Source organism: Clarias gariepinus, chromosome 16 (assembly GCF_024256425.1).
Source record: "Clarias gariepinus isolate MV-2021 ecotype Netherlands chromosome 16, CGAR_prim_01v2, whole genome shotgun sequence".
NCBI lineage: Eukaryota > Metazoa > Chordata > Actinopteri > Siluriformes > Clariidae > Clarias > Clarias gariepinus.
The window spans coordinates 19,904,410-20,048,588 of record NC_071115.1 but is presented as its reverse complement, the minus strand read 5'-3'; the positions used below and the strand labels follow the sequence as shown (position 1 = coordinate 20,048,588).

Sequence of the window (144,179 nt, the reverse complement as noted above, 5' to 3'; positions counted from 1 at the left end):
AGAAATGAGCGCAGCTCTGTGACGGTAGAAGGAGGTGGCCGGTCAGCTACCACTAGATTTTGCTTTACTTAATTTTCTAAAGTTTTGAGAAAATTCATTAGTTTGTTCATTCTGTTTGAAGCTTAAGTGAAATTATCTCTAAAACAATGTAAAGACCCCGCCTGAGGATATAAAGCTTTATTATTGTGTTTGAATAAATCAGATTTACCACAGCAGATAATAAACTATGCTATGTCATAACCGAAGCAAACACCACGATTATGCCTCATTTTGTTCAGTGTTGCTAGGTTTATGTTAACATAAGAATCAGGTAATAAAAGTGAGGGAAATGTGTAAGTGGCCACTCAATGAGAACTAAATCAAAGATTCCCTCCAGATTTTGACCTTTTTTTGGGTGCTGTGATTCCACTAGTTAGGCTGCTAAATAAGTGACATAAGTCAAAATTACTTAAATGTCTCAATGTCTCAATGAATTTCTTAGGCCATTTCTTGTTATAGCTATTTTACTTTTTTTTTCTTTGTCAACTATTATACCTTTCATGAAGTTTTGTGGAATAAACAGGCATTTTTTTTGTTCAGTTTGTCTTTTTTAAACATTTACACACAACTTTACTAAAACATATGAATGAGAACTGATGTCAGTTAAGCATGTGCAAGCATGGTTTTGCAGGAGTGTACAGTAAGGCCTTGTTCACACGGGCGTTAAGTTTTTGGATAAACGAACTTGCTCTGAACGTCCTAGACATTTATGTTGTGTTTTGTAGTGGCGCTTGATTGACTTCTACACCAGCGTTTGTTTGTCTCTGTCTAACGTCAGCCTGCAGCCCAAACTGTAGTTTGTGTGTTAACCTGTGGGGGCAGTGTCGGGAACTGGATACGAAAGCCCGCCGCTACTGGGTTCACTCTCTGACTACACAACATCAATTAAAGGAAGTTTTTTTTGTGGTTTTATGAAGAAATGCGAATATTTTCCAAGTAGGGATAACTGCAGACTGGAGCAATAAGTCCGGGGCGTGCCAAAGGGTAGAAGGCATGTCAAAAGAAACTGGTGGGTGAATGGAGCTTTTGCGTTGGCCAATCAGTATGCTGAAAGGTAGGGGGCGTGTCAAAAGGTAGAGGCCGTGTCGAAAGGTAGGAGCGTGCCGAAAGGTTTTTCATTGGTGAATGGAGCTTCTGCATTGGCCAATCAGTGTGCCGAAAGGTAGGGGGCGTGTCGAAAGCTTTCTCGTTGGCGAAAGGAGCTTCTGCGTTGGCCAATCAGCGGTAATCCTATTTATATGTAAGTACCTTTATTTTAGCGTGGAAGAACATGGCGGCGGTAAGGCTTGGTGTGGTTAGTCAATATAAATAATTTTTTTCTTTATTTTCGTCATTTAATTGTTCGTTTAATTGTTGTCGACAGACACATATTACTGTGAGACGAAACACGGACAGGTTTTCCCTCGAAGTAAGGGTTGGCAGTTTGTTTCGGTGTCCGTTTTGCGCTACAAATGTTTTTAGGCCTCGTGAAATGTTTTAGGCCTCGTCATTTTATTCTGACCGAGAGTTTAAAGGATTCTGTTTCATGGACTGCTACTACAGCATAAATAAATAAATGAATGAGCAGATTGAGTGTACTGGTTGGGTGGCGTACACTCTTAAACGGAGCAGCTCTGCCTCTAAATAAAATGTTTTATTGGCCAAAATTGTGTCTGTTTACTGAATAAGTGCCACTTCAAAGGTTACTAAACTGTACCCATCCTCCTCTTTATTGTGGTGTTTTATGAACTATATTTGTCCTTATCAGGCAATATCAAAGTCAATTTATTGTCAATTATGCTACATGTACAGTGCATACATATAGAGAATTGAAATTACATTTCTCTAAAACCCTTGTTATAAATAACACTAAAAAAACATAAATAAACCTAAAAAAAAAAAAAAAAAAACTTAAACAACACTGGAGAACTTAGAGAACAACAGAGGTAAGATAATTGAGTTACTGTTCTGCAAAAAGGGACAGTTTACAACACAGAAGGCTGATATGGTGAAAAATGGAACAGTGCAATAAGAACAGTGCAAGTGTACTTATTTTAGTTAATTAAAGTGACATTTTAAAGAGCAATATAAAACAGTATAAAAAACGGTGAACAAAACAGTATAAACAAGAATGTTTTAATTTTTATGCAGTTTTAGTAAAACTACAAAAAAAACAACTGTCAGTTCAAAACATTCTGAATGACTAATTCTGTAACTTTTTTTGGTCTTGTTTAACCAATACAAAGTTAACAGTATTCCAAAAATATTAAAATTACATAAAAAAATTATGAACAGCTTGTGGTACTATATTCTTTTAAATAATTGTAATTTGATTTTGATTATGGGTTTATTACGGTTAAGGCTAGAAAGAATACAGCTGGAGCTCTATTAGGCATGCGCAGATCAATCTAACGTTATTTTTCTCTCACTATACAACAATAAAACTTTTTGTATTACAGAAAGGATTAGTTTTAGACGTGAAAAATGAAACAATAGGTATAACAATTTATTTCATTGTTAGTTTCCGGTCGGAGCTATATATCACTTTTAGCCACGACCATGACGTAAACGCGCGAGGATGACGTCCGTAACCCGTGGCAACGCAGCAGAATGTTTAAAAGGAATATTTGTAATATTGATATTTTACAGGAAAAGAATGGAATTTTAATATAGAGGATTATGTTGGCTGCATTACTTAAACGCATTAGAAAGAACAATAGCGTTTAATATTAGCCTTTAAACAGGAAACTTGTGCAACCAATCACGAAGAGCTTTCAGCACGCCCCCTACCTTTCGGCACGCCCCAACCCATTCGGCAGCCCATTACTCTGAGCTGCTACCACTGTCTTAATATTTCCGTGTACGTTTTTCAACAATTCATTTTTTTTATCTTGCCCTTTTCCACATTTCCCTTTGTATAGCATGTAGGATCATGGGATATATCCGGTCCTCCGAAGTATAAAATAACGAACGAAAGAAAACGAACTAGAAGCGGTTTCCTTGCGTCCGTTGGGTTTTGAATGCCAAGAAAAAATTGCATGCAACATTTTTTTTTATGCCGTATAAACGCGCAGCCGGACAAACACACGTCACCAAAGCCCATGTGAACAGTTTCATTGACTCCTATGTGTAGAAAACACTCGTCACTTGATCCGCGCTCATCGGACACTAAGAACGCAAAAAAACGCTCTATTTTAACGCCTGTGTGAACAAGGCTTAAGAGGAGTTATTTAGGCAAGATGACAACCAAGGATGATTTTGAGGTTTACTCACAGGTGTCTGGGCATGTGACTAGAAAAAGGAGCCCCTACAACCGACCTTTGAGCAAGCCCAGCTGGTCTGTCATCAAAGAGATACTTTCCCTCAACTTGCGGTAAGTGTCATCATGAAGCAGGTCAGCTTGGTGAACAAATAACAACATTGTCTCTGTTCTTAGAGGCAGAAGCGGAGTGTGAATAAAGAGTATTGGGCATTTGCCTGTTCTTAGAGGCTCAGAGAAGGCAGTTGTTTTTTGTGTTGAGTGAATCTGAAGAAATGTATTTTATTATTATTTATTTATTTATTTATTTATTAAGGTACATTAGAAAAGAACGATAGATTCTATGCCACTACCACTCTTGCAGATGTAATAATGTTAAAGACCATGCCTGAGTCCTCAAGTTTTATGGGCCAGGAACACATCAGTCACCCCCCCACCCCCCTTCCAGATTCATGGGTTCAACAGGAAAGGGATAGACCAATTGCTGGTAAGCAGACTGGCTAAGGGGCCAAGGGAAGCCAATCAGTGCATTACTCATAAAAAATCACAGGATGTCAAAGCTTCCAGGCTAAATAGAATTGTCACAGCAGGTCTATAGCCCATATGCCCAAAATCTACTCTTTGCAAGAAGGCAGCCATGGTGCTGAAAGGACAGCACCAGTTCAGCACCATCATTATTTTGCATTCAATTCCAGCTGAGCTATGCCACTGGCTATTGCCTTGGGCTCACCTCATTACGGACACCTACGTGACGCAAATTTTCCCTGAGCACTTCAATTCAATTTATTCTCTATGCTTACCCACATGTACTCTCCTCTTCCCCACTCCCCTACACTATATTCAAATAAAACAGAAGTTTTATATCCAAGAATATTTTTATCTCAATTATTTGCCAGGAAGCATTCACTCAGATAAAAACAGGTAGATTATGATATTTTAAAGCACAAGGTCTTGGCCCGGTGTGGGCTTTTTGTCATTAATTAATATGCCTAAGATTTCTGTCAAAGTTTTTTTTGAAAGGCAGCTTAAATGTAGTGCAAGACTTCTGGCAAAAGCGATAAATAATTTTGCTGTGTAAGCTGTAGGGGCCATGTATATACTCATTCTACCTGTTTTGGTAAAATTTACAATAAACAAAGGAAATATTCAAAAAAACTCAAATATTAACTGCTTCCTTCTCTAGAAGCAGTTACCTTTTTTTTTTTTTTTTGAATGACCAAGAGTAAACACTTTTCAGCACATGTTTTCTCTTCAGTTTGTTTGAAATCTTAGAGAAGTTCCATCGCTAACGTCCCAGTACCAGACACCACAGCACAGAGGTGTCATAAGGAAACATCTCTATGGGCCAGACCCACCATGGTGGCACAAGGAGAACCTAAAATTCAAGGGGTTTTAATGTAATGGTTTTAATATTATATTTGATTGGTGTATATGGACTGTGATCCATTTTTCAAAACATGCTTACATTGACTTGATATCATACATTTCCACAAGAATATCATATTGTTATAGATTGATGGTGGCATCTATAGTGCAAATATTTCAGAAAACCAACAGGTAACATTTGGCCTTCTGATAGGGCATTTAAATCGAATTGCACGTACTATATGCAAGAGTTACGTACTGTAGCCTACAAAACATCTACTGTGTGACTCTGTATTTCAGTTTTAGTAGCCTACCGAAAGGTTACCCCCATGAGGGACAGAGACTGGATTTTCCCTACTCAGCAGAAAACTGCATTGAATGATATGGTCATTGCCAACCATGTCATAAAGTACAAATGCCTCATCACATCAGAAAAGAAGAAATGTGTCAGCACTCATAATTGTATGGGACAATGAAGCATTTCACCACACATGTGCCACCAGGCACTATGCCTGTCCAAGAATTAAGTCACCTTTTCTCCCACCTTACTCTCCATTCCCCCAACACCATAAAGGAATTTGCTCCCTCATGGAGGTACTGTAGAAGGTATACGTACAGCCACCATCTACATAAATGAATTTTCCCCTTGAATTAAATATATGCTGGATGCCCGAAAAATCTGTGAATATTGCCAAAGGTAGACTGGTCATTACAATAGGTTTTATTGTTTTAAGAACTTTTGACCGAATCTGGAGAACCAGGACGACTAATGATAATGTACATGTTTATCAAAACACATAAATTACCCGTTAAAAGTTTGGACATACCTTCTACTGTAATGGTGTTTCCTGGGTTTTATTTCTTTCTACATTGGAAAACAATGCTATATGTAAAAATGCAATAATCTCCTCTCAACAGGTGATGTTAAAATGTGTCAGCTACTTATGCTCTGTAAAGACTTCATAACAGCTCTAATCATAGGCATTTGTTTTGCATATTACACTCTGTAATGAATTCTGCCCATATAAGACTTCCCAAGGAACACCAACTGTACCTAAACAATTTGATAGGAACATGCGTAAGTGCATTTGGTAATAAAAAGCTGACACTCATTTCTGAAAAATGGTTAGAAGGATGTTTGTAACTAACATCAGAGCTCAAAAGTCTGAAACCACATAACTGAAAATTTGATTTTTTTTTAAATATAGAGGTAAAATGGAAACATTTAATTTCCATTCCATACATTCAAAGAAAGAAAACATTTAATATCTTAAATGTTTTAGATTGTATTTTTATGAAAGTGTAGGCAGATTTGTGATATTCGCCATGTTAACTCATTTGTATAAATGTCAGATTTTCCTCATGCTAATCTGTTAAAGCATGTGTTCAGAGGAACCTCTGAATGATTTGTTCATTGAAATCCATGCTAAATTAAGTACACAGTGTTAAACAGATAACATACCAAATAGAAATGTTTTCAAAGATTCAGCTTTTTACTCATGTTGTTGTTAATAATGTCACTTGGAAAATGTTGCAGTCATTCAGATTCAAAGCATTTTCACAAGTAGTCTCAGATTTTTGGACCCCACTTTATAAACGTCAGTGCTTGGTAATTATTATAATCAGTCATAGTCATTATATAATGAAACACTTTCATTTCCTTAATCAGTCAGATGGTGTAAACATTGTTTCTAGCCTACATCCTGGCTAATTAATAGCCAAACTGAAATGTACATAGTAACTGACCAGAAGTTATTTTTCAAATCAATAGTATTCTGCCCAAACACTCTAGATGTAAAGGTGAGGAAACCATGAGGGAAGTCATTAGCTTTAGGCTATATATTGGCAAACTTATGCCTGCCATCATGCTACCATTTGCATCTGTATATTTTCATATTTTTGTAATATTTCAGTAGTTGTCTTACATTTCTGCTCAAGGGCTAAAACTCTAAAAATAAAAAAATAACATATCTTCACTAAGAAGAGTCTTGTGTAAAAACGTTTAAAAGTAAACATCAGAGCCTCAATATACTTTAACACTTATATATTAATAACCTAACTAATAAGGATGTATGCATTGCTGCAGATGATTAAACAAAACAATACACACATACATTATCTGTGAATCCTGATTTTTTTATTATTCCTGCTCAATATACTGTATGTGTTAAAATCTCTCCTCTAATAAAATTAAAATGAATTAATTTAAATATGCAATTCAAAAGAATCTGCATACTATCTACACCTATTTATTTTAAAAGAACACTTTTAAATAAAGTTACACCTAAAAGTCAGGCAGTTCCTGTACAGGTATAGCATACAATTTAATTCCAGTTATATATATATATATATTCCTCACATATACAATTATACAGAGTGTGTAAAGGGTGGAGTAAAATGCTTAGAATGCATATTAAAAATACAATTACAGGGAATGTGGCTATAGCTCACAGCCAAGTTCCTGTAATGTGCAAGGGGTGTTCAGGAAATATTCTGTGTACAGTTCCCACAGACAGATGCATCTCTTCTGCAGGTTGTTACGAGTTATCTGTCTATTTTTAAGGATCAGGCATTTCACTTGCTGAAAGTTCTATTATTTATTGCATGCAACCTTTGTACAATTTTGTATCAATGAACAGTCATTCATGAACATGGGTATTATTTCCACATCCCTGTGCAGTCCTGACCTCATTCCAAGCTATTTTTTCCATTATTGTGCTATTAAAGGAGTTTCTGGCAGGCCAGCGTTTTATAAATTAAGCTGGCAGTCTGATCATGGCCCTGGTATACTGAGTAATCTTTTTACCTGATGATATCCAAGCACTGCACACAGGTAAAATTACCTGCACTTCCAAAAGGCCAGTATACAGTACATTGGGCACGTGAGAGGTTTCTGCCTTCAACTGGCATAGCACAGCTTGCAACTAAACTGCAAGTCAGCCGGCCCTGCGTACCAGTTTCTGTTGAAGATGTCTGCATTGGAAAACAGCAGCAGCAGCAGTGATTGCTTTGGGCAGGCTGCAGCCAGGGGATTTTCAGAGGTCACCAATGTAAAGCTGGGCCCCAAATGCAACAGACAGGTACTGTATAGTGTATGTGTACTTCTTTCATCCATAGTTTCAGCTCTGGCTCAGTCCTCAAAAATAATCAACTGGGAATCAGTGTGTCACCAAATACAAACAATCCGTACATCCACTTCAATTACAGATTTGGGAACACAAATGCAGGGAGATTAGAGTAAAAGAGATTATTTGCATTTGAGAGTATAGAGAAAGAACCTGAACTAATAAATTGCTTTTACATTAATCCCAATTACAGATATAAAGTAACAATGACTTGTAGCAAGTTTACTTAAAAATGGCATCTCTATTAATGGTACTGTAGATATAGAAAAAGTGTTGGCATATACAGTACGTGGCATATCATGTTGGATATTCATTCTTGATTTGGTGTTTCTAAGACATTACTTATCACAGCAAGCTCCCCTAAACCAGGAATTGATAAGTGTATGTGTAAACAAGGATTCCTCTTGCCAAATCTCATCTTGTGGCTGCCCTACCACATGGAGTTTAGTTATGACCTAACATGGCTTGGCTGCAAGTGGTATAACAACACCTAATAATTGTGTAACTTTTGGGGGGAAAAATCTCAGTACTATAAAGTCAACAAATAAATAGAGATCATTTGGATTTTTGCAAACAACAAATAAGGCTCTGAACACAACAGAGCACTGCAACTTTCTCTCTTCCATAAAACGTAAACAATTGTTCCAAACCTATTAGCACAAAATACTTTTGGTTACCTTAAAAAACATTTTATAGTGCATGATGCAACATGGAAACACTTATTAACCTACTTTCCCAGGTATAAAAGTAAAGTAGACATAGGGGTATTCTCCTGGAGGATGATGATGATGATAATGATGACTATTACAGCTACTACTGCTGCTACTACTACTTCTACTACTACTACTACTACAAATAATAATAATAATAATTTTAATTTTAAGATTTAATTTTATTTGTATAGTGCTTGTAAACATTGTGATTATTGGAAAGCAGCTTTACACAATAAGAAAATGGAAAATGGAATGGAAATTTGCATAAAATGTGAAAAATTATTACATTGTCCCTAATGAGCAAGCACAGTACGACGGTAGCAAGGAAAACCTTCCTGAGATGGCAATAGGAAGAAACCTTAAAAGAAATCAGACTCAACAGGAAACCCATCCTCATTTGGGTGATAACAGACAGCGGGGATTGTTTACTGGCTCAGGTAGACTGCAAGAAATTCCAGTCCTAAACTAGTGAGTGATGGAGTCACAAGTCCTCAGAGAACAGCTTCCTGCATTACCCGAGGCCAGAACCATCAACAAACCTGAGTGGTCAATAAGAGTGGGGAAGACAGCATCTAAATATATTGTACCAGTTCACCATAATACTCTATGTCCTTAAGTCCCACAGATCTGCTCCTTTACCTAATGCAAACCTTATTCACAAAAATGCTTGGCTAAATAGAGACTGTGTCTAAGGTCTGAGCATTAATCCCAAACAATAAAGAGCTGAGGCTTGGAACACAGTGAAACTGTAAATGGCTTTGTATACAGGTATCTACTTTTAATACCTAAAGTAGAGATATGTCTTTCCTGTGGCATAGCGAGAATGTCTTTACGTATCAAGCCCAAGAGGTCATGTTTTTAGTGCTGTCTGGATGCCTTCAGCATTATTTTACAATGTAGAAAGAAATAAAAATCAGAAGTTGTGTCCAAACTTTTGACTGGTACTGTATACAGTACCACATTAGCATTACAGTATGTGTTTAGTTTCTTAGGAATATTTTATTTCTCTCTCTCTCTCTCTCTCTCTCTCTCTCTCTCTTTCTGTAAAGTAAAAAATAATACATCAAATAAACCACTCATGCCTCATGCACAGTTGATGTCCATTTTATAAGGACATATCCAAGGCTGTGCATTCCAGTGTTGCTATCAGCATATACAGTAACCTTAGTTTGCATTTAAAAGCAGATACCAATATCATATAAATAAATAAAGCAAATAACTTTAAGTTGCATAACTGCGGTTAGAACTGAACATTAACATGCTTTAAATTTTAATTGTTCTTTTTTGTCTCCTTTTTCTTTTTTCACAAATTCATTTGAGGGAATTCATAAAGAAGTAATCAATCCCATAGGAACTATAAATTTTAGTTTAAGGATACTGTAGCATTTAAATTATAACAAAATAATTCCAAATGAATACAAAGCTGACACACAGTTAAAGGTCTTGTGATATTTACTGTATTCCAGGTTATTTGCCCTCACAAGTAGGATTTTGAGCTGAGTGTATTTTCCCATCACTGAAAACGTCATGTCCACTTTATTTTATAACTTGCACTTTTAGTTTTCCGTTAGTGTCTTGCAGCTTACAGCGAGTTTTTGTTTTCTTTTCTGACCATAATATTTTATTTATTTTAACATTCTATTTTTCACTGTGTATTTTAATATCCTATAGAGACTGGGTAATGTTTTGGCAGCCAAAAGCAATTTAGGGGAGAGGTTTCATGTGCAGTTGATTTATTTGCATAACATCTATTTTCCATGTTTCATGCATTTCCCCTCTATTGGGTGTTTACAGCTATCATCTGTATAATTGCAAAAATGAGTGGGGGATTCTATGACCTTGCTGTAATTTTCCAATTATAAGTGCAGGTAAATAAACCTGCTGAATCTGTGCCAGGAAGAATTAAGTCCGTTTTAAAGCCAACACTGCCTTAGCAAGGTGTACCTAATGAAGTGGCTGGTGAGCTTAGATGGAACGGCAATAAACTTAATTAAACAGTGATGTTATAAGGTAGATTAAAGGGAACGGAAATACTTGTGGTAGGATGTACTGGATAAGCACACATATAACATGGTTTTGACATGCCGATGCATCATCCATATATTTCTGCCCTACCTTAACATTGAATTCTGCAGTCACAATGCCCATGTGTTTTTTATTATTATTCAGCTTGTTGTGAAACATTGTTTAATTCAAAATTAAAATAGCAATAACAATAAGAAAGTTGTCTTTTTTAAAAATAGTTTTTGTTATGTCAGAATATTGGTCTCTCTTAAATCTATCAAAATAATTTAAAATAAATGTAATGATGATTTAAACTAAGTTTTCCAGGCGGTTCAAATCATTATGACTGTCATCTCTAACAACATTTAAACAAATATATATTAATTCTTTTTAACTGCTATGATTCTTCTGCTAACAGGCTAGTCTGGATTTTTCCTGAACATTTTCAAAAATCTTAGCAGTCAGCCTGAATGTCAGCAACAGTAACTCTCTATTCCCTGTTACCATGAGTGCTGTTTTTATTAAGAAACTGAGCTCTGATCTGACCGAGATATCTTTAGGGGCACCTCTCTCCCTCGAGGGTGGCATAATAGACCTCACCTTTGTTTACTCACGCTGCACGATAGTGGCACCAAACACTCCACTGCTACCGTGTTACCGGAGGTCAGCTTTTCAGCACCTCTCTTTGCACATAAAATGAAACTCTTTATTTGGGGAGTCTGCTTCTTTAGCTCCAGGGCTGCCAAATAATCACAGATCCACTGGCCACTGAAGATTTAGTATTTATTTAAGGGGGGAATAAAAGACAAGTGTTCATGAACAAACTCTGACATAAGACCACAATTTATAGCTCAGGTAAGCCATGCAGAGCTGCTTTTAACAAGCTTGACTGACTGATTTGCACCAAAATCATGTGCTGCTTGTATGATTTATTGACTGAAGCTCATAGAGTTATTACAATGCTGCACAAACTGCTTTTTATTTTATCTACATGCCTAAACAAACTGCTCTGTGACTGAGCATACATTATTATTATTATTATTATTATTATTATTATTATTATTATTATTATTGTTTATTATTATTATTATTATTATTATTATTATTATTATTATTGACTACTTGGCACAGGTTTTATGCTGGATGACCTTTCTGACACAACCTTCTCATTTTATCCAGGCTGGTGATATTATAATGTTATGTTGTTATAATGTAATATAATAATATAACATAATAATATTACATTATATAAATATAATACTAGATGTGCCCATAACTTTAATTGCACACTCTTAAGCCTGTTTTGAGGTGGCTTTTTTATGATTTAGGAGCATTTTTTTATTTAACTTTTTTAATGAGTCTGTGTGTGGTGGGCTATGGTGCACTGGGTGTTCTGGTGCCTTTCTGTCAAGTATTGATGGTGTACAATATTGTCTAAATCTGGTGGTTTATGTGAATGCAGTCCACACAAAGGATGTTGCAAAGGTCCAAAGTAACACGTTTTAAATGGTAATTGTGTCCAATGCAAACTTCTTCCATGCTGCAGTTTCCAGTGTTTATTACAGATGTAAATTGCTTCAGTAGTTTACACAGTGACACTCTTGTATAGATGTTGTTAGTGTGGTATGTTATATTTAAATGTAAATTTGGTGACAAATGAATTTCAAGATTTTTTTTTTAACAAAACCTTTACAGCTCAATTACTTTTGAGAATTAAAACTGATAAACACATAAGTCCTTTGCACTTCCCCTAAACATAACAGGCTATTTTAGGCCATGGTTTGTTGAGCCACAGATTCCACAGAGTTCCATAACATGGCAGGTTGAGCATACAGTTTACCTTTCAGACAGAGCCACCATGTAGCCAGCAGACAGTCAAGAATTTCATATTTTATTGCACTGGGTCGAAAGGTGTTTTATTGCACCAGTAACACAATCCTGTCCAAACATAACGAAAAGTAAACTTGGATTTCCAAAACCCTAGAGGAAGAAAAAGAAAGTATATGAAACATGTAAATGTTTTCCCTTATGTTTTTTTTTTTTTGTTTGGGTTTTTTTTTTTTTAGGATGGAAAAACGTTTGGGACATTTTAAAATAAACTGCACTAGCAGCCTGATTATTTTTCTGAAATGCCAGGACACATATCTGTTGCTCTGTATACCTGCCACTGACATTCTCCCTACATAAATTTTAGTATCACAATGTGGCAATTGGTGGCGTGGTGGTTCAGTGTTGCTGCCTCAGCTTAAACGTTCCTGGTTTGCTCCTGAGCTCAGGTTACTGTTTCTGTGCAGTTATGCATATTCTCCTCACGTCAGTGTAGTTTTGCCTAGCATTCTCCAGTTTCCTCTCACCTCCCAAAGACATCCTTGTACGTGGCTGAGCTAGTCTAAATTGCGAATGAGTGTGAGTGTGAGTTTGTGCACGTTACCCTATGCACCACTGCTCCTGGGATAGCCTCCAGGTCCACCACAAATTTGACCAGCATAAAGTGTTTACTGCAGATGAATGAAATGTGGCCATTGCTGTAAATTAATGTGTATACAGTATATAACTCTGACTTTCATAAAATGAATATATTGACACTTTGTACATCAATAAATACTTTTCCAGCCTAGTGTTACATAGAATGGCAGGAAATGGTTCATTATGGTATCACAATGGCTTTAGACTGCTAGGGGAGAGGATTTTAAATCTGTGTGCATGGAGGTTACATGGTCTCCTTGGCTCCTTCAGTAGTCCAAAGACATGTGATGTGTACTGATTGGCATTTCCAAATTGTCTGTAAGTTTATGATTAGGTGTATGTGTGTATGTGCTTGTGTCCTACAATGAGTTCACTTTTGAGGCCTGCTTTGTTTCCCGGGATAGGCTCCAGGCCTTACACAACCCTATACAATATAAGCATGGACACTACAGGTTTATAGCCTGCAAATAAAAAAACAAGATGCATGGGAGGCTCAGATACAGTCAACAACATACACAGGTCAGCCTGAAGATGGAGGTCATGTAAAAAAAAAAAAAGAAAGAAATAGTGAACAGGTTGTATATACTGTAATTCTATGTGTTTACACTGAAGTTCATGTTTCGCAAGACAGACTCATAAAGTCCAGACACTGGAGGAAAAAAAAGGTTTATTGGTCTTCTCAGAATCCCTGGAAACAAGGATAAAACATACCTTCAGTATTTATTTATTGTCCTGTGTGATTCTTTCCTAACAGCACTTTAATTTTATTTCATTTTATTTATACATCAATAAATAAAATACATTTGTGTCATAGTGGGACGATGCTGCAGCATGTGGTCTTGCGACCTCACCGTTCCAGAAACAATCCTAGCTCGGTTTGTTCTCTGTGTGGTTTTCTCCCCATGTCTCTGGATTCTCCACTTTCCACCTCTTAAAAATCTAAAGAAAAGAAAAAACATCAGGCAAATTTTCAAGATTCTTGCAAACAAACGTGTTTTTTACATTCTTATTTTTTTTACAATACTTATTTTGGTCATGCAAGCACAGAAACATAAGCAATGGCTTGATTATAGAGAATATCTAAGATTACCAGTTGTCATATAGGTCATGACGTGAGGATTTACAGTATATTTTTGCTCTATATGTCTTCAGCCTATAAAGAGAACAATCCTACATTTTACACCAATCAGCCATAACAGTAAAACAACCTGCTAACATTGTGCAGCTCTCCCCATCCTGCAAAAAACAGCTTTGATTCACTGAGGCATGAACTCCACAAGACTTCTGAACTGTCATAAAGGGGGGTACTTGGTCTGCAACAGTGTTAGGTTGTAGATGGTAAATGTTGATGTATCATTGACATAATTGCCATGACCTATCAGATTCTTGACCATACACTCTACCTCTGCAAGCTTTATTTATACACATACAGTAGTGCACTCTGATGACATTTATTCCCCAGCAAAGTGTCTCTATCTCTCTCTCTCACACACACACACACACACACACACAAAAAAAAAAAAAAAAAAAAAAAAAACATCCACAGAAAGTAAAAGAAATGTGATTCTGTATTATGGACATGCTAATTCTATTAATTAATGGTCTGCAGCTACACAACCCCATACACAGCAAGCTACAATACATTATGTGTTCTGACACCTTTCTATCATAGCCAGCATTAACTTTTCCAGCAATTTGTGCTACAAGTCAAAGTCAAAAAGTCAAAGTCAACTTTATTTTCAATTCTGCTACATGTAAAGTGCATACATATAGAGAATCTGTGAAATCAGACTAGATTTTCTAACTCTTACGCCCCAAGCTCAGCAGTGAGTATTGGGAACCCCTGGTCGTGTTGCTGGTTCACAAGTTGTCCTTCTTTAAACCATGTTTGGTAAGTGCTAATCACTAAATGCTGGAAACACCCAGACAAGACCTTTCACTTTGGAGATGCTCTGAGCCAATCATCAAAACAATCAGATTCTTTTGCTTTCCCATTTTTAATGGATCCAATGCCTGTTTTTTAAGGTAAGTTTTGGGACGTGATTGTCTACTTGCTGCCTAAAATACTGTATCCCACCATTGTGCCACTGTAATTACGTAATCAGTACTGTTAACTTTTCTTGCTCTGATATTTGATTATTATTATTATTATTATTATTATTATTATTATTATCATACAGGACATATTTAAATCCAATACAATTAGTAGCAGTCTGCAGATAAAAACAAAGAAACAAATGATCCTATAAATCCAACAGTTTTGTCCTTATTTTTTCATGGCTTGTTGGTGACTTGAATAAGTTACAAAGGAATGTATGTTGAAGAGAGAGAAATTTTTTAATCATCAATGATCGTACTCCTCCAAAAAAAGCTAATATAATTGCACTGCAGATTTAATGAAAAGAAACCGTAATTTGAAAATGAATGTTGTTGTTTCTGTAGTTGCTTCTGGTAAATAATCTGCTCATGCAAGTAATATTGTGGCTGGTGTTACATGCATGCAGTCTGGTTGGTTAGCCAAGATCAGACTGGTTGTGATTTTTGGCACACCCGGTTTCTCATGTAACGAATATACTGTATGTACTGTCAATTGTAAAGGAATTATAAAATGTTCACATATTTTATGTTGGCAAAATTGAAATTTGGAGCTGCCAATAGACTGGGTTAGGTCTGCCACAACAGGAAATATTTTGGTTCTTTCTCCTAGACCTTTCCGTTAGTAAAACTGAGCTTTGTTTACTTATTAGTGGTTACTGGCTATGTAAAAGTAAGAGTGTATAAGTGCAACTAAAAGAGGCTTTAGAGGTCTGCATGTAGCAGGGAATCACACTCAGCTGTAAATCTCACGTAGATGGAATACTTTGCAGGCCATAATCCTTTGGGCTTTCCCACAAACCTCTCAGTATTTCTACCTGACATACAGCACCACGCCTTACTTTTTCCAGTCAGTCCCAGTTAATATGTAAAAGACGCTTCAAATATTTACAGGGGTTCTTTTAAACAGTATAATATCTGGATCCTTTTAAAGCACATTATATATTGTATATATTGTATATATTGTATATTTTTGTTCTATATTATATCTACAGTTATGATGCTGTTGAGCAACCAGTGGTTCTTATAATAAGTTGGCCTTAATTGCCAGCAATTGCACTATGTGTTGTTTGTTGCCCTACAGTGGTAGAAACAAAGATTTTACCAAAGTCCAAAATTCTCCACTAACTTCTTGCATACTCAGTCTGCATACACAGCCATGAGGCCCTGCTTAAAAAGGTGGGGTTTTGGACATCCTGGAGTCTGAGAGTCTGGACTAACTACGGCATTTATGTGCCAACATCAGTTCAACACAGCGATTTTTTTTATGGTATGTCTCATTAGTGTAAATTCCCAAGACACAGGGTGTCATGCCTTCATCAGGCAAGTGTATTTTCATTTCCAGGAGTTTAATTTATATTATCATTATCTTTTTACATTTTGGCTCAATTTTATGCATGAAATATCATAAATAGACAAATAATTACATTAATTATCCCTATTGCTCAAAATACATACCAGCTTTATAAACTGACTAAGACCATCATTTAACTAAAGGAAACTGAGCTTGTTGGGATTCTGTAAATAGTCTTTAGGACAATGCTGTACTATAATCACATAAGTAAGCCCATACCAATAATGAATGTTTCAGTATATGAGGAAATGGCGGCAATGAACAGCTTTGGTGTTATAAACCAGCACACATAGCTCAGTTCATACAAAGAGCAGATCACTCCCATCACACCCTGCCTCTGAGGGCGGTGCTGATGGTAACAAAGCAAAGGAGGCCCTGTGTTTCATCCACACGTGAGACCTTGACAATTTAAAACACATTGTCTTCAAAATTTTCTGCATCTCTATGGTGAGACACTTGATTCTACTGTAAGTGTTTTATTGAACTGTTCTAGCTTGGTTTTTTATTAGAAGGGTAACTTGACAAGACTGAGACCCCACAGTCTTAAAGAAGTGTATGTTTGAAATCGGTATTGTGGGGAAAGGGAAATACTTGAGATAAAAAGATACAGTACAATAAGGACTCCCTCCTCACCTAACACTGGAAACAATTGAAAGGACATATTAAATAAACCATTTTTAATTTATTTATGTTTTGTACTCTTGATTGTACTTATTATGTAATGTGTCCTACTCACATACAGAGACAAGTGCAAGGGGCGTTTTACTGTCCAAAACTGTGTCTTTGGAAATTGTTTAAATGTTGTAACCCTCAGAAAACCTTACAGCATAGTTTTATACAGTAGCATTTTAGCTGCCTACCTATAACATCACATTCACTTAACAAAACAGAAATGAAATACTTGTACTTGTTTTTTTCTAATTATACAGCTTTTGGGGTCTCAGATTTTTATCCAATCTGTGCAATCATGATAAAATTTATAATACTAAATAATCCCAAGCAATGTGGCATGGGCTCTGCGTAGCGGATAGCACTGTCGTCTTGGACCTCCAGGTTCTGTGTTCAATTCCCACCAAAGATCTGTGTGTATGGAGTTTGCATGTTCTTCCCGTGTTTGGTAGGTTTCCTCCGGGTACTCTGGTTTTCTTCCATGGTAAAAGTACATGCAGACTACGCTAATTGGTGCTCCCAAATTGCCCATAGTGTGTGAATGAGCATGTGTGTGTGTCCTGCGATGGATTGGCACTCTATTTACAGTGCCCTAAGTCTCTTAGGATAGGCTCCAGGCCCCTCGCAACACTTTATATAGGATAAAGCAGAATAGACAATGGGTGAAAGAGAGTGAAGTCCCCGACAGATATTGGGTAAACGTTCTTGCTTTGTCTTGGCATTTAGGACAAAACAGCAGAACTTAGATCATAGAGCCACTTTGGTTTGGATCAGGATAGCATTAATAAAGTGCAGAATCCTGTGGCAGCCAGTGGACAGTATGTAAAAATACAAAAATGCTTTAAATAAATTGGTTATTTATGGGAGACCACATACTTTGTTATATCTATATATGCTATGTTTTAAACTGTATTCTCCTCAACAAAATTAAGGTGTTATTTCTTTTTACTTGAGGTCCAAATATTGGACTGTTCAGAAAAAGATAAACTTCATGTAGCATACTTTAAGAGCAAAGTATTATCAGGATTAAAGTTATTTGCTGTAAAGGACTTCACCAAAGCAGTAGCATGTAGAGTACTAACATCTAACCACGGTATAGCTAATGTAATTGGTGCATGGTCCTGTAGACCCTGGAGATTAATTATGGGTGAGATATTCCAGCAGGAGAAGCTAAGTGGTAGCCAGTGCACAATTTACAGAGGTCACCAAGGTGTGGAGGAGAAACCACCCCTTCCCTCAGTGCCCCTTGCGCTCAGTAATACTGTCAACACGCAAGAAAATGAGGGACACTGCAGGTCACACCAGGACCGACACCTTTGCCAAGAGCCCTTCACCTACTGCCATAAACTACAGGTTACATTTGTGGAAAAATAAGTTAACTTTTTGTTAATCATATTCCCTTTAAAAAAATGTACATCTATTTTCTCTTATCTCTGTACCCTTGTGGATGTAAATATTGACTAGAATTGTTTAGAAACTTCTGTAGAAATTCCAGTAGCATTACACAATCTGTTTATCACAATCTTTTAATCAACGTTTTAGGCACATTATACTAGTACAGAGTAAGGTCGTCTTATTGCTGCCATAACAGACTCAATTCTGCATGGGTTTCACAAAATGTTGGAGAAATTATTCGGGATTCTGATCCATGTTGATGCAATTGCATTATGCAGAATTTCATGTGCACTATTTTTATTCACAGTTCTGGTGACTGAAGACCACTGAAGTGTTTGTCATAGCAATGAAGCCTCTTTAAGACAACTGGGATCATAGCCATTAGAAAACAGGCCATAAGTGGATAGACATAATCAGCAACAATACTCAAATAGGCTGTGGATTTATTCTTAGTTGACCTCTCTTACTAACAAGAATTCCTGTCTACTAAATGTTATGTTTGTTTTTTTGTCTTATGCACCCATTTTGAGTAACTCCTAGATTTTATTGTGCTTGAAAGTGCCCAGAGATCAGCAGTGTACCACAGTTATGTGTGTTTTTTTGTTTGTTTTTGTTTTTTTGCATAAGCATATGCAGTGCAATGCATCTCTCAGATAAGTGCAGGTGTATACAGCATATTCAATTGGTAGAGATATACACTTTTAACCCAGTGTTTAGCCAGCTTTTTTCTTATTCTTCTTTATTAATTCACAATGTAACTTTCATAATAATTATTTGTCAATTGGCACCAATAATAATAATAATAATAATAACAATAATAATAATAATAATAATAATTATTATTATTATTATTATTATTATTATTATTATACATCTGAAGTATGTATGGAATCTTGCAGTTCACTCAATGTTATTCACCTCTAAATTTAGCTTAACTGATTTGGAGGATGGACAACATATAAAAGGACATATGTTTAGCTTAGCCTAAGGAAACCATCACTGCAAAGCAGACTGCTTGCAATTAGCAGGAGCAACTCTGCTTCTGGCACTTGTCCTAGAGCCTGTGTGGGGCTGTAACAGAGAGATGCATGTCTAGTGCATTCGGGCCCGCCACATGGTTTGGCAAAGAGGAACCCTCCGGAGCCTGAAAGACTTCTTGAAACCATGCATGTGGTGCTCCATGGATAAATCTCAGGACTTTCCTAATGTGGTCTATAACAACCAAGCAACCCTAATATGTTCTAATATTCTACGCTGCAACAGCAGGTGTTCTTCCTTGGCTCTTTCAGCTATTCTATGGAGGTGTGTGATTTTATTAGGCATACGGTACCTGGTTGCAATGTTTTCTTGCACACACTGTTGTATTTTTTTTTATAATTATAGTTTTATTACCACAGGTGTATGTAAATGCAATATAGGTCTTGTATTACTGCTCTAATAATATGATTCCAACTGTGACAATGGTGAGTGATTAACAAAAAAACAAACGCATGTGTCATTTTAAATATAAAACCTGCAGCCTTTTTTGACCACTTACAAAATCTCCATCTCCCAATAATTAGGCTACTGATAGATACAAGGTGTTAAAAGGTCTCTGTGTTTAAAGAGGTGACCCTGCAGAGCTTGCTGATAAACAAAGACAGAACATAAAGAAAGGTAATATTGGCTGGCTCTTAAGAGATTTACACCCAATAATTTTCCGGGCCACCTGCTATGACAGCTTTATAGCTTCATGACAGTGTCTGCAGAAAATAGGGTCAAACAAGTTACAGAAAGGCTAATTTGGATCTCTGAGTCTCTGCAGAAAATATGGCGCAGATGTGGAGAGTGCAATGAGTTAAAATCGAGGTGCTACGTTAAATACACACACAATATACAGACAGCAGTTATACAAAGGTAAAATATTGAATGTTTTATTATTGTATTTAAACTTAGTCAGGTATAGTTTATCTTTATTTTTATCTTTATTTTTATTTTAGAATTGTGGATGTCTATATGTACCAGAGAGGAAAGATCAGTACCCTCTTTATCACAGAAAGAGAAAAGAAAGAAAAAAGGGGAAAAAGCTATCACACTGACATTAGCAGCAATATGAGCAGAACCAGAACATTTGGGCCAACACCTCCCAAGCGACAGGGGCTGTGCCACCCCTCCCCCAAGTGACCAAGAGGCACAGTGCACAAAGGCACACTTCATGCGGTGTTCACTTGGCCCCAGAGACCATTTCTGGTTTTGTGTGTTTGGAAATTAGCGTTTAAGGTGGCAACAAGACGCCACCTCCAACCCTTCAACCGCCTCTCCCCAGCCCCATTTCAATCTCCTTCACTCCTCCTCCTCCTCCCACTCCCTGCCCTCCTTCAAACTGGCCAGGATCTTGTTATTTACACCCCTGACATTTACAGAAAGTTTCCCGGTCTGTCTTTCTATTTCCTACTTTCCTCTTCTCACAGTAAAACCTCTCTTAACCTTAATAACATCATCCGAGCAGGAGCCACTCCTGTAGTTTGTTGAAATATATTGCAAAAATAAGCTGATCCAGTCAAAAAGAGGTGGAAAAAAAAGAGCTTTTTGGGGGCTAAGTCAGTGAACCTCATTTACAGTGCACTCTGTTATTATTTTTACCTTTTGCTAATTCTTTCCGTCATAGGACCACCACTGAAGTTGCTGGAAAATTATGCCCCCAGTTCATGCATAGCTTACTGTCTGGCTAGTACTGGGATCAAATCTAAAATGTTTACCATGACAAGAGTGGCAAATTGCCCTGTCAGGATGGCAACTTGTAACTGTCAGGGAAATTAAATTTGCCCATCGTTCAATCGTTGTTTTTTCAATGACCACGTTTCTCCATTCTTCTGTAGTCAACGCACTCTCCAATTGGCTTGTATTGGATTGCATTCTCCACCTGGTTGATTCCACAAAGACCCTGTCCCTTCAATTCACCAAGTCTAATTTGAGTCCTAGGCATGGGCTGACATTATTCATTATGAGCTATTATGGATAAACTCAATTCAAACTCATGTTTTTGTTTTTATCTTCTGTTCATTTTTTTCTGAAAAGGTAACCTAAATAATGTAGGGCAAGGCACGGAACATGTCACTGCTGTATAGAGGAATTAGTAAAAGACGACATATTGCACAGTATGTGTGTATATACTGTTTGAGTTTTCAGCCTCCTTTTGTTGTTCATGCATTCAAAGCCATATACTGTAGAGGATTACTGTCTGAACAAAAGTAATTTGAATTCAGTAATGGATTGTTAAAAAAACTGAATGATAATAATTAAGCAGCCTTTATTTGTCACATATACTGTATATTATAACACAGAATAATTAGTTTCTTTACATATTCCATCTTCTTGTGAAGTTGGGAAAAGAGCACAGCCAAGATATCTCTCCCCTGGGCCATAAATAGGGTTATGGGTCTCTTTCAAGAGCCTAACAGTAGCAGCTTGACAGGCTTCCTCTCAACCTCCAATCTTCAGCCTAATAACGCAAAACCTTAGCTATTGACCGACCACTAGCCTTAGTTACATTGCTTCAATTGTTTATGTATTTATATACATCCTTTTTCATAAAAAGTAAGACACAAAATGGTAGAACTCTGTTTAATCTGGTAGCATGTTGGCTAAGTGGTTAGTGCTGTAGCCCTATACCTCCAGGGTTGGGGGTTTGAATCTCACCTCCAGTCTGAGTACATGGAGTTGCATGTTCTCCCAAGAGAGTTGGAGTTGCAAGTTTCCTCATACTCTAACAGTGCAAGATGAGTAGTGTTGCCCGTAGTGTATATTTGTGCATATGATTTATGTTTGCACTTAGACAGACTTTAGGCTCAACCTAAACCTACTGTACACAGAATAAGCCATATAGATAATGGATGCATGAAACTTTCATGAAATTATGTTATTGATGCTATACAGGTAGCTTAATAAAGCTATAAGATAGTTGCAGTGTGCATTACAGTGATTCTATCATCTGCAGAATCTATTTATCATTTTATCATATCAATGTGAACAGATCACACTGTGATCATACTCTCCATTATGCAATCATGGGCATCTGTGAATTCACACAAACAGGAGGAACAAATATCACTTTCTTCTAAGTATCTTGCTGTAATCTTGTGAAAAATATATGAAAAAATCCCAATTTATATTGTATTTACAGTGGGGGAAATAAGTATTTGATTCCCTAAGGATTTTCTAAGTTTTCCCACTTACAAAGAAATCAAGGGTCTATCATAGGTTTATGGTAAAGGGTTGAGACAGGATATCAACCAAAAATCCTGAAAAAGAACATGATACAAATGTTATAAATTAAGTTGCATTTTAATGAGGAAAATAAATATTTGATCCCCAAGCAAAACATGACTTAGTACTTGGTAGAGAAACCCTTGCTGGAAAGCACAGTGTAAAGACATTTCTTGTAGTTGTTTACCCATCTTTAGAAGGTTCTTATCCAAAATTTTACAACACATGGCCTCATCCATTGGCCCCTCAGTGCAGCAAAGTCAATCTGTACCTTTAGCGGAGAAACAGACCCAAAGCATAATGTTTCTACCTCCGTGCTTGACTGTAGGGACTGTGGTGTTCTTAATGTCATAGTCAGCATTTTTCTTCGTCAGAAAACAGCAAGTCGAGTTGATACCTCAGACTGGTCTGTACATGTGTCTTCTTGAGGAGGGGAAGCCTGGCTGTGCTGAAGGATTTCAATCCATGCAGGCGTATTGTGTTACCAATGGTTTGTTTGGTGACTGTGCTCTCAACTGCCTTAAGATCATTCACAAGCTTCTCCCGTGTAGTCCTTGGCTGCTCCCTCATTTTTCTCCTAAATATTCTTACTCCATGAGGTGAAATCTTGCATATAGGGCCATTAATAGTTATTTGTATTTCTTCCATTTGTAAATAATCGCTCCAGCAGTTGTCTAATTCTCACCAAGCTTCTAGCTGATGGTCTTGTAGCCCATTCCAGCCTTGTGCAGGTCTAAAATCTTGTTCTTGACTTGCTTTGACAGCTCTTTGGTCTTGCCGATGGTGGTGAGGTTTAAATGGAAGATAGAGATTTTGTGGACAGGTGGCCTTTATACACATACCACATTGTTGTTAGGAGCACCTTCCTAAATTAATATGTAATATGTATACCCCAGAGCACATAACCTGTAAAGGCAGAATTATTGTTGGTTGGTAGGGGATCAAATATTTATTTCCCTCATTAAAATGCAACTTAATTCATAACATTTGTATCATGTGCTTTTTCTGGATTTTTGGTTGATATTCTGTCTTAATCCTTTACCATAAATCTATGATAAAAAAATTATAGACCCTTCATTTCTTTGTAAGTGGGCAAACTTAGAAAATCTGTAGGGGATCAAATACTTATTCCCCCACTGTATATATTTATAGCATTACAGACCACTGAACTTCCCCATGTTGCTTTTGATGTGCACAAAGGCACAAGGCAGCACTGGAAGACAAATGTGTCGTCCAATTTCTTTATGATGCATCTTTCTCTGAAGATGATAAAGCAGCATTTAGTCTGACCGTGGCAGAGCAAAACCTAGTGTTGTTGAAAGCTTTTCTGATGTTTGCCAGAGGTACCTCTACCACCATCCCACAGTGGACTGGCATTGAGTCATCTACTCTTTGAAACTCTTGATTGTTCAACCAGATCCAGACAAGCTCAAGCACTTAAAGAATACCAGTATTGACCAGATAACGAAAGAAAAACAGACCTTCCTCGTTTTTCTTCCTATTAGATACCTGAAAAGACTGTGGGCAGCTCATTGACGGGACAAACTGGCGCTGCTTGCTGTTTTTCTACTATCTTATGTGCCTCTCATCTCCTTGTACTGAATAGGGATATCATCTTAGCTGAATGGATGTGGTCCCCTGGTGCATATCTCTATGTGTAGGCTGTCTAATGAATGAACAGAAATGGTTATCTTTGTTGTGTTCTGAGTAATGGAAGAAACTTCAGGAACACTCAGTGGTCACATAGTGTTGTATTTAGTAATGGAAAGCAATTACCAAATGATTAACTAATAGGTATTAATATATGTATTTTTTTTATTTTTGTTTTGTTTTTTCTGGGGTGGGGGAATCCTTTAACTTTTTGTGTGCACTTAAATGGCCTAATAAAATATCAGGCCTAAAAAAACACCTGGTCATGATCTTTAACTATTATTTATTTATTTATTTATTATTTTAAGAAATAAAATGCCATCAGGGATTACCACAAACATCATTTTTCTTATACAGATTTCTTTTTATATTTACACTTCGTCAACACACTTATTTGCAATCATTAGTCTTTTGCACTTTGCAACAATGTTGTAATAGAACATGTCATGTACTCTTTGAACTGAAGAAAATAAAAGTGCATTTAATTTCCATTTTTTACATTTCCAAGTTGTACCACTTAGATTTGAAATTGGGAGTTTGACATTTATAGTCATGTGATAATAGGCAGAAAGTATATGTATAAGCTCAAGCCACTTTTTTAGGATGTCATCAAAGTAGACCACAGAATGAATGCAAGATGTTTCCACAGTCATTCTATTGGCTGAGTACACTATCACTTGATTATAATCTTCTGAAATCCTTTTCCCAAGTATATGGTTTACATCAGGTGGATGTGTAAAAGTTAACACTAACCATTGCAACTCCAGCCATTGTGTTTTAATAAAGAGGCATTGGTGGCGCTAGTCCTGAGTTCAGCTGAGATATTTAAAATTTACAATGGCAGAGAAATCCACTTATTATAATCAAATCTTTTTGAATTATGGGATGAAACCAAAGTACCCAGAGAAAACCCACCAAGAACGGGGAAAACATGCAAACTCCATGCACTCATCCTGCAAGGAATTGAACCCAGACCCTGGAGGTGCAAGGTGACAGTGTTAACCACTCAGTTACCGGGCTGCTGCAGAGAAATCCATCTAATCAAATTTTTTGATGGATATGCGCCCACAGTCTGGGGAACCAAGCTGAAGAAACTGTAGCCTAGTAATATAACAGAAGGGGAGGGTCAGCTGGAGTAAAATTGTCTTTAAAGAGCACCTTGGGTATGATTCCTTTTCATGGTCAGGGAAAATCCAGCAATCCCTAGTAATCAGGCATGCAGTGTGGCTAACCTTGTTTTATGGAAGTCAATAATGACAAGCTGCAGATACTCTGACAAGGTCCTCCTATGGCAAGTTCACTCTGGAGAATGTGACTGAACAGTAAATTAGTAAATTTACCAAATTGTAAACTATAATATGCATTGTAGACCAGCAGGCTTGTGATAGTGCTTGTGCTAAAAGTTGAATATCTCTAAAGTTTAACAAGACCATATACAGTATTTATGTGAATAGTAACTGGCTCCATATCTGGAATGTGTAGGAATTCAGGCTTGTGTGCAAGGCCATCTAAATACCATCTATCGGCACACAAATGAATTGAATTTTCCAAAAAAAAAAAAATTTTCAAAGTATTTTAGATCACATGAATGTCTGGATTAGCAAACTAACTGCAGATTAGCATAAAAAAGCATTTATGTCTTCTGTTTAAGTACAAACAAACCATGAAGAACCTTTCAACTCCACTGGATATCAGACTGATCTGCACCAGGCCCTTTCTCTGGTGGCCTGCCTCCCAGGCATAGAAGAAGGGTCAATTCCATAAATAGAACCCCCACTGCTCTATCTAATCCTACAGGAAACATTAAGGAAGCACCAAACGGCTACAGTTCTTCCTTTGGGTTATCTTTTAAAAAGTATATATGTTTACTTGCAATTACTTACAAATTTAGCATAAGCTTGACTGCATGATGACGTTATTGCCATTCTTATGTAGATCCTTTAGACAGCCACTCCTCTTATGTGACATGGGTCAGTGTATGGGAAGGCTAATGTTGTAAAACACATCTGGGCTTCAATCAGCTGGGAAGCACATGACCCAGTAAAAAATTACATTGTCAAGAAAAAGGAACCTGACACAACATCCGGATCAGAAAAGGAGCCTTGGACCCCCACACACAAGATAACATGACTGATTGGACTTGGCTTGTTTTACAATGGTACATGTTTAATTCATGGAGCCTAACCATAAGAGAACATATGTGTCAAAATGTGCCCATCATCATCACCCTGTTCTAGAGATTCACTAGAGGCCACTGCTCAAGAAGACAGAGGAAATTAACTATGACTTTAATGAACCAGCAGGAAAATGAGGTAGGTTTCTGTGGAAGTTCCTCACCAAATGTAATACAATAATGTAAAAAAAAAAAAAAGGAAAAATTCTGAGAATAGGTCCATTCAAGACAGACCAAGTTCAGGCAAAGTCAAAAGCAAACCCTTAGAGTGTATGTGATTTCTGACGTGCAGCTTTTAAGGAAGACATTTTTGTTATTTGTTTATCTCCATTCCAAAATTGCAACATCCTGCTTCTTACAGTTTCATCATGTAAAACCACGTCACACCTTGTAGGTTCATCTGTCAAACTCTTTGTGCTTAAGCTGATTGACACTACTGATAGCATGCATACCTATTTTTGGGGTGAAATGTGTTTTGGCGCTTGTTGCTGCATTATCCTGGCTGTGAGATTTTAATGTGGCACTCATGGGACATGCCACCACAGCAGGGTATCACCTCTGACCTAGGGAGGCTAGCAGGAAGCAGAGGAAGTTTAGGAACGGATTGGGGCCTTGGGGGCCTGACTCCTAGACGAGGGACGTGCCTTGCAGGACCTGTGTGTGGTTTTGATATCCGTTGTGTTGCCCTAAAGGAAGCAGAGGTGCACTGAAAGGGGAATCATCTGCTGATCATCTGCAACACTAAAATCGCTGCGACTCTGCTCAAATGTCAGGAATGTAGATAGGATGTTATTCATTAGACAAATAGGCGCTGAAAAAGAATTACCGTCTTTAAAGCAGTTCATTAAAACCCAGAGGATTTTATAAACATAAACGTTAATTGAAGTGCACATTTCTAAGGATCCAGCTAGAGTTGGTCACGCTGGTGAAACAATACTGGTAGAAATGAGAATTTTGGTCATGCCATTCATTTAGAGACTAATTTTGTTTGTTTGTTTGTTTGTTAATTATGCCAAGGTTTATAGATACTGTAAGCCTCATTTGGTTATATGCTTTTGATAAAATACAATTAGCAATTATATGGCAAAGATTTATAAGCCTTATTCACCAGTAGTGGCTTAAGGCAGGTTAAAGGGGGCCATATATTTAGAGTGACAAACACCACAAGATATTTTGTATTACATGTTTAGTAAAATAAGAAACAGACTTTACACTGTATGAGTTTGAGATTTGGTACACCTTTGGATGCATCTTTGAGTGGCAGAACAATCAATAATTCTTCATTCATGCTTAAGTTTTTGGGGAAGACTTTAGATAATATAATCAGATGAACAGCTGTACAGAAAAAGCTACAGACTGCATGGCGCTCCCAAGCTTAAACAGAGCTAGACCACTGAGACTCGTCCATCTGAAACCAAGCAAGCATAGAGAATTCATCCATGTTCTTCAGCAGACGCCCTACAGTGCCTGGCCTTCACACACCTTGTAAAAACATTTTTTTTGCCCCCTCAGCTCCCGACTGAGCCATGGCGCTGTAACCAGCTCCGACATTGACAAACGACCTTGTTCACAAAATATGAATTTTACGTCTGCAAATTATGATCTAAGATAACTTTATTTGTTTTAATTTACAAAATGGATCTGCCTAAAAGGAATAGTGGTTTTCGAAGCAATGGCAGTTTGTTTGTTTTTAAGTGGAAAGTCTTTAAGAAAATATCTAACATAACAAAATGTTAATGTGACTGTAAACTAATAGGGAACAATTAGCATGATATAATCTAGTGAACGTCACTCTATTGACCTGTGGTGGAGAATAATGGAGTAAATGCAATTTGTTACTGTACTTAAATATAATTTTTAACTATCTTTACTTGACTAAAATATTTCCCTTTGGGGGACTTTTCACTTTAACTCTTTATCATATTTCAGAGTAAAATATTATACTTTCTACTCCACTATATTATGCAATGTGTGTTGTTCTTTCTTATTTATGAGTGGAGAAAAACAATATTGTGTAATTAGAAGCACAGCAAGTACAGTATATCAATCAGGGTAGAGTATACACTTAATATAGACTGATTTGCTTTAACCTGTTGATCGCACATATTAGATATATCTACCTAACAAGCACAGAACACTACTAATACGAGAATAGAGCAATAGCATACAATACTGACTGCATGAAGAATGACAGAAGAAGGACTCAAACCTGTCACTTCACCACCAATGACCTCATCGGAATCATTGTTGAAAGGAAGGATAATTACTAAAATAATAAAAAGAACTTTTGCAATAGAAAGCTTCTGTTTGCAAATTTGTGTGACGATAATAACTCCAACATTTTTAATTATGATAAGTTACAAGATTTCAGTCTTATTTATGATTGGTTAGAAACCGAGAGTATAAAGACTATGAAAATTAGTCACTCTGGGATTTAAAGGATACAAAAAAACAGTTTTTTCTTCTTTATAAGTTTTAAAGACGTTTTTTATTTCTTCTATGTATTTTTTTATGTCTCATTATGGGCTTTGTAGCCATGAGCAGAGATTACTAATTATTACTTATTTCTTTTCCATTGGCACTATTCCATTGGTGTCTATGATTTTTGACCTTACAACAGTTTTGGTTGTCTTTTGTTTTTTACAAATGGAGGTATCCTCTTTTAACCAGGCTTGGGACATATAGACACTCATACACACTATAGACAATTTGGAAACACCAATTACCCAATCTTGCACGCCTGTAGACTTTCGGAGGAAACAAAAGTACCTGGAGGAAACAAACCGAGCACAGGGAGAACATGCAAACTCACACAGATGGGAGGCCCACAGACGGAAGACTCAAACCTTCGACCAGCAAGGCCTTTACACTAACTACTACACCACTTTGCCACCATAAAAATAAAAAAGTTTAAAATAAATCTTAAATGCAATATTTCCCTGTTCTCGGTCCCTGTGATATTACTTATTTTTATAAGTTTGGCAAATGTGTGATACAAATAGAACTGAGTCATTGTTTTAAGCAAAACAGCCTAATCACCTGAAGAACCCGATGAAATAAATCAGGCAGACAGTACCAACTTATTTCAATGAAGGGACTGAACAGATAATACGATAAAAACATGAAAGTATATAAGAAATCTTAAACTTAAGGAAGCTAATGGACACCCACTTTCTGACTTTTTACCATGGCATTAAGATGTTCTATATCACTATCACTATGCCACGTCAGATCCCTCCCTCTACTACTTTCATGCTTTTGGTTTCCTGCCAAAGTAAATGTTGGATCATAGGCAGCCCACATGCCTGTTTCTATGGCAACTTTAAGAGGGGGCACAGGACTGGAGCAGCAGCAATGAACAAAGGGAATGATTCAGAGCAAGCCCAAGAGCTTTGGATGCAGGTAGAACTTTCTGCTAAACTTGATATCCCAAGTAAAAATTCTTCTTCAGGGCAAATCATAGTCCATTAAGGCCTAGAATATTAACATGTTCTGTCACTCAAGGTAAGCCTGCAGGAACAAAGATACTGTTTATGAAGGTTGTATGAAGGTCTTGGTGGTTAGCACTGTCGCCTTGCACCTCCAGGGTCAGGGATCGATTCTCACCGCTGGTCTTTGTGCATTCAGTTGTTCTCTTCATGGTTGGTGGGTTTCCTCCAGGTACTGTGGTTTCCTCCCGCAGTCCAAAAACATGCAGTCCCAACTTGCCTGTAGTGTGTGTTTGAGTTTGTGACTGTCCTGTGATGGATTGGCATCCTGTCTTGTGCCCTACTGTAAGTCTCCTGGGATAAACTCCAGGCCCCCCGTGATCCTGTACAGCATTAAGCACTATGAACAATGAGAAATCATTGATGTATTTACAGTATATTGATTGAATGTACAGTAAGTTAGTATGTATAACTGCCTCGGTGCATAATTAAGAGTCTGGTAACCTTAGCCAGGTTATTGTATAACGCATTCAAGGGTAACTTTAGAAATTGAAGAGAATTTTATTTACACAGAACAGCTATAACCAGGGGCACAGTGAAGTGAATAACATTGATCAGAAACTATACACCACCACTGGTTCGCACAAGATCGTGAGCACCCAAGGCTCACCCATGTCTGCAGGGACTAATATCCAGCCCATCTGACAGAGAGGTCCGATCCATGGCAGCACCACTCCACAACTCACAGCACCTAAAGGATCCGCTGCCAAAGGTAAAAGGCAAAAGTCAGAAGTTTGGACACACCAAACTCAGTAATGCAGTGGTCTGTTCTGATTTTTATTTCTTTCGACATTGTAAAATAATACAGAAGGCACCCAAATTATGCAATCTCCTTTTAACAGTTCATCCTCATAAGAGGCAGTTTAATTCTGTAGCTTGATGGGTTTTGCAGATGCACTTGGCAATACTGTTGTTACAAAGAACCAGTCCAGAACAGCTGACCTTCATCTCTTAAACAACATTAAAACATTTAAAACAAAGATATAGCAAAATTTGCACTAAAGACAATATGGTGTCTAAGACTTGCTCCTTTCTATTTTCATGCAAAATCCAGGCGGCTGCATTACTGTAGTTTGGGGTTTTTGTTATTTTGTTATTTGCTTGTTTGTTTGTTTTGTTTTGTTTCCATCTGAAATCTGGTCTGTCATGAAATATGTTGCTTTCTTTACAGAGAGATGCAAATATTTTATTTATTTATTCATTCAAGGTATGGAAATTATTTTGTGAATGATTTTTTACATAATAAAAATAGATATAAAAATATTTAATAAAGTTTGTAGTAAAGACTATATCTTGCCTAAGACTTTTGCACAGTACCATATACAGTATGTAATGTGTACAGTCATGTGTAAATGTAATGTTCAGTTTTTTTGTGTAAAAACATATCTGATCATAGTGGGTCTTCGAACATATTGGCTAATACAACCTCAGACGAACAACTACTACTGTATAACATTTTTTATATGAAGGTCTTCAGCTTTTTATGTTGTTGAATGGCAACGTATAATTCAATTTAAACATTTGTGAGGGAGAGCAATTGTATTTCATTGAAAATGTATTTCTCTGATTCCATATTCTGAAGTTGCCTAGTCAGGAATTTTTTTAAACTGAAAATTAAGTGCATTTGAAATTATTTAGTCACTGAACCGTGACTGAATAGCCTTTCCCTCCGGTTAAGACTCAGGCTCTGAGCTCTAACTGGAAAAGGGCTGGAAAAGTGGGAGCTGCCTGATCTATAACCTACCCAATTGGTGCCAAATAAAACCTGAATAAATCAAACCAATATTTCAGTCTGGCCTAGGCTGCAAATAAATCACCAGATTTTCAAAATGAAAGCACTGCCAAGAAACCTTGCCCTGGACCGGAGGCTACGTGCTATATCTGATTAAAAGGATTAAATGGCATTTTGTGTAGTGTTCTGTAGGGACAAGAGCAAATTTTACTGCCGTATACAAATTTCACTGCCGTAACAGTTGTTTACTTGTTTAATTCCACCAAAGAATTCACATTCCACTGATCCCCATTATATGCCTCATTAAATAATTTAATGCAAAATAATATTTAAATGTTCATATCTTTTTATGTTATGTTTTCATTGATTCTCTTTAAAGCAGTTTTTTTAATGAGCAATCAAAAACAGCTGCGGCAGAGTTATTTATCCTTTGAACAGAAATTTGCATTAAAAATATTTATATTTCAGCCAAGTATTCCTGTAAAACTGTAAAATTGTAGAAGATTTAAAATTTAATAGTGTTTTTTTTTCATACCAAAGCCACAAAGGCATTTAATCATATTTACTGACTGTGGATAGGATGCACCTTTTTTCCCCTTCACTCATTTTCCTCATAACATGCACACCACTGTTGATTGAGCTAAATTTGTTTTCTAAAATATATTAAGCAAAATGCTAGAATATATGGAATGACTGCTCGAGAACATTTTTATTTGGAGCAACCTCTCCTGCGGTAACACCAATATGCTGAGGTTTTCTCAGTCTTTGCAAACTGTGTAACTGAAAAACCACGGAATTGTGAGACTAGATGGAATCATAGGATGAGTCAAGTCCTGTGCTAACTGCTCTATGGGCTGTACGGGTCTACTGGGGGTGGTCCAGGGCTTGGCAGTGATTGAACTGAGGGCACTTTGCATGCCAGTGGGAGCAAACATAGCTATACATATTCATCAGGTGGGTGCGGGCCCACACGTGTGTAATGTTGACTCAGTCACACTATTAATAAACTGGTTCATTGTGCTCAGTGTGGACACACACATAGACAAGGATGCTCCCATGAGATGGCTGGACCTACCTCAGTGGAATCCTAAATATATGACAAAGATTATTAGCATAAAAACTTGGTCATTAGTTTTCCAGTCATGGGACACTTTTTTTTGAGAAAAGATAGTAAGTACATTTAAAGCATTTTAATTCATAGCTTTTAATTTAATTGAATATAAGTCTGGGCCCATAATCTGGCCCTCGTTTTTTTTCAATACGCATATCTGTATGTAAGACAGCTACAGCACATACTTTGTATTTCTGTACAAATCTGATTAAATTAATGCAACATGTGCACATGCATGGTGCAGGACCAACATAAATAATGAGGGAGTATGGTATGTTGTGACGCCATGTCTGCGACAGACTGAACAATTTAGCTGTGTTTCAAATTACATGTATGTACTAATCTAGAAGAACATACTTCAAAAAAATCTACCGTAAGGGAATAGTTTATGACAATAATTACAATGACAGTATACTGTACATATTTAAAGTGAAAATAGAAGAACATGACATCACCTTACTGGTTGACATAGAGACCTGATAGGCAGGGATGTTTTACAGTAGTTCTAAGTTGCCGTCTACAGTAGATATGGATATAAGACATTATTAAATAGACATCTAATAGGCATGTGGTCCAAATCAGTGTTGAACAAATCATGCCGCTTTATAAATTCCTAAACTGATTATACTGATTATATGATTACGCGATTATATGTTGTTGTTCATCTAAGGTTAGGGGGGTACTAACATTTGCTGTCATCACTCCCACTTTTTCCCCAAATTAATACGACTGACCCTTGTGCATTTATTATAAATGATTTTGCAACATCATTTATATTGATTGTTGATTTACTGTATTTTAGTCTTTAATGCTGCATTTATTTAGCAGCCAGGCTTGAGCTCTGTAAAGAATCATAGCATGAGTTACCAGCTGTTGTAATTGGTTACTGGCCTTGGTTGTGATACTATAATTGCGCTTATTTCAGTAATAACAGGGAATAGCTGAATAGCTGTGTCACAGTTTGCAAAAGCACAGGAAATGTTTAACCCTGGTGCAGTTGTCACTTTTTGTGCATGAAAACACTTCTGCTTTTAAGGCAGAGATGTGTTTATCATACAGTATCTGATGTTGTCCACTATGGTTTTAAAAGATGTATTTGCACGACTCCATGTTATTGTTGAAGTCTTTTTTCATGCATGATGCAAGGGTCTAGGCACATTTCCTAGTAAATCGTTTGGGTATTTATGTTGTGATGAATTAACCAGTGAGGTAAACAGTAATTCTCATTTCTAGTAAAAACAACAGTAATAATAACTTATTTCATTGAATAACTAAGCAGATTTTATAGGAGGGTGCTACAAGTGCATAATGAGCAGTGGTTCCACCTCATAGCTTAAGGGACCTCAGTTAAAGACTGAGCTTGGGTGATTATTTGGGTGGCATTTCTATGCATATTCTTCCTCTGTCTATGTAGGTTTTCTTCAATTTCTTTGGGTTTACTTGTTTTCAACATGCTAGTAAGTGGATTGGTCACTCCTAATTGGGCGTGCACGTGAATGATTGTGCGTGCATGATGCCCTGAGATGCCCTCGCATCATTTCCAGTGTGCCCTCACATTTCAGGCCTAATATTCCCCTCCAGGTATCTAACCAGAACAATGTCATTATAAAACTAAAAAAAATATTCAGAATTTTATTGTAAATAGTTGTATCCATGTCTTTTTTTTTATTTTCTAATATTCAGTATTGCTTAAACATTACATTATAGCATTTTGTGCATGAGCAAATTTAATGATAAATTAATGCAAACCATGCAAAAGGTTTCATATAATGTAGTTCTTGAGCATAGATGCATAGATGCATAGAACCCCATGCACTCTTTGAATATTGATAAATAATTATATAACTATATATTTACATACTGTACATACTGTCCCTAAACAAGAATCACATTCTAGCTTGATAACTTCACTTACAGACTTAATGTATGGTGCATTGCCCAAACTTTTTGGTAGTATTTTGATTACTGTCTGATCTACTGATCTGATTTACTTTGTCTTTATCTACTGAACATGTGAAGTGTCTAAATTGGAATTATGTTGGAGCTTGTACAAGCACACTATGAGACTGCAATTGCTTCTTTATAAACAGGTTGAAGTCAGAAGTGATATACTGAGCCAGTACTTTATTAAGAACACCTGTACACCTACACATTTGTGTAATTATCTGATCAGCCAATCATATGGCAGCAGTGGTAACATCAGGTAATGTGCACCTTAACTATATAATGAGGGGGAAAATGTGATCTCAGTTATTTTTGACCATGGCTTGACTTTTGGTGCCAGACAGGCTGGTTCAAGTATTTCTATAAATGCTGACACCCCCTGGGATTTTTACACACAATGGATTTACTTGAAGTGGTGCAAAATACTCGTTCTTGTCGTTCTACAAACAGAAACACCTTGTTCGGGAGACAGGGCAGGGCTAACTCAAATAAGCATTCTCTATTGTTATTGTTGTGGTTAACTGAAAAGCGCCTAAGAATGCATAGCATGTCAAAATCTAAGTCCACCTGGGGTTCCACTCCTGTCAACCAAAGAAAAAAAAGTTGGTCTGAAGAACCTCAATTTCTGCAGAGGCACACAGATGAGCAAGAAACCATGGATTAAACCTGCCTTGTGTCAACAGGTGGATGTATGGTGTAGGGAACATTATCTTAATATAGTGTGGAAACATTGATAGCAACCATTGCTTAAATGAGACAGTGTGTGCGTATTGTTGCTGATCATGTGCATTCTTTCATGACCACAAGTGACTAATCTTCTAATGACTACCTCCAGCACGATAAAGCACCATGGCAAAAAAGAACAAGTCATCTCAAACTGCTTTCCAACAAGACAGTAAGTTCAGTGATCTTAAATGGCCTTTCCAGTCACCTGATCTAAATCCAAATAGATGGTATGAAGGGAGACTTATAAAAGTGCATAAAAGTGCACCTGGTAAGTCTACATGAATTGTGTGATGCATGGATGCGGAATTCATGCCATGAAGAATTGTAGCTTTCTTGTGAAGTGTGTTTTGTTCTTACTGGAGAAAAAAATCCAGTTATTTATTGCACACACACACACACACACACACATCAATAATAATAATAATAATAATAATAATAATAATAGTTATAATAATAATAATAATAATAATAATAATAATAATAGTTATAATAATAATAACAATAATAATAATAATAATAATAATAATACTCACCCACTCACTCACTCATCTTCTAAACTGCTTTATCCTGCATTCATGGTCACGGATAATAATGAGAGTGTTGTTTTATTGCTTTCCCTAAGTCATAAATTTTCGGCACACTTGTGACTGCGAGTGGTCACCAGCAGCATCCTGCTCTTTCCTCACCTGCACCGAAGTCTGCTCTGTCCCTTGTCAGTCACCTCATATAATCGACAGTGCTTTGCTATGGCCTGCTAATTGCTCTGTTCTGTACTGACCAATTGCCCACAACTGCTGGGGTTACCTTTAGTACATTCTCAGTTTGCATTATACAGCTGTTAGCTGTCTCTTATTATTCTTTAGAGCTTGCCAAATGCCAGTATGTCCCCTGCTCTTGGACTCAAACAGTGTTTGGTATATTATTTGCATTTACCAGGCACTAAACCTAAAAAAATGAAAATAATAAAATATTAAAAAAAAAATTGAAATAAAACATAACTGCACAATAAGACGCTGGCCTGGGTAAAGAAACAGAGCTAAAATTAAAGTTAGGTTAGCTAAGAATTCATTTAAATTGGCTATAAGTGCACAAGGATAAATAGGAAATAACAGAATGTATAAAACCTGTTACTACAGGGGCTGCAAAGTAAGCAGTGTGACGTTGCAGTAGTATAGGAGTAGTATAGGAGAACTTGAAGAGAACTGTGACTCTGTGACCTTTTGTCTCTGCAGAGCCATTCTAGGAGGTGGATGCAAAAATATGGAAATGTATGAAAAAGTGGCACAGAAGTGCTTTCTAGCGTTTCTCCAGCCTCCGTTTCAACAGCGTCCCCTGTGTTATCTTCTGCAATTTACGCTGGATTCAGTTTGAAACTTGAGGAGTAACATCCTATTGCCTTGACACTGTACTTCCCCAGAGGCTTGGCAATCCATGGAGGAAGTGAAAAAGAAATTATTTCCTCAGCTTGGATTCTGCATTTTGTACAGTCATAAAGAATCTCTTTATGACTGTCATCTTTTATAGCATGTGTGCTTTTAATAGACATTTTTTCATGTTGCAGGGATAAATCAGCGCTTCCGTATTTAAGATGTGCCTAGCAACAGAAATCAAACATAGTCAGAAAGCTATAAATGAATAAAATTAGGCTAAATGTGTGTTTAAGACAGTTACAGTCTTTCCAAATCACCAGATCTGCTGAATCAGAACTAAGATTTAAACTTAAAACTGCTTCTCTCATTTACAGTATGATGCATATCTCGTCTGCATGGCTATGGTCAGTAAATAATCAGTACTGACCAGTTACAAAGTGAAAAGCATGATGAAAGCAACATTTGGCAGGAAAAAAAATACTTATAAAGAAAACTTAATCGCTGTAAACACATGAAAATTCTTGTGTCAAACCAGCTTGAAATCCTTAACATTTGTGCCACAAACAGTTAGTTAATCAAGCCTGGAAATATTGCTTCCCGCAGACACATTCCATGCTCCGTGAAGAAGAGCGCTACAGGACCAACCCAGAGAAATTCAAAGAGTCTTTTCATCCCTGACAGAATGAATCAAACATGTGAAGAAAAATGTTAAGAAAGCTGCTGACATAAAATCAACTAGAAAAATATTTAGACTTGCACGTTCAGCCCAAGCACATCAGCATTGTAAATACTTATAAAGTTCCTACGCATATCTGTAACGGGGGGTGGCAGGACGACAGGTCAGCCAACACCTCACAAACCTGATGGATTCGTGTTGATTGGGCGTGTTGACTCTGGGGCCTGTAAATGAGAGGAGGATCTCAGTGTTAAATGCCTGTGAAAGGTTTGTAGCTCATTTGTTTTGTACAGTAGCAGTAAGTCAAAACCAATGAACTAGTGTAATCCTGTGTAATCCTATAAGGACAACTCACCACTCATCTTAGGGTTACATCAGAACAGATATCATCAAGTAGCCCTTAAAACATTTTAGCCATTATTTGTTTTGCTAAACGCTGACATATTCTTTTTTCAGCGCAACATTGGCAATATGATGAACTGAATTGTATTTAATTTTAAGCAACTATACACACATGACTGAGCAAAACAGAAAAACATGGGTCAAAAAGGCTAGAAACTGCACAGGTACACATGATCACATGTTTTTATTGTTGTTTATGGTTGTTTCTATGGCCTTAAATATAATTATAATAATATGCCCATTTTGAAAGATTTTACATAGCTACATTACATTCTCATATTCGGGTAGTGGTAAAATTTACATGTTATGAAAAAGTAATGATAACTTGAATTCTACCTGACATTTCTGAAAACCCAAACACACAGATTGAATCCTCCCCATTAACCCACACTGGCAAGCCATATTAGCACACATATACAGGTACTGAACATCCCAATAAATTAGAATATCATTGAAAAGCTGATTTATTTCTATACAGATAAAACAAATGCGTATAGTAGTCACAGTTATATATATATATATATATATATATATATATATATATATATATATATATATATATAATGATTGCCCTATGCTGTGTTCCTGGCTCAGATCTGTGCAACTTAGGTTTTAAAATGCTAGCTTTGCTCAAAGTATAGTAAAGCTAGTGAGCACCACCTGGTGTCTTTATAAAGAGAAACTGTAACATTTGTAGTATAGTATTAGTTTTTTTCCACTTACCCACTGCCCTATTTTGTTATTTTCTTCGTTCAAATTTAAGTTGATTCGTTGATGAAACACATTCCCCTGTGGTTTTAACAGTGTACCAGACATGTTGCTAAAAGAAGAAATAGCATGTGCCTAACTCAATCCTGGTCCCTTTGCCTTAAAAAAAAGACTGGCAATGTGGACTACACGAAACCGCTTGTGACTCAAACACTACTGGTACGCGTTCTGCATGTGGTCCAAAAGAGAGTGGCTCATTTCCTGCTAGACTATATAAAATGCAGAGGTATGCCACAGTGTAATTCTAAGCCACAAGCTCTTGCTATGTGACTGACATTAAAAACTAAATTCCCAGTACTGCAACTATTACCTAAACACTCCATTGCTGCATCAAAAAGAGAGACTTAAGGAACTTCATATTCATTCAAGAAAATATATGACATGTCTAAAAGTAAATAATATAGAGGTTTATGAAACACTAAGTGGAGGGGAAAAGCACTATGAAAATGGCACTAAATTGAAAACAGCACTTAAGCCTAAAAGATTATTTTAAAAAAATGTAATGGAATTGTAGGCATCGTGTGTCCTTCATTTTAGACTTATTAACCTTGATATTAGATATTTCTGGCTCCACCTTAACCATATGTTGAAAGTGGAACATGAATTGCATGTTGTTTTTGCTTTCAGTCTGATCTTAAGTTTGTATAATCATATATTTTTTTCATAATTTATTTATCATGTCAATATATTGTTCAATACTAAGTGGATAGCTAAATTAATGCTAAAGTTTTTATGTAATCTTCATATCAGAATATGTTATATTTAAATTAAATTTGTCTTGGACACATAATGAATTTAAAAACAGAAGTTCAGTTTTATTGTTACAAATGGAGTTGTTTATAGTTTCAATTGCCCATAAAGGTCAATCAACATGTTTTTGAGAGGCCAATTAGAAGTTATGTCTGCGCTTTTGGCAAAGCAAAAGGTCTCAAATGGGTCATTCCGCTCTACAACAGGAAACATCTCTCCCTGATGATGCAACTGCCACTGGATCTCGGCAAAGATTAAAAATATAGAAGTTTTAGAAAATAAACTCACAATAACAACACAGGTAAAGTAAAGTTACCTTCATGTTTATAGTAGAATGTTACTTTATTTTGGACAACCTACTGTAACTCACGTCTACGTCAAAGGGGTGCCATGCACATGCACAAAATGTGCCATGTGATTATGTTTAGCTGAATGTCCTAGTATCAAAAGTAAGAATAAAAAAAAAATATTCTAAATGTGTATTCTAACTTCATGCCCTATGTACACAATAACAGAGAGACAACCATTGCAATGCTTCAACTTGGTGAAACATAAGCATACAGTTTGGAGTTGCCAGGAATACCATTTTTTCAAACAACTGCTTCCACTGCTGATCACCCCAGGATTGACAATCTGCTGTTTGTTTCAGCCACTACTGCTGGTATTCCAGGGTTACACGAAATAAGTCATTACTCACTGATTATTCAGTAATGTTTGAATAGCGCAGGATTTGTTGGACATGTCATTGTGAACTTGATCCAAATTTTAAATTTCTGGTGCTGGTGGACACAGATTTTAGAATAAAAACATTCTTAATTATTCGCCTCGCCAGCCTCGTGCCCGCATGCTACATCCCCAAATCAGAAAAAGTTATGTAACTTTTGGAAAACGCACATGAAAAAAGAAAGTAGTGATTTCTAAATTTACTTTGACTTGTATTTTATTGCAGACAATATGAACAGAAATTTTCATGTTTTGTCTGGTCAACTTCAAAGTATTTGTAAATAAACATCCTTTCCTGTCATTCAGATCTGCAACACATTCCAAAAAAGCAATTTAGGGCTAGTAATCAGGTAAATTGGTTAAATAATGATGTGATTTCGAACAGGTGATGTCAACAGTCGATTGCAATTATGATTCGGTACAAAAGCAGCATCCAAGAAAGGTCTAGGAGTTTTAGGTTTAGGAGCAAAGATGGACCGAGGATCATTAGTTTGCCAACAAATACTTGAAAAATTATTGAAATGTTTAAAAACAATGTTCCTTAAATAAAGATAGAAGACATTTGGATATTTCACTTTTATCACACAGTGGAAACTTGTACTGTGGTCAGATGAATAGGTATTTTGGGGGAGAAATGGACGCCGTGTGCTCCAAACCAAAGAAGAAAAGGATTATCCAGATTATCCATACCAGCAGCAAGTCCAAAAGCCAGGGTCTGTCATGGTAGGAGGTTGTGTCAGTGTCCTTGGCAAAGGTAACTTGCACTTCTGTGATGGCACCTTTAATGCTGAAAAGTACATAGGGATTTTGGAGCACAATATACTGCCTTCAAGAAGACATCTTTTCCAGGGATGACCATGCATATTTCAACAAGACAATGCAAAACCACATTCTGCACACATTACAAAGTCCTGGCTGCAGAGGAAGAGGATGCAAGTACTTGGCCTGCCTGTCTGCAGTCCCCCTGTCTACAATAGAGAATGTGTGGCGCATTTTGAAATCCCTAGTATTGTTGTAGGATAAATTACTAAACTAAAACAAAGAAATTTGCAAGTGACCCCAAACTTTTGAACGGTAGTGTACATACATACATACATACATACATACATACACACATACACACACATACATACATACATACATACATACATACATACACACACACACACACATACATACATACATACACACACACACACATACATACATACATACACACACATATACATACATACATACACACACATATACATACATACATACATACATACATACACACACACACATACATACATACATACATACACACACATATACATACATACATACATACACACACATATACATACATACATACACACACACATACACACATACATACACACACATACATACACACACATACATACATACACACATACACACACATATACATACATACATACATACATACATGTGCTAATTTATTCTATGACCTATTCTAAAATTCTATTTTATGGCAAATTTATTGTTAGTAAGTCTAGTGTAATAGTAACATGTACACACTCTTACTGGGGCAAGTTTTATTCATATTGTTGTTTTATAGACTTGACAGGAGATTTGACTGGACTGCAGAGGCTCCTGGAAAAGTGTGTATGAGTGGTGTTTGCCATGACGTGAATCATCAGTTTGTTGGTTTCATGTTACTGAATGAGGATTTAAGTGGAAGCTGAGACTTGTGTGTATTCCCTTAATGTATTTCTCAACATGAGGCTGTGTCTGTGTGTGTATATATATATATGTACACGTGTGTGTGTGTGTGTGTGTGTGTGTGTGTGTGTGTGTGTGTGTGTGTGCGCGCACATGAGCACGTGCGTGTTTCTGACGCAGATTTTTATTTACTATTCTGTAATTTTGTTTAGCAATCCACGGAAGACTTATTATATTTTGATAGGTTTCCACAAGTTACACTGCCTGCCCCAGTGTTTGTAATCCAAAATGAGTTTATAGTCACAGACAGCGAAGTTTTAGTAATCACACACAATTTGTGTAATCACAAATAACTTAAGTCCACATGTGCTCATTAAAAATCTTTCTGATATCACTGAAACACTGCTGTCCAACATTTAAAACTGCTCTTTTGAGCTATTAGTGAGCTGCACATTTAGAGAAATTATGTGTGGTTGGCCACACAGAATTAATTTGCTTCAGGGACAATTTCATTTACAAAAAGGCAAAGAAAGGCCAACATTCTGATAGAAAGTAATGAAAAACAGTGCAGCGGCTACATTAGTGAAGTAGTGGAGTCGGTTCAGTTCAACATTCTGAAGTATATAAGAGGTCTTATCTAGGACTGCGATTTTAACAGTGACTGATTAGATGCAGTAAATTTAATGTATCATGATGGTCGCGGAACACCATGAGCAGCAGAATATAAAACTCTCTTATGTGGTTTTACAATTAGAATACAGCTTGATAATTTAAAACAATGACGTCATGGATAATATGCTTCATTTGGCTTTGTGACCAAACACAGATGAGAACTTAGTGTGTGTATATTAACAGATCTTTAAAAGCAGCCACGGTAGCTGTGTTAACCTTTTTTATAGCCTTGCTTGGTGATTTTGTTTTTATCTGGTTTCTTCGGTTATATGGTCCTCCAGGAATCAACTTATTACTATAACTCCTCTGGCCATAAGGCACGGTTGGAGCAGTATGAGCTCCTCACCACCTTTTGTAGCTTCTACTGATTTTCTTGTCTTGCCAGGGCTTACTGTAAAGACCAAAGAGGGTTTTTAGACCATTGTGGGTAAATTGTGAGGAACAGTGTGAAAGCCCAGTTTTAGCATGTGGTTTTAAAATACCTCCAGCACACCATGTTTTTGGAATCACTTCCAGCTGCTTCTCAGCCACTAATGGCACCTTGGGCCCACTCTGCTGTTTCAACACAGGCCAACTCTCCTTGCAACCTCCCCAAGCCCCGCACCCCCTCACCTCCAAACCCTAACTTCTGTTACAAATCGGTCAGGTTTACAACTACTGTGTAACAAATGACTTTGACTTGCCTGTAAGGAACTCAGGCCTGTATTGCTGCAAACTTGTGGGCAAGAGATAAACAGCATAAAGGGATACAGAGGAGGTTCATGTCAGCGGTGCTTGTTACAAACAGAAACCACCCTTTTAAACGTTTTTCTAAGCCTTTTTGGTTAACACAATTTGACTTTTTTTTTTTTCCTGTTTTGGTTTATAACTCAGGAACCAATAAAGATTCACAATGTTTTTAAAGCAGAAGGACTTAATCATTCCAAATTCTTTAAATAATGCTCAGGTAAATGTGCAAGGAGCATCTTTGCTCGATGGGTACAGTAACACGGCAGGAATTTTTGGTTGTCAATTAATTGTGGAGATATTAAACTGGCAATTTTGGTACATTATGACAACATGACAACATTTAAATAGGGAAGTTTAAACAAATGCCACTAATCACAAATCACAAGACTTCTAAAAAGCAATAACATCAAATTAATAGACTGAGTGGGACTCAAATTCCCTCAGTGCAAGAAGAGGGCTGTGTGCCCACCAGTGAACCACTAAGGAACAGGATGTTAATGTTTGTAAATGCACATACTGTACATACAGTAATGGCGAGCACCTTAAAAATATACAAAAATACCAATCAACAATTTGGCAAAATATTAAACTGGAATGCAGCCAACATTTTATTAATAATAATAATAATAATAATAATAATAATAATAATAATAAAACACTTAAAGTTAGAGTTCCGTCTGGAAATGGAGTACAGTAGCTAGAACTATGTAAGAATTAACATGACCTACTGTAGGTAACTAACAAATAAATGTAGCAAGTGAACTGCAACAGCAATCGGCTAAATTACTGTACAGTAGGTACTGTAGCTAACAAACATTACTTTTCTTATATGCCATGTATAATTATTTTATATGGTTTATTTCAGCATGTACTGTATATTTTTTAGCTAATGTATTTGTTTTTTAAAATGCATTCCTCAGTTATAAAACATCTTTAAATTAGTTTTAACAGTATATGCGTAATTTGTATAGTAAATTTGTATTTGTATTTATTTTCCATTTGTAATCCCATTTGTAATCCCTATTCCCACGGTGAATGATTACTACAGTAGTAGTAATTTTACTTTGTCCATTTTTTTTCTATTCTTACCCCCCAGAGCATATATCTCCGATACTAAATCCAAGTAAAAAATGTTTAAATAGCGAACCAAAATGTTGTCCAAGACACTGTAAAGTACAGCTTTGGAAAGCAGATGTTAGTATACAGTTATTGTTCCACCAGCTAACACATGGAGCCAGGTATGTGAGAGGTCATAAGCGAGGAACAGAGATGAGAGAGGAGCTAGATGACAGAAACTTGGTTTCGTAAGAGATGATTACAGGGGCTTTCTCTCACTTCCGCTGATGCATAACGTTGAAACATGTCACACCTGATTCAGCACACCAGCACTTTTAGCCACCTACGCAGATGAGATCAAAACATAGGTTTGTTAAAGGAGGGGAAATCAGGCACCTGTGAACAACTAACAATGCAGCAACTGTTTTACACTAAACAAGACAGGTTTTTTTTTTTTTTTTCACTTTTTTTCCCATCTCCTTTAACTGGGCCATTTCTGCCGATGCTCTCTGAAAAAACAAATTAGGATTTTTTTAATATGTACAGTAACTGAATGTAAAGGAGCAACTGTCACTTTAAAATACATACAGTAATACTTCAATTAGTCTAATTATCATTTGTTTGTTTGTTTGTTTACTTAATTGGTTAGTAAGTTTTTGTTTTCATGTTTTCCATCTGTTATTGTTTTTTGATTAACATGTTAAAAAGACCTATACAAATTTAATTTAGCTTTTTTACTTCATTATTTTTTATATATTTTACTTCACATTACAAATGACTTAGCTGAGTTTTTTTAAACATCTGCTCTAAAATGTAATGTGTTCCAATCTTTCATTCATTCATGAATATTAGGTAGGTATACATATGTGGATCCAGAGACCCAGGTCTATTAGACACAAAACAATTTAACGTGCACTCTAAATAAACTCTAGTAAACAAAACCCACTATGCAATGTGATTGATTTATGGTCATACTATGTAATATAACCCAAATGAAGATGGGTTCCCTGTCGACTCTGGTTCACATCAAGGTTTCTTCCTTTTTTTCATGAGTGGTCCTTGCTACAGTACCATCGCCCTCGGCTTGCTCATCAGGGACAAATTGAGGGTTATAGTCTATATTTTTTCAATAAATTATCCATTACATATATATATTATATTCTTCAAAGCTATTTTGAAACAATGAACATTGTTTATTTAATGTAGTGTAGTGTAATTTAATTAAGCGTAATAAGTGAATATACAGATTGTCATATTTAAGGCCACATGCAGACTAATGCAGCAGCTAAATGATCAGTGCTTTTTTTATGGTTACACCAGTAGATGGACTTCCAATTATTATAACTTTAATTCAATACAATTAAATTATCCTGCTTTTATTCTCACCTGTTATCTGTTATCTCTGCAGCGTGGACAGATACTCACACTAGTAGTGCTACAGTGCTCCCATTAGTCCAGTTTTGGAATTACACTGGCTTGTAGGCAAACATTTTTGTAATATTTTTGGACCCATTGAGCTGTTTTTAAATTAAGCTGATGTAAATTTAGCGTCATTCGGATTGCTATAAATACTAACATTTACATTATCATCATTTTTTCAGACTCCTTTAGCCACAGTGATTTTAGGTTTAATATTAATTAATTGGATGACTTTAAAATATTAAACATTTAAAAAGGTTGTACATAAAACATTAATAAAATGCAAAAAATAATAAATGGTGAAATAAAAACATGATAATAAAAAACATTAATAAACTGAAATGAGATCAGTCACAAATTACTAGAAGTCAGGGAAAGAATATTAAACAAGATAAAACCTCAAATTTGTGTATTCAATATGAATAATATTTTTTTTTTTTACAGATATATAAATAAGTTCTTACAGTACGTTCTAGAGCACAGTTTGGCATCTGTTTCAAATTAGCAGGTTTAGTGAAAACTACTAGACTTGCTCCAGCAATCGACTTTGGTATACTCATAGTTTACACTTAGAGAGGATTTCAAAACAATGACTACATTACAATTAGAGTTTATTTAGGATTTGATGTTTTAGGAAATTAAAATAAAACATTCCAAATTGCCTAAAATTACATTATAGTCACTTTGATTAAAAGGTCTCTTAATAATGCAGATATAATAGTAAACTATTTATTTCTGAATTTGATGATCTTAAGTAACAAAATGAGTTAACAAGGTGTCAAGTCTTAACATTATTAATAGGTACCTAGGAGTCATGTTTTAATTAAGATGTGTATGTATTTATCATAAAAAAAGTTGAGTTTTTTTTTTTTTTTTTGATTACATGAGACAAATTTTCCGTAGCAGCAGCTCAGTACCTGCTGCAGCAACACAACTGACAGGTTTTTATTAATGCACTTATTAATAATAATTATATGTCAATACTGTATGTGTGCGACATATTTCTGAACATTTCTTATCATTTCAAACTCTCTTTCTCTAATCATACTTTTGCTGTCATATTTCGCACTATACGTACAGTATATATATATATATATATACTCTACATACTCTCTCTCTCTCTCTCTCTCTTTTTATATATATATATATATATATATATATATATATATATATATATATATATATATATAAAATTTAAAATGTTTACAAAATGTTTACACTTTAATTGCATATTCTCATACTTTTCACAGTTTACACTTTTATTTTGTAACCTATGTTCTTGTGCAACTTAAGTTTCACCTTTAATTATATTTTATTTTGTAACTTTTATTTATTTATTTAAATTGTGTCTTTAAGCATAGACTTCTTATTTGGAGGGCAAGTAAATTTTTTGGGAGTATTTTTTAAATGGTTGGCAACTATAACTTGAAATTCACAATACGTACTGTAATCATTGATGTGGTAGAGTCATGCATGTGAGTATGTAGGTTCTTTAATTAATACACAACAGACAAATCGCTGTGGTATCAAAAGAATAAAACACTTTGGGACACAATAGAAAAATAACAGACCTCCTAATGTTAATACATCACACCACCACAACACTGATGTCTTATAATGGCACACCATTTTGTGCTTAATTTCTTACTCAAGAAAGCATTAAGCTCTAAGTATTACTATATGTTTGTTCTGTTAACATTTTGCTTTTATACGTTGTATGATTTACTGAAATTAAATGCTTACAAATGATAATTTGAACTATGAAACTTGACTCCAGATTGCATTGGTTGAACATTTCTGCTGCAGCCACGCCTCACCGTCACTGCTTCAGGCATAAACAGACTTTCTGAAACACTTGAAAATGTTTCTGTAATCACAGTATTAAGGGTGAGTGAAATGAAACCGTTTAGTTCGCCATGCTCAGCCTCCTATGAGAGTTTGTGCCTGTGCCAAATAGTAATGGATTGTGCTGTGTGATTATCTTTTATACAAGGTGTTTAATGAGCACAAGCTGCCACCGAAAAACTCTGGCCATATTTGCTTGTTCAGGTCAATGATTCCACCTTACAATAACTAAGAGAATGTGAGAAATAACAATTGCAGTCTGTCCAGCTGGTGTGCTTGCCAAGGTCAATTGAAACAGATGTTGAATGAGGGCTAGGTTTTGTCTGCCAAAAGTCTACAGTATTTTATAGCAATTTTACTTTTAGGAGGTGAAAGTAGACTAGTTTGACCCTATATATATTCGAAATTACTTGGCTATTCATTTTTTAAACAGATATTAATACAGTAGTAATAGATATCAATCGTCATATTAATTTAAGGGCTGTAACAGCTGAGAAAACAATTCTGGGAGAATTAATGATTGCTTTAAGTTGATAGAAAGTATATACACTACTAGTCAAAACACTGGACACACCTTAGAATTCCATGGTTTTGTCTGATTTTTATTTATTTTTTTTTACATTGTAAAACAATGTTGAAGGCATCCAAAATATGCAATAATCTTCTTTGAACAGTTGATATTAAGATGTATTTTCATAAGAGCCAGTTTTATCATGGTGCTTAATGGGTTTTGCAAATGTTTGCAAATGTTACAGTACCTAATTATGTAATGTCATATGTTATTTCATAGTTTAAAAAAAAATCAGTATTGTTGTGGTTTTTTTTGTTTTGTTTTTTAGTCTTTCAGCTGCTCCAAAAGCTGGTCATCCAATCCGCACACAACTTTGGCTTTTTATGCTGAGTGCCCTTCCTGATGCAATCCTCCTATTTTATCCAGGCTTGGGCCCGGCACTGAGTCTGTAGCTGGGGTTTGAACATTAGGTGGAAATTTAACCACGTTTGGCATTCTTGTTTTTCCAACAATCTTGAAGAAGTTTCTAGGTGTTAAGTATTTTTTGGCTGCTTTTCCTTCATTCTCTGGTCTAACACATCCCAAATCATCTTAACTGGATTTAGATCAGGTGATTGTGGAGACCAAGGTCATCACACCTTCTCCTCCATACTTCACAGTGGGAACCGCACATTTAGTAACTATCTGTTCACCTTTACTGTCTAATAAAAACATGGTGGTTAGAACCAAAAAATCTTACATTTGGACTTATCAAACCAAAACAAATTAGTTTTCCACTGGTTCCACTGATTTAACAAATTTCCCACTTGTGGGACTAATAAAGGTTTATCTTATCTTATCTTATCTTATCTTATCTTATCTTATTGAATGTCCATTCCTTGTGTTTTGTGGCTCAAGTATCTTCTGCTTGTTGGTCCAAAGTAATGGTTTCTTTGCTGCAATTCGACCATGAAGGCCTGACTCATGCAGTCTCCTCTAAACAGTGGATGTGTAAATATCTTTACTGCTTGAACTCCGAAAAACTCTAGTTTCATGGTATTCCTTTCCTGGTTCTCATAAAAGCCAGTTTCATGGTTTTGGACTTGGGGATACAAGAGAAGAACCGCTTTTATCTTCACTTGACTGAGTGTTTCTTGCCATATGAATTGGTACAGTAATTGTAGTAACAGTAATATGGCTATTGACTCAGTACCCACTCTTCCTCTTCACAAGACAGATGATGGCACATGAAAAAGACAAGAAATGTCACAGATTAACAAGGTGCATGTGTAAAGTGAAAACAATTCCAGGGGACTATGTCTTGAATCTGCCATGCTTGAGCCAAACCGTCATCAAAGCTAAACGTAGCTACAGTACTTTGAACAATCTAAAATCAAAAAAATATTTTGGGTTAACACTTTTCTGTTTACTACATTTCCATTTCCAATTCCATTATTAACATGTATTCTTTTATAGTTCGCTTTATGCATCGCTTTAGTATTCATGTACAATTTTTAAAAAATGTAAGAAAATAAAGAAAAAACACTGGATGATATGTTTTTGGTTCTCCTTGTGTCACTGCGGCAGCTCATGAGCTCAATATATCTATATTCTGTATATATTCTAAAATATATAAATAAAACACCTGTGCTAATAAAAATATATCTAAATATCAATGAACCAAAAGCTATAATAGCATGCTAGCAGCCACTGTGGACCGCACATCTGATCTTGGATTGGCAAAGAATTCATCATTTATCACTAAATCCCATAAAAGCACAAAACACAAAGATGAAACCACCAACAAGATGGTCATTGTTATACCTTATCACCTTTCACTTATTTTTTTTTTGGTTTGTCACCAGTACCTCCAAAACTCTTATCCTTATTCCTGTTCTCTAACCCTTAAAGATTAAGAGATCAGCATGTTTAGTATAGTTTTAAGTCTAGTGCAATTGCCACAGTTAAATAATCTGAGACCACGCAGAATGGCTAAAAAAAAAAAAACACTTGCTGAGAATAAGAAGAATAAGAATAGGATTAATTGAATATAAATAAATTTCTTTTATTTATTACAATAGCCATCTTATCCTGGTCAGGGATAAAAAGCTTATTCTGGAAACACTCAGAGTTAAGAGGGACTTAAGTGAAGCCAATTCACCTATCAGCATGTTTTTGGGAGGAAAGTAAGAAAGGAACCAGGGGAAACAGAGGAAACCCAAAAGGACTCAGGGGAAAATATACTTATTCCCATATAGATAGCAACCTGAGTTTAGGATTGACCTGAATTCCCTGGTGCTGTAAGGGAACACTACCAAGCCACCATGCCACTCTCTGTGAAATGTAGCAGTTTTTATTTTTTCAAAAACAATTATAGTGATAAAATCAGTCATTGTTGCATATCTGATATGTAAGTAGAAACACTACCCATATACTGTAACATCTGACACCAATCTGCAAGCTTATTTTGTGGGGCCATGATCACAACATGTAGTCATAATATTGTGGTTTTTAATACCAAGATGATGATGATAAAAATTTCCTTAAAATAGCCAGAGTCAGAAACTCTTGAGGCTGGGAAACCAATCCACTGCATAATCAATGCAAGTATTTTTTAAGGTGCTCTCTCAATGATAGGCACAGTATAATATAACACCAGAAACATCCTTTAGAATCTCAAACACACACAGAAACACAGAGGTTGGTCCAGCTGTAAAGCTCATTTTCCTGGAGGAAAGGCAAATGTCCACACCTGTTAGCATACTGTAGAAAGACCAAGGCCTGGCATGTTTTCTTTAGCTCCGTCACACCACTCTTACTACCAGGGTCAGTCTCAAAATAAACACTCAGTCAGTGACATATCTACATGAGCCTACAGGTTTCTACAGTTTTTAAGGGAGTTACACGGTGTGAGGCCCCACAGAACTATTCTCAGAAGAATAAGAAGGATGGAGTGTCCCATTTACACTCCCAAAGATCCAACAATGAAAGGGATATTTCACTTGGCTGTCCACTATGGAGGTTCACAAAACAAAATACCGTTTGGTTACTAAAGTAGGAATAGTGTTGGGATTAGGCATAGCATTTGATCGAAATGCCTCACAAACACTGTAACACAAGACTGTGTGTGGAAGTGTTAGATGTGTACCTGGGGAAATTATATATGTTATCTATGTCTGGTTTTATGACTATGACTATGAGAGATGTTGAAGTGATATTTAGTGCTTACTCTCCTCCTGTGTGTGTGTGTGTGTGTGTGTGTGTGCGTGCGTGCGTGCGCGTGTGTGTGTGTCCTTGGTGAGTAACATGCTCCAGGATTTAATAAATCTCTTCTAACATCTGCCTGACAGCATTTTCAAAGTGTGTTTAGTCATACAGAACAAGTCCAGGTTAAAGTAAATAAACTCAGTGGTGCGTTCTCAAGACTCCACAGGCTCTGTGCTGGGAAAAAAAAAAACTTGTCTGGTTAACTACATGCTTTTTAAAATAATGGATTCTTAACTGTGGTAGAAAATGTAAAAAATGTATTATTTCGAATATTATCGATCAAAACCACATAACAGATTAGCGATAGTGCTCATACTGTAGGCTGCAGGGATTAGATTGTGGTGGACAATTTTAAAACATTTATTTATTTACTATAAAGGATTAAATAATTCCAAGGCATTGTTCAATAGAAACGTAAAAAGCTTGAAACTTATTTTGTATATTATACATGTTTGTGATTCTACAGATATTTACGTCAAGATATACGTTTAGATATTTAAGTCAACAGGAACAGTCTATAGAGAAGATGAAAATGAAAAGTATGAGTAAAATAGGCTCCTGCAGGGGTCGACGCTAGTTCTACAGTATGTCTTGTTTCTGATATAACAGACTTAAAAAAAATAATAATAAAATAAAATATAAATCAATCTTTCATCCATTTTCCACACTGCGTCATCCTGGAGCAAATCTTAGGGAATTTACTTTTAAGGCAGGGGAGACTCTGGAAGGGCTGCCCACCCATGGCAACACACACATAATCACACACCAAATCAGCTTATACTTTTGGAATGAAGTGGAAAACCAGAATACTCAGAGGAAACCTTCAAAGCAAAGGGAGCACATCAAACATCATACACACAGGAGAAATCGAATTGATCATCATCAGCCTCCAAACTCCCCAGGTCCCAGTCGGACCAACAAGGACAAACAAGTTTCATGCAACCCTGCCCCTCACAGGATCCGTCGCGAATGCCCCAGTGCCCCGAATTCTACTCTGATATGGCCAGAATTCTAAATCTATTATAATAAGTGATTTAAAAAACATCTGCATGGGTATGGCAGGTATGTTAAATCCACCCCTCTGGCAGGAGTCAAGACTTTCATTGTCCAGTAATCTATAGTTTCAGGCTGAAATAAATGTTCTTTATATAAGAGAACTATCAAATACTCACGTAGCACCAGCCTGTCAAGGTATAAAATAAAATGAAATACTCGCTTGATTTTTAGCTCACTTTAAAATTCCCCTTCAATCCTCAGATTCGTCAGTTTTAGGACCTCTGCTGTTCTCAATATACATGCTTCCCCTGGGTAACATAATTAGAAGACATGGGATTAGTTTCCATTGTTATGCTGATGATACCCAATTATATATCTCAACAAAACCAGACGAAATACAGTGGAACCTCGGATTACGAGTAACGTGGTTTACGAGTCTTTTGCAAGACGAGCAACAATTTTTAATACATTTTTACTTGAAAAACGAGCATTGTCTTAGTTAACGAGCACCGAGTATCATGTTTCACGCATGCGCTACTTGTTTTAACATCGAGCGTTACGTCATCACAAGTGAGCCAACGGTTTTTCTCTCTCTTGCAGCAGAATTGTAGGTAATCGTCTCTCCTGCTGGGTGAATACACACACGCGCTGTGTGTGTGTGTGTGTGTGAGATGTGCGTGTGCGCGCGCACACACACACACATTAACGGAGACTGTTTTTAAAACCGTTTAAAAATTAGCAAGGAACATCGCTAATTAACAAATTAAACAGCTCCTCACCTTTGAAAACAATCGCGACAGAGAAGAGTTTGTGTGTTTATTTGGCAACCTGAGAGAAGGGGAGCTGTAAAGCCGAGACCTATCGTCTCCCCTGCTGGGTCTTAGTGCCTGCAGTGTTTTTGAGTGCGTGTGTGTGTTTGTGTGTGTGTGTGTAAGGCAGAAAGTTTGTGTGTTTGTTTGGCAACCTGAGAGAAGGGGGCCGTAAACGCGGGCGAGCCCCCCCTCCTCTCAGGTTGCCAAATAACACACAAACTCCTCTCTGTCGCGATTGTTTTCAAAGGTGAGGAGCTGTTTAATTTGTTTTTTGTTGTTGTTATTTTACTTACAGCAGTGATCCTGTTAGTATGCGCTCACGTTAGTGTGACTAGGAATGTTCCTTGCTAATTTTTAAATGGTTTTAAAAACGGTCTATCCGTTAATGTGTGTGTGTGTGTGTGTGTGCGCGCACATTTTACACACATACACTCTGCATGCACAAACGAAAACCCTTATCTGTCGGGGTTTAATTTTACATTTTTTTTTAAAGTAAAGTACAGGTTAATTTGTTTTATTTTTACTTTATATTTTGTATTAATTATATTTATGTATTTATTTTTTGGGGCTGTAGAACGAATAATTTAAGTTTCCATTATTTCCTATGGGAAAATTAAATTTGGTTTACGAGTGTTTTGGAATACGAGCCCACTTCCGGAACGAATTAAGCTCGTAATCCGAGGTTCCACTGTAATTACAAAATAGTACTACTTACATACAAGGCTTTAAATGGTTTAGCTCCCACATACCTAACCAGTCTTCTGAAACGCTATAATCCACCACGCTCCTTAAGATCACAAAACTCTGGACTTCTGGTATTTTCCAAAATTTCAAAATCTACAAAAGGGGGTAGGGCGTTTTCATATTTAGGTCCAAAGCTTTGGAATAGCCTTCCAGACAGTGTTCGGGGCTCAGACACAATTTCCCGGTTTAAAAGTAGACTCAAGACGCATCTCTTTAATCTGGCATACGCGTAACTCATCCCCTAACTTCATACTTCAGTACATCTATCCTGAATGGCAACTACGCTAATTCTCTCCATCTGTTCTGTACTTTTCTACCCATCCCGAGGCATCTGGAGATTGTACCAGCTTCAGTAGATAAAGGCCAACCCTGCGAGGATCCTGAGGCATCCAGAGAAGGACCAGCTCCAGCTGAAGTCTGCCTTATTATGATTGGAGCTACACATCCTGCTCCTGTGCTCCCAGTGATCCAGACCCCATCTGCCCTCTGCACCTACTGACTCATCCCTATGCTGAACTGGACTTCATGTTAATTTAAATAATTTCTGTTTATATTGTACTCTCAGCTGCATAACACACATGGTGTTATATTATTTCTATTAGTTATCACCCAGATGAGGATGGGTTCCCTGTTGAGTCTGGTTCCTCTCAAGGTTTCTTCCTATTGCCATCTCAGGGAGTTTTTCCTTGCCACTGTCGCCGTCACCCTTGGCTTGCTCATCAGAAAAATTTCATTCATTCATCTCGTTATTATCTAGAGACACTTTTCTCACACATACACAATTTATTATTATTATTTTTTATTTTTTATTTATTTATTTATTTTTTGTGAATTTCTTTCATCTTTGTGAAGCTGCTTTGAGACAATGACTAAATGACTTGTTAAAAGCGCTATATAAATAAAATTGAATTGAATTGAATTGAATTGAATTCAGTCCTTGCTGCTTGTCCAGATTTATACTGTAAGTATTCTTACCCTTTTTTTTTTTTTTTTTTTTTTTAAGCTTATCTGTATAAAGTAAGATTTACAACATAGCTGGTGACCTTTCTGGCCTGCTGAAGTACTCCTACAAAGTGAGCATTAAAAAGTGAAATGCGAAGTGGGATGATGCACTTAGTTTCAGCAGAAACTGGAGGAAAAGGTCAGGCTTTATAGCCCCCTTTTTTTAACATAAACATTTTACACTCCTTTGTTGAATTATTACTGAACATTTAGGGGAAATAAAATGATACAATTTATAAGTTTAATTTATTTATTGTCTTGTCTTCTTGCCTGCTTGGTGATTGCTGGCTCTTGGCATCCACTATGTTGCATTACTGCCACCTTAACCGCACACGGGCTTTAAAAGTTTACCGTCAATCTTAAGAAACACATCAAATATGTTCTTCCTTGTCCTCTTTCTCCTTTTATTGTTGTGCTCACTATCTTTGAATAGATGACATGTACAGGGTATGTTGTTTCCTTTCCTACATCCTGGGTAATGTTTTGCTGCACATCCACAAATTTTATCATACTAGGTGGCTAAAGGTCACCTGAAGCCCTTATCTAGTCCATCCTCTGCTTATGCTCCAGCACAACAGCGCAGGAGGTTTCACTCCATGTGCCTGATAGCACTCTGCAAATTAACTGGGGCCTAAAGAGAAACAAATGAGTGTATCGCAACCCTTCCGGTGGCCTTTAGATAAGCAGGAATGGTTTTAATATGGGAGTTTGAGATTGCGGGCCCTTGGAGATTGTGTGTTACACAGCTGTGAACTTTGGGGTGCTTAAACAGACATTCCCATAAACATACAGTCAGCCCGTAGTTACTGTATAACACACATTCTCAGAATTTTACATCGGTTTTAATAATAACTTAGAGTAAAGCATTAGATGAGACTTTTTGGCCTTATTTGCCACTCTTGGTGTGACCTCATTCTTGTTATTGTCTGGTGTGTGTATTCCCCGAGTGCACTTTAGGGTCAAGACCCTACCTGCGATACCCTTTTGACAAAATTGAAAACTCAACACTGCACACTGTTTCTCAAGGCTTTTCCTGGACAAATCAGATGCACATGCAGACCCCCTTTGCTCATCTCCATCCTCCCTTCCTCTGCTTATCAGACAATAAACTGGCTCTGAGTGAGTTCACAGCACCTGCCTCAACTCTGTAATTATCCAGTACTGGCACTGAAGACTGCTGCATAGATATACGGGTCGCTACAAAGTCCATTTTCTTAACAAAAAAACTCAGTTTTCTCTTTTCCTTCATTTGGGGGTTTGGTGTGGCCACCTGAACGGCATTAACGTGAAGCTAGTTTTAGAGTGTGTGACATTAGCAGTCTAATAAGATTTATATTCAAACAAAATTTTATGGGCACAAATATATTTACTTTTAACTACATGCACACACATGCATGATGGCTGCTTCATGCATTAAGCATTAATTTGGTATGTAGCTTATGCACGTCCTCAGAAATAAGTGTGACGTGCCTGCAATAAATGATTACAGTACAGTACTATTAGGGGCAGACGGCGCATCAAAATGGCAGAAAGTTTTAAAGAGAAGTTATGCACCCAGTATGTACCTGTATGAAACACAGCAGGGGTGTTCCTTTCTAGGTAAGACTGGACATCACTGATACACCATAACTGCTCTCAAGCTACTGTACTGTAATGTCATGAAAAAGCACTTGTGCATCTGAATTTTTAGCTTTTTGTGCATTTTGTCACATTTTTTCAATTGGGATAAATTGAGCTCATCAAACAAATTTTAATATTACACAAAGATAACCCAAGTAAATATAAAATGTGTTTTTTTAATTATAGGCCAGCCTGTTCCTTTTGACATAAATGCATTTTCTTCAAAAGTGTGTTTTACACACATTACATCACAGCAAGCTACAATATATTTGCTGTTTTTTTCTGTAGCGTGTCTTTTTACGTTGCCACCAAAGGACCCTGATGAGACATCAGAAAATTTGCTCTTCTGCCATATGTTTTTTTTTTTTTTATTGCCACGACTGCATTTTAATCTTTCCTTTACACTTTGTGTTCCCATATTGTTGGGTGTGAGAAACACTCTTTGGCCATGATGAGTCTTTGGCCAGTAAGATTGTTACAGTATGCATTTAAAAACCACTGATCTTAATTCTGAAATAAATATCTCATTTGTAATGTATAATTGTGTCTGTGACAGCTAAATTGGAAACAAAAATCTGATAGTATAAACATGAACAAGTAGAATATGTTGTTAGACACATTAATTACTGCCAAATGAGGACTTTATGCCTGGGAAATTTTCATCCACTTTAAGCTCATACATCAAGGAAAGAGTACGGCAGTTGTGTTTGATCTTATGAGCTCTACATGCTTCAAGCTTGGCCAGCGTTAAGCAGTGTATTGTACTACACCCCCCTCCCACTCTGCACAAGTATATTTTTCCATTATAAGACTAATATAGAAGATATCAAGATTTTAAAAGTGTTTGGACTAATGCAGACATACAGTTTTGCATACTTCTTTTTGAAACAGTGATGCAGCAGGGCAATGTTTTGGCAGACAGCGCCCTCCAAAGGTTCAACTTGGAAAACTATGGCTGTCATGGGGATTACATTTTCTAAAGCTGCACTATTTGGTTTTCACTGTATCTTAAATCCCGAGGAATTACATTAGTTTATACTAAAAGCATTTATAGATTTTTTTATGAACCAGAGTGATTGCTTTTAATACAGTAGGCTTAAGGCATAGCAGTTTAGGCACGACAAAAAATATGGTCAGATCTTATTTAATTTGTCAGTCAGATCATCAATGAAATGTAAATGTTATCAACCATTTTATAAACAAGTCTTGTGGTATGAAATTTAAGACCCCTTGCAATAAGTAATTATTGTGTATGTCAGCATAAATATACAGTTCCATAGCATGAAGTAAAATTAATCATATGGGGCACTACTATATAAATAGACTATTTTATAAGTGATTTTTTATTTTTATTTATTTTTTTTGTATGGTTCATTATATACCATGATTTATGCCATGAAGAACATTGGGTTTTTCAATTACACCCTTAATTTGCCTGGAAAGATTGCAACAACTGACAAAAGTAAAACATACTGTACAGGTTAGAGACTGAACATTAGAGCTTTGCATACAACAAGCGGTAATAACATTAAAATTGCCCCTGGCAGGAAATCACATACTTTGTCATCATTGGGCATTTCAAGCCAGTGCTGATGGGCCATGTGTGTTCTCTTCCAAAAATAATAGACAGGTATGAATATGCTGGTACAAAATTACAAGTTAAAATACCTACTAAAATCACTTTTTCTTATTATTTCCATTTATTTAATAATTTTTTACATGGTTTATGGTTCAAAAGATGTATTAAATAGACCTTAACATTGCTTCCAAAAGTCTTTCTTTCAACCAGTGGTTTAACCCTTATATAATATTAAATAATATTAGACCATAATATTACACAGCAGACCAAATAGACAGCAGGAAAGCAGACTGTATTCAGTTTATCACAATTAATGTCTATAACCCTGCAGTGTACTTCTTCCCATTGTGTCAATTACTTGTCATTGTTAGGCATATACTGTACCAAGCAACTCAAAAAAAAAATCTATTTCGGGCACGTGGTCCAAAATTAAAACGCATAATTTAGCTTCATAGTATTGTAGAAACACACAGTGTTTTTTTTTTAATCATATTCAAAATTCTTGTTTCAAAAACTTGCTTCAGGTTTGTTTTGAAGATTTCTTTACATCAGCATATCAGCATTGCAATTTACATCATCAGGCAAATCACATCAAGCTTCTCTCCATTAAAATGTGAACAATACACAAAAAACACTAAATAAAACATTAATTTCCGACTGACTACACAAATGCATGATTTAACAGCAAGTATGTTTATGCTCTATAACAGTCTACAGTATGTGATTCTGTGTCCTCTCAGATGGTATGAAAAAGTTTGTCTAAGGATACACTTTCAATAAAAGCATATTACTATAATTAACATACAGTTTTTAACAAATTAACAAATAGTTCATATGGCAATCATAAACAATCAATGGTAACACAATACTGTTAGTATAGACCAGTATAGATTCCCCCTCATTACTCATTTCTACTTGAATTAAGTGTATTTAGTTAAATAAAATCAGTTGGACACTCTCAAGCACTTTGTACAATTCTCTTTTCTGCCATATGTCATATGTACAGTAGAATGTAATCATTTCATTATAATTTTTAAATACTAACAGGCAGAAATTATTAGTCTTGCTACACTTGTGATTGAAAGTTTCTAAACACTCATAATAGATTTTCTGAAATCAGCACATAGATAAAATGATCTTTTTTAACAAGAAACTTAACAAGCTTGTATTTCCTTTAGCTGTGGCTTTTGCCATCAAACGGCAAGCTCCTGGCAGAATTCTGGTTATGTATTTCATCACTCTATGTTCACTCAAAAGCTACCAGCTGTAGTAAATCACATTTTAAGACATTTAAAAACTTCCAGCACAAATGATTTAATAATGTGAGTCTCAAATGCATATTTTTGACCCTGATCAGAAATACCAAAAAAAAATGAATCTTCTTGCTTCGAGATCTTGGGGTTTTCTTCTATTAATGATATACAGTATACTGCAGTAATTATTCGACTCAAATTGTAGATTACAGTAAATTTATTGGCATAATGTATAAATGTTCAGCTGATTGCAATAAACAAATCAAACAATCAAAATAAAAAAAACAAGCAATGTTGTAAATTATTTCTCCAATTCAATAAAAAAAGCAACTTTAAATGACTACTGCAAAATTAATGATTACTGCCTCACAATTATTCAACCGCTTTATAGTGTAAGTACTTTAGTACATATAGAGCACTCTTTTGTGTATTATTTTTATTTAGTACTTTAGTACATATCGAGCACTCTTTTGCTGTTATAACCTGCTGCAAACATGATTCAATGCCAGACACCAGTTTCTGGTAGCATTCCTGCAAAATCTTTGTCCACTCCTTCATGGGCAATGGCCTCCAGTTCACTAAATATAAATGTTTTTGTGCTGCAACCGCCTTCTTCAACTCTCATCAGAGATTTTCTGTGGGGTTCAAGTCAGGTGACTGTGAAGGCCACTCGAGAATCTTCCAGCAACCAAGCCTTGGTGGACTTTAAGACATGCTTGGGATCACTGTCCCGTTGGAAGGTCCAACGATGCCCAAACCTCTACTTCCTCACAGATGGCATGAAATTTTCTCCTAGGATTTCTTGATACTTGAATGAATCCATCCTGCCTTCCACATGCTGCAAGTTTCCAAGTGCCAGGGGAAGCAAAGAACATCACCAAGCTACAGTACCACCATGCTTCACCTTGGGACAAGGTGTTCTTTCCAGCGTATGCTTCATTCTAGTTCTTCTGGACATATCACTGACATATCCGTGGGCTTCAAGAGTTTTCACAGTGTTTCATTGCTCCACAGAACGTTTTTACGTTTTAAAGTTTTGACATTTCATCAAAAGTTCCAGCGTTAGGTTTACGACGCACCTTACTGTACAAACTGAAACCTCTGCGCCCGTTGCCAACAAGTCATTCTGCACGTATTTTGCACTCAATGTTTTTTTTCCTCACCTGCCATTAATAGCTTCCTTTTTCTTTTTCCACGTAAAGACACTGTTCCTTAAACTTTAAACATGCAAACTGTGCTTCCAGTTGAGAACACACTATTTTTTTATATTTTGCTTGTGTGTGAAATAAACAATGATATTTTAACTTTTTTGACACTACTTTTGACTTGAGCCTTATTTCTTACAAGTTTTTTCTAACATTCAATCAAATGTGGTACTTAACAAACACCCAGACAGTTCAGGTATCTGATGTGTTTAATGAATCCCTTGGTTAGTTGCATCCAGTGTGCTTGAGAGGGATCCTATTCAGGGGTTTGAATGATTTTAAGACTGCAGTAGTAATTTAAAGTTTGAGTTGAATTCTGACTGCAACTGTATGTAGTAAGTTGTCATTTTGAACCATTTTAAATGATATGTTGCAAGCCCAGTGTTGCCATGACATTTATTCTTATGTACAGTATGCAAACGTATGCCTACAACCATACCCTATACTTGTTTAAAAAAAAATAAAAAAATAGAGTCTGGGAGGAAGGAGGGCTTGCCAATTAAACCAGAGCTGATGTACTGTATATGGAAATCAATCAGCTTTTTTATTTTTATTTTCCAAGTGCAGATATGGGTTTCAACATCTGCAAATGAGGTGGCAAGAAATACTTTTTAAAGACTTTCAAAAAACATAATTATAGAGTCAGCCAGCAACAATCCAGAGGTTAAATTTCTAGATACAGCATTTGATGTCTGTTGTTGTATTTTATAACATCTTGTTGGGTTTTGCCAGTAGAATATCTGTTTCTATTTTATTACTTGACATTCCAGCTTCACGCTGCCCTGTTCCTTATTATCCTCTAAAGAAACCCTGGAAACATTTAACATGCTTTTTAAAAACCTTGTAATTTTACTACAACATCCTGATTAAAATAAATGCCTTACATTTGAGAAAATTCAAGCTACTGAAGTGCATGTGGTGTGAAGTCTGAAAATGTTTACTTCAAAACAGACTAATACGTAATTATACCGGGTTACTGGCAGAAAATACCCGTGGTCATTAGTGACACCCATATGTGCTTGCTAAACATCTCTTTCCAGATTTAGTCCCCTCTTTGCAGTTAGAATATGTTAGATAATGTTATGTTAGAGCTTCCCTTTGAAATTCTGCCTCTGGGGATTTTCTGACACAGCTAGACTTTAGCAAACATGACAGTTTACAAGACAGTTGAGCTACCCCTGACCCCATTTTGTGGGGTCAGGGGTACTGTAGCTCAGTGGTTAAGGCATTGGACTATGGTTTGGAAGATCCCAGGTTCAAACCCCACAACCACCAAATTGCCACTGTTGGGCCCTTAAGCAAGGCCCTTAACCCTCAACTGCTCAGATGTGTAATGAGATAAAAAAAAAAATAATAATAATAATAATAAAATTTAAGTTGCTCTGGATAAGAGCGTCTGCCTAAATGTAAATGTACAAGCAAACCAGCTTCACACATTATTGTTGTATCAATGTCACATTACAACACTTTAAATAGTATCTCACTCTAGGCTGCCAAATGCATCATAACCTTTTTAAAAGTAGCATCTCCTCCTCATGGGCTATTTCCTCATCATTATGCACTTTACCAAGTCCTTCAGTATAAGATTAACTTCTCTCCATCCAGGGCAGAATGTACTGGTCAGCAGTAATCACTATTTCTGTGTACAATACCAGCAAGCACATAACACATGTTGGGAAGCTGAACCTGAACACCTCCCTCTGCAACTGGATCCTGGACTTTCTGACCGGTAGGCCTCAGTCAGTACGGATCGGGAACTGCACCTCCAGCACCACCACACTGAGCACTGGAGCCCCACAAGGCTGTGTGCGCAGTCCCCTGCTGTTCACACTGCTGACTCACGACTGTGTAGCAACACACAGTTCGAACCACATCATTAAGTTCGCTGATGACACGACCGTGGTGGGTCTCATTAGCAAGAACGACGAGTCAGCGTACAGAGAGGAAGTGCAGAGGCTAACGGTCTGGTGTAAAGACAACAACCTGTCTCTAAATGTTGACAAGACAAAGGAGATGGTTGTTGACTTTAGGAGGACACGAGGCGACCATTCTCCGCTGAGCATCAACGGCTCCTCTGTGGGAATCGTCGAAAGCACCAAATTCCTGGGTGTCCACCTAGAGAAGGATCTCAGCTGGTCCCTCAACACCAGCTCCCTACACAAGAAAGCCCAACAGCGTCTCTTCTTTCTGAGAAGACTAAGGAAGGCCCAGCTTCCACCACCGATCCTGACCACCTTCTATAGAGGAACTAACGAGAGCATCCTGAGCGGCTGCATCACTGTCTGGTTTGGGAATTGTGCCATATCGGACCGCAAAACCCTACAGCGGATAGTGAGGACAGCGGAGAAGATCATCGGGGTCTCTCTCCCCTCTATTGAAGACATCTACACCACACGCTGCATCCGCAAAGCCACCAGCATTGTGGCTGATCAGACACACCCCTCTCACACACACTTCACACTCCTGCCATCTGGAAAAAGGTACCGAAGCATTCGGGCACACACATCCAGACTGTCCAACAGTTTTTTTTTTCATAAGCCATCCGTCTTCTCAACAAAAAGGGACTGGACTGATAAACACAAACACACACACACACACACACACACACACACAAACATTATCACACAGATTAACTCAACTACCTCAAAATATTGGGACTGGACTGACTAATCAACACAAGTGCAGACACACTGACCTACACCACCAAACTATCGTACACACCAACCTGTAAATGCTTCACTGTTTATCTTTTGCACAATGATCATTACTGGACTAATTTTTGCACTATTTCCTCAATTCTTGCTGCTGTTTTAAAGAATGTTTATGTTTACCCACTACCTCAACACCATATTTTATGTTCTGTTATGACGTGGCTGCGCACGGTCACTTTGTTGTTGCTCTTGTTTGCACATTTGCACGTGCACTTTATGTTGTCTGTAAAAATGTTATACTTCGCTAGTTAGTTTTTGTAAATTTATGTTGTAATTTATGTTAGGTCTCTCTGTCCTGTCTCTGCTAGCCAGCTAACTAGGCCTCTTGGTTAGCTAGTTTAGTGTCTATGTTAATTTATGTTGTAAATTTATGTTGCATGTAGCACCTTGGTCCTGGAGGAACGTTGTTTCGTTTGTACCAACTGTATATGGTTGTAATGACAATAAAGCCTACTTGAACTTAAACTACTATACACATGATGTCTCTCAATATTCTTAATGGTTTATTCACAGGATAATAAAATAAATTTTTAGGCAAATGTCTTGTGTCGCGTATCTGCAACAATAGTAAAAATATAATTAATGTGTTCAGAAAAATTCTGTGGTTTGCATTTTGACGTAAATATATATATGTATGTATGTATGTATGTATGTATGTATGTAAGTAAAGTATGAAGTTGACAATAAAGCTCTTCATCAGTACCCAAGATTGATTAAGAAAATAACAAATAGAATGAAACTGATTGCAATATTTAAACATACGAGACTTTTTTTATTTAGGAGTCATAGCAATTTTAACACTACTTCAAAATACACAACTTTGCTTAAATTTAAATAAGGCCAGAGGGCCATAGTGCAACACAGAGTAATGGGAAAGTGTAAGGCAATTGGTTATTACTTCACTTTAAAGATTTTTCTACCAATTTCTAATACATACAACTAAGCAGAAAATCAAATCAGCATTATGATTCTTTCCAATGACTCAGAACAATGATTAAGTCTAATCTGGTCCCAGAGAATCAAAAAGCAAGTTTTTATCCTAATTTAATCCCAGAGCTAAAGTGATTTTCAAAATGTCCCTGAGAACAAATGTAGACTACTTAACTAGTACCCTAATCAGGACAAATCTCTGAAAAGTTTCTGTGGAAAATAAAACCAGCAAATTAATGTAAACAAATGTTCAATGACAAGCTGTGTAATACCAGTGGAATATTGCAGCAAAACTGCATGCTTATAAAAGGAATTGTCACAGGTTTTATGAGCCTTCATGTGTTTCTCATCTTGTGCAAACTTATAGCTTGGCCTTATTTTTACTGTCATTTTATCTTTAAAAAAATACTGCAGCTGCATATAATAACATTGTCATATTACTGTATATTGCACTTCTATGTACTGTGGACACAAGTGGCACTTTTTGTCTCACAATCACCCAATTTGAAAATGCTGCTTAAGTATGATGATTGTAATGGAAATACTTTGAGAATGAATGCTGTTGTATGGAGTGTAGGAAAGGGTGAGGATGGGAAACTTTGATATGTTTTATCTTTGCATTCGCTCTTGCTTGAAGAGGATAAAGAACTTCCAGGCCTCAACATACTGTGCTAAAAGTATCTCATCAGGGAACAACTCTTCCACATCTGGAGGGACATCCATGTCTTTTCGCTCCATGTAGGACACCACAGTGTCCTTTATGCTGGTAAAAAGAAACATAGAATAAATTAATACCTTGTATAATATATATTATACAAAACACAAACCAGAAGTCAGTTATACATTCCACACCCAAGAAAATGTTGCAGGCTCACCTCCAGTTGGGCTTGTAGGTGTCGGTTGCATTTGGGTTCTTTAAGACCAGCAGCAGAAACTCGTGCATTTCTAGCAAGAATGAATCCGCACTGGTCTTTGTGAAAAAGCCACTAAGCAGTCCTTTTTCCTCTTCTCCCAGAGTTTTCTTGTACTCCTTACTTATTCCTACAAATGGGTCCTGATAAGTACATAAACAAACCTAATTATAACATCAATTGAAACCAGCACCTCGAACAATTTGATTCTTATTTATTATTTTTTTATTCAACCAGGCTACACAATATGGGACAATACATCCTATTTTGTGGAACGGAAATTTACAACACCAACTGTACTAAAATTCCTGTACCCTCTTAAGACGTAGCATTGTCTCAGATTTGAGAGAGGTGAGAAGCTGCCACAGGGCTACACAGTGTTTCAGACAGCACCTACTCAGAGCCTGTAGATTAAGCACAATGTTGATAATTGTTTACATATGCATGTTAAATGCATTATTGCAAAAAAAAAAAATGCAATTTATATATATATAAAAACAATGTTCTTAATATTATGTCTATGAGAGTAGATCAACACTGTATTAAAAAAAATGTTAAAAAATAGTAGTGACCTTAAGTACATGCAGAGCTATGTGGTCAGACATTTGTAATTCGTCCTTCAGGTAATCGCCCAGCTGCATGTTGGATTCTCCTCCAGTCATAGCCAGGAAGCCCAGGGCTACTTCCACAGTGGACAATGCCTCACACACGTCACTGTAGGACTGCAACTCCATAGACAGTGTGGACTGGCTCAGTGAGGACAAAGACTCCTGCAGCAGATACACAGTCAGGAATTAGAGACAGTTTGTTATTATAATATACATTTACTGTATAATAAAAGAAAGAAGCATAAAAAAGTTCAGATTAAGAAAAAAATAATTTCGAAAAAATCTATTATTTTACAGGGTTTTTCACACAAACAAGACTCTTTCAGTTTTTTACAAAAGAGAACCAGCTTGCTGATGACATGACCATGGTGAACAAAACAAATTCAAAATGCCAAACCAATTTGCATAAACCTACTTGTTGAACTTTGCCCTTCACGTCCTGGAAGATATTTTCATAATTCCTGTCATGTCTGTTCACAAGTGTCGGAATTCCCTAGAAGTCAAATATATGATTTATGTTATTTTCAAGTACTGAATTCATAGGGTTAGTGTAGTTTTGTGTCTCTTGATGGTGTTGCAGACCCACATTGAGGCTGATGAATGGCTTGCCCTGCAGGAACCGTGAAAGAAGCTGCTGCTGGATCTTAGGCAGGTCATATTCGGACAGTGTCTCATGGCCACGCTCCATGCTGTACTGGCAGTTAGAAAGCACAAGGGGTAGTAGGTCTCGTTCTACCTCATATCTGATCACATGGAGCTCTGTTAGGTCTGCTGGACTGACCATGTAACTGTGCAATTTAAAAGAAATAAAGACAAGATTAAGTCAAGATATTTTGTTGCTGGGATCTATACTGTAGTTAGATAAGGCAAAACTAAAGCTTTTTAGCAATTCTAGTGAGACAATAATGCTGCTTTTCCTCCAGAAGCCATGGAACCCTTGTTAGGATACAGAGTACCAGGAGATTTTATCTGGAATGTGGCTGATTTTTTTGGCAAAACAAAGATCTAAAACGTGTGTTCAAATCCACATAAAATAATCTACCACAGTATATAGGGGTACAGCAGTTTACATTAAACTCTGTGTGTGTAGAGTTTGCATGTTCTCTTGGTGCTTTGAGGTTTCCTCCCAAAGTCCAAAGACTTGTGTTTCCAAATTGCCTGTAATGTGTCACTGAGTTTGTGTGTGTGCCTATGCCTGGACAAAAGATTCCTATCGCCTTACACATGATAAGCAGTATAGATAATGGAGAGATGATTTAATACAAGTATTTAAAACATTGTAAAGAGTACCAGCCCATAGATATGCCCATGGACACTGACACAGAAGACCATAGATTGGATTTAAAATATGTATTATTTCACAAAAAAAAAAAAAAAAAAAAAAAAAAAAAACACCTCTGCAACAATTAGCCAAATCAAATACATCCTCTACAGCGGCAGCATATCTGCATATGTTTTTACATATGTAAAAAATCCTCACCAGAGTAAATCCAGAGGTTTTATTACAAGCCTTATACCACTGGTACTGTAAGCCTAGGAACACCTGATTAGAGTTTGACAAAAACATCTACAGTACAACAGGGTTTTATTAAAATGATGGGAACAGAAGAGAAGCAGTAAGGTAAAAAACTGCTAATGATATGAAACACATTATAGCATGCACATGTGTCCAGTAGTACACAGTTCTGTTGTATTTACTAAATATGTTAAATGCAAAAAAAAAATCTATACTGTAGATGTAGTAGTGTTTCTATCTTCCAGACCGGCAATTGTTGACTGCTGAAATCTCTATCCCAGGTTTAAAAATAACAATTTCATTTATGATTGTTAGTTTGTTCAATTATTATTCAATTATTATTCTGTACGTATATACAGTACTGTATACAGTATATGGGCTCAGTGGTAGCTCAGTGGTTAAGACATTGGATCACAGTTTGGAGGGTCACAGGTTTAAATCCCACAACCACCAAGTTGTCTCTGTTGGGCCCTTGAGCAAGGCGCTTAACCCTCAACTGCTCAGATGTGTAATGAGATACAAATGTAATTCACTCTGGATAAGGCCGTCTGCCAAATTCCTAAATGTATATATATATATATATATATATATATATATATATATATATATATATAGATTGAAACAGGTGTACTGCTCCTGATTTTTTATATTATTAGTTTGTCTGTTCAAGACAAACTAATAATTAGTTTATATTATAATTAGAGAAGTATGTTCTGGAGCTGCTTCACAGTTTAGCGCACAGAGAGCACCATTTCAGTCATTGCAGTTATTGCAACTATATGTAGTAATCTTCTGTAATTTTTGCTTATAATTCATGAACTGTTCTTTGTCTTGCTAGCTGACTCTACAAGACAAGTTCCCATATAGGATCATTAGACCCAATTTTCTTTCCAATTTAGCCAAATACCACTAGCTATGTACTGTAGCTATGTCTTTCTTAAATATCAACAGGAGAAGAGGATGGTGGCAAAGGCTTGTAACACAGAATCTTAGGGAACTGCAAGCTCACAGGGCAAATAAAAATGTCATAACTATCCATATAAGAGTCGAAAGAAACCAGCAATATGAAACCAAAATGTAAAATCTTTACCCAGTCTCTTCTCCAGTATGCTTGTCCACTGCATAGATTAAATCATTATGCAGAGCAATTAGATAGCTGACTAGAGCAGTGGAGCACAGACCCAGACCCTGTCTTCGTGGCAGCAGCACTTGCAGCTCAGCACTAAGATCTAGGTCTTCTAGGCAATACTCAGCTGGGAGCTTGATCTCTCCTGACAGTCAAAAGAAAATCCACATTAATTACTGCAAATGTAAGCATTATGTAGTGAAAATGAGTTTTTATTAACATGTTAAGTGTTTAACTGGAGGCTTTAATAGATTTTATTGGACCAGGCTCACCATTAATAGCCAGAGATCCTCTCAGTTGGTTCCAAGTGGACAGGAAGATATTAATGCGTTTTTCATACAAAGTCATTAAAGATGCTGAAGGAAGAAAAAGAAATTGTTAAAATTAAAAGTTCTAGTGGCAGACCTTTTAAAAGGCTAGTTAGAATGCTTGAAAACAATCAGAAACACAATACCTGCTTTTAGACTCTGCAGGAACTGTGTTATAGTGCCACCTTGAAGCTCCACCACATTCTGAAACCTTTTTACCAGATCCCTCTGAAGTGCAAGAATGTCTGGGAGGAACTTCACCAACCTCAGCTCTGCCTCCTAAACAACAGCAACACATTTAAAATTACATTTAAAAAACATTTAAAAAGCAATAGTTGAACAAAATAGGTAAGCAAATGTTACCATTAAAATGTTTTAATAAAGCTTTAAAAAAAACGCAAAACTATCCGATATTCCTTTCACCAGAAATAAGAAATTGGCTTACCTTCTGTAGGAACTTCCAGAGGATAGGAAGTGTGTCCCTGCCTCCATTCTGCTCCAAAATGTGGCCCAGGCTTAAAAGAGAGACACGCTGCCTGCAGCTCCACACTGCTGAGCCATGTATCAAAGAACCTTGAGGTAGAGTGCGCAGGAATAGTTGCGGCTCTCCAAATGTCACCTTCATCACTGGGTTAGATGACACCCTCTCATCATCTCTGATGAAGGTGTTTACTTTCGCCAGTTGAAGCTCTAAAACCTTTAGTGGTAACAAAAATTCAAAAATTATTAGCAAACATATCCAAACAGAACTCAATTTGGGTCTAACAGAATAGTCTCACTTTAAAGCAAAAATGTCACACAGAACGAGACATCAAGAATAGGAGAGGGCAAGTCGAGGATGAAAACATTACATATGCTACTGTAGGACACAGCCATCTACTGTACCTTTAGCTGCTGTGTAATAATATCAGTGGTCATAGTCATCTCCCAGTTATTTCTGGCATCTTTTGAGGAAAGTAGCTCATCATAATTTGCAGGCCCTGTTTTTTTTTTAAAAAAAGCAAACATATGAATATATGTACTAAATAACAGTATCAAATGTATCAATAAGCACTAAATGACTGTGGTACAAGGCTTTTACATTGAGCAGGCTGATGCGGCTCTAAAAGACTGCAAATGGTCAGGTGGACAGTGCAAGCTGTGTCATCTGCACCCTTTCCAAGAGCTCTGATTAGCTGCTCCATATCCTTCTTTAGGTGGCCCATCAGAAAAACTCCAGGGTGCGCCACAGGGGGTTTAATGATTGTGGTCATAACCTAAAAAATGTGGCAAAAGATATGACCCTTCAAACAGAGGCATGACATAGAACACAGATTTGCACACATACTTATACTGTTGTATAAAATCTCTCTTAACTATCCCCCTCAACCACTCGTCAGGTGTCAACAAATCAAATGTACCTCATCAAATGCTTTACAATGTCATTTGTAATATTTAAATGCCACACATGTACAGTATCATGACGAAAAATCTTTGATATTTAAGAAAATCTATGCAACTGTAATAAACTATTTCACTCTAAACTGATTTAGAAATGGCTCACAAGACCGTTTAAAATGTCAAAAAAGCCATTAGGTTTTTATTTGTGTAAATGAAACCATCATAAAACCCCAAATCCTATCAATCTCGACACTGAAAGAAAAAAAAACTCTGAACTAAGACTGAAACTTAATGTATGCAAAATTCAAGTGCCATAGAAATTACGCACATATACTGTAAGTTTTCAGACTCTGAATGGCCTATGAACTGTGATCCAAGATACCGAGACTGGACTTACCTACATATTCAAATATATACATTTAGTTAAATTATTTTGGGAAACTGATTGAAGCCTTAATTAAAGTCTTGAATTGTTATTAGTAGAAATAAGTTTATTTCTGAAGTATAGGGCAGGTCCATATTTTAAAATTGGGTTTTGCTCTTTCTGTCGAAAGCTTCTACAAAAGAAAAATATGTCTATTTCTGAATCATGAAACATTTCCTGGATGATCTCAAGCACTTCACTTGGTGTGCACATTACAGAACCACTTCGATATTTTCCACATCGAAGCTATATGAATTTGAATGTTTATTGCACATAGTGTAAGCATTCTTGGGTGTTTATATATTTGTGTAATGAGTGAGGGTGTGGCTTAAAGTTATTATGTCATGTCACTTTAGATACTGTTGGAGTGTAGCTTTAGCTTTTGGCCCGAGAGAGATAGCCAAATCAAAAGCTTAACCGTATTCAATTTCAATTTACCAGCTATATGGTGATACAAAGACTTACTTCTGGATTATACATTTTTATTTATTGATATTAACACACTGTGTTTTGCATGAACATGCTAAAACTGTACTGTTCATATGCTTATATGTTAAACTGTGCAGATTAGTTTGCAACAAAAGAAATAGTGTCCTTTAACATTAAAGTGGTGAATCAGAGCAACAAAGCCTTCATTTATTCAACTATATTACTGAGTTTGATTTATTAATTGACGTTCCCAAATTGCCCGTAGTGTGTGAATGAGTGTGAGTGTGTGTATGTGTGTGCCCTGCGATGGATTGGCACCCTGTCCAGGGTGTACACCGCCTTGTGCCCTAAGCCTCCAGGCCCCCTGCGATCCTGAATACAGGATAAAGCAGTATAGACGATGAGTGAGTGAGTTTTCTTTTTTTTATATTACTGCTAGTATTCTGAGAGTTGAGAACTGGTATGAGGCACCCTGGTGCTAACACACACACAAACGCACACACACAACACACACAAGCACAACAGGCAATTTGGAAACGCTGATGACCCTACCCTGCATGTCTTTGGACTGTGGGAAACTAGAGTGAACATGAACTTATTTATTTGAATGTTTGTGAACAACTGAGCGAGTGCTTGTGAAGTGTTTAGGAGAAAACTTCTTAAATTTTGTGGTAAATGGGTTTATTTTTAATAAATTAAAAGTTATTGTACAACTATTGTACAACTTTGAGAGTACATGTCATGTAGCGGAAACAAGAAATAGTTTAAACAGTTAAACTACACTGTTTTAACACTGGGTGTTTTATTCATATGAATGACTTTAATTGTGTAAACATGACGCAAAGCTGAAAAATAAAAGTAAAGATTAAGAATATGTACCGTGATGTGTAATATATTCCTCATTTTTTCAAAAGTGGATGTAAGGAAATTTGCATCAAAGAAAACCAGTATAAAAGTTAAGATATTGAAATTTAAAGAAACAACATTAATGTGAGTGGAAATCAAATGTTTAATGTTCAAATGTTCGAATTTTTTTTAATGCCATTTAAGGCCTTACTTTTACAAAAGTAATTTAATGCATTTTTAATGCCCCACAGAAACCCTGTATTAACATCATGAAAGATTAACTATCTTAGAAAAGAAATACAACAGGATTTGTTCATATAACATACCTGGGGCTGCTTAGAGGCTCCCAACAGCATGGCCATGTGTGTAAACATCCTGAGCAGGGTGAATGGAGCAGGAGACATGTTCTTTGTGTCCTGCATATCTGGCTGATCCCTGCGATTTGAATCCCCCAGGATGTGTCCTGTCTGTGTACGGTCCCCCCTGCAAAGGAAAAATAAAACATCAGTCTTTCACATCACATTAATGCATTTTAAGTTGCATAAATACTAATTTGTGTCCTGGGAAAAAATTGATTTGTTAATGTTAACAATAGACAATAAGGCACTATTTGCAAAATGTAGAGAACACATTTCTTAGAGCAATTGTAGCTGCCGCCTTTAATCTATAAACGTGAAGCTATTAATCAATACTTTTTTTTTTTTTTTTATGTAAAAACAAGAGGCCAACTATTTACTATGCACTACTATTTACTATGAGTTTGATACAAGAGAGAGCATTGCATTTTAATGTACAGGTCATTAGCAATAATTCAATGTAAATTAAATTCCTCATGCTTCAAGAACCACTCTTTCACCACTTGAGTCCTGGATTATGTTCATGCCATCAGAAAGAAAAATTGCGCTGATGGGATAATCTAGTCAATCAGGACATTCAGGCAGGTCTGCTGACTTTTACTGCACATAACATTGCTGAAGTTAACAAGCCCTGACCTGACCAACAGAAGCAACCTCAGATCATAACAATGCCTCCAGTGGCTTGTACTGTGGGCAACATGCATGATGGGTGCATAAGTTCATGAGCTTCCATTCTTACCCTGACAAACCCATCAATCTGGTCATAGGGTCAATCTGGACTCATCAAACCACATAACACTTTTCCATTGCTCCTAAATCCGATCATTATGCTCCCTAGCATAGAGTTTTTTCTCTTTCTTTTAAACACTTTCTTCTAATCACAGTGATGTGACAACTTGTACTGATCTCTGATTATGGTCATTCATGATTTTCTGACTAGGTTTCTTCCGCAAAGGTTACAGTTTATCCTTTCAGATTTTAAAAAATGCATTGGACAGTTTTTAACTCACTCACTCATTGTCTATACCACTTTATACAGGGTCGCAGAGGGCTTGAGTCGCATTGGGCTTGGGTTGCAGGAGCCTTTTAGCCTATCCTAGTAGACTTATAGCACAAGGCAGGGTACACCTTGGACATGGTGCAGATCCATCACGGGAGTTCTTAAATAATCTTAATTTTATTCTTTCTGCAATCACCTTAGCTGTTTATGTAGCTTGGTGCAGACTTTGTGTAGGCACAGTTATCCTTACTAAAATGCTAAATAAGAAATACTTACTGTAATACAGTTGCCTGGAAGCCTGGAACAGGTCTGTGGTCAGTACCTCCAATATCTGCATTGCAGTCTAGACAGCGACTCTTCTCCATTGGCTGACCACACTAATTTAGCATGAAGCAAAAAAAAATTATATTTATTATTAATAAATTAATACAACTCAAGCTGTGGGCAAATAATTAATAAAAAATGTAAAATCATTTGTTACACTGACCCACCTCACCAACAGTGCATGGGTGACCATTTGGACAATCTGAGGAGAACATAACAAATGCAATAAAAATGTAGACACAGCATTTTTAAAGTTAACAACAGACATTAATATTATCTAACATAAAATATGTAACATTTATGATGATGATGATAATGATGATAATAAGTAATGCAATAACTACCTAAGAACAAGCACATGACTAAAACATGAAATTAAAAAAAATCTTAAATTTTTTTTTAAGTCTGTTAAAAATCCATGGGTTTGTACTTACAGTACCACTGCAGTTGCCCCATGGCCTGCTGGGCAACAGCAAGCATGTCATCTGGCATTGTGGGTAAGAAAGCTCTCTGTACAAAAAGACAGTCATCATAGTATAGTCCAATAACCATCACAATACAACTTTGCATAATTATAATAAGAACATCCACTAGACAAACCTGCATGTTGGTAGGAAAGAAAGCAAGTTGAAACAGGGGCTTCATGAGTGCTTGGTTTGAACAATGAAGCACTGCAGCCAGGTGAACAGTGAGCTCCAGAACTACATATTCATCACCCGATAAATTGGGATGTATATGCAGGTCAGGCAACTTGTTAGACACCAGAGCGTGAGCAAAGATCCTGGATTCTGGAGTGAGAAAAACTTTGGATTTCTTGATGAATTCTTCAAGTACTGCCAGTTGCTAAATAGGAAACACAAAGTTGATCAGGCCAACAGTTTTAATATGCACTATGTGGGTAATCGTATGTGCACATGTGTCCAATCACGTGTTTGTTGAACATCCCATTTTATATGTAGGCCTGCACTTTGCTGCAATGATTGCCTCCACTCATCTCACAAGGCTTTTGACTAGATTTGTGGCTACTGAGTGTGGCTTTGCCCTAAAAAATTTGCTCAATTAGCGACAACAACATTAGTAAGCACTGATGGCAGATGAGGGGATGTTAAGTGGCTTTGAGATCAGGTATTGTTATTTTGGACCAGGTTAGGCAACTGCTAAAATTATGTGTTTTTTTATTTATTTATTTATTTTTTTTTATAAATTTAGTCCTGTCCAATTCTTTTTTCCCCGATTTTCTCCCCAATCTAGTCGTGGCCAATTACTCCCCGTCACTAGGGGGCTCCCACACACATCGAGGCTACTACAACCACTCAGTCGGGAGGACGAAACCTATCCCGTGTTTCCTCCGAACCACGTGACGCGAGCCGACCGCATCTTTTCGAACTGCTCGCTCACGCACCGTTAGGGGCGGAGTAACACACTCGGAGGAAAGCGCTAGCCGCTCCTTCCGTGTGCGCGAGCTCACAGACGCCCCTGATTGGCTGTAGCGCCGTGACTAATGTGGGAGCGCAAGTACCTCTCATCCCTCCCCCCTGAGAGAGCTCGGCCAATCAGCTCTCTCTGTGCCTCCGGCTGTGAGAGGAAAACAGCATCACCCGGGGTTCGAACCAGCGACCTCCGGATGATAGGGCGAGCGCTTTACCACTGCGCCACTCGGAGGCCTTAAAATTATGTGGTTTAAACCTTTTGTTGGAAAAGTTTTATATAAGACTTTCGACCATATATTGTATAAGTAGATGTGGATAGGAAAATAAAGCGGTGTATGTGGAGAGGAGGAATATACTCACCTCAGGCTTAGGGTTTATGTTGGGATTGTTAGCTCTGTACAAAGTGGTGACTTCTCTAAACAGAGCTAACAAAACGTACACATTCTTCTTCATGGGTGAACATCTGCAAATCTGTAATATCCCAATTTAAATTGAATTTGTCAAATTAACATGGTCTTAAAGGTAGTTAAAATAACTGATGCATAAACACAATGCACTTCACTAGGATACCTCACAGGCTTCCTCTATTATTTTCATTTTCGATTGTAACATGGCCGTGGCAACTGCTTCTCGGATAGCCTTGTACTCCACACCACAGACCAGATACTGGTCGATTTGATTACCGTCTTTTCTCTAAAAGAGAAAACATTATCAAATAAAATGAAAAATTTTGAAATGTCAGGATGTGGAACAAAACACCTAAATCACCTAAACGCTATCTGGTGTATTGAGTTGTCTGATCTTCCAAAGTTAGAAACATACCATCTGAAGAATCTCTTTAGGAAACATCCAGCTAAGCCGATCTTCATGTAGAAGTTTCTGGATGTATTCTACTCCATGAAGACTACAGATTTTTCTGATGAGGTAGACCCTGTACCAGTCATTTCTGCTTTGTTTGCACAGATCCTGAACTGAATCCAAGAATGCAGCCACTCCAGGTGAGTTCTCCTTTTGGGCATCTATAAAATTCAATACATTTTATACACATGCTACCACAAACTGTGCAATTGTATGATTCAGATCTTTGGCTTAGATTTTTTGTAACCATTCTGTAGATTGCTCTATCACACTTTTATTTGATACTGTACTAAGCTTTTTAAACACCCAACATTTCTCCATAGTTTGTGTAAATAAAGAGCTAGACCTTAGTGTATTTTTTAATGTAGTCTTGAGGAACAGTTTTACAGGATTCCTGAAGGACATTATTGGCTCTCATTTTCAGTCCAGTCACTGAACCCATACCTGACCAGTTTGTTAAAAACATCTAACTTAAGGCATGAACCAGTGAGAAACAGGTGCAGATGCTGAATGCTGAGTGGTTGGAGCAGACAAGTGAGGACATGAGGCTCCTGGTATGGTTATTACATAAATAGGCAATTTTTTTATTGCATGTTTTAGCACATTATAGCATTTCGCATTTAAACATTTGTCCTATTTTTTTATTTCATCTATATGATTTAATTGAATTTAATATGAAGAAATGACTGTATTTTTATTCATTAGATGGTTTGTGCAAATCTGTATTTCCTGTGTGTTGGTACTGTACAATAAGTCCCCGACTTAAGAACATTCGAGTTCTGAATTACCAAAGATACAAATGTACTGTGGGTCTATGAACATTTGTAGATGCAAATAAATTGCGGAAGTAGCTCATGTGTATTGTCCCAAAGTAGACACAGCAGTGCATCTTATATCAATGTTTTTAATTGTATACAATACTTTTAGTGTGTAAGTGAATGTTTAAAATTCCAAAGTCTGGTATATTGTATATGTGTGTGCACGTGGGGATGGAGGAGTGGGAAAAATGAGATTCGGCCCCACCGGTTTCAATTAATCAATCTGAAAGAGCGATGATACAAAATGGCTCTCCCATGAAGCTGTGCCGAAGGTGAAAAGTGTTAATTTCATAAAATCCTTAATGAAAAACAGTCCAATACAGCTCTGAGACAAGCACAGTAAACACCATGTAGCGTTGTCCTCCCCCTGACATCTTCCTGGGCTGCCTTTAAATGAGAACAGCTGACCACGCAGTGTCACAAGAATTTCCCTCGCGATTTGGATGTGCAGCCTCACAAACGTAAAATGCAGAACCAAAACACCAAACCTGTGTTTGTCTGTTTTTTTTGTTGTTGTTTTAAGTATGCTTTACATTATATAATTTTCTTAAAAGTGTATAAGACTCACTTTGTCGGACTTACTGTACTGTACGAATGTGCTTCTGGAACGGAACTCGTTCGTAAGTCAGGGACTCACTGTATTCTCCATAGTGATAGATGCAAAAGGCTTTTTTACAATACATGTGAAGAGCCTAACATTCATGCTCAAAAAAAAACAGGAAATGGTCAAAGACCATAATTAAGTCACATTATAGCTTAAGGGCCATTTAAAAAGAAAACAACTTTTTAAGGATGACAAAAAATGTGTTCATTTTAAATATTCTTTGGTGGTTACTGGTTGTAGCCTGAGCTGAAGTAATTTGCACTTAGTGTTTCCAGTATTGGCTCCTCTAACACTCTGACTATTATAAAGTTGCTTCAAATGGTTACCTGCAGTGGAGCTTCTGCTGACTAAAAGATCTGCTGCCATATCTAAACAGAGGCGAGTCCTTGCCACCTGCTGTAGAAGCTCTATAGTCACAGATTCTGTAGTCACAGCTTTAGTTTGTAGGAATTCCATCAGAAAGTTCTTCTCCTCCAGAAGACAGGCATGCTGCTCAGCCACAGAATGCCACTGGGTCCGTTCAAACATCGAGTCCTAGTGATATAAATGAACCACCTTACAAAGTAGGAATGACATTAACACTAACACTAGAAAATCTATGGACATTAAATCTGTATAATTTATTTCAACTACAGTAATATACAGTATATTCTGTAAAAAGGAAAAGGCCTACCTCAAGACAGTTTATATATAGACAATAAAGCTCCGTTTTATCAGCTTTCTCCAAGATGTTACTCTGCTCCACTCCTGCAAGATGCTGCTGAAGGTAGACTTTCACATCAGCAAAGCTGAAGTTTGAAGAAAAGAAAATGAAACCAGAAACGAAACTTAAATGCATCAATTCATGAGCCTTATAAACAAAAACACCATAACCCTCTCTCACCTGTACTTGAGGAGCAGTTTAAGCACTACAGAGCGTACTACAGGGTTTTTGTCCACTGAATCATCAAAAGGAGACAGAGCCTTGGTCAAAAATCGGCGAGCAGTGCCTAATAAAAGAGAAAAATAGATTCAAGAAAATATTTAAGCAAGCTTGACCTAGGCCAAACAATAACAATTAATAAAAAAAAATAATAACCCTAAACAAGGATTCAAATAATCCCACCTTGGACAATAGGTACAGACATTGCCTCCACCATGAGGAAGGACAGCAGGTGAAGGATAATGGCTTTATTAGGTGGCGAGTTGTCTCTAAAGCAGATGGTGGAGACAAGGTCGATAAAGAAGGCATTGCACTGCTTTCTGAAGCGGCCATTTTGTTTGATCAGGGACCTAAAAGCCAAAAACAAACAATCAACATAAACTAGTTGGTGTAATTCTGAGTTTAAAATCATCCAGTAACATGACAAATATTCACAATGGATATTTAAATGTGTTTAATTCCAGTGTGCTAATTCCAGCTTACTGAATGGCTTTGGATGGCTTAAGGTCAAAATCATCAGCAACTGCTTGCATGCAGAGTGGGCAGTACATCTGTCCAGGGATCAGCCACTGCTTAATGCAGGCTAAACAGTAGATATGATCACAAGGAAGACTGAGAGGATCATGAGGATCTCCCATGCACACTGGACAAGGCTGAAAACCAAACCTGGATGCACAGCAACAGACAGATGTGTGTTTTTTTTAACTGATTGTATTCATTTATTTTGACCATCAGTAAAATATCGAAAGTTAAGGCATATTGTACCTAAAAATCTGATCATTTGCTCCATCTTTGCAGTTTTTGAGTACGGTAATAACTGCCTCAAATGGCATTTTCTTTTTGAGGTCAGAATTCTTGCCCAAAACCTTAAAAAAAAAATTAAAAAAAATCAGATAAAGAAATAAACTCCATCAAAAACGGAAGAAAAGAGAGTTAGTAGGCAGGGATTTAAAAGTTGTCTTACTTGAGCCAACTGTTGTGTGTGCTTAAGGACTAATGGTTTGAGATTCTTCTCTATGTCCTCTACACCAAGAACCATATGTTCAACGAATAGGGAAAGGGTATGGATTCGTCGCCACCCGTGTCTAAACGAACAACACAAGTAAGCAATAAATTGTTTACGTGTTAAACAACTTTTATTTATAGTTTTCTCTCATTTTACAATAATGAGAAAATTATAATTACTTACTGGACATGAGTAATTATTGTTTTGCTTCTTTCTCCATAATGCTGGATGCTCTCCTCTGAACAGACCAACTCAATCGGCACTTGTAACTTCTTCACCTGTCGCAGCCAGGCCACAGAATTTGGAAAAGCATCAAGGCCCTGGGGCTCCAGATACTCAACACAGGCCATGGCAGCATACACATCTAGCATCTAGAGAGGATTAAGATGCAGAGATACCAAATACTGACTAGAATTGTTCCATAATTTACAGCCTCATACCCTGTTAATGAAAAGTAGTCCATGTAAAAATGTTTAACCAGGCACACTTAAACAAATCAAATACCGCTTACCATTTCTATGCCTTCTCTGGACTGTGTGTTGCCCAGGAGCACCTGAGCAATCTGGGGCTCAATAGTGATCATTCTGGAGAAGTTCTGCAGGCGGTTCTTAAACTCATGGTAGGCAGCATGGATCCAGGGTAAAGAAGTCAGATCATTTTGTTCTGCATCCTGACGGCTTCGCAATTCATTAACACAGCATGTCAGAGCACTCGCTAGGAGCTGAAGAGTGAACATGTACACACAAAAACAAATTTTGTGAGTTTTAAAAAAACAACACTAAATTAAATATCTATGTTAAAATATGTTTTAGGTGCTGACCTGTAGTTCATGATCTGTTGTTATGTTTGTTGTTAAAGAGATGAAATCCTGAAGATATCTTTGGAAAAACTCCACCTGCATTTCTGGTTGAGCTTCTGCAATATAGCGGCCGAGTGGAGTCTTCCAAAAGAACTCCTCAAACTGTTTCAAAGTGTGGCCTTTCAATAATTAAAGACAAATATTGCTTTATTTATCCAATATATAACAAAAACCTTTATCTGAACTTTTAAAGGTAATCTAGAACTAATCTAGACCTATTCAGCACATTTACACTGACATTCAACCAGTATTTTGCTAAAAACAGGGTCTGAAAACACCAGTCAAATGTTTGGACACATGGTTTGGATTTATCTTTCTACATTCTAAAACAATACTAGAGAGTCATAAACTACTGTATGTTTCATCAGCTATGATATTACACATATGGCATTAGGTAATGAAGTAACAACAACAACAACGACAGTACAACAACAGTCAGTTGTTATTTTAGGACAGAATGGTCTGCTGTTCTGGAATAGTTCATGCAAGAACAGTATTGTCAAGCACATTTTCAAAAACCAATCAAGCAACATGATGAAACTGGTTCTCGCAGAGACCATCCTATTAAAGCAAGACTAAAACCTTTTTCTGCTGCAGAGAAGATAGTTTAAAGTTATCACTCTCAAAAATCATCAAGTAACAGCCCCTTAGAGCCATTATGAAGGCTTTACAGAGCATACAGTAAGTAGCAGACACATCTTAATATCAACTGTTCAAATGAGGTTATTGCATATTTTGGATGCTTCAATATTGTTTTACAACATAGAAAAAAATAAAAATCCGGAAAGACCATAGGATTAGAAAGTGTATCCAAACCTTTGACTGTTAGTGTATATAAATTGAAAAATAAGAATTAAGAAAATACATTTTGGAGTCAACGTTGTGATACTTGAATTGCTACACCAAAGAACCGCGATACATCACTGAATCTTTTTTTTTCCTCCATCTCTGCAGGATATCTCGTCTCTGCTAAAAGGCTCATTTTCAAGCTGTGGTGAAATGCTGGAATAAGTGCATTAGTGTTGCAGGGGATTATATAAAGGAATAAATGTAGTTTTTACTCTCATATCTGCATTGCGTTTTTCTGCACAATCAAGCCTCTGTTTGACCTGAATGCCCCAAACATGGAATTGTTCGTAAAACATACACTAGGTATCTAAACTGCAATGGATATCCACTAGAGATGGTGGAAAAAAAATCTACTTGGTTATGAATCGCGATTCTTTAGTGTGGCTCCACTCTGACTCCAAAATCGATTTTTTTTTTTAAACCTATTACATTTATATTAGAAATGAACTGGTCAATTGGCTGGTTTTTACTGGCGGTTCCCATTCCTAATATTCACAGTATAATGTGCCCTTGCAATGTCACATATACTGTATACGTGTGTCTGTTTTCTTTTACCTTCTCTGTGCAGTGCATGGACCCAGAGCTCCTCTAAATAATCTTTGATTATCCAGCTGAATGGCATTAAGCAGCCTGTAGTTCTATGAACCACAATAGAGTTCTGGACAAAAATTGTCTTTGTTGCTGAGCTAGAAAAATCATTACAGAAAATATTTAGAAAATATATTTCTTTAGAGTCAAATCAACACTGTGATTTACATATAAGCAACTTACTTTGAGTCCACTCTTGCATATGGAACATTTAACAACTTAAGATTTCCAAAGATGTCCAACCACAGTTTCTTCACTGATTCACCTGAGTTTTCATCTAGCAGGATGTCAAGATTATGGTCACGGTCAATAACTGAGACCAGCTGTGCCAGGAAGGGAATAACTGCGGCTTGAAGTCGCTTCCATAAGGTATTTCTGAAATTTTAATACCACCATAAATGAACACCTATTTAAAAAGCTTAACTTAGAAAAAATATTTTTATTTGCAAAAAAAGTTTTTCTGATTGTTACACATAGGGAAAATGGCCATAAACCACTGCTGGGCCAGATTCAGTTATGGAGCGGTTGATTGTAATAAGACTAAATCCTCTTTTAAAAAATTATATTAAATTATCTGTAATTACAGCATGTGTCTCTTTTCCTATTGGTAACTTACCTAAATGTCCCACCCTCTTGTAGAGAATCAATACAGGATGCTTCTTTGAAAACCCAGTTCTTTGCTGAGACTGTGTGTTCATCATGGTTCATCAACAGAAAATGAAGACGGCGCTTCATGGTTTTCAAAAATGTAGCTGTCGGTCATAAAGAACAGTTGGTCATAAAGATTCAGTTGTTAATTAAAAATAAGATTTCTTTCAAATATCGATTTAGAAATATGGTCATACCTTGAAGTTCCTCATTATCAGATAGAAGAGTTAACAGAATTTCTACTCTTTTAGTGCTGCGACAACCAAGATCCCCCTGGTCTCTCAGCATGCCCACTGCACTCTGAACACAGCTACGCACCAGCGCCGTGGTATCCAGAACATTCTCCCAGGACTTGAGAGAAAAATAAATAAATACTTAACTCGAACCTTCTAGTCAATATTAGTCCACATATCTAAAGTGATATAAAATAAAACATTATGTTGTTTCTAATATTAGAACTTACTATAGTTTCTTCTAGCTCCATTTTTTTGCCTTCTTCTTCTCTGTACATGTCCTCTGTCTCCATAGCTGTGTCAAACAAAACATAGTTTTTACTATTAGACAAACACTTAACTGATGGGCCGCTTGCATTTAAAAAAAGAACACTTAGGAGGAGTTTTGGTTACCCTCAGGCTGATCTTCCTTTTCCTTAAACAGCTGACTGATAGTAAGACACTGCAATGCTTTAATATCAGAGATAATATCTTTTGATCTTCTAAGGTCATCTATGTGGACTGATTTCCAGGGACCTTAACAGAAAAGTACATAAAATATTGTTATAGCCCTACTGTTTATACATTACATGGACCTGACCACTGCACACCCCAATGTGCTTCCATGAGGTCAATATATGGCCAAAATTATGTCGACACCTGACCACTCAAACATATGTGTTTGTTAAAGATCCCATTTCAGATGTAGTCTCCCTTTGCTGCCATGAAATCATTCATTTCTCAGGGGGAAACATTTTTTTTTCAGTGGTTGAAATACTTTTGACCATGTTGTATATCTAGATTTCAAATTAGCCAAAAACCTTGGTCTCACCTCCATGAAATCCAACATAAGACGTTCCGCCTTCCACTCTTGGTAGTTTGGTAATGAAGTAAACAAACATCTTACTGTTCTGATCCTTCTTGAATTTGTTAATTTCACCAATACAGGAGTACCTAAAAAAAGATTTAATGTCATGACAGATATCACAATTAGCCCCTAAGATTTATTAATTCCCACTTCTGCAATTAAAATTAATAATAAGCAAGATGAAAGACTTACTTGGCTGACGCAATAAGGTTGGAGCTTTGTAGGGCTTCATCAAAATCAGTCTGAATTATGAGCAGCTTGTTTCCAGAGATACTGTCTAAAAAGTTCCTGGAATGACAGAAGTGATATTGATTATGGGGTGCATGACGAGTCAGTACTAATAAATGATGTACTGTACTATGTACTATTCAAGCATACCTAATTTTCTTTAGAAAAGAATGCTCTGTGTCAAACTGTTGCAATGCAAGTAACTCGATGTTTGGAATCACTTCCTGTAGCTGACCAATGTCTGTTGCTGTCAGAAGTCTTGAGAAGGTAGTTACCTACAGGAATTGTCCAGAAAAATTTTTTAATGAATAATAAAAAATAAATAAATAAAATACTACTACTACTAATAACAACAACTAGATACACTTCCTGCAAAAATTGTGAAGTAGGGGCGCTATGGCAAACTGTGTTGCGTTGTAATGTTATGGCTGATTAGAGTATATGTGAGCAAGAATTACTAATGAAAAGTAGAGGCACTTTCGTTTTAAACTCGTTCTACTCAGTTCTAAGATTTGCATAAAATGCTTTAAAAGGGCATAACAATTTACTATTACTAAAATAATTAAAGGAAATAGATATACACCACAAATTTGGCTTTGGTTTCCCATTCTGTCTCGTACTAAGGATTTATATTGTGGCAGTTTAAAGGGCTAATTGATATTTGATTTAATAAACATATTTAATGTTTAATGATTAATCAGAAATCTGAAAAATAGAAATATTATAGAATGGCTAGAAAAGCATAGGTATGAACATCCCATTATAGCATTTCATAAATTACAGCGGAACATTTTCAGAAAAAATCATGAAGTATACATCTAAAGAATTCCTGCAAATAGATTTCAAGTAACTGACTACTAGAACAAGACTACCAAAATTAACCAAGATTCCTTTACCTCAGTGAAAGAGACATGGTTGCACTCTTCCTGCTGGATGTGAGCAAAAACAAAGTCGGCCATACAGCTGTGCTTCTGGTTTTCAAAGTATTCTCTTGCTAGGTGTTCACTTTCCACTTTGGAAAGGGCTGAACTGTCTAAGCGGACCACTGCATCTGGTGTGGCACAGTTCAATAGGATTAGTTTGGCTTCATCCAACAGTTGTCGCTGAGGGTCAGAAAGTTCCATCCCCGCTTTCTGTTTCTCCATAACTTGCAAGATGACTGAGGCACACGTATCAGAGTGATATCCAATGAAAACATCAGCTGGGCAGTATTGTACTGCCTGGGCAGCAGGTGAATGCTGACTTTTAGATGAGCTAAAAAGGCAAACCCATTTTTCCAGTTCTTTGACAAGCTGCTTTTGTTCATTCTTTAGCACTGTGTTAATGTCCAGGTAGTGTTTCTCCAACCTGTTAATCAGAGGAATGGGAAATTGTTTGTAGACAACTTCCTTCTCTTCAATCACTATGAGCCGAAAGTCCTTGTGTACTCTACACTTTACACGGTGAGTTCCAAGCCCCAAGTCCACATACTTTTGACCTCCAAGACAAACATAGTACTGATTGAGTGCATCATATAGGCTTTCATACAGGTTTTGCAAATTCAGAAGCACAATGGTTTGACCAGTTTCCATGCAGATCTTGACACGGTTAATGTTGCGGCAAATCTGGGTGTACTGTTGGTCTTTAGGGAAGCTTGAGCCAAAGATGATTTCAGGTTGGTACTGTTCAGAAAAGAATGTTTGCTGAAGAATCTGTAGAGCCGCATAATTTTTTGTTAGAACGAGCAGGTAGCGACACTCCTCATCTTGAGCAACTGCTGTAATATTTTGTCTCACAAGCTCGATTGTATCAATACTTTCAAGGTTAGATTTGATAAAAAGCCTGTCAGTGAAGACTTCTACAGACTTCTTAGTGTCTTTACCACTAAAGTTTCTCAACACAGCCACCACAATCTGATCTGCATTTGGCTTTTGATCTGATGCTTTGGCAACAGCAAATATCATTTTAATCAAGCTGTAATAGTCACGCAGGCCAAAAAACCCTTTCCCTTCCTTTTTGCAGATTTTCAGGTATGCACGAGCAAAAGGCTGAAAGAAATCCCTAACCTTTTCAAGAACCATTGCATCAGAAGAACAGATACCTTTGGCACTCTCAATCAACTCTTTCTCATCAGGATCACCACGAGAAACGAATATTCCCCTGTTCATCTTTGCTGGGTCTAAAGCCCAATTAGATATACCAATGAACCCAACCTTCTTGTGAGGCAGGGGCTGATCATCTATGCACCCTTCCTCAAGAAGTGGATGAAGGGTTTTCAGGGGCATTTTAGGAGAATCCTCAGCAAGACCAATTTCATCCAGGACCACCACTGAGATATACTCATTCAAATTCTTGCCCTCCTGAAAACGGGCACATTGCTTGAATGTGTTGATGATGCCTTCTGGTGTGGAATGAGGACTGCACTGAAATGATACCAGATGAATCTGTTTTAACTTTCTAAACAAGTCAGAATGAGCTGCTTGACCTTGCATAGCATCTGCAACAAGGGTTTTAGAGAGGGATTTTGAGCTTCCAGGCTTCCCAACCAAGAAGAGAGGAATTCGCAGCTCAATGCAAATGACCATCATGAAAACATTTTCCTTTAAAGCATTATTTCTTGCAATTGTTTCACCTAATGGAACCCCGCTCAGAAAAAGATCTTGCATAACTGAAATTTCTTGCATTAACTTGACTGGGTTGTATAAACTTGTAAAGTATTTACAGATTTTGGTCCTATACTTCTCTTTGTCCTCCAAGCAGGCATGGTAACACACACCGACAGCCATTACTAAGGACCAGAGAATGGGGTCCCTTTCGTCATTAACTCTTAGACTTTGTTCACTTTTTTGTGCTCTCTGAATACTTTCATACTTAGCAAGTTCTGACAGCAACATCTCATTATTTTGGTAGAACCATGCAAACACTTGCATGCAACGTTCAACATCCCTCAGACTTACAAAACTACATTCATCATTTCTTGTCCTCATATATTTCTGTGAAGCGGATAAGACATCTGTGATGATCTTGATGTAGTGCTCAGGGAAAGAATTGTTTTCAACCACCCTTTGGACTATTTGTTGAATGTACATTTTCTCAGTATGATCATTAAGTTGTCCAAAGTCCCAAACTAATGGAATCATGCTCGGAGGCAAGGCCTGCACCCTGTATACAAGTTGACGGAGAGGAATTGATCCAAGCTTTTCATCAGTTTCTTCAGCTCGCACTCTGTATCCCAAACCAGCAGACTCCAATCTCTTAATCATCACATCTGTGTGTTTTCTGTATGGGTTACATGCTGCAATAATTTGCAAGCCAGTGTTTGGCATCATGAGTTCACCCTCTACTGTTTTATCACACAGTACTTCCTTAATGCTGCTGATGGCCTCTGTTGTGTTTGCCTCATCAAAGAACAATACAGAGTCAAAACCATAATCTTGTTTATTTGTACAAGCAATGGTCTCTGCCTCTCTCACTTTGGTATAAATCATCTCCGAGCTTGTTCCTCCATGGACTTTGACTAGTTTCATATTCTCTGTGGCAACTCCACTCCTTCGCAATTCACATAGGAATTTAATCAGCCTGGTCTTCCCACACCCTGTCTCACCCATAATGATGACAGGAATACCACACCTGAAGCGCATGTGAATAGCTAAAATCTTAAGAATGTTGTCAGTAGTCAGCTCATAAGCTTCATCTGGATCAAGGGGCCACTGTATTCCCAAAACATTGCAGATTCGCTCAATTTTCTCGCCTCTTGGAAGATTATCAAAGTCAATATTAAAAGGAACCCTCTGAAGCCTGAGACCCTCATACAGATCTTTAGTCATGATGTTCTTTTTAATCACTCTTTGTGTTGATGGATCAATAGCATCCACCCAGTTCTGATCATTTGGCTGCAGATGAAAGCCAATAAATGTCATGGACACATGATCATCATTGAAGAAAATATACGGATGAGGTTCTGATTCCCATCTCTTTCTGATCCTGAATGGAGCAAGGTCTTCTTCATTAACACCTGAAATGTCCATTTGTTGCCTCCCTGGGCTCTGGTCAGAGATGCTCAGAGAAGGTGTAGCAAAGTCCTTAGCCATGAGTATCATGAAATCAACCACAAAGTTTTTAAACCCCTGCAAAGTGTCTCCTGTAAAGGATGCATCACAAAATACAGATGTCTCACAGTCTCGTAACTGCAGGTTCAAGAACCATGTAAAATTCCTTAACTCGGCCCAGGAAGGGTCTATGACACCACAGTACAAAAACAGCAACTGTAGGCATTCCACATGGGTTCCTTCAATTCCTCGGTACAAAAACCCATCCAAGCTGTTTCCTTGGTGAAATCGTTTTAGATATTGGTATGGGCGCTGGTAGGCTTCACTCCTGAATTCTTTATCATCCATTAGAGGGTCATCAGCCAAAGTTGTGTTTCTCATTTCTAGCTCAAGGACCTCTTTTGGAGTACGGCAGTAGACACTTGGAAACACGTCTGTAAAGGCTGACGGGACACTTACACCCTGCCATAAAACAGAAAACATCTTGCTGTTACTGAAACATTTGAAATGTGTTGCGATCAGCAAAATAATAAATTACTTGCACTGACTTACAGATCTTTGGCTGATTCTGTGCACATTTGCATTAGACTGGAGAAGCTCTATAATGTATAGGTGCCTTCTGTTGCATTTCCACATTCTTCCTTCTGAATCCAAGAGGTAACCCAAGACTAGTAATCGGAAAAGAAATTCGTGGAGGCCCTTCTGCACCTATAAAGCATGAGCATATAGTGAACACCCCACCCAAACCATATGTACATTTAAACTAGTAACTTTTTAGATGTAATAGAAACTATTACCGAAGACGTTACATCAAAATGAAAGATGGTTAGATCCCTCTTAGGGCAGCTAAGCATTGACTGAAGGACAGCATTTTCATCCACTTTTGGCTCTATCAACCGGATACACTTGAGTTGTGATGGTTTCTTTGTAATCAACTTCAATCTTTCATACAACCGATGTATATAAAGCGATTTGCCTAGAAAAATAAAAGTCAGGTATAATTAATCATGTTACATTTAACAATAAAAGTAGAATGTTTGTGTGTTTATTTGAATTGTGACTTCATACGCACCAACACCAGCTCTTTTCGAAGATACAACTCCCACAAACTTTTTGTTTTGAAAAACGGAAGCAGCACTTGAATGATCATTTGGGACAGTGTAGTGCTTGGCAAGGTATTCTTGAATTCTGTTTAGGGGTTCTTGGGGTACCATGTGCAGCCGAAACTGACTGAAGACTGAGGGAAGGTAGGCATGTTCTCGATCAGTACTACAGATTAACACTAGCCTGTAGTCATTTCTGCTTTGGGACTTGTGACGTTGGAAAAATTGTTCTACTTTGTAGCTCACTTCATAGCTTAGCTGATCTACATACAACATGGTGTATATCTTCTGTCCCTTGTAACCAGCTGTAAGACATCGCCTAAGAAACAGCTCTACCTGCTCGTAGGAGGTGGAAGAATCGCAGAGGAGCACTTCATCATAGGTGGGCAGAGGTTCATCTTCACTGCTCATGTAAATAGAGATACAAGATGTCTGAATCTCTGTCAGAGGACAGATAATGAGATTAGGCTTTCCAATGACCAGTCCCCTTGGTAGCTCTCTTTGTACATTTCTCTGATGCTTTTTGGTAGCACCCTCATCTTCATCATCAGAATCTGCCTCAATTTCACTAGGGATATCAGACAAAATTTCCAAAAGTCTTCCCAGACTTCGAACATCAAGAGTGTTGGAAAGAAATTTTTTCATGTTTCTCATGTATGTATTCCAAATCGCGTCAAACCTTCCAGTATCATTTTCTGGACCAAAATCAGAAGCAGAGACACCTTCAATATCCATTTCATATTCAGTCTGATTTGGAACATTTGCAAAGGTTTGAAAATCAATATCTTCATTTTGCTTAGAAGGCTTCATAAGCATCTCATACTGAAGAGCATGCCAGCTCTGTCTCAAGTTGATAGCAGTGCAATTCGGTTTGATAAAAGAGAGCATCATGAGAGCTTGATCATCCAGCTTTGCCAGATTTTTCTGGGTCAACTGACCACACAGATAAACTATCTGCTCTGCTGTAAAATAGTTGAGGAAGTAATTCTGAGATCTTTGCTTGTCCATGAAATCATTCCAAAAACTGAGGCAACGTTCCATTTTCTTACAGACTTCTAAAAGCTGCTCTGCCACATCACCTTTTACCATGACAACACTGACAACATTTGCCAGGTTGAAGTCGATGACAATAGATGCTTCTTTACTATTACAGTGGACGATTGCCTCCCAACGTCTAAACAATGGATTTCCAGCCACAAATAAGTCAATAAAGGCAGAACCTAATCTCTGTACACTGGCAAAAACCTGCACAAGGAAAAAGACAGAGTTATATACAGTACAATACAATACAATGCCATGAAATTTGGAAAGAAGTGTAATATTCATAAAGGAATTGCAAAATACTACACTGCACTGTATGGCGAAAAGTCTTTGGACACCTGACCATCACATTAATGTGTTTTTTCCCAGCATCCCATTTCCTGTTATAATAATCTACTCTCTTCTGTGAATGCCCTTCTTCGTCTATTAGATTTTGCAAGGTGGCTTTAGGAAAAGCCTTAGTGAGGCCCAGTTTAGAGTTTAAATGAGATGATTAGGTTTCCACAAGCTTTGGGTCATATTGTGCATGTTATTCATTCTTTTCTTTAAGACCAACCTCTGCAAATCGATCAACTTCATTTTGGCCTTGCTCCCCTTTGCCAGACATGAGCATCAGCTTATTCTGAAGGTCCCTGAGGTCTTCAAGAGAGTAACATCGCATCTCATGGCCATCATCATGTTCCTCTGGTATTTGTAGCTTCAAGACTTTATCCAGACTCAACTTAAAAAAAAACAAAAAAACATTTTGTAATATTTTTCTTGGTTTGTGAACCCAGAAGAAATTTTGACCTGAAATGTGACCAGATTTATGACAGGACTAAACATGATATAATTAAAAATAAATAAATGTGTGAATAAATAAGTAAATAAATAAATACAATATACTGTACCCTGGAAAATTGCTAAATGTATTCCTACTTTTGTTTATTAACATATTTTAAGATTAATTTATTTAAAATTTTCCACATTTCTTAAATTTTTTTTTGTGTAGTCACATTTCTTTATTTATCTATTTTAGATTGTTTTATGATATATTTATTTCTGCATTTCCACATTTCTACATCTATTTATTTGTCGCTGGATGTTGATAGGGTAGGCGGTCCCAGACAGAAGCAATCGATGTACTTTGTTATTACTATGGACCAAAATTTCACCAAACTATTGTGCAGATCACCAGATTAACTATTTGGTTAAAATTATGGATGCTTAAAGTGTCACACCAGTTACAGAAAGCATAATCTTTCTGCAAAGACATTTAATGTTGGATAATTTTACTCAATAAATATATTTAACACTGGCACTTTTGTGTTATTTCATTAACTGCATTCTTGTTAACTAGTTTTGGGATGAAAAAAAAAAGACTTGATCACATTTTATTTCAAAATACGTGATAAAGTAAATGGGTCACAAACTTTATATTTAAAATCTGCATATATTATTTAAAAGAATTTAACCCTTTTGCAATTAACAAACCTTTTTTTGGCTCTCTGCACTGATCATGTAGATTCCTTTTGTATTGATAGCTGAAGCCAATGACAGAGATGATAGTTCTACAGATCCATGGCTGTCCTTAACCGTCTTTAACCATTCAAGATGTCTTGCAGTGTCACGCTTAAGCAAAAGAATGCATTCATTAATATGAAGCATCTATCCATCTCTTGTGCATAATCTTTTATGCATCTCATATGAATAATCTGAATCCCAAAACGAAGGGGCAGCCTTACCAGTTTCTTTGGAAGGTTGGGATCGTTATCAAGTGCCTTCCAAAGCTTCTTCAATACCTCCTTAAAAACACTGAAGCCAGTATCTGACTTAAGTTCATATAATATTGAGGAGTAGCCAAGAACAGCATCATGAAAACAGGCTACTCTGTCAACATCCAGATCATTTTCACCCGCAGAGATAGAGGCCAAGTCCACAAACACCTTTAGCTCATTGATATCTGTATTATAGAAGAAAATATGTTTTTAAAACATTAGGTTATTAACAAATTTCATTGAAAATGAAGTACCATATAGAGACTAACAACATTTATCTCTCTGTGATTCTCACTTAATTGTACACACACCCCAAGAAAACCTATATTGAAACCTTCAGCCGGGTTTCCTGAGGTTTCCTTGTTTTCTTGTGTTGTGTTTTTAAATATTTACCTTCAAGAGCTTCCTTGACCCACATAACAAAGTTCTTCCTTTGGCCCAGCTCCTGGAGACAAAGTCTTCGAGGCTCTGTGATGTCCACAAGTACAGTTTTGGCCTGCATTAGCTCATTGTCAATGCGGTCAAGAGGCTCTTTCTTAAAACCCAAGTCTGTCTGGGATATTAAAAATTTGATCCAAAAGTTAGTAATCTTTTGTTCAACAACCAACAGGGTAAAAGTTACAGGCAAAAGTTAATCTTCAATGTAGTACTGATAGCTGAAATTTCATCACTTACAACTATAAGCAACTTCTCCAAGACCTGGAAGTCTCCTGTAAGCCCAAGCGTGTGCTTCACCCTCATGACTACTTGAGCCGACTCCACTGCCAAGTGTAGCTCGTGATACTGCTCTATCTGTTGAATCCTTCTCTGAATCCACCGCTTGTCATCTGCAGGATCCAGCTTGGACATAATTGTAGCATCTTCTGTTAGTTCTACATATTTTCCGATGTAGGCTTTAAATATCAGATCAACTTCTTCAAAGGTCATGCTGCCATCTTTTAAGCTTTCATATATCGTCTGGTATTCACTGTAGCAGGGTTGAAATACATCTTCATAAATTAAATCAGTTGTAGCCAACAAATCTTCCTCTTCATCTGACTCGCAGTCATCAGCATCCCTTTGAGCAAAGGTTTTAGCTTGGTTTTCCCAGCATAACTTAAAAATATAGCTCTCTTTAAATGTGTGTAGAGTCTCGGCCATGTGGCGAACATCATCATCAAGGTCATAGTAAGTGACGACACCAGCCATAGGAGATGCGATCTGATTAAATGGATGAACCTCCATGAACATATTCAGTTCCTTATCATCGATGTCAATCTGCTGCTTTGCTTCTAGACTCCCAAAATCAACTAAAATGAGGGAACACAAATAGATAAAAATATAAAAATATAAGTATATAAAATTATAAGTAATATAAAAATTATTTAAACAAATAAATTATGTGCAAAAGTAAATTACATTTGTAAGCACACCTTATAAACATACCTGTTACATGCTCCTGAATATTTCGGCACATTGCAATGAGTCCTTTAACAAGCTCACTGTCATGATATATGGATTTTACCTCATCCTCTCTCAACTGAAGCAGCCTCTTCATTGCATTTGTATCCTTGCATTTTTCATTTTCACAAAGACAATCTTAAGGAGACAAAAGTAAATCAAATCAGTCATTAAAAGGTGTGACATTTTCTAATTAAAATCAAATGAAATAGCCGTTTTGACTATGACTACAGTGATGTACAGTAGGTAAAAAAATTTAAATGCTGATTAAAGTAACAACTTGTATAACAACTTCATAATGTTTGTGTTATTCAAACAGAAAAATACAGAGCACAGTGTGCAGGTAAAGATTATACACAGTTGTGTACGAATACCACGGTCATTGGTTTTCATATCAGTAGTGAGAGCAAGATAGCTGATCTGCTCGATTACCTATTTTTACCAACTCTGTAAAAGTATTTTTCTTTGCCAAGATGTGATTGAGAGCTTTAATCTGTATGCTTCCTCTGATTAGCCGATCTGTAATACTTGTAAATAATGATGTGGCCATAGCAAGTCGTTCCTTAGCTTCTTCGCTGAGTTGATCGATTAGTTTTTCATCAGCACCTACATTGAAAGTTAAAATTGTATAAATATATTTTAAAAGAACTTAAAGAAAAAATATTGTCCCTGTTGGAAATAAAAAACTACCATGAAGTTGGAAAATATTCTTGGCTGCTGTCCAGTTAAGAAGGTGCTGGAGAACCACCTCTTCACTTTCCTGGTATGACCCCCTCTCGGTTTTTGGCCATGACTTCTGAATAATTTCAGAGATAAGCTTTCCAAACTTCCAGTTTATTTTGAATTTTTCAAATAGGGCTGCTTCAGTCTTTGTCTAAAGAAAAAATTGCCCAAATAAAACACATTTGTCAAAGAATTACACTGGATAGGTAGCTTAATTACAACAGCTGGACCAGAGACAGACAATCTAATTCTTAGACCAGCATGCCAACCTTTAACACAGTGGGTTAAGCAAACACTAGTACTCAGTACATATACTGTATGAACAAATCTGCATACACACTGTCCCTTGTCTCATTTTATGCTGGAATTTCAGTCACATGATTTTTCTGAACTGGATTTCTAGCTTTTTCTTGCCAAAACATATGAACTGAGAGATAAAAGATGGCTAAAAATACTCCTCTTATTAAGTATAGTTTATTCATCATCATGACAGTAGTTACAGTATATAGTGAGGGATCATGGAAAGTGTAAGGATGGAGGTGCAAATGGCCACCTTGATGCTGAAATCTAGGTAAATTAATAAAACCTTACAAAAAAGGGTGTATAATACCTGGCACATTAAGGTAACAGCTTGTAGGGCACACTTCTCAATACTTTTTGCCACATGAGGATGGCTATCCTTAAGTTCTTCAATCTTACTGCAGTATACCTCAATTTGGTCTACTGATGATTCCTGAAATTAAATGCATTGTGTAATTAATACTTTGTTATTCTGGACCGATTCAATACACACATACTGTACACTATATAAATCAAAAATGCACCAATATCAAATGTATTTTTATTTATTTTTTATTTATTTATTCATTTTTATTTGTAAAGGTTTGACCTGCCAATGCTGGTTTCCTTCTTTAATAATGTACACAAACCTTTTTGTAACCTTACTGACAAATCAATTACAGTGGAACCTCGGATTGCGGGTAATGAGGTTTCCGAGTGTTCTGCAAGACGAGCAAAGATTTTTAATAAATTTTGACTTGGAAAACGAGCAAGTCTTGGTTTACGAGTACAGAGTATAATGTATCACGCATGTGTTTCTTGTTTTGACGCAGAGCGTCATGAGATCACAACTGAGCCAATGGTTTTTCTCTCTTTTGCACTGCGCAATTGTGGGTAATCGTCTCACCTGCTGGGTCTTAGTGCACGTCTCTTACTGATATAATCAACATCGGTGCGCGCGTTTAATGTTTACTATAACACTGTGACCACATGTGTGTGTAAAGCATATTTTATTTTGTGTCTGTATGCGTGTGTGTACAGCGCGTAAAGCAAAAGAAAGTCCCATTAGAAGGTTTAAAACTTATTTTCTCTCTTTCTGTCGTCATAAGAGTCTCCTTTTAATTTTAGCTTTACACACACACACAGCGCCTGCGTGCATAAATGGAAACACATATCTGTGGGGATTTATTTTTTACTTTTGTTTAAAGGTAAAGTGCAGGTTAATTTTTTTTTATTAATTTTTTTTTTTTACTTAATATTTTGTGTTAATTATTTGTATGTATTTATTTTTTTGGGCTGTGGAACGAATAATTTAAGTTTCCATTATTTCTTATGAGAAAATAAATTTGGTGCACGCGAGTTTCTGCGTTAGAGGGTGGGAATAAAGTGCAGATTCCTATGATAGGCTAGTCCACTAAGACTGATGCATGAGTGCACTGCTTCCCCCTGATAGCATGGCCATTCTCATACCTACACTGCCAGATACATCAACCAGGATTAAAAACTGCAATCTCTGAACGATAGGGTGAAAGCTTTTCTTTTGCACCACTCAAGAATTTATGCTGGATCAGCACAGAATTAGTTAGTTCTAAGGCTGGTTGTACAGCCAATCATTCATCTTAGCCAATCAGTTAGTGCATCTCTTAATATAAACATTTCAAACCTGCTGAAATTTTCCTTCAAAATCTCTAGTAAATGTGTCCCTCCAATCCTTGGTAAATTCCTCACTTTCAAAGCTGATGGAGATAATGTTGTTCCACATCTGTGATAAAGTACAGAATATAAATTACAATAGGCATTATTCAAAATTCAAAAAGAAAAGCATAAAAAAAACCTATTTTCTCACCTCTATCTCTGGTGTAAGGTTGGAACTCCAAATGAAGCGATGCAACAGTTTTGCCTTATAAGTCTGTCCTATCCATTTTCTGATAGTTTTCTGGGCAACTGACAAAAGCTCAAGGATCTTTGAGCTTTTCTCTGTTGTTTTTACAAAGCCTTCTTCTTGAATCTTCTAAAAGTAAAGAAGATAACCCTTATAATTAACGTAAAATTCAAGCCTGAATTCATTAACAGTTTAAAAATGCAAAATACAGGGAAGTGTTTATTCGAATAGATATACTTTAGACAAACAGTGGAAGACTGAAACTCACTAAAGAAATGAAAACCACATTCATAGTTTTACTTTAACATTTGCGAACACCTGTTTGTATCATGTGAAGGCAAAATAAAACCACTGTTCTATTCATGATTTCAGAAATTATGTCTCAGTTTTTTTCAAGCATTCAACAGTTTCTTGAAAAGATGACCTAAAATATTAACATAAACAGAAGCAATTTTGTACTTTCTAAATAAGAGGTACAACAGCTAAAGCAAAAGGAAGACTGACTATTTTATAAGATTAATGTCTCCAATACTACTGTATAAGCCACTCATCAATCCAAACAGTAAATTAAGCAGAATAAACTTAATTAGTAATAAATTGCCTATTTAACTTAGTGACTAAGCAAAATCTAAAATTCTGGACATCAAAAACAAGCAGCACAAGATACAAATAGGAACACGATTATGCCAATATGTAGAAAGAAAAACATGACATCTTAAGCACTAAATTCACATCAACATACCTGCTTATGAAGAGACTGGGAAAAGTTTGAAACTGACACCACAAGATTCAAGCAAGCTATTGGAATGTCTGAATAATTATTGCTGTAGGAAGACCTCACTCCTTCGCATATCTTCTCCAAAAGCTTCACAGCTACACATAAGCAGTTCCTTCCATAGTCATCAGAGAAACAGCTAAAATAAAGAAACCAACAAACCCTGAGTTGACATCTTTTAATTAGCGCTGCATACAATGTCTGTTACCAGTAACGATTAAGTTTCACTATGGCAGTATCTAAAGTATCTAGTACCAGTACTCTTTTCAGGTGATTAAAGCTATGTATTAAGTTATATTAACTCATAAACAAAAAAAATAAATAAATCACCAAAGCTTGCCTTACATGTACTTTTGTTCAAGAAGCTGGCTTTGAATAAATGTCAGGGTATCTGAGACACTCTGTGGAGAAACATCCAAATCATTTATCGGGAAAAAAATTATTCAGACTGAATAAATAGCATTAATCTTGTCAGCAAGAACCAATAAGAGCAATTGTGTTTAGTCAATAGAAAATATGTTGGCCAGTGACATCAACATTTTTATTTTATTGTTTAATAATCAGTATGCCAAATTACTCAAAGAGTTAGATTTTGACACTAACTGAGGAACTGCTGTAGGAAATATCAGCTGGAGTTTTCATAATAAAAAGCTGCAACATGTCCAAAAGCTCCACATGGATGTTAGTGATGTATTCCACCAACTCATCAATAGACATTAGGAACATCCACGATCGAGCCAGCAGTGTGTCCACTTCCACAAGATGATGATTTGCCTTTATGAGATTCAGCATGGATCTGAAAAATACATACCACTTATGTTTAAACTAACCAAGTAATAATAACAGGCGCAAGTTCTCATTTTCTTTAAAAATCCTGCATACTGTACATTAATTTGTATTTACAGTATATTGCTATTTGTTATTAAGCATATTAAGATAATGCAATCAGTTTAATTCAGTTGTTCACATTTTAAGAGATGGCTAGGATATGATATTAAAAGCAATGTCAGTCAGTGAGTGCTAGCTAAATAATAATGTCACAAAGAAAATTATATAAAATAATTAACATAAAACATACCTTCTATCTTGTGAATTTATTGCCTTTCTATAGGACAGTTTCAGTCCTTGTAGTCCAGCCCAAGTCTGTTCATACTGTGAGTTCACAGTGAGTGAAACAGGTTCAAATGGTTTTGAAATTCCTTTGAGAAGATGCAGAAGTGGAATTGCAACAATCCACCGGGTCATTCCTTCTCCCTTCACAATGTTCATCAGGTCAGCCAACATGTCAGGCAAACTAGACAGTTAAAAGGTCAAGTTAAACATTATTGGTTTTATACAGGGTTATTTATTTACCTATTTTTCTAATATTGCAAAAATACATTTACATAATTTTTTATCATTGACAACAGTTACATTTTATTGGTTAACCATTAATTTATGGCACTAAATACAACATTTGGAAACAGTTATTTCATAATTATTAAATGCCGTTTTAATTCTTTAATTTGTGTTTAGAAAATTTAAGTATAATTATAAAATACAATTATAAAATTGTATGGCCAGAGTTTTTTTCCATAGGTTTATAAAAAAGCACTCGCTCAGCTGAAAAACTCTCCAAATCTAGATGAAATTTCACCAGTTTAAAACCCCTGGCCTAGTAAGAAGTTTTAACGTAGTGAGCCTAAATTGGTTGTTTCCATACCTTCATAAGAAGTTTGTAGTACACAACAAACTGCACAGAAACGGCACTGAAAACTTTTTCAAAAATGTAAAATAAACTGATCAACCATAACATTATGACCACTGACAGAATTAGTAAATAACATTGATCATCAACAGCAAACCGATGACAGGACCATGGGTACCCAAAGTTCACTCATGCCTACTGGGAAAAAGGCCAGCCCATCTAGCCTATTTCACAGAAAAGCCAATACAGCAAAACTGCAGTAAAAAATTGATGAACACCCAGTGTATTACAGCCTGCTGTGTATGGAGCTTATTAGGGGAATATTTCAAGGTTATTGATCCAGCCTCCAAATTCCTCAGATCTCAATCAGATCGAGCATCTGTGGAATGCACAGGATAAACTAAAAAGGTTATTCTATGGAGGCCCCACCCCGTATCCCACAGAACCCAAAGGATCCACCTCTCCAATCAATCTGACTAATTTAAGCTGTTTTGTAAAGAACGGGCAAAAAAAAAAAAAATCATTCTCTAGATGTGCAAAACTGGTAGAGACATACTTTAAATTTAGGTTCTACAAAGTGTTGACTCAGGTGGGCTGATTACAAATGCATACCACACTTTTCAGATATTTATTGGGTAAAAAAAAAAAATTGAAAACCATTTATCATTTTCTTTCCACCACACAATTATGTGCCACTTTGTGTTGGTCCATCACATACTGTAAAATCCCGTTAAAATACATTTACATTTGTGGTTATACTGTGGAAAAGTTTAAAGGTTATGAATACAAGGCAAGGCAAGGTATTATAACAGTATAGCCAATAAGGCTTTAAAGAACTAGATACCAAACAGTATTTGGTACTGTCATCTAATAGACACTGTGTTTAATCTGTAAATACTGAAAATGCACTTACTTTTTTAAGCATGAAAACGACTCTTGAATGTTGGTCCAAAGGGGGAGGAACTCATCTTTAGGCAGATTTGGCAGGCAGAGGGCAGAGCAAAGACGATTGAGTTCTCCCCATTCTAGCTTAAGGTCATACTGTTTCCATAAGTACAGCATGAGGAGAGCAGCCTTCAGAGGTTCCTGAATGTATTTACTTTTTTTTGAAGAGTCATCTTTCTGCAGTTCTGGAGTGACGTTTTCAACCATAAAGTTCTTTATAAGGATACTTACCTAAAATGAAAAAATTAAAAATTAAAAAAACAAATAAATGAATAAATAAAAATTTTAAAAACAGAAGAGTAGTACTGTATGCTTTTCATTATTCAAATAAGAAATAATGTAGCAGCTGTGGTGTCCTAAATTACATCAGTAATACTTACATCTTTTTCAGTGTAGTTTAAGCTCGACCACTGTTTCCCCTTCTCTTCAAACACAAAAGGGTTTCCATAGATCTGATGAAACTGCTTGAGCTGTGTAATAAAGTTTCTGAAATTGAGGTCAGTCCAGCTTTTGAGAAAATCAAAGATAGTCTCAAGCATAATTCTTCCTGCAATCTCTCTTCCTTCGATCACACTCTTCCTCTGTTCAGACCAAAAATCCTTTATTCTTTTAAACACGCCCTTAGATGGTTCTGCACAGATTATGTCATCATACTGATGCCAGTCTCCTGTAATAAATAAGCAGAGCAGACCACGTATAAACTGACCAAATTGTAATAAACACCTTTTTAATATCCTGAATATATCTACTTTAGAATGATGAAATTGACTGTATAAGAAAAAAAATTTCTCAACTAAACCCATTAAAAAAAAACCACACACACACACATAATAAAAACAAAATCTTTTTAAGTATTTGAATACAACTGACATCAGTGCCAAAGAATCAGAAACAAGTGTATAATGATGAACATAATTTATTTAAAGATTCTACTCACCCTCTGAATTTAGTAGTTGATGTTTAACAAAAAGACATCGGTTTGTGTGTTCAGTCGTATCTGCTTTATAGATAAACTCATACTCGTATTTATCCTTTTTTTTTTTATATATCACATACTTGTAAGGTATTGACACAGCTTCTGCTTTGGCTTTTGTAGATACCAAATACCCTTCAACAAGAAATCCATGTTCATCGAGATTCCTGAAACCATAAATGAGTTATTTCCATAGAACGTCAGAACAGAAGATGGATTTTAGGAAAAACCACAGCACCTGGATATTAGGAAAGAGATCAGTCATACCGTGTCACAGACAGCTCCACCAGATTAGTTTTCCAATCACTAATTTGAGGTCCAGCTCTTATAAATATGCGATCTTCATTTGGGACAAACTTAAAGTCCTTTGACAAGACAGCATGGAAGTAAATGGTAAGTCTCTCACTTGCAGAAATCTGCTGAGTTGAAGTGGGAATTCTGCAATTTATTAAAAGAGAGAATTAGTAAACCAGCAAAAGGAATACAGCAAACAATTTACTGTGCCCAGAAAATAAGGCTTTCATGAGTTGGTTTCAAAATACCTCTCTGGAGGCGCATCTTTCTTTGTATCCGTCTCTTCATTTTTGCTTTTCTTCTTGGTCTCTGGACTTCTATGGGCACTTGATGCGTCTCCTTTTCCATGAGCAGACTGCAGAGGTTGAATTTTCTCGCATGGTGGATCAACACTGGAGCTTATTTGGTTCTTCACCTTTGCATAAAAAGAACCAGATTCAATTTGATTCATCAGCCAGTGCATTTTAAACTAGATATCACATTATGTTATACATACATACGTTACATAATTATATTTTAAGGAGTGTCAGAACTATACCTCAGATTTGCCCTGTGTTCCAAACACCATTTCAGGTTTCTTTTCCTTCTGGTTTAGGCTCTTTGTTTTTGATGTGCCTGATGCAGACCTAGCATTTGTAGAATGATCAACATTGGCATTCTGATCTAGAATGGACTGTGCCTCATTAGTTGGATTATCCCTGCTTTGTGTCTTGTCAGAAGTATCTTTCTGGAGTTGAGATTTCTTAGACTCATCTTTCTGGCTTTGTGATTTCTTAGACTCATCTTTCTGGCTTTGTGATTTTTTAGAAACTTCTTTCTGACTTTGTGATTTCTTAGACTCCTCTTTCTGGCTTTGTGATTTCTTAGACTCCTCTTTCTGGCTTTGTGATTTCTTAGACTCCTCTTTCTGGCTTTGTGATTTCTTAGACTCCTCTTTCTGGCTTTGTGATTTCTTAGAATCTTCTTTCTGGCTTTGTCCTTCCTTAGATTCTTTCTTCTGGCTTTGTGTGTTGTAAGGTTCATCTTTCTGATTTTGTGAACTAAATTCTTCTTTCTGTTCCTCATGCTTTGATTTCTTTTGGTTTTCCACCTGTTCATGTCCTACTGTTAATGAAGATGTTGAAAGTGAACCTTCACTGTCATGATGAGTGGGTTTTTCATCACACTGTGGCTTTTGGTCTTGCGTTTCTCTTGATACAAGATAATTCTTTTCATCTTGTTGTCCCAAAGACAGGTTCTTGTTAGCATCTGTCTCAGGTGTCTTGGGTCCCTCAGGGTTCATGGGATCCCCACTTTTGTCTTCTAATGAGCTGACAAGAGATGATCCTGGAGACAAACTGGTCTGTTGTTCAGCCTGAGCAGATGTGTCTAAGTTCAAGTCAGCACTCTCATCCATAGGACACACCGATTCTTCACTGTCAGAGGACACTGATTCCTCATGTGTCCTCCCTACATCTTTATCAGTCAGGGAGATATCAGAGAGATCAGAGGTCAAAGACACAGGGCCCCCTTCTTTTCCTGACATTTTCCTTTTCTTCCTCTTCTTTTTTTTCTAATGGATCAGAGTAAAAATATCATAGGATTGCATATTATTCAAACGTTTTGAAAAAGACAGCTGACTGCTCTGTATACAGTATATCCATTTAATATTACATTTTAAACATAAAGTACAAGGCCGATAATAAAAGGCCATCCCATGTCTTTTAAATACCTTTTTTTTGACATTCGGGCTGTTGTCATTTGGTCTTTTAGGAGACACAGTTGTTGGACGATTATCCAAGTCTGATGGGTCTGGGTTCATTTCTGTTGTTATTTCTGCATCAGTTGCCTCTGGACTAACCGCAGACTGTGTAGACTCATCTGGTATTTTGTTAGATAAAATGGCTGATAAGTGATAAGAAAACCTGATTGAGACTGAGTTCCTGACCAGATTTAACCACAGCATTTAAATCATGTTTTTCTAACTCCTTTTCAAGAAATACACACTTTCATATGGGCTTTTTGTTAACGATGAGCATACTGTATGTATTTGTATAACTTACTTTGGGTTTTCTCTAAGAGTTGTGTCAGTACAGTCCCACACTGACTGCAGAACTTTGCGTTCTCCTCCAGAGCAACATGATTACACTTTGGGCACTTCATCCTAAAAAAAAAGAATTATACAGAAATCAGTCGCTTGGTTTACCTTTTCTCATAACTGATGATATTATGTAAAGTATATAATATCTTATCAGTATATATTTTAATTCATTTGAGTGCAGGATTAAAATATTTTGATAAGATCCCATAGTCTAACTGCAAATTATGTTTAAAAACAACAAGTAAAATGTCAGGCAAGCAGAAGAACCAGAACAACTTTCATGCACATTGGCATCAATTCTACTAAAGTCTCTTTTATGTGTTGGGTTGATATCTGCTGATTGTTAAGGCTTCAGCATGTGATTTACAAATTTTCAATACTTAAAACCAATTAGTGAGTCCTAGTGTCTTGCACTTGACTAGGACCCTGTCGTTCTATAAGACACCACTCTCATTAGGATAGGTACGTTTCATCATACTATAAAAGTGATCAATCAGGAGAATTTTGTATTCGCAGAGACCCTTTCCTGTACGCATAAATATTTCACCAACCAGCCTTCTATAGCAATTTAGAGTGTTTTTTCCTCTATTGTGTTACTTATCTGTAGTTTTCTAACAATTAAAGTTGCACAATAAATTCAAATCAAATTCAAATTTTATTTGTCACATACACAGTCATACACAGTACTATATGCAGTGAAATGCTTAAAAAAAGGTTTACAAGAAATAATAACGAGAAATATAAAAATAGAAAAAAGGCAATAAATAAATAAATAAATATTTTAACTATAAGAATACTGTTAATCATGTAATTGATCTTTCATCAAAAGACTGCAGATGTTTCAAACTGCTTTAAAAAGTACTTTCACAAATTACACAATTGATCACATGGGTCAGATTGCAAAATCAATTCAGTAACAAAAACAACAGCATTGTCAAGTCATCACACTGCCAAACATTTAATCAAAGGTCACAGTGGCAAAAGTGACCTTAATTGAGCTCTCCAGAATTATTGGCACATTTCATTAAAATATTTTAAATAATACCATTACCTCTTAAAATGCTTTTGCCAAAATTATTTTAATACAAGGTAAAAGTTATATATATATATATATATATATATATATATATATATATATATATATATATATAAAAATGTATATTTATATATTTTTTTCCTGCAGTCTTATTTGTTTGTTGGTGCCCTAACTAAAACGTACACTAGGGTATAATTGACATTGCATCAGCATGGTAGAACATTTTAGGAAGGTTCAAACCAATTTTGTGTTGAAATGACTTAGGACTCAGAATGTTTTTCCTATGTTATGTTACAGAGTTTTTCCTTGCTACGGTCTCCTTCCGCTTGCTCATTAGGGACAAACTGATGAATTTTGAAAACATTTTTAATTTTGGAAGTTTATATTAGAATTTTTATACATGTAAAGCTGATTTATGACAATGTCCATAACTGAAAGCACTATACAAATAAAGTTTAATTTTAAATTAAATTTAATTAAAAATTTTGAATTTAATTAATTTCCAAACTTAAAAATTGAAATAAATTTATAAATAAAGGATGAATTAAATGAATTAAGGTTTTTCCACAAATGTCTGGAACCTTGTTAGACAAAACAGGAAGTCACTCGGTTTGTCTCTCAAGGCCAGGTGTTGCAATATAGTGGATATTTGGAAGATAATTTATGATTTTGTAGAAAGTAAAGTTCACGATTACAAATGTTTTTTATCGGTTGAAAGGAACGAAAAGATCAAACTCTTACAGAAAATGATTAAAAGAATAATTTCGACACATGATCCAAAAGTGTGCATGGGCATTTTTCATTTAAGAAAATTTGAATTTTCATTTAATGAAATAAATAAATTTATAACCAAAAACAGCCTCAAAATTAACAATTAAATAATTTATTTAATTAAATAGAACCAGACCTAAAACCAACGTTTGGCATCAGCAAAACCAGTAGTCTTTCAGAATCAGCCCAGGGAAAATCATCTGTGCATAATATGCCTAATTCAGTACGAAATTCTGCAGTTACACTAGTCAGAGACTATCAATTTCGGCTTTTGCTGCAATTTACACTTTTAAATAAGTTTCTGCCGATCATCCACACTTTTAGGCCACCTTTATACCCAGCTCAAAATATCACTTTAATTACACACATTTTCTTGAACTGTGCCAGTAATTCTGGAGTCCACTGTACATGGCAAACAGTAATGAATGTCAATTAAAGACAGCCTGTACTAACATCAGCCTGAGCTGTGGAATAAAACATGGATCAGCATTATGACCATCTGCTTAATACTAACCAAAACAATGATGACCTGTATATTCTAACACCTTTCTAAGGAATCCATCATTATCCCTTTCAGCAATAAGAGCTACAGCAGCTCTTATATTGGTTCAGATTACACAGTCTAAGCTTCACTTCCCATGTGCATCAATAAGCCTTGGCCACCACTGCAGACTGAGAACAACCGATAGGAGCAGCTGCTTTGGAGTTGCTCTGACCCAGTCATCTAGCCGTCAAAATCTGGCCCTTGTCACAATAACTGCACGCAGCTATTAGGAAGCAAGCAAATGTTTTGTCCCGGAAGTTGATGTGTTGAAAACAGAACGAATGGGCACCCGTAAGGATTTAAGCAACTTTGACATGGGCCAAATTGTGCAAGCTAGACGACTGCACCAGAGCAACTCCAAAACTGTAGATCTTGTGGGATGTTTCCGGTCTGCAGTGGTCAGGACCTACAGTACCGAAAGTGTTCCAAGGTAAGAAACCCACTGAACCAGCGACAGGGTCATGGACAGCCAAAGCCTGCTGATGCGCATAGGGAGAGAAAGTTGTCCCGGGTACTCCGATCCAATATAAGAACTCTAATTGCTCCTTTAAAAGGTGTCCGAACACACAGTTCATTGTTGTTTTGGTTGCAGAAGTGGGCCCCACTTAATATTAAGTGGTCATAATGATAGTTGTGTACTTGTATATTTGACTTTTTCCAGGTTAAAACACTTTCCTGATCAGTATCACTCACTCTAACTCATCTTCTATACCGCTTTATTCTGTATTCAGGCCTACCCCCTGAGCCTAGGGCACAAGGCAGGGTACGCCCTGGACAGGGTGCCAAATCCATCACAGGGCACGCACGCGCACACACACACACACACACACACACACACAGTACCACTCACACACTATGGGCAATTTGGGAACGCTGATAGCCTAATCTGCATGTCTTTGGACTGTATATTTTAATTAATATGATATATTGTTGTTTGTTTAAATTAGTCTAAATATGGTTAACTAAACTAATGCATGATGCCCAAATACAGTTTGTGTTAGTACACCTGAGCCATGTCTTTATTCACTGCCCAGTTTACATGTAGTACAGTTCCTACTATTCACCTCATAACTGTATCAACTTGTTTACTGCAAAGCAATAAACTATCATAACTGTACAGTTATAAACAAACGCGTAATGTAAATATATCCTCTTTCAGGTAGGAGTTGGCTAGCTAGCTAAACGGCTCGGTGCAAACTTAAGCAGCAGTAGCAACCTAGTTTAAAGCGCGCGCACCCGGAAACCCTCGCGCTGCTCATGAAATGCCATGACAGCCAGCAAGCTAACTAACTAGCTAAATATTATCTTTCCCTATTAGCCGGCTAGCAAGCAGGTATAGCATAGTTTGTTTTTGTCGGCTAATAGTGCTTCACTGATGTATCAGAAAAGTGCCATTGCTGCGTAGTTTCACTGCCTCCCTGTTTGGTGTTAGCTGTCTCTTTTATTTATTTTTTTTGCTACTGTAGGTACTTCCGGTAAAAATATAAACACAAACACGAGACAGAGTGTTCCCGCGAGCAGTCCCTTACCTCTACAGGTGACCCGCTGTCTTCAGTGGTGTCTCTCTCTCTGGTTTAGCTTCGTACATGCGTCCACGGCATGGTCTGCTGATTCACGCTGCAAAGAAAATGCGCTTTCGTTTCAACGCAAAACAACAGCTGAACTTTCGTTTCATGGAAATGGGCGTGAGCTCACGAGTTCAAGACGTGAACATGTCAAACCTACTGCCTGAGGAGCACCGAGCAGCCTGCATCTTCGACTGAACTCTGGGAGATTCCATACCTTAAATAAACAAGGTGGGACTTTTTTTCCCTCGCGTGTGTGTGTGTGTGCGTGCGTGCAACTTTTAACGTGCTGTGTTTGTACAGTTTTATGCTTCAGGGTTATTGTTAATCAGTCCTGTTATCAACCCCATGCACTTTGCTCTCTCTCCTTTCTTTGCACTTTTACAACTGTTCTTTTGGATAACTTTTTAACAAAGGGGTTTGCTTAGAACCTTCTCTTATAGGGAATAATAATTAATTATAAGCTTTTTATTATTATTTATTATTATTTAAATGCAGGTTTAGGCATGTTAGATACTGGTTTGAGTGGCTTAGTGGTTAGAATTGTCGCCTTGCACATTTAGGGTCTGGGTTCGATTCCCACCTCGGGCTTTGTGCGTTTCCTCCGGGTACTCCAGTTTCCTCCCACAGTCCAAAAACATGCAGGTCAGGTTAAATAACATTCCCAAAATTGCCCAGTGTGTGTGTGTACAGTATGTGTGTGTGTGTGCCCTGCAATGGATTGGCACCCTGTCAAGGGTGTATCCTGCCTCTTGCCCTAGGTTTCAGGCCCTCTGTGAGCATGGATAAAGCAGTATAGCCGATGAGTGAGGGAGTGAGTTATTATTTCTAAATGCAGCGATTAGAAATGTTAGATACTGGATGGAAAAAGCAAGATCTGACATTACTGGGTTTGAGAATAAACCAGCGTAAAGAAAACAAATCTTTGTAAGTCTGTGTAATTCCATTTTGGATTAAACTAGATTTCCCCTTTTAACATATACACTAATGTTAGACATGTAGCTACCTAAATTACAAATTACAGTACAATATACAATATGGAGACTAATTTATTCATCAGGATAAAGTAACCATTTGCTGTGGATTTGGAGCCTATTCTAGGAATATGAATCAGGGGCACACCCTAAATCATGTGCAAGTCCACATCAATCCATGCTTTTCCCTCACTGTGGCTCAGCAGAAATTGTATGTTATTATCAGAAGCAGCACAGTAGATAGAAGCAGATTATAAATTCCTTGCTTAAGGTTTCAGTACTAGCTTCCATAAGCCAAATGAATCAGTTTCCATTTCCTTGACCAGTTTCTATTTGTCAGCAAGCTGTGCCTTGTAGTAGTTACTCAGCATCATTAAAGTTGTCTTTATCATCTTACAAAAATCGAAACTTCATGGTATTTTTATTTCTACTGCTGGAAAATAATTTATAATTAAACCACAACTACATTCATCATATAGTAGCTTTCTACAAATAGATCTTTGAATTTACCTATTGCGGATGAAATACAATTTTAATTATTTTCCTTTTGTTTATCTCATACAGAAATGGCCAGCAAGCCATCCCTTATCCCATTGCTTCTCCCAGAGAATGAGCTACTGTGCTCTATCTGCCAGACCCTCATTCGTGATCCTGTGACTATACCATGCGGGCACAACTTTTGCCTGAACTGCATCAGTAGACACTGGAAATTAGCTATTTCATCTGTTTTGTGCCCCCACTGCCGCAGAAAGTTCCCCACAAAACCAGATCTAAAGTCCAACACCATTCTCTGTGCTATCATGGAGCATGTTGAGAAAGTGTGGCCAGAGTTTGGAGATGAAGACCCTATTGCCAACCCTACTGCCAACTGTGACATCTGTGAGGAGGGAAGGGAACTGTCAGCAGTCAAGACCTGTGTGACATGTCTGGCTAGCTTTTGCAGTGTCCACGCAACATTTCATATGAACAGCAAGGCACTAGCCAAACACTGCCTGTGTACACCAGTTTCAGACATCAATGATCTGCTGTGTAAGAAGCACAACAAAGTGCTCGATGTGTACTGCATGAACCATGGAGCTGCCATCTGTTGGCAGTGTACAGCAAAGCACCGTAAATGCAACACATGCTCAGTGGAAGAAATGAGGACAAACTGGAAGGTGAGCTGGCATATTAGTAGCATAAATTGTGAATTTTGCATAATAATCTATTTGCACAGAACATCTGTTTGAGCAGTAAGGCAATTGGATAAAAAATAAAAAAGTTGCATAAATGCTCAGATATGGCTCCTGTATGTTAATCATTCAGCACAAGCTTTCCATTTCTTTGCAATGCATTTAAAGAATCCTTATTAACTACCTGTTATCACCTTCCAGTTAATGATCAGTGTTTTAATTTATGCTGTTACTATGTTTTATATTTTGAAATGTTACTAAATTTTGCAGGTGTATATTTTAGAACCAGGTTTGTTAAAAGATACCACAGATACAAACAAAGATAATAACTGTGTGAGAAAATCACAGCTTAGCCAGATTTCACAATCCATGCAAACAGTTGTGGTATATCTAAATGCCCTGAAGTAAGAATTGGACTGCAAAATACTCAGGAAATAGTAACCTTGATGTATTCTGTACAGCTTTTTACTCTTAAAATTGTATAAAAAAGGAAATCTCAGTGAGTTAGTTTGAATGGGTACTGATAAAATGAACAATAGAAATCTTTAATTTTCTGCTAAATGGCAAATTTACAGTGCAGTGGGAATAAAGGTGTGACTGTGTGGCAATAAAAATGGTTTGAATGATTAACAGGTCAGGTAGGAGAGCCCCTTTTTAATTAGAGACAGATTTGATTATGGCAGTAGTGCAGTCAGGACCAGCTCTATCTGCAGTAAAATGAAGAGAAGGATAAACGTGCACAGATGTTGACTATATGAGTGAGGCAGGCTCACTGAGACCATGTGAATGGGAAACGGTTACCCACAATTCTGCAGTGCATGCGAGATAGAGAGAGAGAGAGAGAGAGGAACCATTGGCTCATGTGTGATAACATGATGCTCGGCAGACAAAGCGTATACATATTACTCATATTGCAACACCTCGTTCAATTTCTAATTTAAAATGTATTATTAATTTTTGCTTGTTTTGCAAAACACCAGCAGACCAAGTTTCTCGCAAATCAAGTTTGACTGTACATACATTTGCAAACCGTAATTTTTAATTTATGTGTTCTTCATGCAGCACTTATTTTTTTTTTAGTTGGTTTGCTACCAAGTCAACTACATTCAGGTCTATGGTTTATTTGCTCATTATAATGTTCTTGCTATTATAACCCATTCATTCAGGCTGCAGTTGAGCCAGTAGCAACAGAAGCTCAGGACAGAGAGGATTCCACTACTGAATTATTGGAAGCCTTAAATACTATGACAGAGGGTATAAAGGTAAGATCATACTGGGTATGCAGACCTTTTTTCATAGAATTGTATCATTTAAGCAACTACTGTAAGCAGTTTGTCAGCATGTTGTTACATTTGATGTTTTCAAAAGTTGGAGCCATTAAAACTGCAGCCCTCATAAGATTTCTTTTTTCTTTTTTTTCTCCTCTTCTAAAAAATACACCATGAAGGTCTTAATAATTTGCTTTCTGGTTAAATATATATTTTAAAAAGTGTGGTACTGTATGTTTTATGGCCCTCCAGACCTGTCATCATTCTGACTCATTCTGTTGTTGGCATTTCTCTATTTAGAGTAATCAGAGCACAGCTGCTATTAGAGACATACTGTTTTAGAGATAAATCCCAGGATAAAAAAAAATAAAAGTGCTGTAGAACCATGAAATGGTTTGGCCTTCATACAGTGAAGTATTTGTCCCTTACTTATTTCCTGTATTTGTTTTTATACTTTGTTACACATGTTTTGTTTTAGATCCTCATATAAAAAGTAATAAAAGGTAAGGAGAATATAAAACACAAAGTATGTATTTAAAAATGGTCAATTTATTTATTGCGGTGGTATAAATGGGTGTTACGACCTTTGATGGAAATTTTGTCTAGGAATTTAAAAAAGGAGTAACATTGAGATGACCAAGGGAAGTAGCTTAAGTATGTGGCTGGAGAAACACTGGACAATCAAATTAGCACCACAAAAGATTTATTGCTCCCAAAACCATGAATATTTAAAAACATTTAAGAAAACAAAAATAATAATAATAAATTGTGTAACCAAGACAAACGGGAGATGGAACTAGAAGTGGCGCTAGAAAACCAAAGAAATAAATATTAAAAAAAAAAAAAAAAAAGAATCTCCACTGTCTCCTCCCGGTCCTCTAAATAAGCAAACAAAAATATGAAAAGTCTTCAGCGCAAATGCGCCCTGAACTTACTCTAACTAAAAAAAACAAAAATACATATTTAACGCACTTCACTATACTAGTGTATCTAATACATTAAAAAAAATCCTACGTGCAAGGTGTGTATGTCACGTGACTTACTAGGCTGTTCCACGTCTCCGTTGTGTGAAAGACAGCCGTTAGTTTAAGTGGAGCTTGAGCGGACTAATAGTGTCAAAGGCACTTTGTTTAACAAAAACACAGATCATTCTAACAACTCTCACGTAAGTCTTATAAGCGTTTAAAGTAGTAGCAGAAAACGGACAAAACAACACAACCAGTGACACGCCAAGTCAAGCAGCTGACTGGCAAGCAATCTTCCAATTGCCACTTCCGTTTTAAGTACATCGGAGAAGATCGCAATTGGCGGAGACCACACGACGTCACAGGTGACCAACGATGATTGACAGGCACATCCACCAATAGTGTTCTGAACATACGCGGCACCTAGAAGCGCTAAACAGAAAATAGAACAAAAGAACATACACAAGGGAAAACAGTGTACGGTTCGTAACAATGGGCATGCAACAGCTAAATCACCCATGTGAAAGGAATTGCCCCTAAACTTTATAACTGGTTGTGCCACCTTTAGCAGTAACAGCTGCAATCAATCTTATTTCATATTTCACTGGTGGAGTTTTGGCCCAATCCTATTTCAGCTACATTTGGGGGATTTCAGGCATTACTCATTCATGGTCCTTTCACAGAATCTCTCAAGTTAGAACTTTGCCTTGGGCACTTTAAATCAGACAAAATCGTTGCAGACTTGCTATTATGCTTTGAATTGTTGTCATGATCCTTAACTGTGCTTCAGCTTCAGATCTAAAACTGATTATTAAATCATCCCTCAAGATTTTCTGTTATAGAACAGAAGTCACTGGTCCCAGCAGTTTTTGCAGGTGCAAAACTTTTTTTTTTTTAATTCAAAATATTAAACAAAAAAATGTACCAATTCCAGGTTATAACACTACTCACCCTAGTAGTTTTTATTTTATGGATTTTACTATATACTGTATCTTTCACATATTTGTTATTCTCAGGATGCTGCAGAAAGAATGACTGAAGATGTGCAGCACTGCTTTGAAAAACTGATAAATACCATTAACCTTGCCCAAAACAGAGCCATATCCTTTATAGAAGCAGATAAGGAAGAAGCTCTCCAAAAAATAAAAAAGCAGAAGGAATGTTTGGATAATCAAATGCTTTCCATAACCTTAATCAAGGAGAAGATTAATGATTGCAAGAACAATGACTCATACTTCAATTTTCTTCTGGTTAGTATGTAACTATAGATTTTTGTTTCATGTAAGCAAAAGTCATTAAAAAGAAAAAGATAACTGTTACTAATGACCTGTGTTGTCCGCTTATTGTAGCCCCTACCACTTCTGCCTCCAGAGGTTGGTCAGCTGCAGGATGTTGAAATGGATGGCCAAGGTGTGGAGAGGATGATATTGGATCTTCAACAACTTAACAATAGTCTTGATTCTCAGCTTAGCACCTTGCTGCTGAGAAAAGAGGAAATGCAAAACAAAGGCAAGGCAACTTTAAGGTTCTAAATTGCACAATGGGGTGACCAACTTATGTGTGAAAATAATTACTTAATTTACGAGCATCACTTTTTCATAGTTTTACCATCAGGGAAGAAAAAATCCATTGATTGGAAACCAAGTGATTTAGAACAGTCAGCTGACTTCATTTTATTGCTGTTGCTTACAACATTGCTTCTGAAAAGATGGTGGTAAATTGAGAAACTGGACAAGGAAGAAAGTATTTGATGGATTTCTTAAAGGCGACAGGCCTAGAAAAAAAAGGATTTAAACTGAAAAGAAGATGAGGGAGATCAAGACCCCTGGTAAACACCAAGAAGACAGGACATTGCCACCAGAGGCTTGTACAGTGGGCGCTATGCATGACTGCTTCATGTGCTTCAATATTCTTACCCTTCTTACATACCCATGACTTTGCAGTAGGGTCAATCTGGATTAACCAGATCACATGACATTTTTCTGTTGCTCCAAAGCAAAAACTTTATGCTTCTTAAAATCATTTTATTCTGATTAGCCTCACTAACAAGTGTTTTTCTTATGACCATACATCTGTTCACATCTCTCATCATTCATTCACAAATTGTGATGGTTGGCGTGAACATTACCCAACGCTGCTGGCCCACATCTGCATGCCTTTATGCACTGCAGGGCTATCCCATCATTGGCTGATAACCACACTTATTAAAATGTGTCTAACATCCGCCGTCTAGATAGTGTCCTGTCACAGAGTTGATTACTGTACTGGGGTCACAGGTTGTGCTTTTCTGATTTTAACTACAGATTTGACATCAGACGACTTCCGAGTTATTAGCGGGCACAGCAAACGACGCTGTAAACTGTTGAAATGTAAGTATTAATATGATGATTCAGTAGCCATGATTAGTGGTTAAGCTTAGGTGTAAATGTTGTCTGGTGGTGATTTAAACTGTAGCAGATTCATTCCTGAGTTGCTAAACAAGCTCAAATGCATGTCTTCCCTGCATGCTGCCTATTTAAGTCAGTAATATGTTTCAAGTTTTCTTATTATTTAAATTATCATGTCATTCTCTTTTTGCATATAGATTTCAACGTAGTGACTTTTGATCCAATCACTGCTAGTGCCTCAGTGCTTCTTTCTCAGGATCGCCTGTCTGTCACAGTGGAGCACAGTGGGTTCCTTACCTGGAAAGACTACCAGGTCAGCGAAGACATAGGCTTTAGGGTTCTGTGCTCACAGGAGTTCAGCAGTGGGCAGTACTACTGGGAGGTTCAGCCACCAGAGAACAAAGAAAGCAACTGGGCTGTAGGGGTGGCATATAAAAACCATCAGGACCAATACCAGAGCTTGGGCCAAGACAGCAGTTCCTGGTGTGTCAGGTGGCAGAACAATGGGGAAGAAAATGATAATGACAAAGTGACTACCATTATGGAAGGAACAAAAGATGAGAAAGTAACATTACCAAAGACACAGGTTAAGGAAGGGGCGGTAAAACTCAAGGTGCTTGATCAAGAATCAAAGAAAGGCAAATTGGAAGCATACTTAAAAAATAAAAGGATACAGGAATGTCTTTCACAGGACGATTATAAAAAAGAAGGAATTCAAGCTTTGGAGGAAAATGAAGCAGAAGAAAATAAGATATTTGTAGAGTTAAAAGAGGAGAAGGAAGGCACTTTAACATCTATGCAGGTGAACAACCATGTCCCAAAACAATGCAGCACTGGATTCTTTGCCTTCCACAACCAGGAGATAAACCTGATCTCCCAGAAGCCCCCTGGGAAGATTGGTGTGTTTTTGGACTGTGACCGAGGGTGGCTGTCATTTTTCTTTGTGAGTGACTTTAAGGTCAAGCTTTGCTACAAGTTTCAGGCCTTGTTTTCTGCTCCTCTTTGCCCTGCCATATGGCTAAGAGATCCAAAGAGCACAATTACTATTAGCAAAGAACCTGAGACAATGAAACTGCAATAGTTCCATCTGCAAGTAAAATAAAAATGTTGTATGATTATTGTTTCTATAGTAACAGCTTACACATTCACATGCATGGTAGACACTGCACATTAACAGATTAAAAAAAAAATCTTGTGTAATTGTGGATAAACTGCAAAAAATGATATCTTAGTAAGTGAAAATATCTTACATTTGGTCAAGTATATTAGCTTTTTACATTTAAGATTAAAACTAAGCAAATATAAGAGTAATAAGCCTATTTTACACAAGTAAAAAAAAATTGTCTTCCAAGACAATATACACTTAGAAAAATATATATTTGTTTTGGAATAGGCTTAATTGTCTTATTAGGTTTGCTGTAAGAAATTGTCAGTTAATCTGACTACATTCAAGATATTTTCACTTGCTAAGATATCACTTTTTTGCAGTGTATATTGTAAAGGTTTTCTTAGATGTTTTTTTTAGCATGGAACACGTTTCTAGTGTCAGTACAATATACTGTAAGTGCTAGTCAAAGTTGAAATTGTACCTACTGTAAAAGTTTACAGAAGTACGGTTTTACACTTGGTGGCAAACTGCATGTTTTCTCCTTCAAGGAAGATAGAGCATCATGACAAGTAAAATAATACTGTCATTTTGCATTGTTTTATTTTATCCTCTTTGAAATTGAATATTAGTACTATCTCGTATAACATTTTTATTTTGCTCTGTACTAATCAGCCAAAGCATAAAAATCTTTTTATCTAATAGATTAGTCTGCATAAGTATTGCTTTTTTGTAGCCACAAGGTGGTGATAAATCTCTAAGGCCAGCCATGTCTCCTTCTTCTTTGTCTTTCTCACCATACTGTATTTCTCAGTACTGTAAATGTTAAAAGGAGTATCAAATCTTGGTTGACTCGGGTGTAACTAAAGCAATGTTCACCAAAGCCTGATTTATTGTTTAAGTTGTGTGCACAAGGATGTTCATGTTTATCCACAGATGCCAGTCATTATTAAATTCTTGTGGAAAAACTTGTGTGGTAACTTGTGGGAAAAGGTCGTGGTTAATGCTTGCTTCATCCATTCACCAATTCTTGAGCCATACTGGCCGGGGTTTCAGGCATTAGTGTGAGAAATGGCTGGGTGGTTTTCTATTACTTGGACGTAAATTCAGACTAATTTTGCAGTATCCCATCTGTATTTTTTTTTCAGTTAAATAAAGTTTATATCAAGCAATGCATGACACTTAGAACAAGAAAGAAATACCCAATTGTTGGTACTGAAGAGCAATAGGGAACTGCTGTTCCATGCAGCTAATTATAATCCTTCTTCTAAGCATTTGGAAAAAACACTTCTTCATCTACTGACATATTTCTAACGTCCTGGGATTTTGTCATGATGTTTGCAGGTGGTGTGTGGAATGTTGGGAATGTCAGCTGGTGAGGCAGCCTGACATATAAAAATCACCATTGATTGAGGTCAACTACAAAAAACTGGTATGGACCTCATCTGGCAATTTGAACAAACTGCACAAATTATTTTGTGCTAGTTTTAATGTTTCGTGCAATGATATCCCCAGACGCTGTGAATCTTCATAGCATCCCAGCACAAAATACTGCCCTGGCATTCTTCTATTGTCCTTTGAGTCAGAATTGTGAAACAGACTTTGACCTTCCAAAGCACACCTTTTATGATGTCCTTATGTGGTGCCCATCTGGCCTACAAAATAAATGGTCTCTAGCCACTACTGTTTTTTCAGGTCTAAAACAGACATTTATAAATATACAGTACTACTGAAAAGAAAGTTTGGACACAAGTTTGGATTTATTTTCTACATTTATTTTAAAAACTATGAAATAACACATACTGTATGGTATTAGATAATTAAATAACTACAACAACAGTCAGCTCTGGAACAAGCTGTTCTGGAATAGGTCTTGCAGAAACAGTATTATCAAGTGCATTTGCAAAATCTATCAAGCGCCATGATGAAACTGGCTATTATCATGAAAAGCATAACCAAAACTTACCTCTGCTGCAGAGAATTTCGTTTAGAGTTACCAGCCTCAAAAATCACCAATTAACTGCACCTCAGATTAGAGCCATTATGTACATGAGTCAGATATTAATATGAGAAATGTGTGTGAATGGATCCTGCAGGAGCTGGGCATGGTGTAGAATGTGCATAGCCTTGGGAATTGGTGCCAGGGAAACAGAAAATAGGGTGTTAGGCTCTCCACCATTTGTGGGGTTGCTCTCAGGGATTTCCCCCGAAAGACTAACATGCTCGTGAGTAATTGTGTGTGTGTGTAACCATGTGTGCTTGTGCCCCATCTACAAGTTCCCATATCTGTCTGTACTGTTGATTCAGCATCATATGTTCAAATTTAATAGTTCAGTTCAGGTGGCGCAGTGAATTATGTGTTTGCATGTTGCATGTGCTTGGTAGGTTTTCTCTGTGTACTTTGGTTTTCTCCCAAAATCTAAAGACATGCAGGGTAGAGTGACTGCCATTTCCAAACAATCCACAGTTTATCATTGGTGTGTGTGTGTGTGTGTGTGCACTCGGCGATATTCTTTGCACTCTGTTCAGGGTGTACCCTGCAATGAGTTTCAGGGCACGATGCCAAACGGAAACTATGCTTAAAATAGGATTAGCATATGTTGAAATATGCTAACACTTTCAACTCGCCTCTGTATTCTCTTTATGTCTCGTTAAATTCATATTTCTGTGCGCTAGCAACGTAATGGGATAAAAAAAAAAGTGCTGAGTCACTAAAGTAAAATAAACAATAATAATCCAGCAATGCACAGCCAGATGCTGTTTAATGTCAAACATGGAGCTGAAAAAATACCAACACCCCAAAAAGGCTTAACCTAGAGTTTGGACAATTTCTAGTTCTAGTGTTTAGCAAAACGTCCAAGTGCCCTTCTTAAGTCTCAGCTCAGTGGTTTGGGAGTGGGTGTAATTTCTGAAGGCGTGTCCAATTACTGCATGTAGCCTCCACAAGTTGGTGCAGAGGTGACACCATTAAACATTTTATATTAAAACCTATCTTATATTAAAAAAAAAAAAAAAATCAGTACGCTGATACCAGTTTAAATTTTACTTAATAAGAGATTTATTTGAAGTTATCTAGCCGGGTATATCAGTTAATTGGGTTAAACCATTGACAAAAACAGTGACGTCACTAATATCTTCTGGTACTTTGCTATATTATCGTCATAAATTCCCCCAGAGAGGTAAGAGTTTGTATAATTTTAAAAGGCATAGTTGTGCATGTAGTGTCTGTGTGATGGTCTGGCTAAGAGTCTTAGTTTTAGGCGCGAGACCTGATGGAACAGTCCGGAGACGAGGCTCAGTTTGAAGCGAGTAAGTGGATTAACTAGTTGTCTCGCGCTCACCGCGCGCGCACTACAATACTATAGAGTGCGCTTTAGCACGTGCTGCTAAATGCATTTATCTACAGCACAGCTTTTTTCTCGTCCTAATGATTTAGTGGAGCTCGTCCTCGTCACGCATGTCGTGGATGCCATCACGTTTTGGGCTCAGGTAGGTTAGCTAGTTAGACTAGTTATAGCTAGCTGTGTAGCTGCATTAGTGTTCTGTAGTGTTTTATGCATCTTATACTGTACATGTACTCCTTTTATGAAGAACGTGACTGAGGACAAGGCCTCTGAGAAGATGGACACCGTCCTCTCAGAAAAATGTCCTACTGCACAGAGAGTGATGGGGGAGCCAAGTCCTCACAAGGTGAGAAAAAACACTAACTCACTCATTATCTATACATCTTTATCCTGTGTACAGGGTAGCAGAGTACACACAAACACACACTCATTCGCAAACTCCCAATGCCATTTTTCCCAATCATCATGTATTTGGACTGTGGGAGGAAACCAAAGAACCCGGAGGAAACCCAACAAGCACACGGTGAAAATGCGAACTTCATCCACACTGTCCCAAAGCAGGAAATCGAACCTAGACCCTGGAGGTGCAAGGTGGCAGTACTAACCACTAAGCCAGCATGAGAGAAAACAGTGGCTAATAAAATGGGCTGTGCGGGTGGTTATCCTAGTAACTACAGTTGCACTCTAAATTATTTAACCCCCATTAAAAACTAGCCAAAATTACTAACTTGCAACTGTTTATATTAAATCAGTGAAACAAGAGCTAATTAAATACAGTATCTCAAAAAAAAAAAAAAAACTAATATAGTTTCTCCAAATTCAACACAATTGGCCCATTTTACTGCAGTTTTAGAAATATTTAGGCTATTGAACAAAATCCCTAAATCTGTAAATCAGGTGGTGTCTCAAGCACGGATTAGATGCCTCTGACGTACTTGATTTAGACAATCCGTGGACTTTCTGGAGTGGAGATGATGTTTGACCGCATGTCAAAAATGGCAAGTCAATCGAGTTGTCCATAAGGTTAAGGAAAGAGATCACTGCCTGGCACAAACAATAGTGAGGATATAAAAAATAGCAAAAGTACTTAATGTTCCTAGAAATACAATGGGAAGCCTATTTTGCAAGTTTAAGTTTACAGAAACAGTGGCTACACTACCTCGATGTGGCAGAAAGAGGAGCATGCAGGGTGCTGCTAACAGATTCCTGACTTTTTATTGACTGCTAGGACCTACAGAAAGAATTGGTGGCAGCAGGCACTGAAGTTTCACTCTGCACCATATGGCACATAGTGTTCATTCCATGACATACCCCACTACTGACCCTAAAAGACAAGAAAAGTCAGCTTTCATACTGTATGCTAAAAACTATTTAAAAAGAAACATAGGTTTGTGAATTATGTTCTATGGACTGATGAATCACAACTTGACCTTTTTGGGCCTATAAATCAGCAGTATGTTTGGAGCAGAAAGAATAAAGTATATGCAGAAAAGTGTGACCTGCCTACAGTGAAGCATGGTGGTGGCTCGGTAAGCCTGTGGGGCTGCTTTGCTTCGTCTAGCACTGGACGCCTGTAGGGTGTAGGGGGTTAAATGGCATTTATTGAGTAGCATTTTATGTTGACTTTAAAGAAGCCAGCTTTCTGACCATAGTCCCTAGGCCACTAGTGACCCTGTACAGGTTAAGTGGTATGAATGGTGCATGTTATAGATATTGCATCTATAAGCCTATTTTAATCCTGTGAAAGTTATTTTGCAGTTTATGGAGTACCTAATGTCTACAAATAGGCTGTGAACACTTGAATTAAATAAGAGGTGACATTTTAAAAAAGAGAAAAATGTCCACAGTAAGATTTACTTCTTTTTTCTCTTTACTTGTCTGTTGCAGGTTTATGGTGCCTGCTATTCAGGAGACAGATGCTGGTACAGGTGCAAAGTGCAGAAGCAGATAAATGACACAGTAAGTTCAGTTTCAAATAATAAAACTCTGTTTATGTTTTGTTAATGTTGATTGTTGAAATGATAGCTGAATAAAGTCTGTTCCATCTAACCTAGCTGTGGCTCAGTCTGAATAACTTTTCTTATTGTTCTTGTGTTTAGTTTCATGTTGCTTATATTGATTATGGAAATGAAGAGGTGGTTGCAAGGTCTGATCTTGTTGAACTCCCAGGGGACTTGAATTCAGCTGCACTTGCCAAAAGATACCAGTTCTGGGGTTTTCATTTGGCAAGTGAACCAGACTCACCACACTACTTCCAGGTGAGGGCTATTAAAAGAAAATCTTTTTGTTGTTCAGTGATGTGATTTTTGTACTGTGAGCATTAAGTACTTGCATGCCTTTTATACAGTAAATAATCCCCATCATTTTGGCAGACCAAAAATTCTTAATGCATTCGTGTTCATAACTGTATGCATTTGGACTTTGGAGGTTTTTGATATGTTTAATTAGAATGGGTTCCATCAAGGAGCGCCTACTATTACCAGTGGAAGGACTGGCCACAAATGGGGTGCTAATACTTTTGTAAAGAATCCAATCGTATCAAGTTTGCATGCACTTCCACGAAACTTGTATCAAAACAAGTGTTTTAGGGTCAGTAGTGGGGCATTGGTCTTGATGCAAAAAAACACCTGTGTTGAGTTATAAGGATCTCATACCAAACCACTTTGCTCCCCTGACTCATACCTTGCATTTCTATATATATTAGGGCTGGGCGATTTGGCCTAAAATCAAAATCTCGATTAATTGAACATTTTAACTCGATTACGATTAATGAACGATTATTTTATTTATTTTTTTGCCCTCATAACACGTGAATTGTGCTTTAAGTGTTGAAACAAACTGGTGGTGTTACCTTTGGGCGTCGAAACTGTTTTTCTACAGTATCTACATCTGACTTTTCAGTGTCATCCTTACTGAAGCCAAAATGTGTCCAAATAACGAAGACTGCATTTTTCTTTGGTACAAGCTGCTCTTGTTGCTCAGTTGTCTCAGTGTTTAAGCTCTCCATGCTCGACATGTTGGCAAAATAACGTAACGGAGCGGGGTCACGTGACTCCACACGCGGTAATGTTTTTAAAGGGAAAGTAATCCAAATAATCGACCTGGTTCTTTGTCGATTGTCGAATTGTCGATTTTGATTACTTTCCGATTAATCGCCCAGCCCTAATATATAATTTTTTTTTTTTTTTTTTTGGTTAATTTAAAAAAGGAATCCCATCCAAGGGCTCTACTACTACAGTACAAATTATGTTGATCAAATTAACCTCTTCAAAAATGGCCTGGAATCACTACAAAAATCACCCATAGACTAAAATGTGATTTATTTATTATTATTTTTTTTTTTTAAGAGTAGACATGAACACTGATTGAGCAAACGGCAAAGAACTACCTCTTTCTCTCTAATGCATGCTCTGCTCAATTTTGCACATGTACCCAAGAAACTTAATTGAGAGCTGGGTCTCCTGCCTTGTTTATACTTTTAAATCGTTAAATTGGTCGCTTTTCACATAAATTTTTGCACAAATAAAAAAAAAAATGTTTCTACTGCTTAAATCTCATAGAAGTTAAATAAGGCTCATGTATTTTAATTTTCTATACCAGGGGAAGTCCTTTCTTCAGAATCTTATATATGGAAAGAAGTTGCGCATTAGTATGAAGTCAGAGTGCTTCGATGGAACGATCCTGGTTCAGGCATTTCAGGGCAACCTGGACATTGGTGAAGAGGTGTTAAAGTTTAAATTTGCCACATTGAACCTCCCAGGCAACAAGTCGCCTGTGTCTCCCACTATGGCTTTCCAGAAGCAGACTGGATTGGGGCCTTCCAGGAAATCTCAAGGAGACTGTGACAGCACAGACTCTTTAGGATGTATGCCCAAGTTACGTCCTGTTTCCTCCAACCAAAAAGTCTTCAGGTAATATAATTTACAAAATTACTTATAAGATATTCTTGGTTGCAATCTGTAGAGCTGCACTGTAATGGGTAAAACAACAGTCGTGAATATAAAGTACTGACAATGTAGGACTATATTATTGTAAGTGTGTATAAGAATAAGGATGCGAATATGACTGCTTCTTGATCAGATAAAGTGACCAGCTCTTTTTAATTGCAAAATGAATGAACTACCAAACAGATTTTTATCTTATTACATTCAAGATATGAAAATGACACTTAAGGCATGCATGATTTAATGTGCTAGTGCCAATCAGCTCACTTTAGCTGAAGTATTTGTAATTGTTCATGCAGCCCTAGATGTCTGATTTTTATACCGATGATGCAGTGGCACTTTTTCAGGCTCAGGAGTAAAGTTAATCTGTTTCATGATTTTTCTGTATTGCTCCAGAGAGCAAAGCACCTGCAAATCTCCAATGGCTGCCAGTGTATCAGGAGCAGATGGTGAACTGGTAAAGGAGAACCAGCAGCCTAATCCAGAGATGGTTATCCAACATCTGCGTAGCCGAGTCAACGAGCAAATGCTGAATGAAGCCAAGCTGGAGCTGCAGGTGCTCAGTCATGTTCTACATTTTCTGAGAGTTTCCCCTCATCATTTATCAACAATCACTACTGTAGTCATAATATCAAAGTTTCAGTTTTAAATTCTGGAACGAGTCAGTGCCTTTTGTGTCAGAGTCAGTCAATAGACTTCTGTAGTAGAAAAAATATGGTTTAGAAAATGGTTATAAAAAAAAGCAGTGGCTCTAACTATTTTATATAACTTAACATTTTAATGAGACTTAAGATATCATAATCTAGATTTTACATATACATCTGTGAGTCATTCTGTAAGCCAGTGAGTTTTGTAGGTTCTTCTTTTGTAGTTTTTTTGCATTTTGTGCAAGATTTGGTGAAGACGTCACCCCATGGGTCCAAAGTAATGTTAGCAAGGACGGTAGAAAGCGGAAAAGGGAACCAATTTCAGTTTGGATTTTAGAGCAGTCGTCAAAAAGAATCATTAATTTTTCTTTATTTACATGTTTTTTTTTTCTAAATGTTTTAATTGTTTTTATATGATATATTTATATACTTAATTAGACTCTGCTAATAAACACTTGTGCCACATATTACAAAAAAAGTCAGGTTGTTTTTCCTGCTACATTACAGGTAACACCACTGCTGCCATTACTGACCTCAGAGATTTTAGACAAATCAAACAGCATTTCAGATTGTAAAGTAACACGATTCTTGACAAAATGTTTTTTTTTTTTTTCCATCAGAATTGAGATTTACGATTCTCTTTTTTTTCTCTTCTTTTCTTGCTTTCAACACAAAGCATAAATTGCACATACAGTAAGAAAAAACAGTGTTGTCTGCACAGGACTTTCAACTCTTTTGTATTAAAATAAAAGTCATCTTTCCCTATTTTAATGTAAATAAAGTAAAATGTTGCTATACATAAATAGAATATTAACAATAATACATAAAAATAACTAATTGTGCATTTTGGACACTCGGACAACTACAGAACTTCATCACGTGTGTTAGTTTATATTTGTATTATTATTATTATAATCTCATAATAAATAAAATAAATATAAGGTAAATGTAACAGTGTTGGGTAGTTTAAATACATAATTTACAGTGTAGAATTTATTGTTGGCAAAGGGTTTATTGCTCAGACTTAAGTATACTCCTCGGGAGCTTTTGCTCTGTTCTCAGAGCTGAATCAACACAGCAGGTTTAAAATAACGATTGACATGTATATTCATGTATATAAATGTATATTCAGCGGACACATAAAGCACCGAGCAGAGTCGATCAGAAACCGATCGTCAGAATGTAAAACAACAGTTTATAATTAGCTGGAATTCAGTGTTTAGGGTTTCAGAGGTAAATCGAATCTTCAAGAATTTGGGTTAGTTTGATTAACTTTATTTAATAGTTATAGCATACACTTCACCATCTATCCATCCAGCGTTTAGCCCAGTTCAGCGTATCTTACCAATTCTGTTTATCCAATGGCCGATAATGATACAAAATCTGGTATTTACCAACTATGAGCTTCTCATAGTTCTTTATAAAGAACCATTAAGACACACTACTTAAACACGTGCTAATGCACATGCACAGATGCAAAAACAGTTAGGAGGGTGAAAGTTAATGGAGTTTTGAGGAAGACTTCCAAATTTCTAGTACTGGTTACTAGGCTAAATGTTTGGGGCAGTGGTAGCTCAGAGGGCTAAGGCACTGAGTTACTGATCGGAAGGTCGGCGTTTCGATCCCCAGCTCAATGAATGCAACATAAATGAGGAAGAGAGATGAGAAGGGTTTAAGTTGTTTAACCAATGTATTTCCTACTCTAAAATTCAGCATCCTGTATAGTTTAGGGATAGATTCTTTATCATTCATTTGCATTTTTTTTACTTGTCAACATGCACTGTGGATAGTAGAGAAATATTTCTACCATGCTAATCCTGTTTTGTAGAGGGCACGAGAAGAAGTGGAGGAGAAAATAAAGCAGATATATAAACTTGAGAAGGAAAACAATGACCTCCAGGATCATGCAGAGCATTTACAGCAGGAGCTGAAGGAAACCAGGTTGGAGTTGCAGGTAAGAGAGAAAACGTTTTAGAAATCAGGGCTGTATTAGTATACATTATTACTCCACGGGTCTGGAAATAAAGTATTCAGATGCACCCAGTTCATCAACCTGCATGCATAAAGGAATTTTCTAAATTAGACCTTTTGTCACGGTACATAATACTTTGGTTTTCTTTGACAGAAAGCAAGTGAGGTTCATCCCGGAAAAGATGAGTGTGTGGAAGTCAACATGGGATCAACAGTGTTTGAAAGGTTTTTTCAGCTGGCTGAGAAAGCTGAAGAAGTAAGAAGAAACAGGTAAACTTTTTAATCTTTATTTCCGTACATTTTCATCACGGCAGTTTTGCAGTGCAAAATTTGAGCATTTCCTTTAACATACCAGGTTCAAATTCAAGGCACACAAAAACAGAGCTCTTTAAGCTGATCTTATACTACTGCATTTTTACATCACTAATAATGGAGGGAGCAGCACAGTGGCTTAGTGGTTAGCACTGTCGCCTTGCACCTCCAGGGTATGGGTTCTATTCCCTGCCTCGGCTCTGTGTGCATGGAGTTTGCATATTCTGCCCGTGCTTGGTGGGTTTCCTCGAGGTACACTGGTTTTGATAATCGGTGGTCACAAATTACTCATAGTGTGTAAATGTGTTTGTATCCTGCAATGGATTGGCACCCCGTCCAGGGTGCCCTACGTCTCCTGGTGTTTTATGTGAATCTATGGTGTTGATTAAACGAATCCCTGATTTGATGGGCAGCACAAAAGAATTTAACCAATTAATGGGCTCATGAGACATTTGCTTTTCTTTCTTGTTTTAAGTGGTTCAAGTGACACTACTCTCTAGTGTTGTTCATGTTTAAGAGTATGAACCCCAACATTGTGCCCTGGCATGCTCCTAAATACTCACTCACAGATGTATAAATCGACTCTTATTTCTTTCTTTCAGCTATGTCTTTTTAAACCCATTGTCACAAGGTTCGCATGTCTTTTTTTAGAGAAAGTACAAGGTGCAATACTGCAGAGGAACGTCTTTCTGAAGCCATATCAGTTGTGATCAACAACAAAATTGTTCTGCCACCTTTATCAGAAACACTGGAGATGGCATGGGAAGACTACAGGCATGCCTTAAAGCAGCTTAAAGAGTGTCAAAGTGTGAGTATGTCTGATAACGTTTTTTATGTAATTTGTTCTTTTAGATAGAGCCATAACCAAGCTCACTTTTAGGACCCAAGCACTATGACATCAGCACGAAGACAACATGACTTTGATGTCATCACCATTGCTCTGAAAAGTGCACAACAAAGTGATTGCAGTTTTGGAGATGCATATTTTATTTAATGTAAAATTAGGACTAAGAGGGATTGAATTGAATAATGAAACTCTTACTCTGTCCATGGCAGCTGGGTTGATGTGTGGAGGGGCAGTACTATTGAAACCATATTTTAAAGAAAATCTGTATAAATTGGATATGTTATTCATTTTCTATAATAATTTTTTGCATGTCCACGTGAATAGTTCTGAAGGGCCATTTACATTTCTGCATATCATGTATGTTGCATGTTCTGTCAGAAGGGGGAGCTGGAGGAGCTGGTGAACTGCAAGAATCAGGCTTGCAGTCTTCTCCTGACTGCCATAGATGACTTCCTTATGGTGGCGGGCAGTCTGCCTATTAGTGATCGCTTAAACACTCTGAAGGTGTGTGTGGATATAGTTGTAGTTAATAAGTAGGTTTAAATAACTGCAGTTAACAATGTAGTAATGTGTCTTCCGTCTGCCAGGATGTCAGCTCAACTCTGATGGTCGTGTTTGGCTTAGTCTCGGTAGATGATGTTCAGGATCAGTCTTTAGAGACTTTCTGCGAGTGGAAAACTCAAAAGCAACATAGTTTAAGAAATATGCGCCAGGCGACTGATAAATCCCTCTGTGCTCTCAGTAACTGGGTGGCCAACACCAGCAAGGTACAGCACTTTAAAACTGTCACTCTAAGCTAATCCATTATCTGTTATATTTATTTATTAATATTAAGACTGGAGAATCATTCAACAATCTAAAGAGATAAAAATAAAGTATGAAGGCATTGTCTTTTTTCTGTGTAACCTCCTAAAGATCACTCTTAATAATTTGTCTTTAGTTTTTCTGCTTGACAGAGATGACTGGAACCACTGTGACCCTGGAAGCTGTTGATGCAAAAGTGAATGAGTTGCTGAAGCAGGCTGAGTCTGATGTGTCCGAAGAGCTGAACACTAAATTCTTTGTAAGTGTGAAAGGCTCTTAAAATCCTCGAATGCACCCCTTATATTTCTTGCTAAATGCAAAACCTGAACATCTCATAAGCATGTGGATGTGCAGAACTTGAGACTGCTGAATGTAAATTGTCCCTTTCTGTTTCTTAGGAGCAGAATGTTGAGGACATGAAAATAATGTCTACTGCATGCTATATAGTGATGCAGCTTATTCAAAATGAGGAGCATCTACTTTGTGACCTCAGAGAGACGTATGAATATAACAAAAAGGTGGGACAAATCCCAAATTAAATCCCGGATGGCTGGTAACATATTGTATATGAGTGTTAAAGAGCTGTTTCTGTTAGTAGTTTGGAGAAGCTATGTATCTTGTACTGCTTGTAATGTTTATACCAGTTTAAGGAGGACATCCAGTGGCAGAACAGCTTACCTAAAGCAGATGAGCTCTTACAAATAAAGAAACACATCAAGAGCCTGCGTGCACAGTTGCGTTGGAAACTGGTAGAAGTGGGCTGCCTGGAAGAGGTAACTGTATCCACTAGATCAGGGGTCTCCAAATCCAGTCCTGGAGGGCCAGTCACCAGCACAGTTTGTAATTCACCAACACTTAAACACACCCACTGAACCTACTGTAGTAATTAGGAGATTACTTAAATCAGCTGTGTTTGAGAAGGAGAATCACCAAACTGTGTTGGACACTGGCCCCCCAGGACTGGATTTGGAGACTCCTGCACTAGATGATGATGATGATGATGATGATGATTAAGACCTTTTCAAGGGTCATATATTCTATCTTGCATTCTGTTGGTTTCTATAAATCATATTTTTTGTTACTGTGACTAAATCTTTTATTTTAGCTGTTACCTTAGAGTAGGTGGCACTTTATTGAAGCGCTATTAACTCAAGTTGGAGTTTGTATTTGACAGGCTGATGACCTGGATCTGCCTGAGATTCATCGGAAAAAGGAAGAGGTTTCTGAGACAAGGAATGCCCTCTTTCAGCAAATTAAGCAAGAGAAAGAACAATATGTAAGATTCAGTTTGAATTTTTATTTTATTCCATTCAGCATTTCTGGAAAAGCTGCTTATTGTTAAGAGGACTTTGTGTATAATTAATTGTGCAGACAAAACTTTGTAAGCTAGTAAAAGGAAACTTTCCTGAGTTGCTGCTGCTCTATCCTGAGGCAAACATCTCCAGTTACCTGGTGAGTCAACAAAAGATAATTAAACTACTACAAAATTCCTACTGATGTGTTCGACTAAAATTATACCTTTTGGTTTTAGGTGTTTTTCTTGTTTAAAGATTTAAATTGGTTGTTGGGCAAAAATAATAACCTGTAAAGATTGACGTTTGCCTTCACACTCCAGGCTCTTGATTTGCAGTCGGAACAGTCTCGACTTAATAACCAGTCGATATTATGACACTTTTATGACACTTTCTCGCTTTGTATGTTTTTGAAGTTTCTGTTTGCTGGGTATTGATCTTTTTTTTTTTTTTTTTTTCCTGTATTGCCAGCTCTTTGAGGGCCTGTTAATGAAGAGTTTGGATCGAGACATATTTGATGCTGAGCCAATGAGGGAGTTGAGTGGACGCAGACCACTTGTGTGTACCGAGTTCCAGTACCAAAAGGTGGTGCTAAAGGTAACTTAGTTAAGATGCTGTTTTGGATCAGACTTTAATCACTGGCAGTTGGATGAAATTGAAGTTCGGATATCATGGTCTTTCAGTCAATTACACTTAATGACAAAAATTTTAAATTAAGGAAGATGATCTTTAGCGCAACCCAAAAAAGTTAATATTGTGGGATTTTTTTTTTGTGTGTTTGTAATTTAAAAAGTAAAACTCATTCTAGATTCATTACATCACATGAAAGCCTTGTTTTTTATTTAAATTACAATGATTGCAGATCATAAAAATCCATCATCTTAAAATAACCAATTATTTTGTTTTGAGTTTGAGTAAATTACTATTTATACAGCATAAATGCCATCTATCTCTCGGGCTAGTACACGTAATCACAATTATGGGAAAGGCTGCTGACTTGGCAGTTGTCCAGAAGAAAATTTGAGTGGCTGTGTGAGGGATTGCAGTTAACAAACCGCTAGCTGTCTCTATAGCTAACTAGCTAGAAATGTGAGAGTTAACATGTGGGGGGCCTTGTTCACACAGGCGTTAAAATCAATGCGTTTTTCTTGCATTCGTATCGTCCGGTGAGCGCGGATCAAGCACCGAGTGTTTTCTACCTGTAAGAGTCAATGGGAGTGTTCACACAGGCTTTGATGACGTGCGTTTGTCCAGCTGCGCGTTTATACGGCATTAAAAAAAACATTGCATGCAGCTTTTTCTTGCCGTTCAAAACCCAACGGACGCAAGGAAACCGCTTCTAGGTAATTTTCTTCGTGTTCATTTTACGCTTCTGGGGACCGAATATATCTACATGATATACATGGGGAAATGCGAAAAAGGGCAAGATAAAAAAAATGAATTGTTGAAAAACGTACGCGGAAATATTTGCATTTCTTCATAAATCACAAAAAAAACTTCCTTTAATCCGACGTTGTGCAGTCAGAGAGTGAACCCAGTAGTGACGGGCTTTCATATCCAGTTCCCGACACACTGCCCCCACACATTAACACACAAACTACAATTTGGGCTGGAGGCTGACGTTAGACAGAGACAAACTAACGCCAGTGTAGAAGTCAATCAAGCGTCACTACAAAACACAACATAAACGTCTAGGACGTCCAGAGAACGTTCGTTTATCCAAAAACTTAACGCCCGTGTGAACAAGGCCTAAATGGTGGAGTTCAATCAAATTCATTAGCATGTAATGATATCACCATAGTATTTTAGCTAAGCTAAAGCTTAGTTAGGAAGGTGAGTTTAAACAACAGCCAGTCTCTCTTTGTTTAACCCATTAAATCTGGTTTAATTAAATGGTTTATTTGAAGCAGCTCCAGCCAAGATAGAGACAACCAGAGAGCCCACCTTTGAGCTTTAAGGTCCAATGTGAAGTTTCCACGGTCAGTACTGATTTGAGGTGCCATATCATTTGCTGGTGTTATTACACTGTGTTTTATCAAGGCCAAAGTCAACACATCCATCTACCAGAAGATTTTAAGGCACTTCATGCAACTGTCTGCTGAAAAGCTTTATGGAAATGCTGATTTCCTTTTCCAGCAGAAATTAGCCCTTGCCCACAGTGTCAAAACTACTGCTAACTGGTTTAATGACCATGATATTACTGTGCTTGATTGGCCAGCCAACTCACCTCATCTGAACCTCATAGGAAATCTACAAAATATTGTCAAAAGGAAGATAAATACTTTACTAAACAATCAAATGAGCTAAAGGCTGGTATCAAAGCACTGTGGTCTTTATTAATGCATCAGCATTGCCACAGGCTGATTGCCACCATGGCACACTGATGCAATAATTCATGTTACAGTAACATGCCCTGAGTAAATGCGTACATGACCATACTTTCCAGAAGTTTGTATCAAGCATTTATGTGTTGTAAATCCTTTTTTTTTAATTGATCTTGAAAAATATTTAATATTTTGAGATGCTGGATTTTTGCTGTAATCTGTGAAATTAAAGCAGATAGAAGGGCTTAAAACACTTTACTTGATGTGTAAGAAATTTAGGATATGAGCTTCACTTTTTAAACAGAAGGATTTTAAAAAAATGATGCCTTTGGCAAGTTATGATTCTTGATGTTTGGTGCTAGGGCTACTCTGTGGATGAAGAGTCAGAAGGAATGATGATTAAACAGGCTGCGCAATATCACAGAGCCCAGAATCAGCATCCCTCCAGTGTCATGCCTTTGCTGGGTTTGTTCTTCGGCAAGGTGCTCTCTCCCCTACAGCTGTTTCTTTATTTATTTATTTATTTATTTATTAATTTAGGTCCTTTTTTATTTGTTGATTACAAATGGGCGTCTGAAGAATCAAAGTTTTTAGTGTTTTATCTGAACATGATAGAGGCTTTATGATGGACAGCCAGAGGTAGAAATGTGAAAAGGAAAAGTGTAAGTTTGTGTTAGTGACTCAGCAGTTAAGGTTCTGGGCTCATGATTACTGTCAAGCTACTGTTTATAATTAAGGTCTTTTAACTTTTAATATCTCTATTAGAAGTCACTGTTACATGAGTAAATTTAGATGTACTGTCTAGGAGACTGTGTACTGCATCTACAGGAAAAAAACAGCCACAATGTTTTGAGTATATTTTATCTAACTGTGCCAAATGTGTGTTTCAGTCAGATCCTCTGGCCTACATCATAGTGCCCTACTACTCAAACGGGAGTCTTAAGGCTTTGCAGAAACTCAGCCCACTGGCTCCCTCTGTAAGTGCTCTGGTTTTACATTATATGGAAAAAGTATGTTAACACCTGACAACACGCACATATACACTGTGTATATACATGTGTTTGTATAGCATGATTGAGGTCAAGAACTGATTTCGGATGAGGAAAACTGGCACTTGGTCAGCATTCTAGTTTATCCCAAATGTGTTTGGTGGGTCCCAGGGCCTGTGCCACTCAACTTCAGCTCCAGCCTTGGGAAACCATGTCTTCATGGACCTTACAGATCTGGCCTTTAAAAACGCACGTTTTCGGAAAAGGGATCCCACGACTTGCCGCAGGCTGCGCGCGGAAAGCTGTGAAAATGCCCTTCAATACCTGTAGGGGGCAGTCGTGTTTTAGTCTAAAGTATTGTGTGTCTACTGAAGCCGAAAAATGTTATGTCTCTTAGGCGCCCATTGACGGCAAGCGACAGAGCTCATAAACGTGTCAAGCTCAAACTGATATGTATTTATTCATTATTTTCATTTAGAATTATTATTAGTATTAGTTCTCCAAATTTTTTGTTATTGTAACGCACCCGCGCGTGTGCAAAAGGACTACAAAGATGTATGACGTTAGCCTATATTTATGCGCTTTAAACGCAGATGGGTACTGGTGGCTCAGTGGTAGGTGATTCGCCCGCCATGCGGGAGACCCGGGTTCACTTCCCAGCCAGTGCTTAAAATTCCGGTGCTATTCGCTAAAATACCACGATATAGCCATTACATTATCAAGTTATGCTTCAGTACTAAATGCATGTTTGCAATTGAGAATTTTTTTTTCTTAAGCTATGAAACACATTAGCACTCACCACACAGTTGCTGTAATTTAATGATTATCATAAGCAAAAAGTGTAAAACACAGGATTCACATTTATTACATTTTCACCAGAGCGGGATTCGAACCAGGGTCTGGACGATTTTATAGGATATACGGATATTATACAGATATTAATTAAGCAACGCCACACCACGTGGAAAGCAACAAAAATGCTTCAATTTCATTGACTGTCACTGAGTGTCAGCTATTCACGACTGGCCCCCCGCGGAACGCAGAATCCCCGGGCTTTGACTGCGCTTTCTCCATTCGTTATTACAGGGGCGGACTGGGACCAAAAAGTGGCCCTGGACTTCCTGGCCCACAGCAGCCCACACCATAATACATTGGCTCATTAATGTAGAGATACATTTTTAACACCAGTTACTAGTATAAAAATATAACACAATACAGAAATCAATGCTATTTAAACATGTTATTTGAAGTATCACTGAACATATATTGGGTCAAAGAAACGAAAAAAAAGAACATCAAGACAAACAACATATAAATCTATAAAGACAATATTTTAAAAGGAATGGCAATAAAACTGAACAGGTAAGCTGAAATAAAATCAGTAGCAGCAGTAGCTCACGCTAGTAAACTAGTTACTTATTTTAATTATTAGGGTAGTCAATATTAACACGAAATAATGCTGAGAAACATTTTCAATTAATATTGACCACCATAATAATAACTAGCACAAGTTAGTGCTGCTACTAATTTTATTCTGTTTGATTGCCATTCTTTTTACTTGGCTCTGGTAGATCAGGGGAGACGTGTTGGTCATCATCAGCATGTATTATGATGTGGGATGTGGTGCGCTGCTGGGTCCAGCCTCACTGTCCCTGACCTGTTATAGGCAGAATCTGTTCATTTGAAGCATTTCACAGCATTTACCTCTTAAGCTTTTTCTTATGTTCTCTAAAGCTTTTTCTTATTTTCGCGTAACCTTTTCTTCTTCCTGCTTTTCATTCATGGAAATTATTATTAATTTGCTCAGAAAATTCGCTGCATCGAGAAAGGATCAATATCTAAAAATTTAAAAATGCCCACGTGTGTGGACAAAGAATACAAAAGTGTATAATCTTTAATAAAGTTAGCCTAATACAATATTGTTTCCAATGCTGAAGCAAACATGATTTTGTTTTAGTCTATTCATTGAATACAACGCGACAGCGCGCTCCGAGGTGAAGCGCGCACACAGTTACTGTAATCCCCCATCTCACCTTTACAACAGGTGTGAAGTCATCAAACCGGTTTCGCTGCTGGGGGAATTCACCGAATTGGGGTTTTTAAAAAAAATTAACAAGACCGAGCAGACTTCAGACAGGGAGTTTGGTTGGTTAGAAGTGGCGCTGACGGGGGGCGGGAGGGAGTCTCGCCCGCGGAGCAATTCAGTGTAGAACCGCCACTGCCTATTTTTCACCACATCACGTACTTCCCTGATCTCGGACTAAACTCCGCGCTTTGCTTTTATAATGTGGAGCAAGCCACATATTAACGTAGCATTCATCATTCAAAGTTATTCATATCACATGTGATGTGCCATGAAAAAGTATTTGCCCTTTCCCATTTTTTTTCTTTGCATATTTGTCACACTTGTATAGGTGGAATTTTACCTAAACACTTTAGGTGAGAACGTATAGGTTAATATGTATAGGTGAGAACAGCTGATTCACACTTGGGGAGAGTAAGTAATTTGCATTTGAATGTTGTCTGGCATTGTAAGCACACGCAGTGACACTAAAAGAACAATAGGATTAATAGGAATAGGAGGCACTAAAGAGGAGGATTTTAATTTAGACTATAAAAAAATTAACCTGCGTCTATTTTTAGGCGTGCCAGCTGCCACTTTTTAGTCTTATAATGCCGACATGACATGCTGGTACAGAGCTGGACATAGCTCATCCATGCCAATGATCCCGGGTTTGCACCCTGCGCTATAAAATACGAGTACGACGGCCATCCGCGGACAGCAGCTCCTGCCTCCGTCTGCTTGCGCTTGCTCTTCTTTGAAGTCCCTGGGGCGCGTTCCAATTGCCCCGTTTGCATGCCGCACTTCCGCGTTGTGTGCGCGCGTCTCACTCACACCGCGTAGTAAAATCCACTGTAAACCAACAAACCCCGAGTATTTTATAGCGCGGATGAACCTGGGATCATTAGCAAGGAGAGCTCTTCTTCACCATTCGTGCCTAATTCTGCAGCCCCGCTTTTTCGCATATCTGAAGGAGAGGCCGCCTAACTAGTGAGCGAGGAGCGATATTGATTTTGGCGCACGCCGTGACAGGCTGAAAAAAAACTATTGTCCTCAAAAATGTAACAGATGAGGACTCTGATTAATGTGCAAAAACTATATAATAAAACTATATAAGACTACATGCCTTTATAAGACTCAACTTTTATTTAAGCGCACTCACAATAACGAAAAAACGTGATTTTATAAATGTTTGAAAGCAAATAAGCTGCGCTGTTCTGTATTGTTTTTGGTGAACTTGAGCGCGTCAGAAAATGAACGCAAACGTTTTTTTAAATGTTCAGAGTCAGTCTGCTTGCTGTTTTCCCGACGCATTCATAATCATTAGTCTACTTCTGCCGGTGCGCTCTGGAAAACTCCATGCATGCGGCTGAGCGCTGATTAAAACTATGGAGTAAATTAAAGAGGAGAATCACGATGCCGAATCGAAGTCCTGAGCCTAAACCTCATTTAAATTAAATTAACAAATACTATAAGTAAAAAAAAAAACAATAGCCCACGTTTAGAAACCGTTTATAAATTCTTTCCTGACATGATTCAGGATTCTTTCTAAATAGATGCTATTGTTAATAACTGATGGAGGTTTTGAGCTGTATATACACGCATTTTTGAGGGGTTTAAAACGAATTAGTCCGAGCAGACCAACATGAAAGGTGAGAAGTGAGTAACTGCGCGCGCTGTCGCGGTGTATATACTGTACAACACACGTTTATCAACCTACATAAAAACGCTGCCTTTAAAAAACGCTTTATAAAAACGCTGCCTTTTGTAAAGTGAAAGTACTTTACAAAAGACAAACTGCTTTATTTCCAGCTATTATTTCCAGCCGTGGTTAAATAATGTATGAAATAATTATTAAATGCTGGACACAAACAGCAAATATGATGATTATTATAAAATGCCAGAAGAAGCTCGTGGTCATAAAATAATATTTACTATAATATTTATAGTTCATTCATGTCTTCTGATGATGTCGACACATTTTTTACGTTTTAAATAAGATATGTTGGCATATTCACGAATCAGGACATTCGCATAGTTAAGACTATCAGATAGCCTACTATCAGGAAATTAAATTAATTTCAACACCATGTAAACCGAGACATTGCCATGTCTTTCACTGTTTTGTCCCTGTTAAAACATTACAAAAAATATATAAGAAACTTATTAAGAATTTTAAAGCACGAATTTGGGCATCTCATTTCATCATTATAAAAAAAAAAAATGAAACACATATACACACATTTATCATGAAAGATCTGTTGTAAAGCAAAATAAAATTCATGTTTGCTTCAGCATTGGGAACAATATTGTTTTAGACTAAGTAATTATACACAATTCTTCGTTGTACAGTACTTGGTCCGGCGTTTAAATAAAGTCCTTCCATGCGCCATCTGGCGGATATTCAGTGAAGCACAACACATTTATTTAAATTCCCGAATGTTGCTTACGGCAAGCGCGCTAAATTGAGGCATCCCGCGGGAAAACACGCGCAGTCTTAATGGCCACATCTGTACTTTGTGCACAGGTTCATTTTAATATTATTATTATTATCTTGGGCATCTTAGTTCCTATAAAGGGAGTCTTAAAGCTACAGAATACAGATACATCCTAGACAAATGTGTGCTTTTTTTTTTTTTTTTTTTTTACCAACATTTCAAGGAAAGCCCACATACACTAATAAGTCAGAATGTTAACACGACCACCAAGTGAACTAAATAACATTATCAGTTCAATTCAGTAAGCTGGTGACAGTAGTCAAGAGGGTACCAAAGGTCCATCAACATTGTCAGGGACCAAAGCCTAGCCTGCCCAGCAAAATCCCACTGAAAAGCCAAGGCAGTGAAACCACCAAAAACAAATTACATTGGCCATATCAGAACGCCCAGCGCACAGGGCCCAGCAGGCAGTGACGTCAAGGTTGGTGACTCGGTCATCAAACTCCCCAGATCCCAGTCCTCTGGAGCCTCCACGGGATGTGCAAGACAAACAAGCCTGATCCACAGAGTCCCCACCCCACAGCACACAAATGATCTGCTGCCACGTCCTGGTGCCCAAAACCAAAGGCCCAAAGATCCACACCTCAAGGAGCCGGAGCTGCCCTGGCTGTACTACAGGAAACCTAAAACCTAAGTGGTTTTAATGTTATTGGTTTTAAAGTTATTGCTGATCAGTGTATGAGTGTCATGATCTAATGTACACAACCTTTAGGACATATTTTGTATATTCTTACAGCAGCAAATAATGAAAAAAAAACTGTTGCAAAAACTTTAGCATTTAATTTTGACTGGTCTAAATAATTGATTTGTAAGCTTATGGATGTGAATGATGACAATTGTTTTTCAGAAAAGATTACAATGTGTCCGGATTATGGTTAAGTTGTAACTTGTAGCATCATGCATTATATGATATATTCTGGAGTAATATAGTGTTTGCGCATTGTGGTGTGTTGATTCGGTTTGTAGGAGATTGGGAGAGTGATGAGAGGTGTGGTTGTTGGGCTACAGAGTCTGCATGAATCCTGCATCACACACGCCTCTCTGAATGCCAACAACGTGTTTGTTCTCGGCCGAGAGCAAGGCATTGTAGGGGATTTTGATTTCACAAAGACACCAGTAAGTATCACTGTCATTTAAAATCAACCATAAACAATGCAAAATGTAAATTTTCTTCCCATAAAGCCATGGGCATGAATGGTCAATTCCAAAAAAGCTTTTACAATATAATTATATTTACTGATGTTTATAGCTTATTATGGTTTTATTACCATGTATTTAAAATAACTATTAACTAATGTGTAAGGGGTAGAGAGAAATGAGTGTAACAGGTTGTGTAATGGGTTCATCTAAAAAAAAGAAATTGTGTAAAAGTTTCACTTTCTTTTGTAATTTAATACAAAAAGTGAAATTCTTACATACAGTATTATAGATTCAATGCTTTCCCTTTTTCTACCATACTTTTCCCTTTCAGGCAAGTTTCCATAAATATGCTTCAATACAGCACATTCTGTGATTTACCCTCTATGTGGAAGAGCGCCACGACCACGATCGTCTTCTGGGCAATGAAACTTTGCCAGAATTTAATGAAATTTTGCCAGTCCTTCTGTATTTGCCTAAGGTTAAATCTGCAGCATAATTTAAATCAAAATGTTGAGTAGACAAGACATTTTGGCCAGATTACCTCACAGCTGCCATCAAGTTTTGGAGTGATGTGGGCGTGGCTATACGCATCACTCCAATATTTTGTGATACTAATATGAAATTAAAACTATAAATAGCTTAAAATATTTAAATTCACATTTGAAGAATCTAGAGTACATAAAGTTTCACTTTTTAAATTCTAAAAGAAATTAACTGCTTCCACATTTTTCAAGATGCACTGTTCAAATACACAGAGTTTATCCTGAGTTGTGTTGCATCTAATGTCATGGATTTTTAGCCAAATAACTTAGTCAATTTCATCCTAGCATCAACACCCATTTTCTTGGTCCATTCTAATTCAAATTTTATTTGTCACATACACAGTCATACACAGTACGAAATGTAGTGAAATGCTTACACGACCGCCAGTGACCTTAAAAAGAGAATTAAAGCTTATAATAGGTAATAAATATGAATAAAAGAAATACGATAGAAAAATTAAATCAAAAAAAAATTTTACCAGGAAAAATAGAACTAAAAATAGAAACTGAAAATAGAAATATGCTGTACGAAAATAGAAATATACTGTACAAATAGAAATATAATGGTGTGCAAATATGCATAGAAAAAGTGTCTTTGTGCAATGGTTATTAAAGTGTCTTTGTGCAATGGTCCAGAATGTAAACGTAAACATGTAGTGTAGATGTGAAGGTAGATGTGCGTGGAATTGTGGAATAACTATTCATCATCAGGTTACTAGCCTAAGACTATTCTGCTTCAGCGTAAAAAACAAACTGCCATTACCAACATACTAACTTTCTATTCAAGCATAAACTATAAAAGTGCACCAATCTCAGAAAACAGTGCCCAGATTCTAAAAGCTAAAATGTGAACGAGTGGTTCTACGTGCATAAGGAACATTATTATTTTTATTTTTTTCACGCACGAGTTGACCACCAGAAAGTTCTCACCTTCAAGTCTTTGAGATGTGCTGGAAAAGCCTTTACTGAGTGGTTCAACTCTCCTGTTTTCTATATGCGATTTCGGTCAATAAATACATGCATCTCTGGACCTAAAAAATTTATATTGTGCAAGATTGTTGTAAGGTGCCACAGTAAATGTTCTTTGTAATTGAAGCTTAAAGGGGTGTGTGACTTTTTTGACTAGGATATATACTGTATATATTTGTGTTTTTAGGAGCAGAGGGCTGTGGACTGTGGCATGGTTGCTGGCTCTATTAGTCTCGTGGCTCCAGAGCTAAGAAGGGGTGAGCCACCCTCTCCAGCCAGTGACATGTATGCTGTTGGAGGCCTCATGCTCTGGGTAGGGTGCTTGAATGATAAATTCCGCATAATGATTTTGTTTATCTTTGGGAGAATAAGTGGTTGGGCAAATTGTGTATAAAATGAATTAAAATATAAAATACTTCAATTAAAATTGATTCTAAGAGATTGAAACATGTTTTCTGTGTTTTAAGCTTCATGCCCCTGACTATACTGAAGATGTGGACAATGAGCAACATATCCCAAGACTGTCTGGATTACAACTGGTAGGTGAAGATTGTCTGAAAAGAACATTCGGTGTGAGCTTTCATCTGTGTTTATAATTCTTGACTATAATTCTTGACCTTGACAGGATTTCAAAGTCCAAACTCTCCTCTCAAAGCTGCTGGTCTGTTCTGGAAGACTGTCGGCTTGTGAAGCACTGTGTAGTGATTACTTCCTTTCTCTTGAAAACTGAAAAAAAAATAATAATAATACAAAATCGTGTTCATTTTGTTCTTGTTCTATTTTTAATTCTGTTGCGTTAAAGACAAACAAGAAAGATGCACGTCTTTTGAGATTTGTTTAAACATTTAAACTATATTCAAGATTGTTGTGTTACTTTTTTTTTTAATATCATACTCCAAAATAAGTTATCACAGGTCACATGTTAAAAAAAAAGTAGTTTTTTTTTTTATGTAAGGTTTCAGGGTTTTGACCATTTTGTTCTAATAGCACAGTTCCTCCTTTAAGTTTTCTCTTTGTTTAGAATACTAATCATAGTATGTAATCTTCAAGAATACACAGTAGTGAATGTTTAGTTGCCTAAAATAAGCTGATAAAATGTTTTAATCAGCTTTAGGATGTTAGGTTAATGTTGGTTTCCAGAGAAAATACTACAGCTAATTTATAATCAAGGCAAGAGGAACAAACACTCTACTTATGTCATGTATGTGCTTATATGTGAAATTGCAACAGTACACATGCTGTAGAGGGTTAATTATAAAGGGAGACCCAACTGCTTGTATTAATGGACAAACCTTAATGTTTAAAAATCAGTAAATTATTACATTTTTGACTTTGTGGCACTTGCTAATGCTCAAGAACATTACTTTTAATAGAATTGAAGATGTGACGCAAACATGTGATCTGACCGGCTTCTTATTGACTACTGATTTCCTGTAAGGCGTAATGTCGAGCAAGACTTTTGGGCCAATGTCAGAAAATAAAAGTTGTATTATTTTCTCTTGTACACTTTGTAGACTGAAACCCATACCTTGGTATATTGCAAAAAGATTTAGTCTTGCATTCCAGTACTTTCTAAGGGGACAGTATGCAGTATATGAGGCACAAATTAGGCACATTTTCTTCGAATTTAAGATATTCAAAATCTGTCTTGCACAATCTACTGTAACAGTCTTAACTTCGACGCCTTGTCCACCTGGTAATAAATATGAATAAAAGAAATACGATAGAAAAATTAAATTAAAAAAAAATTTTACTAGGAAAAATAGAACTAAAAATAGAAACTGAAAATAGAAATATGCTGTACGAGAATAGAAATATACTGTACAAATAGAAATATAATGGTGTGCAAATATGCATAGAAAAAGCGTCTTTGTGCAATGGTTATTAAAGTGTCTTTGTGCAATGGTCCAGAATGTAAACGTAAACATGTAGTGTAGATGTGAAGGTAGATGTGCGTGGAATTGTGGAATAACTATTCATCATCAGGTTACTAGCCTAAGACTATTCTGCTTCAGCGTAAAACAAACTGCCATTACCAACATACTAACTTTCTATTCAAGCATAAACTATAAAAGTGCACCAATCTCAAAAAAACAGTGCCCAGATTCTAAAAGCTAAAATGTGAACGAGTGGTTCTACGTGCATAAGGAATATTATTTTTATTTTTTTCACGCACAAGTTGACCACCAGAAAGTTCTCACCTTCAAGTCTTTGAGATGTGCCGGAAAAGCTTCCATGTGTCAAAGCCACCAATGACGTGCTGAATTTAATCGTGTATGTGAGCGCGTTGCAATTGCATGTCTTTGGACTGTGGGAGGAAACCAGAGTACCCAGAAGAAACCCACCACGCACGAGGAGGACATGCAAACTTCATGACAGGCCCCGAGGCGGGAATCAAACCCTTAACCCTGGAGGTGCAAGGCGACAGGGCTGACCTTGTATATGATAACTGCTTAATAAAAATAATTTGTAAAAAAAAAAAAAAAAAAAGAAACTTCAAAGCAGTAGCAAAAGCACTCTTTAAAAAAATCTGTTTTCTATCCGCATGAGTGTAACTGGTTCTGTAGCTGGCAGGATTTAATAGACTAAAAGTCAAATATAATTCAACCAGAGTTCTGCTTTAGAGGTAAACCTTATGTGCTTGTAGTTAAATGAGACAAACAGAAACGTGTGTCTCCTGAAGCAGTGGTCACAGTTTTTCCGTCTTTGTGCTCTGGAGCTTTACTCCTGGTCTTGACTCTATTGATCTTAACGGAAATGAATCATCGCTGAAATGAAGTTGACGAAATGTGAGCACGACCACGGGGGCTGTCAGTCTATATAAAGCCCGAATTACGGGGCGAAAAAAAGCTTTCAGAGTTTCTCTAAACACGCAGTGAAGTGTTTCTGTCCCTCAGTGTTTCAAGCATGGGCAAGTGTGATGAGCGTGCGTTGCTCTTGCTCGCCATCTGCGTGCTCGCGGTTCACACACCAGCCGACGCCTGGTACAAACAAGCAGCCGGACCCAGTTACTATTCAGTCGGTAGAGCATCGGGTCTGCTGTCGGGAATCCGGAGATCAGCGATCAGAAGGGACCAGGCGGACACACTGGACAGCAGCGACAACAACGCGGTCTTACCGTCAGACTCGCGCAGCTTCCCTGCCAAAAATCTGGTAAGCTTTCTGTTATTCTCCTGCGCATTTATATCTGTGTGATTTAAAGACGTGATTTAATCCGTGAGGCGTAATATAAATGCGTTTGTTTCTGGATCCTGGAAGAAATGTTTTCTGCAATAGTAGAAATAACAGCAACATATTTTAAATAGGTTAAACGCAAATGCTATAGCTAGATTTAGTTTGGTGTGAATAAGTTTACCAGAAGTCAGTTATTAATTGCATGTACCACAAAAACGAGAAACGCTTTATCATTAAATATGTTGTGCATACGGCTGTAGACTAAATTTAAATATAATCATGCTGAAAAAAAAAGTCAGTTTGATGGCTAAATATGCAAAGTGAAAACATCTTAACCCAATTAATTGTATGTTTATCATTTTTATAAGGCTCCGGCTCTGCGCGCTCCTTCAGAAAGTTCGAAGCTGTTCTTTCAGCACCGCGGCGCTACAATCTGCGCATGCGCAAAACATAACGCGAGGTCCACGGCTGTGGCGCAAAACATAACGTTACGTTGACGGTCCGCCTGGCGCGTGCGAATTTATTCGCATACGTATTGAAAAATTTTAGTCATATTTAAAAGTCATTTATTTTCCTTTTTTTAATTTGTTTCCACGCAGCCCATTTGTATCAAGAATGTTTTGCCGGAGCTTCAGAGCTGCGAACTGATGCGGGACTCGTCTTTCCGGTGTGAGGCGACAGTCATCCTCAGCCTCGACTCCTCAGCTGACTGTCTGAACGCATGAGATGATCATCTGTGTTTCTGGAGTGAACAAGATACAAGCACAAACAAAATGCATACTGTCTGTGTGTGTCCAGTCAGAAGGCTATACAGTTTGTGAGTGCAGTATGAGTGCATTGCCTTACTGTGTTTGTTAAGGAGATCAAAAGGAAGAATAAAGTCTGTATAAAAAAATTTGTCTCATGTACAACTCGAGATGTGAAATACTTACTATGACTGTCTGTGACCTAAAAATAAAACTACCCTCAAAAATTTAAATTTAGACTAGAACAACATTCACAAAGGGAGTGCAAAAAAGTATTCAAATACACTACAGTAATTTAATAATTTATCTATTGTCCATAGTCTTATCTATGTAAGGTTCCCGGGGGCAAGGAGGCTTTCCCAAGGAACGCAGGGCACAAAGTGGGCTATGTACTGAATGGGGTTCCAACTAATCAAAGAGCACAAGCACCAGAGTAGTATCTACATACAGTACATTCATTTAATTACTACAGTTTTCATATGTACATCTGTACTTTTAAATAGTTTCATCAGTAGCTCAACAGGATTATATTTCATAATAGGCAGAAGAACCACCTACAGGTACTTGCACTCTACCTTTAATGTCATGCAGGCACATATGAGTACTCAGTGAGTAAGAAGGGGATCCCAAGAGAGAGAGAGATCAATTCACCACACCACCACCATAAAACTCTGATTACCCTACCGCATGCATTTCAAATGCCAGAAAACAATTTTCACTACACACAATGCCGTCTATTTTCCAAACCTCAAAATTATATCGTTCAGTCGTTTAACTTAGCTAATTTCTAGCCTACTTATTTGTCTCCTAACACACAACCTAAATTGGGCTACATTACAAACAGCACAACTAAGTGCCAGAAATATGCATTGATGGCCAGGTGAAAACCAGGTATCTGAAATGAAAAGCGAAGATAGCTGCAGTCATCAGAGAGATTTACATGTTTTTCCTTTTTTTTTTTTTAAATAGCTTCAGTGAGTTAATACAAGTACTTTTACTAGAGTCTAAACTTGAATAGAGAACTTCTACTTTAGTAATGTTTTACCTCTGGAATCACTACTTTTACGGAGGAACAGGATTTGTGTAAATTGTCAACCACTATCAAGGGCACACACTCACCCAATCATGGACAGCAGGCAATTTGGAAACACTAATCAGCTTACATTGCATGTCTTCGGATTGTGAAACCCACCAGGCACAGGGGAGAACATACAAACTCCTCCAACACAGACTAGAGGACCTACTGTATAATAACTATAATGGCCTATATAACTATAATGAGGACCTATAATAACATAATTCATATATAATAATAACTCCAAACCCAAGAGGTGCGAGGCAACAGTGCTAACCACTAAAGTCAATGTGATGTAATTGTAGAGCTTTGAAAATCTTTAAAAAATAAAAATTAAAAAAACATTAATCTTTTATTATGTGAGGGTGGTTATTTATTTTGCTGGCGAATTTGGTCCAATTCTATTCACAAAGGCCCAGTGTGGGTGCAGGCAAACCAATTAGCCATCACTTATTCCATCTGTTTAAATAGTCATCCTTGGGTATTAATAGACTATTAGGTGTGGCATCTACTTGCTGGAATAAAAGCCTGCCACTGGCCCTTTCTGGATAAGATTGGACACCCCTGACTTAGAGGGAAGAATCAATGCAAATGAATACAAAGCACTTTTAATTGATTACCCTTATCCTATGATGAATCATTTTTATCCTGATGAGATTGATCACATCTAGCATGACCCTGACAGTGCATTGAAAATGGCATGAAGGTTCACTGAATGTCTGATGAGTATAAAAATAACTGGAATAATTTATTATGGCCTTTATAGACACCAGATTTAATTGTGAATTAATGCATTTCACCTGTAGGCGATTTTCGACTTTTGTTAAATGGAGCACTCCCTCCATGATCCAGACACCACCAGAAAAAAAAATATTAAGAGTGATGTTTCAAGTGGATAGCAGTGTCCCAACAAATCACCAATGTACTGTATGTTTTTGGTACTTAATATTTCAGCTGTTTCTGTATAAAAACAATTTTTACCCTGAAATTAAAGCTGTAGTTCTTCAACATAGCTGCTGTTTTTATATTTTAAACATTTGCTCTCATATATTACATTTGTACTAATTACATGATAGTTTTAATCAGGTGTTTAGAGGATTCTGATTTTATTTCTTTACTCATAAAATTTCTTTTAAATAATAAATTGGTACATTATTATTTTTTTTTATGTCTAAACAGATTGTAGAAAGGCAAACAGTCTGGTATAAATGTGGTACTATATAACAGTTACCAATGCCTTTGAACACTCCTGAAAAGACACCCCATGGTTTTTAATGTTTTTTTAGACTTCAGTGGCAATTAAAGCTTGGTTGGGTGAGTAGCATCTTTGATGTCTTTAATGACACCT

At 37.0% G+C, this 144,179-nt stretch overlaps 4 protein-coding genes across 9 annotated transcripts; 3 read left to right on the top strand and 1 right to left on the bottom strand.

Annotated features, from left to right (window-relative positions):
* Positions 1 to 64,060: 64,060 nt before the first annotated feature.
* rnf213a (ring finger protein 213a) lies at positions 64,061 to 106,384 on the bottom strand. Of its 4 annotated transcripts, none has more exons than XM_053514560.1 (67): positions 106,245 to 106,384; positions 102,327 to 102,427; positions 101,996 to 102,168; positions 100,823 to 101,836; positions 100,533 to 100,699; positions 100,258 to 100,428; positions 99,955 to 100,157; positions 99,398 to 99,684; positions 98,986 to 99,248; positions 97,464 to 97,679; positions 96,989 to 97,181; positions 96,731 to 96,786; positions 96,353 to 96,524; positions 95,575 to 95,739; positions 95,392 to 95,490; positions 94,060 to 94,182; positions 93,417 to 93,600; positions 93,159 to 93,332; positions 92,712 to 92,864; positions 91,962 to 92,575; positions 91,680 to 91,839; positions 91,254 to 91,471; positions 91,003 to 91,140; positions 90,086 to 90,250; positions 88,458 to 89,733; positions 88,183 to 88,361; positions 87,938 to 88,093; positions 84,254 to 87,847; positions 83,508 to 83,632; positions 83,322 to 83,417; positions 83,094 to 83,215; positions 82,676 to 82,798; positions 82,513 to 82,577; positions 82,247 to 82,400; positions 82,018 to 82,153; positions 81,585 to 81,776; positions 81,369 to 81,499; positions 79,926 to 80,083; positions 79,617 to 79,826; positions 79,289 to 79,476; positions 79,064 to 79,184; positions 78,865 to 78,965; positions 78,583 to 78,765; positions 78,283 to 78,449; positions 78,061 to 78,166; positions 77,851 to 77,965; positions 77,504 to 77,711; positions 75,720 to 75,916; positions 75,468 to 75,590; positions 75,258 to 75,368; positions 74,068 to 74,310; positions 73,902 to 73,977; positions 73,635 to 73,669; positions 73,420 to 73,520; positions 72,114 to 72,270; positions 69,790 to 69,964; positions 69,594 to 69,688; positions 69,154 to 69,405; positions 68,855 to 68,987; positions 68,673 to 68,756; positions 68,365 to 68,545; positions 66,345 to 66,546; positions 66,174 to 66,251; positions 65,723 to 65,920; positions 65,465 to 65,554; positions 65,115 to 65,293; positions 64,061 to 65,002 (listed from the first exon to the last, which is right to left on the bottom strand). In XM_053514560.1, exons 2-67 carry the CDS (start codon positions 102,424 to 102,426, stop codon positions 64,849 to 64,851), a joined length of 15,978 nt encoding a protein of 5,325 aa, XP_053370535.1. In that variant the 5' UTR covers position 102,427; positions 106,245 to 106,384; the 3' UTR covers positions 64,061 to 64,848. The 4 variants fall into 4 exon arrangements, with proteins under 4 accessions (XP_053370535.1, XP_053370536.1, XP_053370537.1 ...); XM_053514561.1 differs by having other exon boundaries at positions 95,575 to 95,736; XM_053514562.1 differs by having other exon boundaries at positions 101,996 to 102,144.
* Positions 106,385 to 106,401: 17 nt separating this feature from the next.
* On the top strand, positions 106,402 to 115,131 carry LOC128544446 (E3 ubiquitin/ISG15 ligase TRIM25-like). Its single transcript, XM_053514567.1, has 7 exons — positions 106,402 to 106,511; positions 107,819 to 108,411; positions 109,593 to 109,688; positions 111,676 to 111,909; positions 112,009 to 112,168; positions 112,963 to 113,028; positions 113,244 to 115,131. Exons 2-7 carry the CDS (start codon positions 107,821 to 107,823, stop codon positions 114,125 to 114,127), a joined length of 2,031 nt encoding a protein of 676 aa, XP_053370542.1. The 5' UTR covers positions 106,402 to 106,511; positions 107,819 to 107,820; the 3' UTR covers positions 114,128 to 115,131.
* Positions 115,132 to 117,173: 2,042 nt separating this feature from the next.
* stk31 (serine/threonine kinase 31) lies at positions 117,174 to 139,166 on the top strand. Of its 3 annotated transcripts, none has more exons than XM_053514565.1 (25): positions 117,175 to 117,330; positions 117,412 to 117,460; positions 117,588 to 117,640; positions 117,743 to 117,841; positions 119,383 to 119,454; positions 119,595 to 119,753; positions 121,096 to 121,406; positions 121,836 to 121,995; positions 123,915 to 124,040; positions 124,212 to 124,327; positions 125,021 to 125,177; positions 125,598 to 125,720; positions 125,804 to 125,983; positions 126,157 to 126,279; positions 126,419 to 126,538; positions 126,665 to 126,793; positions 127,195 to 127,296; positions 127,392 to 127,472; positions 127,784 to 127,909; positions 129,999 to 130,118; positions 130,527 to 130,613; positions 136,152 to 136,301; positions 138,024 to 138,149; positions 138,304 to 138,375; positions 138,462 to 139,166. In XM_053514565.1, the coding sequence occupies exons 2-25, from the start codon at positions 117,424 to 117,426 to the stop codon at positions 138,564 to 138,566; spliced, it is 2,934 nt and encodes a 977-aa protein (XP_053370540.1). In that variant the 5' UTR covers positions 117,175 to 117,330; positions 117,412 to 117,423; the 3' UTR covers positions 138,567 to 139,166. The 3 variants fall into 3 exon arrangements, with proteins under 3 accessions (XP_053370541.1, XP_053370540.1, XP_053370539.1); XM_053514564.1 differs by having other exon boundaries at positions 125,595 to 125,720; XM_053514566.1 differs by lacking the exon at positions 129,999 to 130,118 and having other exon boundaries at positions 117,174 to 117,330; positions 125,595 to 125,720.
* A 1,291-nt stretch (positions 139,167 to 140,457) lies between these two features.
* Positions 140,458 to 141,806, top strand: LOC128544912 (neuropeptide B-like). The gene is made up of 2 exons (XM_053515226.1): positions 140,458 to 140,989; positions 141,610 to 141,806. The coding sequence occupies exons 1-2, from the start codon at positions 140,744 to 140,746 to the stop codon at positions 141,733 to 141,735; spliced, it is 372 nt and encodes a 123-aa protein (XP_053371201.1). The 5' UTR covers positions 140,458 to 140,743; the 3' UTR covers positions 141,736 to 141,806.
* The last annotated feature ends 2,373 nt before the right edge of the window (positions 141,807 to 144,179 follow it).

Coding starts and splice junctions, on each gene's coding strand:
- rnf213a (XM_053514560.1), bottom strand. CDS start 102,426: ATGAAGTGCCCAAAGTGTAATCATGTTGCTCTGGAGGAGAACGCAAAG. Junction 87,848..87,937: donor ACAGAATCAGCCAAAGATCT/GTAAGTCAGTGC, acceptor GTTTTATGGCAG/GGTGTAAGTGTCCCGTCAGC. Junction 68,757..68,854: donor CCTGCAGAGTCTAAAAGCAG/GTATTGTGTTTC, acceptor TTCTTCCTTCAG/CATCTTTAATGACTTTGTAT.
- LOC128544446 (XM_053514567.1), top strand. CDS start 107,821: ATGGCCAGCAAGCCATCCCTTATCCCATTGCTTCTCCCAGAGAATGAG. Junction 111,910..112,008: donor CATACTTCAATTTTCTTCTG/GTTAGTATGTAA, acceptor CGCTTATTGTAG/CCCCTACCACTTCTGCCTCC. Junction 112,169..112,962: donor AGAGGAAATGCAAAACAAAG/GCAAGGCAACTT, acceptor TTTTAACTACAG/ATTTGACATCAGACGACTTC.
- stk31 (XM_053514564.1), top strand. CDS start 117,424: ATGGAACAGTCCGGAGACGAGGCTCAGTTTGAAGCGA. Junction 125,178..125,594: donor AGCTTAAAGAGTGTCAAAGT/GTGAGTATGTCT, acceptor ATGTTCTGTCAG/AAGGGGGAGCTGGAGGAGCT. Junction 138,376..138,461: donor GACTGTCTGGATTACAACTG/GTAGGTGAAGAT, acceptor TGACCTTGACAG/GATTTCAAAGTCCAAACTCT.
- LOC128544912 (XM_053515226.1), top strand. CDS start 140,744: ATGGGCAAGTGTGATGAGCGTGCGTTGCTCTTGCTCGCCATCTGCGTG. Junction 140,990..141,609: donor GCTTCCCTGCCAAAAATCTG/GTAAGCTTTCTG, acceptor GTTTCCACGCAG/CCCATTTGTATCAAGAATGT.